This window comes from Danio rerio, chromosome 7, assembly GCF_052040795.2.
Source record: "Danio rerio strain M-AB ecotype USA chromosome 7, GRCz13ab, whole genome shotgun sequence".
Taxonomy (NCBI): Eukaryota; Metazoa; Chordata; class Actinopteri; order Cypriniformes; family Danionidae; genus Danio; species Danio rerio.
This window is the reverse complement of record NC_141027.1, coordinates 78,573,718-78,717,896: the sequence shown is the minus strand read 5'-3', so window position 1 is coordinate 78,717,896 and position 144,179 is coordinate 78,573,718. Positions and strand designations below refer to the sequence as shown.

The 144,179-nt window shown below is 38.2% G+C and overlaps 3 protein-coding genes across 25 annotated transcripts in view; all 3 read left to right on the top strand.

Annotated features, from left to right (window-relative positions):
• Window positions 1-26,312, top strand: part of LOC797658 — a 49,262-nt gene extending 22,950 nt beyond the window's left edge. For 2 of the 3 annotated variants that reach the window (XR_015496584.1, XR_015496583.1), the window contains exons 4-19: window positions 686-739; window positions 822-953; window positions 4,702-4,852; window positions 7,240-7,413; window positions 9,757-9,873; window positions 9,974-10,255; window positions 13,146-13,226; window positions 15,131-15,253; window positions 15,380-15,495; window positions 15,571-15,712; window positions 16,074-16,110; window positions 18,151-18,309; window positions 20,083-20,145; window positions 20,375-24,192; window positions 24,541-25,027; window positions 25,304-26,312. Coding sequence is in view for 1 of the 3 variants with exons in the window: in XM_087262435.1 (XP_087118561.1) it covers window positions 686-739; window positions 822-953; window positions 4,702-4,852; window positions 7,240-7,413; window positions 9,757-9,873; window positions 9,974-10,255; window positions 13,146-13,226; window positions 15,131-15,253; window positions 15,380-15,495; window positions 15,571-15,712; window positions 16,074-16,110; window positions 18,151-18,309; window positions 20,083-20,141 (1,627 nt within the window). In the remaining 2 variants the exon portion in view is untranslated. Of the gene's footprint in view, window positions 1-685; window positions 740-821; window positions 954-4,701; window positions 4,853-7,239; window positions 7,414-9,756; window positions 9,874-9,973; window positions 10,256-13,145; window positions 13,227-15,130; window positions 15,254-15,379; window positions 15,496-15,570; window positions 15,713-16,073; window positions 16,111-18,150; window positions 18,310-20,082; window positions 20,146-20,374 lie in introns of all 3 variants that reach the window. The other variant, XM_087262435.1, reaches the window with a different exon arrangement.
• A 5,076-nt stretch (window positions 26,313-31,388) lies between these two features.
• Window positions 31,389-133,958, top strand: sipa1 (signal-induced proliferation-associated 1). 21 transcript variants are annotated; one of them, XR_015496560.1, is made up of 19 exons: window positions 61,126-61,377; window positions 76,196-76,588; window positions 80,073-81,267; window positions 88,707-88,831; window positions 89,858-90,046; window positions 93,495-93,669; window positions 95,069-95,172; window positions 97,369-97,526; window positions 100,198-100,804; window positions 103,638-103,912; window positions 107,739-108,119; window positions 112,508-112,637; window positions 118,147-118,270; window positions 121,766-121,864; window positions 122,384-122,456; window positions 123,932-124,010; window positions 124,280-124,365; window positions 132,773-133,381; window positions 133,474-133,673. XR_015496560.1 is itself a non-coding variant. In XM_087262384.1 (18 exons), exons 3-17 carry the CDS (start codon window positions 80,145-80,147, stop codon window positions 124,344-124,346), a joined length of 3,825 nt encoding a protein of 1,274 aa, XP_087118510.1. In that variant the 5' UTR covers window positions 31,389-31,564; window positions 76,196-76,588; window positions 80,073-80,144; the 3' UTR covers window positions 124,347-124,365; window positions 132,773-133,958. The 21 variants fall into 21 exon arrangements, 8 of the variants coding, with proteins under 8 accessions (XP_087118510.1, XP_087118514.1, XP_087118508.1 ...); XR_015496554.1 differs by having other exon boundaries at window positions 124,164-124,365; XR_015496559.1 differs by lacking the exon at window positions 61,126-61,377 and adding an exon at window positions 31,389-31,564 and having other exon boundaries at window positions 132,773-133,958.
• Window positions 133,959-142,779: 8,821 nt separating this feature from the next.
• Window positions 142,780-144,179, top strand: part of LOC101886560 (sodium/potassium/calcium exchanger 3) — a 59,759-nt gene continuing 58,359 nt past the window's right edge. Inside the window, exon 1 of the mRNA XM_087262414.1 lies at window positions 142,780-143,037. Within this exon, the coding sequence (XP_087118540.1) occupies window positions 143,006-143,037 (32 nt within the window). The 5' untranslated portion in view covers window positions 142,780-143,005. The remainder of the gene's footprint in view (window positions 143,038-144,179) is intronic.

The following is a 144,179-nucleotide window of genomic DNA, read 5'->3' as shown; positions in this document are numbered from 1 at the left end:
TGTGTGTATACTTGCATGTGTTTACACTTGCATGCTTGCGCGTGTGTGCGCATATACATGCTTGCGTGTGTGTGTGTCTGTGTGTTAGAGCATGCATGTGTGTGAGCTTTCATGCTTGTGCTTGTGTATGTGGATGTGTATGCTTGTGTGTGTTGTGCGTGTGTGCGTATGTGTGTGCACGTGAGCATGGATGTGTGTGTGTTTGGTCTGTCTCTGTGTATGTGTGCAAGCATGCATGCTTGTGTGTGTGTTTATGCATGTGTATGCTTGCGTGTGTGTGTGTTTGTGTGCATGCATGCATGCTTGCTTGTATGTGTGTGTGTGTGTGTGTGTGTGTGTGTGTGTGTGCGTGCATACTTGCATGTGTATGTGATCCGTGTCTGTGTGTGCATGCATGCTTGTATGTATGCATGTGTGTGTGTGTGTGTAAGTGTATCTTTGTGTGCGTTACTGTATGAATAGAACTTCTGTTCAGCACAAAACAAGATGCTCTGGAGAGCCATTGACTTTTAGTTTTAGCCTTTTTGTTTTTACTATGGATGTCAGCGGCGGCTTTTCCCCATCATTCTTCAGAGTATCTTATTTTGTGTTCACCTCATAGAAGTGTAGATCCTCCTGAGTGTAAATGGTGTAGTAGTGACTGCAGTAGTCAACTGAAAACTGCGCACCCTTAACAAACACACAGGTCACAGGAGGGCAGCGATGATGAGCTCAGAGCCAAAATATGCCACCTCGTCAAGTAAGACTATTACCTATTATTCCCATCATCCGCTGTACGCCGCTGTCTCTCTTCACTGCATTTCCCTCCTTGTGTTCTTCAGGTTCTGGATTTCGGAGTTTCCAGCAGAGTTTGATCTGAATCCTGCGTTGGCTGATCAGATTAAAGACCTGAGGGACAATCTGAACACCGGAGGCAATGAAACACCGAGCCAACTCATTGATGTGGAGAGTGTGTACGTTTACAGACACACACACAAACACACAAGTCCAGGGGTCCGTTCTTCGTACGTGGATTTCTCAGTTAGCTGGATTTGGATATTGACGATTTGACACGATCCAGGATCGTTTAGTTCTTCAAAGCTGATCCGAGAGTTGTTGTCATGGCAACAGTTCTGCTAGGTCAAACCTGATCGGGAGCAGGTTCAATTCATATAAACAGGATTAGATCGGCTCAGTTCAAGCAAAGATAATACAGAAAGTATGTTCCCAATTCTGATATTTTCTTACAGTAGTCGTTATATACACTTGGGAAAATGGTACATATTTTTTAACTATATAAAGTTATGGTCATTAATAAAATAAATAAAGTTATACATATTAATAAAACTTATGCAATCTGCACCCTCGAAATGAAAGTACAAAGACTGCCACCTGGTGGTGCAAAGAGAAAACTTGTTGATATGAACTTTTTAGATCGCTTTAGTACAAATTGTGTATAATAGAAATGCACAATATGTGACTTTTTTAAAGCAATAATACATTTCAGCAGTCATAAACATGTTTTGATAGTTAATATGTCAGTGATTTGATGCTTCACAAAAGTTGCAGACGCCTTTACCAATATCAAAATGCTTTTGTAAACAACCAGTTATTCTTTATACCGATTAAAAAACGGCTACTATAATAAAGAAAATCTTTTCTAAATGTAGAACTAAATACACTGATTTGCATTGAAATACATGATGAATACTCTTGACACATGAAAGAGTAAAGCCTGCAGCTCATAACAAATGTGGAAGGTTATTGCGTGTCATATTTAACAAACCGTTTACTGCTAATATGATGTAATTTTGCTCACATGGATAATTGAATATTAATCAGATGATGTCATTACGCAGCTGTGCCGTCAGCCAATCGCTGCATTGCTGATCATGATCTCGAGGATTGATAGATCTGTCCTTCACAACACACACAGCGATCTCAGATCAGCTCATCCGGACATTCTAATCTGATTCGCGAACTTGTTTGAAGAACCAAATTAGCGAGAGATCAGTTATCAAGATGAACAGATCCAGGATCTGCCAAATCATCTTAGATCATTTAAGCGAGGTACGAAGAACGGATCCTAGGTTCATTTGTTTATAAAGCACATTTAAAAACAGCCACAAGACTGACCAAAGTGTTGTACATAACACAAGACAAAATATAAGGTCACTTATAAAAACATGGAGGTAAGAGGGACAACAGAAGACATTTTAAAGGGCACCTCTGGTGAAAAATCTACTTTTCAAGCTGTTTGGTGTGTAGGTATAGTGTATAGAGCGTCAAATTGGGGTGATATACGTGATGTTTTGTAAACACATTTCGGGAGGAGCGTGCACAGAAGTTTCAGTATCGAATAGGTCATTGACAATTATCCCATCATCAAATCAGTTCTTGAACACACCCCTATATATACCAAAGCTGTCTTACCTGCAGCATCTCACGACTTCAGCACCCTCCACCACCCCGTCACCTCACCTCTTGCATTGCAGTCCCGGGGGGAGCGTTCTGGGGCCGGGCTAGATACTTCGCTCGAATCCCAACTCATCTTTGTTTTCTGATAAGGGGAGTAACTCGAGTTGGGGTGTCTCCTCGAGCTCAGAGCCCTCCCCCCGGACAGCACGCCAAATATGCTTTATACTTAAACGAATGCAAGTGCGAACTCGTGAAACACACACACAGTCCTTTTTTTTCCAATTTAACAACTTGAAAACGGTGGACCATTTTGAGCGGTTTTTAGGTCGACTGCAACTTGACGTAGGAGTGCGATTCCCTCCGCCCACCAATATTGATTGACAGCTGCGCACATTACCACATTTTCAGTTTGTTGTTTCACGTCCGCCATTTTCAGCGTGTGAAAAAAAACATTACAAACAGTACAAATGCCTATTTTACAACAAACATATTGCGTGAACACTTACGCTGTCTGTTGGTGCTCTAGATTTGCCCATTTCAAACCGATTAATTCATATTTTTGGAGCAAACATGCATTCACAATGGTATGAACCATTTTAGGGGTGGTCAAATGTATATTTGAGTTATCCATTATTTTTATTATTTTAATTGTGTGTGTGTGTGTGTGTGTGTCTGCGCCATGTGTGTGTGTTTCTGTGCTGTGTGTTTGTGCTGTGTGTGTGTGTTCTCGCTGTGTGTGCGTGAACTTTGTAAAGACATTGTGTGTGACTCATTGTTGCAACTCCACAAAAAATGCACCAAATACTGCTTGGTAAAGTTCTTACTGTAGTATTTCTCACAAACGTTAGTGAGATCTGCTTCCTGAGGCAGCCGAGGGCGGCGAGTGAGGCATGCTGCTGACAGACACATGGGAACGGTGGGCGGGGAGGACTCGCCTTAAAGGCGCAGTGCAAAAAAACAGCAACAACCTTTTCCCAGCTGTAATACAGACACTTCAAACATTCATTCATTCATTTTCTTGTCGGCTTAGTCCCTTTATTAATCCGGGGTTGCCACAGTGGAATGAACCGCCAACTTATCTAGCAAGTTTTTATGCAGCCCTTCCAGCCGAAACCCATCCCTGGGAAACATCCACACACACATTCACACACACACTCATACACTACGGACAATTTAGTCTACCCCAGTGGTTCTCAAACTAGTGGTACGCAGAGGAATCCATTATGTCTTATGTACTTGTGACATTTTTTTTTTAGAATTTATCAAAAATGGTTCATATATGAAAATGATGACATATAGCCTATGAGGTCCAAGCTACATTTCCGTTTTGATGAATAGGATACTATTGGTTAACACTGTACATTTAAGTAAAGCAGTTTTTTTTTTTTTTTTTTTTTTTTTACTTTTTAGAAACAGTAGCCTAGAATTTTTAATGAACTTATAAAAGCCCACTTTAAATTAATCAATAACATTTTATTTTGGTTTGTTTGTCTTTTTACAAATAAGCACAGTACAGTGTTAATGTTCAAACTATAATGTTTAAAGTGGCTGATAATGATACAAACTCTTAATAATAGTAGTTAATCTGCCACGTTTTTAAACTGTGCAGAGCTGTTGCTGTTTTACTGGGCCTGCTACGCTACGTATTTTTATACTGGTCATTATGGTGGTACTTGCAGAGAGATTTTTTTCTGAGGTGGTACTTGATAAAAAAAAAGTTTGAGAACCACTGGTCTACCCAATTCACCTGTACCGCATGTATTTGGACTGTGGGGGAAACCGTAGCACCCGGAGGAAACCCACGCGAAGGCATGGAGAACATGCAAACTCCACACAGAAACACCAACTGAGCCGAGGTTCGAACCAGCGACCCAGCGACCTTCTTGCTGTGAGGCGACAGCACTACCTACTGGGCCACTGCCTCGCCACTCTTCAAACACAGCTCTAATAAATACTCTGATGGGTGTTTTGAGCTGAAACTTTACAGACACATTCTGGGGTCACAAAACACTTATAATAAATATGAAAAAAGGGGTGACCTATGTGCCCTTTAAAGTTTTGTTATTGAACCAAAGTCAATCAAGAGCCTCTACCTTTGCAGCTTTCACATCTTATTTGTGCTTCCGCGCTTTGAAATCTTCTCAAATCAAATGGACTGAAATGAGTCATTGATGATAGTTTCTTTCTTCATATTTTTCCATGAATTACGCCCTGCTCTGGACTGTCATGTTCAGCATATTAGTCATCTGCCAGGAATAATAACCTCAGTCCTGTCTGAAATAACATATTGTTTTCCTGCTGCAGGCCCTCGTATAAATGGAAACGACAAGTCACCAAGAGAGTCCCATCCATGTCAAAAAGGAGGAAAATGTCTCTGTTGTTTGATCACCTGGACCCCTATGAGCTGGCCGAGCATCTGACCTACCTGGAGTACAAGTCCTTCTGCAAGATACTGGTGGGTTTGTTGCTACAACGTTCGTTTTTTTTGTTTGATTTTAGTCCTCTAAAAGCCCCAACAGTCAAAAAACATACATTTTCTCCATAGTGACACTGATTTTTATTGATTATACCTTTAAAGACAGACCTGTTGAGGTTGCTAATTGATTGTTAATCATTTCAAGAGGTCACACTTAGCTGATGATTGATTGTCAAGCATGTTTGGCATGCTGTCCCAAAGAGAGCTCCTTGAGCCCGGGGCTCCCTCCCGTTTGCAGGGTGAGAGGGGAGTTTGAGCTCAGGTTGGTCTCGAGAACTCCCCTGCACTCCCCAGACCGCACACCACACACCAGCTGATTGGTGGAGAGGAGACAGAGTGATGATATGCCAATCATGATATGGGGAGGGTTAGGAGGCCATGATGGACAGAGGCCAGTGGCAGATTTGGATGCTGGGGTTAAACCCCTACTCTCTTTCAAAGGACATCCTGGGATTTTTAACGACCACGTTGAGTCAGGACCTCGGTTTAACGTCTTATCCGAAAGACGGTGCTCACTGAGCAGTATAGAGTCCACGTCACTATACTGGGGCATTAGAACCCACACAGACCACAGGTTGAGCGCCCCCTCCAGGCCTCTCTAACACCACTTCCAGCAGCAACCTAGCTTTCCCATATGGTCTCCCATCCAGGTACTGACCGGGCGCAGCCCTGCTTAGCTTCAGTGGGCGACCATGTGAGAGTTGCAGAGAGCTGCCGGCCAATAATAGGAAGAATCACAGATAACTTTTGTCCAAATCACGTTTCACATCCAAAAACATGTCGTATTTCTTTTGTTATTAACTACATAACAAGAAAGAAGCCTTTAATGGAGTAGAAAATGTACATATTTGCTCACCTGGGTTTGAAGGGAGTTAGCAATCTCTCCTCAACTTTCTTTTTTTAACTTTAAAACGTCAAACCGACACGGGTGGGTCCAAATAAACGTGAAATGAGCGCTTTTAACTTCTCCCTCAACCTCCCGCTGGCCCTCAGGTACCCACACACAAGTGAATGCTGCTTGCTCATTGGTTGTAGGTGATCTCTGATGCTATTTTCAATCACAACTCATTTCACATGGAGCTGTGCAGCTGTCCAGCTGCGCTCTCATAGCGGGAAAATGAAAACAAAACCTTCACTGCAGCAAATTATAAAAAGTAACACTGACAACCCGTATCCCCAAACAATTCATGTTCTCCCGCTTGTCAACACAACATGGTGTCTCTCTGCTGTCTGAACACTGTGTCAGGTACAGTCTTTGCAAACACAAAAGAGCGCGCTGATTGGTTTGAACCAAGTCTTATGCTGTGCTCACACCAGACACGGAACGCGCGGATAAATCGCGCTATTCGTGCGTAAATAGCCGCGTGAACATTTGAGTTTACTCGCTTTATTTGCGCGTAAAATACGCTTTATTCGTGTGTTAAATTCACTTCAGATCAGATGCGGATTCGCGTGATGGGCAGGGCTTCTGTCGGCCCAGTGACTCTAGCTTCATAGCTAAATGGCTCACATGGATTTTATGAAGAAATAACTGTGTTTATGTGCTTTTATGAAGACTGAAAAACAGCGTTGATACGTTTAGGGCCGTGTCTGAGTCCACTACATCCTTTCAGAGGTGTATCCAGCTCATAAACTCCTCCAGAAACTGAACCTGGCTTATGGAGGCTTTCAGCGGTGCTTCTGACTGAGCCAAGCCCAGTTTGATGACTTGTTGTTGGTGAAAACCTCCTGATTGGTTACCGCGGCGTGAATGTCCGCTGAGGTTCAGATTTACGAACTCGAGTGATCTGCGCGAAACGCGTGTTAAGCGTGTCAAACGCGCAAAACGCTCAATTCGCTGCGCGCCATTCGCACTTATCGCGCCATTCGCGTAATTCACATCATTTGCACCGCCCCATTCGCGCATATTGCACCACAGGATGTCTATTCGCGCGTTTGCATTGACTTAAATCACTCGCGCTTGACGAGCGTTCCGCGTCTGGTGTGAACGCAGCATAACTCATGAATGAATGCAGCACAGTCAGAGACGTAATGAGGCACTCCCAGGTACAGACGTCCAGTCTACACACTGGAACACACGCTATTATCTCATGGCCGTGACGCAGCTTCAAAAATTCCTTTCAAACCGGAAGAACGAATTTGCTCGAAATAACGCAAAAACAACCAATTTTGTGTCAATATATGTGTCCTAATAGTGTTTATAGCAGTGTGGGACACATATACGACTGTCAACAGCTCAAAACATGTGTTCTGGTGTTTTGTGGCCCTTTAAGCAGCGGATGCCCTTCCAGCTGCAACCCATCACTGAGAAAAAAAGTGTTGCCATCGTTATTATAATTGCACTTTGTGTTTTCTGTGTGTTTCAGTTTCAGGATTACCACAGTTTTGTGATGCACGGCTGTACGGTGGATAACCCCATTCTGGAGAGGTTCATTACGCTCTTCAACAGCGTCTCGCAGTGGATTCAGCTGATGGTTCTGAGTAAACCCACCGCACCGCAGAGAGCCGCCGTGATCGCTCACTTCATACAGGTTGCAGAGGTCAGCAGTACTACTGATATGTACAGGTTTTTCCCCCTGATTGCAATTGTGCATAAGCTTTTTACGCCCCATTCACACGGGGTTTCATCGTTAACGCTTGACTGAAGGCGTGTCTGAAGTCGGGGCTGAAGCGATCGTCATAGCAGCGTCAGCCAATGAAATTCAGTCAGCATAAGCCACTGTCTAGCTGGTGTATTTGCATACAGCGATCTGATTGGCTGATGCATCAGTGCTTTAAAAGTTGAGCTAGTCCCAACTTCTGCAGCGAGCAACGCCTCTGAAGCGGCGCCAACGGATCCACAATGCAGTTCAGCAATGCCTGACATCACCCATTCAAAGTAAATGGGAAGCGTTGAAGCTGACGCCCTGTGTGAATGTGGCGTAGTGCTTGACCTATACATTATACATGTGCATGAAGGTACAATCTGTAGAGCTGGGAATTAACACCACTTAAACAGAACAGTTCTGTTCATTACTGTAGCTACAAAACATGTGAACGGGAACATTTCAGGCATTTTCAGGCAGTGGGTAGCACGATCGCCTCACAGCAAGAAGGATGATTCTCATTTCAGAATTGGGTGTACATTTCAGGCATACAGACACCTGAAGGAAAAAGGTGAAGGCCAAGACCTATAAAGCAAGAGTTTGCAATGTTGTAGACCTTTAGTTTGACGACAGCAAGTCGCATGTGACTTTCTTTCTCTTTGAATTTTTCAGCAGCGCAGCGGGGTCCGTCGCCCCCTGCTCCCGCTCCTCCTCATGATCCCTTGTTCTCTTCCTTCTTACGGGCCCTGAGCTCTTCCTCTTCCAAAATATCACTTCCTGCGCTTTATGTCTCTACTGTTCTACCACAATGTTTCCTGCTCAGTCCCTTTCCATATCTACCCTTGTGAGAAATAACCTTATGTTACTGTTACTACAGTACTATACAGTTGAAGTCAGAATTATTAGCCCTACTGTATATTTTATCCATAATTTCTGTTAAACATGTTTCTAATCATAATAGTTTTAATAACTCATTTTTAATAACTGATTTATTTTATCTTTACCGTGATGACAGCACATAATATTAGACTGGAAATTCTTCAAGACACTAGTATTCAGCTTAAAGTGACATTTAATGGCTTAACTAGGGTAATTAGGGTAAAGTTAGAGTAACTAGGCAAGTCATTGTATAACAGTGGTTTGTTCTGGAGACAATCCAAAACAAATATTGTTTAAGGGGACGAATAATATTGATCTTAAAATGGCTTTAAAAAAATTAAAAACTGCTTTATTCTAGCCGAAATAAAACAAATAAGACTTTTTCCAGAAGAAAAAATATTATCAGACATACTGTGAAAAATTCCTGAATCTGTTCAACATCATTTGGGAAACATTTGAGGAAGTAAAAAAAATATTGATTTTCACTTCAACTGTATATAAACACAATGTACTTAACCCAATGTTCTTACATAAGAGGAGGAGAAGGGGTGGAAGGGGGGATTCTTCAAGATGACTAAAGGTAAGATGCTTGGTTATTTATACTGGGTTAGGAATTGTTCGTACATTAGCTTGACTCGGGGCCAGCTGTGTCAATCATGAGCACGTGATCCTCTCGAAATTAGTTTATGAATAAACTTCACTAAGAACGACTACATGAAAAAACCTCACGAGTGGTGTTGTTGAGCGAGGCAGTGGTGCAGTAGGTAGTGCTGTCGCCTCACAGCAAGAAGGTCGCTGGGTCGAACCTCGGTTCAGTTGGCGTTTCTGTGTAGAGTTTGCATGTTCTCCCTGCCTTCGCGTGGGTTTCCTCCGGGTGCTCCGGTTTCCCCCACAGTCCAAAGACATATGGTGCAGGTGAATTGGGTAGGCTAAATTTTCCTTAGTGTGTGTGTGAATGTGTGTGTGGATGTTTCCCAGAGATGGGTTGCGGCTGGAAGGGCATCCGTTGCGTAAAAACTTGCTGGATAAGTTGGCGGTTCATTCCGCTGTGGCGACCCCGGATTAATAAAGGGACTAAGCCGACAAGAAAATGAATGAATGAGTGGTGTTGTTTTAGATGGTTTTAAATAACCAGCTTGATCTACCTTTAGTCATCTTGAAGAATCCCCCTTCCACCCCTCTCCTCCTCTTTTCTCTATAGGGCGGCACGGCGGCCCAGTGGCTAGCACTGTGGCCTCGCAGCAAGAATGCCTCCGTCTCGGGTCTTTACCCAGCCGGACAGCATTTCCGTGTGGAGTTCATGTTCTCCCCGTGCTTGCGTGGGTTTAAGTAAAGACTTAAGAGACTTAAGTAAATTAATCCAACAACAGACGTCATATATTGAGTGTATTTGCTACTATAATTCTGTTTTCCCTGTAGAAACTCCTACAGTTGCAGAACTTCAACACACTGATGGCGGTGGTCGGAGGACTCAGCAACAGCTCCATCTCCAGGCTGAAGGAGACACAGGCCAACATCAGCAGCGACACCAATAAGGTTTGAGTAAAATTAGCAGAATTATTCAAATGAAGTTCAGCCAAGTCAGTTTAACAGCTCCAGGCTAGAATGGGTTTACTTTTTCACATTTCTCCGTCAGGTGTTTAACAGTCTGCTGGACATGCTGACCTCTTCTGGAAACTACAGTCAGTACCGGCGCAGGTTCGCTGAATGCACTGGCTTTCGTTTCCCAATCCTGGCCGTCAGCCTGAAGGACCTGATAGCGGTTCATGTTGCGCTGTCGGACTGGACAGACGCGCAGAAGACTCAAGTCAACCTGACCAAAACACAGCAACTCTACGCCATCCTGCAGGAATTATCCCTCGTGCAGAGCAATCCTCCACACATTGAGGCCAACACAGACCTGCTCAATCTGCTCACTGTGAGTGTGTCTGTGTGTGGCCCTGCTGAAAAATCCAGCTGAAAACAGCCTAGGCTGGTTGGCTGGTTTTAGCTGGTCGACCAGGCTGGTTTTACAGGGGTTTTGGCCATTTCCAGGCTGGTTTCCAGCCATTTCCATTCTTAGCTGGTCAGGCTGGAAAATGAAGAGCCAAATCCAGCCAAAACCAGCTTGACCAGCCTGGTTTAAGCTGGATATGGCTGGTTTTGGCTGGACTCCCAGCTTGGCTAGGCTGGTCAAGCTGGTTTTAGCTGGTCATCTCCCAGCTTGACCAGATTAGACAGGCTGGTCGACCAGCTAAAACCAGCCAACCAGCCTGGATTTTTCAGCAGGGGTGTATGTGTGTGTGTGTTTGTGTGTGTGTGTCTCTGCGTTTTAGGGTGAAAAGGGTGCATGAGAAGGGTGCGTGACTTATTTTAAGGGACCGGGAGGGAAACAAGCAATTTTCGGGAGACTTGGGATATCTGGATATCCAGCGATCCAGCGGTACAACCTCGATAAAGATGTGCACTATTTGCACGATTTGCTATTTACATGACGTAAACTAAGTCTGTAAGTGGAAAAACTGAGCATTTCTCTAGCAAGAAAACAGTTAAACAGAGCATCGCCAGAATGAGAGATAAAGTATCATCATTATCTACTTTCACTTTCGCTCTCATGGATAGGGAAACCTCTTGTATGCACAGACATCCATTAGCCTATAAATAATTAATTTTGTTTGTTAAGTGCAAAGATTTGTTTCAAAGCTATTTCTAAATCTTTAATTTCCAGCAAACGAATAATTGAACAATAATAATGAAGTGTGCTCAAAGACCTGAGTTATATCCTAATACACATGCTGTGCCCCATATGGTGTAATACCTGCGGGTGGACAAATCTAAGCTTGTTTTTAATAAAACAAATATAAATATGGATATAATAAATAATACTGCTAATAATAATAACATTATACAAAAGCAAATTGAATGAACTGAAAAAGCCTCCCGAGATGAAGAAGACATGAAGGCAGTGTTTTTTATATTTATGTAGGCTAGAAAATAATATGTTTTGTAATATTTTAATCCTTTATATTTATATCCTACATATATCCTTATTATATCCTATATATATCCTTAATATTTTAATTCTTTTTTCATATGTAAAGATATTTGCGTATTGCTCTACATCTTGTGTGTATTGAGCAGTGTGTAAGTGAGGCGCACAACTAACGCGCTCTGCGCTGGACAATAGACCGGCTTTGTTTTGGTCTGTTGAAAAATCTATTACAGTTTCTCAAAATAGCAACACGCCAGCAATGCGCCTCAACACACCTCCTTTTTTAGAGCAGAACGCCTATGGGCACACATATAAGCGCAAATGCATTTGCTATTTAAACAGTGTGGCGGAAAACGTCAAAACGACTCTTGCGCCAAGCTGAAACTAGCAAACAACAATTGCCTCGCGGCTTGCGCCACATTGCGCCAGGTGTATGATAGGGCCCTAAGACGTATTAGTGTAAACGGGGCCTGAGTGTGTATTTTTTATGAGCGGGTATGCGACAGGGGTGGGGCAGGCTGGAGCATCGGCGATGCTGGCTCAGCATTGTTGTTGTCTATTGGCCATCGGCGATGGATGATGGCATCGTTTATCCACCCAACCCTAATTGGTTTGACTGCTGGACAATGATTAATTGTGATTGATCACATTTAGATTCAAATTACTTCCATGTAATTTTTACTTTAAATATTTTGACAAGATTTCCAGGAATAATAAGATGACAACTAATTTTTTAAGTCTAGTGGAATCAGCTTATGTAAACAGCAATAATCTTTTGGCTCTAATAGCTCACAGCCCACCTTTAGCACAAACGCATTAGAGAAAGAGTGTATTTGGGCAGTCAACTGTCTCAGTGTTCACACACAACTGTTGTTATGCTCTGTTGTTATATCCATACGCAACACAGACTTCGTTTCCAAAAACTTTTGCAAGAATTTGTTGCCATAGAAACAAGAACGGCTCTAAATAGAATCTTTGGAATGCGTACAGTAATCGCTGCATTCTGTTAATCTACCATGAGAATTCATATCTGATCAAAATCCAACCAGAAACTAAAGGGGCCAGAGAGACAACACATGCACACAGTAGGAAAGTGTTTCAAGAGTCTCTAAAGTTAGCATTAATTTTAGCCCATTTGACTTTATATTCTCAAGTTTTTGTAAGCAGTATCTTACATGATCCCCATATCTAGCCCAGGTTCATTTGACCCAGCCCACTTTTCCAAAAGAGGGCGGAGAGAAGAACCCCTAGGTGTCAGCATAGTGGTAAGTTTAAAAACAAGACTAACGTCTTATGCTAATGAGGGAGAGATGGTCACTAGTGGGCGGGGCTTTCCTCCTCTGATGACACGTACAAAGAGAGAATGTCAATCAAAGTGTCTCTGCAGACTGATTTCATCAAGTCTCATTATAAAGTATAAAATTAGTACCATTAGAGCACAGGTGTCAAACTCAGTTCCTGGAGGGCCGCAGCTCTGCACAGTTTAGTTCCAACCCTAATTAAACACACCTGATCAAACTTATTGAGTCCTTCAGGCTTGTTTGAAACCTACAGGCAAGTGTGTTGGAGCAGGGTTGGAACTAAACTGTGCAGGGCTTCGGCCCTCCAGGAATTGAGTTTGACACCCCTGCCCTAGAGGCTGAATATATTCACACACTGCGGCCACACAACAGAGTTTAAACCCCTTATAAACGTGATTTTTACGTATTTGGTGCTCTTTAATACAGGATAATTGTTACATAGAAATAAGAATCATTGATGTCTTTGTGAAACGTTATATTCATCATGCGTGCTCATTGAATGCTGTGACTGATTTCGGGTGTTGTTTTATATGTAGGTATCGCTGGATCAGTATCACACAGAAGAGGAGATTTATCAGCTCTCGTTACAGAGAGAACCCAGAGCTACAAAACCAGCGGTCAGTTTTACAGACACGACCATCAGAAAGTGCAGTGTATTCTGTGAAATATGACCCTGTACCATGAAACCAGTCATGAGTGTCAGCCTTTCCATTTAAATGCTGGAGCTATGCAAAAAATGAAGGTGCAAATATTGAAATATTGAGAAAATCAGTATAGAGCAGAATTTGTGCCAATATATAAAATGTGAACTCAAAATTGGATAGATAGATAGATAGATAGATAGATAGATAGATAGATAGATAGATAGATAGATAGATAGATAGATAGATAGATAGATAGATAGATAGATAGATAGATAGATAGATAGATAGATAGATAGATAGATAGATAGATAGATAGATAGATAGATAGATAGATAGATAGATAGATAGATAGATGGATAGATAGATAGATAGATAGATAGATAGATAGATAGATAGATGGATGGATGGATGGATGGATGGATGGATAGATAGACAGAAATATATAGATGGATGGACGGATGGAAGGAAGGAAAGAAGGATAAATGGATGGATGGATGGATGGATGGATGGATGGATGGTTGGATCGGCGGGATGGATGGATGGATGGATGGATGGATGGTTGGATCGGCGGGATGGATGGATGGATGGATGGATAGACATAGAAATATATAGATGGATGGACGGATGGAAGGAAGGAAAGAAGGATAAATGGATGGATGGATGGATGGATCGGCGGGATGGATGGATGGATGGATGGATGGATGGATGGATCAGCGGGATGGATGGATGGATGGATGGATGGATAGACATAGAAATATATATATGGATGGACGGATGGAAGGAAGGAAGGAAAGAAGGATAAATGGATGGATGGATGGACGGACAGACGGACGGATGGATGAATAGATAGATAGATAGATAGATAGATAGATAGATAGATAGATAGATAGATAGATAGATAGATAGATAGATAGATAGATAGATAGATAGATAGATAGATAGATAGATAGATGGATGGATCGGCGGGATGGATGGATGGATGGATGGATAGACATAGAAATATATAGATGGATGGATGGATGGAAGGAAGGAAAGAAGGATAAATGGATGGATGGATGGATGGATCGGCGGGATGGATGGATGGATGGATGGATGGATGGATGGATGGATAGACATAGAAATATATATATGGATGGACGGATGGAAGGAAGGAAGGAAAGAAGGATAAATGGATGGATGGATGGATGGATGGATGGATGGATGGATGGATGGATGGATGGATGGATGGACAGACGGACGGATGGATGAATAGATAGATAGATAGATAGATAGATGGATGGATGGATGGACGGACGGACGGACGGACAGACAGACAGACAGACAGACAGACAGACAGACAGACAGACAGACAGACAGACAGACAGACAGACAGACAGACAGACAGACAGACAGACAGACAGACAGACAGATAGATAGATAGATAGATAGATAGATAGATAGATAGATAGATAGATAGATAGATAGATAGATAGATAGATAGATAGATAGATAGATAGATAGATAGATAGATAGATGGACAGATCGATTGACATTAATGCTTCTTTTTGTCAGCTGTACTTAGCGTTGGTTTCAGGAATTCCCATGGAGAGTAATGTAAATTGACCCATAGTGCCATCTGCTGTCATCATCATGACGGATGATGAAGATAAATCATGATCTTTACTTAATATAATAATAAGGATGTTGATTAATAAGGATATAGCAGTGCAATATAACACTGTTTTGTGGTCCAGGGTCACAATAGTATAAAAAACCCATATAATATACTGTATAAACTCCCATTTAAATGAAAACTACATAATAATGCCTCATAATAATGCCTCATAATAGTGCCTCTGATTTATGTTTTTTATTTATTGATCCATTTTTTGGCTCAGAACTCAAGCTCTACCTCCAGCCCAGCTCCTAAAAAACTTTCAATAATAGATGACTGGGCAGCGTCGGTCAAACCCAAAGCTGATCCTGCAATCATCAGCAAACACATCGAGAAGATGGTGGATGTAAGAGAAAACTAATCCTCATCAATACTGTATACTGCATTAATTTAATTATGTCCATTCACACACCCATGCCGCATGTATAAAGATCCATGCAGGTGAAACCCTGCTTTTACTGTGTTTTCACAGTCTGTGTTCAAGAATTTCGACACAAACGGTGACGGCTTCATCTCACGGGAAGAGTTTGAGTGCATCAGGAATAACTTTCCTTATTTAAGCAAGTTTGGAGAACTCGATACAAATCAGTAAGTGCCATCACACAGTTCAAGTCAGAATTATTGACTACAACACTTCACATGTTCTGTATCTCTGTTTATCAGGGATGGAAAGATCAGCAGGGAGGAGATGATAGATTATTTTATGAAGGCCAGTTCTTTGCTTAATTGCAAGATGGGCTTCATACACACCTTCATAGAGACCACATATGTGAAGCCCACCTTCTGCGATCACTGCACCGGCTTTGTAAGTAGCAGATGCTCATGCATTCATGAGGAAACGGATTCATAACTTGTTAGTGTTTTTAAAAATGAGCAGTTTCATTAGGCTATCTACTGGATGTTGTGTATTGTTTGTTGTACCCCAGTCCCTTCTATTGTGTGTGTGTGTGTGTGTGTGTGTGTGTGTGTGTGTAGCCTCTGATGCTGTGAGTTTGCTGTTTTGCTTTCATCCATTTCTGCGCTTTCGCTTTCATCTTTTGTTTTCCCGCTGTTTTCTCTCTCTTGATCTGAGCTCCTCCTCCTCCTCCTGTCTCTACTGTTGTCCACATCATGTCTGCATATCCCTTCTCCCTCCTTAATGATGTATGTCCTTCTTTTCTTTTAAGATATGGGGGTTTTATAAACAAGGATACAAATGCAAAGGTAAGAGGAGCTGTATATGCTTGTGTGTGTGTATACCTTGTATTCCTGACATTCTGGGGACCCAATAATGAATATACTAACTGCTTTTCGGGGGGGTGGGGTGGGGTTGTCATGGTGTACAACTTAAGTAATTAGAATTATTTGACAACGTCGTCACTGGTAATGCAAACGAACTGGAAACTTACTTTTGGTTTATTTGTGTTGATTTCAAGTGACGTGACAGGTGCAGGTGTCCACTGTAAATAACGTCACTTGCATTGGAAGTGTGGGTGCCCGAGAGTGCAAGCCTGAAGATGCAAGTGCAACCCTGCAGCCAGACTCTTCTTGTTTGGGCTCTATTTTGACGGTTCATGCGCAGAGCGCAAAACGCAGGGTGCAAACTCTTTCAGGGCGTGTCAGGACGCGTTTTTGCTAATTTAAGGACGGGAAACCTGCTTTGCGCCATGGCGCATGGTCTAAAAGGGTTGAGTTTATTTTCTTAATGAATTATAGGTGTGTTTTGAGAATAAACCAATCAGAGTCTCATCTCCCATTCCCTTTAAGAGCCAGCTGCGTCACGCCAAGAGCGCATTCACTATTTACAGGACGTAAAGTAAGTCTAAGTGGAAAAAAATGAGCATTTCACAAGCAAACAGTTCACAGTGTTTTAACAGAAAACAGTTAAACAGAGCATCTACTGCGCGAGAATGAGAGATAATGGATCACTTTCACTTTCGCTCTTGGATAGGGAAACCTTTACGCACAGACATCAATTAGTCTATAAATAAATACTCATATATAAATAAATATATAAATAAATACGCAAATATTCATTTCAAAACTATTTCTAAATTCAGTTCTTATTTCCAGCAAACGAATAAATGAACAATAATAATGAAGTGTGCTCAAAAACCTGAGTTATATCCTAAAACACCTGCCATGCCCCATATGATCTAAAACCTGACAGGTGGGCAAATCTAAGCTTGTTTTTAATAAAACAAATATGAATATGGATATAATAAATAATACTGCTAATAATGATAACATTATACAAAAGCAAATTGTTATGAATGAACTGAAAAAGCCTCCCGAGATGAAGAAGACATGAAAGCAGTGATTTTTCATATTTATGTAGGCTAGAAAATAATATGTTTTGTAATATTTTCATCCTTTATATTTATATTCTATACCTATTCTTATTATGTCCTATATATATCCTTAATATTTACATTTTTTCATATGTAAAGATATTTGCCTATTGCTCTCTTGTGTGTATTAAGCAGTGTGTAAGCGAGGAGCAACTCTGTGCTGGAGTTTAGACCGGGTTAGTTTTGGTCTAATGAAAAATCTAATATAGTTTCTCAAAATAGCAACGCGCCAGCGGTCCGCCTCGGAACGCCTCCCTGTTTAGAGCAGAACGCCTATGGGCGCACATATGAGCACTAATGCATTTGCTATTTAAACAGCGTAGCGCAACACCTCAAAACCACTCTTACGCCAAGCTGAAACTACCAAAAGACTACTGCGCCGCGCCTTGCGCCACACTGCGCCGGGTGAATGATAGGGCCCTTAATGTTCAAACTATTTATCATGGTTAAAGTGGCTGACAATAATAAATATTCATAATAATAGTAATTAATCTGCCTTGTTTTTGAACTGTGCAGAGCTTTAGCTGCCTATTTAGGCCTGCTGTGCTGATGTATTTCATTATTGGTCATTGTGGTGGTGCGTGGAATTTTTTTCTGAGGTGGTACTTGGTGAAATAAGTTTGAGAAGCACTGCTCTAGGAGGTTAGGTGAGTGAAAACTGAACAAAGTGTGAAAACAAATGAACGATAAAGCACTTCCTTCCATGCTTTATTTTTGTCTTTTCACATACTCGCAGTAGTTTTAGACCTTTTTGATGTGTCGGCGAGAATCTTAATTTAATCAACATCACGTTTGCTCAACTATACATGTTGTATACAAGTTTCAGAGCAATTAAGTTCGATGCCACAAGGCCTGTCTTGTCAAAGTTTTTTTCACCTGTCAGTCTAAACACTAACACTTTATTTCCTGTCAGTGTGTGGTGTGAATTGTCATAAAGCGTGTCACGGACGCCTGACGATCGAATGCCGGAAAAGAACGAAGAGCATCAGTCATGAGACGCCGCCGTCATTACAGTCCAGATCATACAGCTTACCTCTGCCCAGCAATGCACAATCAAACCTGCAGAAGACAGGTACTGTACACACACACACTTATGCACACACACTCACACACACACACACACACACACACAAACACACACACACAAACACAAGCACAGACACACCTACACACATACACAGGCACACACACACAGACACAAACAAAAAGCACACACATAAACACACACACACACAAAAACATACATAAAGACATCCACACACCACCCCACACATACACATAAGGACACACACAAACACACAAAACACACATAAACACATCCACACACCCCTACACACGCATTAAGACACACAGAAACAAACCCACACATGTGCACACATACTAAGATGCACACATAAACACACTAATATACACACACAAAGACACACGCTCAGACACAAATACAAGAATACACACACACGCACACACACATAAGCATACACACAAACACAGAAAGCACACACAAAAAAGCACACATAAACACACACACACACACACGTATATACACACAAACACACACATGCACATGCAAACAGAAGCACAAACTCACACACACACACACACAATAACACACAAACACATAAAATTACACAAAACAAACAGAAATGCAAAACAAACACAATAACACACACACAAAACAAACAGAAAACACACACACATACACCATAAACAGACCCAAACAAAAATACACACAAATAAAGACACAAACACTCAAAACAAACGCAGACACACAGATACACAAACACACACACACAATAACACACACAAAATCACACAAACACAAAACACATACATACACAAAAACAAATAAACACACAAACACAACACACACATACACAAACAAAATCAGACAAACAGACACATACACAAACACAAATAAACACACACAAACACAATAACACACACATACACACACACACACACACACACACACAAAAAACTGAAAAACACACAAACACAACACAATAACACACCCACATAAAAACACACACACATATAAACACAAAATCATACAAAACAAACACACACAAACACAACACAATAACACACCCACATAAAACACACACACATATAAACACAAAATCACACAAAACAAACACACACAAACACAACACAATAACACACCCACATAAAACACACACACATATAAACACAAAATCACACAAAACAAACACACACAAACACAACACAATAACACACCCACATAAACACACACACACATATAAACACAAAATCACACAAAACAAACACACACAAACACAACACATTAACACACCCACATAAAATCACACACACATATAAACACAAAATCACACAAAACAAACACACACAAACACAACACATTAACACACCCACATAAAATCACACACACATATAAACACAAAATCACACAAAACAAACACACACAAACACAACACATTAACACACCCACATAAAATCACACACACATATAAACACAAAATCACACAAAACAAACACACACAAACACAACACATTAACACACCCACATAAAACACACACACATATAAACACAAAATAACACAAAACAAACACACACAAACACAAACACAACACAATAACACACCCACATAAACACACACACACACACACACACACACATATAAACACAAAATCACACAAAACAAACACACTTAAACACAACATAATAACACACCCACACAAAAACACAAACATATAAACACAGACACACACACACACACACAGATAAGCTGTTTAAAACACTCATTATTTGTGTGTGTGTGTGTGTGTGTGTGTGTGTGTGTGTGTGTGTGTGTGTGTGTTTCAGTCATCACAGAAGAGGATGTGGAGTCGGCTGAACAGGCTGTATTCGACTGCCACCTTTAAACTGGTATCTCTCACTCATTACAGCATTTAACATTAAATACATTTAAGGCACCGTTCACACAGTGTGTGCTTTCCTTTCCAACACACTACTTTTTAAACCAGTTTATCAATCTAAACACACACTTGTCAGACATGTGTGAACATTACACCAGCGTCTCCTGTCTGTGTTGCAACATCATTGAGCTCCACAGTATCCTCTTATAAACTCTGGCTGTGTTCACTCACTATCACAGCTGGAGAATACGCCGAGACGTGGACATGCTGCTACCTGCTGGACTGAAGCTGCAACTGCATCCAGAACAGTCATTTCTTCCATTCTCCAGCCTGAACTCAAACATATCTCAAAATCTTCAAGATGAATGGCGGGATTTATCAATGTGCTGGACGTCTTGTGGCATCTCTTTCACACACTCTCGAATAAACGCTGGGTTGTTTTAAAGTTAACAATTGGGTGGAAAAAATTAAATAATTTAAATTAGTGCAAAAATTACACGGTCGCCTCACAGCAAGAAGGTCGCTGGTTTGAGTCCCGGGTGGGTCAGTTGGCATTTCTGTGTGGAGTTTGCATGTTCTCCCCGTGTTGGCGTGGGTTTCCTCCGGGTGCTCCGCTTTCCCCCACGGTCCAAACACATGCGCTATAGGGGAACTGCACCATGATCGCTCACGTCACGTCACGCAACAGATTGATTGGTGTAACGTCTTGTATGCAAAGAGTCACTGACAATCCTGTACACAGCGCTAAAACATTTAGTTATGCGGAAATTATTAAAATAGTTAAAATATAGATATTTAAAAAAAAATGTTGATACTAAATTAAAAAACTTCTGGCTTTCGATATATCGATACTCCAGCATCGATGTGCACATCCCTACCACACAGCCCTCATCATGGCTAACGCAGACGCTGACACGCACCATTTAAAAAATGTAACTACATATCGCAACAAAGCATGGCGCAAGCTCTGTGATTAGGCTGCAATGACGATTGTGGGCGTTCGCTGAGAGCCGTGAGCCCGCTAGAGCGAATGTTTACAAGTGCCGAGTCCCGTGAAGGAGCTCCAGATGGAAACTGTTGTTTTATGTTTACCTTATAACTAAAGTTGTTGCACGTTTGCCAGTTCCCGCCTTTAAATGAGCGAGTTTTAGCTACTAGTACATTACGGGAGCATTCAGAAAACAGCAAAACACCAGCGAATAAACTCGACACAGAGGAACATGACCTACTGCCAGCTAGCATTTCTGAAGTGTTATTGCAGAGCAACACAAACAGCACGCAGAAGGGTAAATGCATGGCTACGCGTAAGGCATGCATGGTGGGTCACGCTGATCATTCGACGCAGAAGTATAGACCAGCCCTTATGCTAACGCTGAGTATACAAAGAAGGAGACTTAAAGGTGCTATGTGATTGGCTAAGATGTGATTCAAGTGACCCAGTTAGTCTTACTGATGCTGCGTTCACACCAGACGCGGAACGCGCGTCAAATGCGAGTGATTTACATGTTAAGTCAATGCAAACGTGTGAATAGACATCCTGCGGCGCGATACGCGCAAATGGCGTGGCGCGAATGACACGAATTACGCGAATGGCGCGATACGCGCAAATGGCGTGGCGCAATTTAAGCATTTTGCGCGTTTGATGCACGTTTAGCACGAATTGCTTGAGTTCGAAAGTCTGAACTTCAGCGGACATTCGTGCCGCGTAACCAATCAGGAGCTTGCTCTTGTGGGGGCGTGGTTGTGACGTACACCTGTTGTTGGAGTCCCGGGGGAAATCCTCCAGGCGACACCGACAAAAAGTTCATCAAACTGGGCTTGGCTCAGACAGAAGCACCGCTGAAAGCCTCCGTCATCCAGGTTTAGTTTCTGGAGGAGTTTATGAGCTCACAGAGCTGGATGCACCTCTGAAATGATTTAGTGGACTCAGACACGGCCCTAAATGTATCGACGCTGTTTTTCAGCCTTCATAAAGCACAAAAACAGTTATTTTCTCAATAAAATCCATGTTAGCTATTTAGCTATGAAGCTAGAGTCACCGGGCAGACAGAAGCCCCGCCCATCACCCAAATCCACGTCTATTCTGAAGTGAATTTGCCGCCCGAATGAGGCGGGGTTTGACACGCAAATAAAGCGAGTAAACTCAAATGTTCACGTGGCTATTTACGTGCGAATAGCGCGATTTATCCGCGCGTTCCGCGTCTGGTATGAACGCAGCATAATAGTAAGTAATGCTAAAAATGATTAAACTACGCCTTTGTTTGTTGTGAATGCACGCCCTCTAGAGGCGTAAATTACATAATGCGCATTTAAAACAACCCCGCATTTTTTGGAGTAAATAAAATCAAACAAACAGAAACTGAAAAACAAGCAAGAAATTGTTTAGTCTTTTAGCATGACCGTATAATGAAGAGTGAGTGCGTCTGTTGACCATGTTCGGGGTACAGAGATGTACTTTTACTATAGTAACAATATTTGTGAATGTTGCTAAATTGGTGCTTGATGTCATCAGAGGAATGGCTGAAATGGTGTTATACTGTAGATCTGGTGTGCGTGTGCAACTTAAATATAGTTATCAATATGCAAACAGCGTAATGTTCCTTAAACCTTTAAATTTAATAAAACAAAATGGGGGATAACCCCTATTAATGTTTTTTGAGAGAGTTAACCGCAATAAAAGATGATATTTATTTCACCAGTACTGTATTTGGTGCATCAACATTTTTTATCAATGTAAGTCATAATTTAAAAAAATGAAGGCTGTAATATTGTGCGTATATAAGATTTTGAACAAAACAAACTCCTGTGGACCTGTTATTATTATTATTATTGTTGTTGTTATTATTATTATTATTATTATTATTATTATTTTGTCTGTAAGACATAAGCTTGAATAAAGTCCTTTGCTAGCCACACTAATCTGAGCATTAAATACTAATCAAAGAGTGTGAATTAAACCTAAATGGTTAAAGGATATGATCATTTGGATGTTAAAACATGCTCATCCATGTCTGATCCGCCATATATGTGTATAGTTAACGAGAGTATAGAGGCTGCATTATATTAAAGATCATTCTAAAGTCATTAAAATAACATAAGAAGTGACAGCTTCATGAGGGAATGGTGTTTTTGCTGAATTCAATAGTAACTCTATTCGGATTGTGATTATGAGTAGTTTTTGTGATTTTTATATGTTCAAAAGATGTGAATGATCTTTAAAATATGTCAATTCTGTCTATGTGGTTGTGGTTCCACAACACTAGGTCGATGTTTCACATGTGAAAATGCTCCTGTTGTCTTTCTTTTAAATGTATGTTTTGTATGTAGCTTTGAAAATGTGATGTCCGGAATTCTTCCAATGTAAATATTGATCTGAGAAATCGTACACTTTAAAGAAATGCTGGGTTGTCATAACCCAATGCTGGGTTTCACACAATTCCTTCATGTTGTCCCAACACAAATTGATTAACTTCATTGTTGAACTTACCCATATCACCCTGCAGCCCAAGAGCACTCACTCACTGAAGCTAAGCAGGGCTGAGGCTGGTCAGTACCCGAATGGGAGCCCACATGGGAACACTAGGTTGCTGTTGGACTTGGTGTTAGTGCGGCCAGCAGGGGGTGCTCAACCTGTGGTCTTTGTGGGTCCTAATGCCCCAATATAGTGAAGGGGACACTATACTGTCAGTAAGCGCCGTCTTTCAGATGAGATGTTTAACCGAGGACTGTCTGTGGTCTTTAAAAATCTTGTAAAGAGTAGGGTGTCCTGGCCAAACTACCTCCATCGGTCCTTACCCATCATAACCCCTCAATCATCCCATCCACCGAATTGGCTCTATGGCTGCGTCCAATATTGCTATACAGTACGCTAAAATTAGTATGCGAGCCGAGTAGTACATCCAAATTCTTAGAATTCGAAAATCAGTATTAGTACCTGGATGATTTTCTACTTCCGCCGAGATTCTGACTTGCGCATCCCATGCACACTGCGCCATCCCATGATGCTCCACGAGAGAATTCATGAATGAGAGTGAAGCGACTCAACAGACACAGGTAGGTAACATGACCATAGCAAAATGGCGGGTGTAGTACGTCCGAATTCCATTCATACTTTTCACATTCATACTGTAAAGAACATACTTTTCTGACGACCGAGTACATTTAAATTCGAATGCAGTACCTACTGAGTAGTAGGCGGTTTCTCCTATCACTGTCTCTCCACTCCATTAGAGGGTGTGTGGTAAACGCACCGGAGCCGTTGTGCTGTGGCTGATCGCATCATCCAAGTGAAGCTGCACACTGGTAGCGGTGTGGAGAGACCCCTCTCATGATTGTGAAGCGCTTCGAGTGTATGGCCACAGGGGTGCACCCCTTTGGGGGGGGGGGGGGGGGTGATGATTCTAAGGGCCCACATCATTTTGGGGCCCCCAGAGATACTATTAGGGCCCCCTAATAACCCCCACCCCCCGTCTTCACTTTCAACTGCAACAACACTCCTATCACCATTCCCTCCCTGCCCCCCACTCTTCTCTTTCATCCGAGACAACCCTCCCATACCCACCCCTTCACCCCACACCCTCTCTTTAGTCTTAGGACCAGCAGCGCCACTGTATGGCCATACATGATAAATGCGCTATATAAATAAACATATTGCATTACATTTACATTACAACTGAAAACAATTAAGTTGGGGTTGGATGATTCTAAGGGCCCACATCATTTTGGGGCCCCCAGAGATACTATTAGGGCCCCCCGATAAACCCCCATCCCCCGTCTTCACTTTCAACCGCAACAACACCCCTATCACCATTCCCCCCCTGCCCCCCACTCTTCTCTTTCGTCCGCGACAACTCTCCCATACCCCCCCCTTCTCTTTGGTCATAGGGCCAGCAGTGCCACTGTATGGCCATACATCATAAATGCATTATATAAATTAACATATTACATTTACATTACAACTGAAAAAAATTAAGTTGGGGTTGGATGATTCTAAGGGCCCACATCATTTTGGGCCCCCCGATTAAACCCCCACCCCCCGTCTTCACTTTCAACCGCAACAACCCCCCTATCACCATTCCCCCCCTGCCCCCCACTCTTCTCTTTCGTCCGCGACAACTCTCCCATACATACACCCCCTCCCCCCCCCTCTTTAATCATAGGGCCAGCAGCGCCACTGTATGGCCATACATGATAAATGCGCTATATAAATAAACATATTACATTACATTTACATTACAACTTAAAACAATTAAGTTGTCCCAAAACAACAGCTCGTTTTAAATTAGCTTGCACAAGTTGCAAAAAAAATAAATAAATAAATAAATAAAAAAATTTGTGTGAATGTTGGGCCAAATATGGACAAACCCATATTTAACCCAAACTTTAGGTTACAGCCCAGCTTTTTTAGAGTGTACTGCTGTGTGACATTTAGTTATGCATGTGTCTCATGTATTGTAACACTCAAAAAAAAAAAAAAAAAAGTGGGTTGCCATAACCCAAGACTGTCAAAATATCGGGTTCAACTGTATCTATATGTGGTCCCAACACAAATTGATTAACTTAATTCTGTTTACAAATTCATGTAGATTTAACATGAAATAATTAATTTGTCCACAAATAATTTTGTTGATTCAACTCGTTTTTATAAGTAGATTTACAAGCAGCAAATTTTTTTTTTTTTTTTTTGAGTGAACTCAAATATTTGTCCAAATGCTGACAAGCTTATTTAACCCAACATTAGGTTAAACAACCCATTTTTTTAGTGTACTCTTATGTGACATTTAGTTATGCATGTAACATTGTAACACAACAAAATAGCTAGGTTTTTAAAACCCAATTCTGGGTCAAATCTGCACAAACCCAACCTTTGTGTTAAAAAGTGCAATTTATATTTAATTAATTTGACCCAACACTGGGTTATGACATCCCAGCATTTTTTAGAGTGAATAAATAAGTTATTTTGTACAGAGGGTTTTAATGCTGAAAGGAGAGAGGACGATTTGCATGACAATCTGTTTAGATTTAAGGTCATTTGTGAAATTATGTTTTTATTCTGTAACACAAGAGATGGCTTTTATTCTCGGAGGTAAATGAATGTATTTTTCTCATGCAAATACCTTTTTAAATGTGCAAGTCTGTATGGTTCAGTGACTATAAATACTCCTTTTAAAACATCTACATGAGTGAGTATTGTTTATTTATTCAGTTCAGTGTGCTTTTTTGAAATGTATGTTTTTTTTCTTTCCTTCACATTTAAGACATGACAAAAATCTGTAAGGTAAGTCGATATAGCAATTTCCTTTATAGGCCAATTCCATACATAGATTCACTGTTGAGTTGTGGCGCCATCTATTGGAAAATATAAATAAAGCAGCATTTAATACATCCAAAATGTTTACAGGGAAGCATGTTGAAGATCGGCTGATTTTAAGATCTTTATGTTGTCAAAATAAAGAAATCTCATTCAGAGAAAGTTGTAAATGCTAAGTATGAGATCCTGTTGTCTGACATGGGACAATACTATAGTTTATGGTAAATAAGTTGTGCATGAATCTATTTTGGTAACTATTTCCCATTGTAATACAACAACTATAAACTAATTACCCAATTGCTGTATGCTGGTGCTGTTGTTTAATGCAGTAAAACAACTATGCTGTATTAATACAGTATGTGGGATATCTTAACCAGATAATCAAGATATAGGATATGAACCTTTTTATTTACTGTTCACTGGGATGTTTATAGCAATTCAAATGAATGTTAAGGTTATTTATTTATTTATTTACCCTGCTGAAAATCCAGTTTAAACCAGCCTAGGATGGTTGGTTGGTTTTAGAGGGGTTTTGGCCATTTCCAACCTGGTCTTAGCTGGTCAGGCTAGGAGATGACCAGCTAAAACCAGCTTGACCAGCCTAGCCAGGCTAGGAGCCCAGCCAAAACAAGCTATGTCCAGCTTAAACCAGGATGGTCAAGCTGGTTTTAGATGGTTTTAGCTTGTCACTTTCCAGCCTGACCAGCTAAGACCAGACTGGAAATGGCTGGAAACCAGCCTGGAAGTGGCCAAAACTAAAACCAGCCATCCTAGGCTGGTTTAAGCTGGATTTTTTAGCAGGGAGTAAGTTAGTTAGTTAGTTAGTTAGTTAGTTAGTTAGTTAGTTAGTCAGAGCTAAAGTTGGTTTTACTTTAAATAAATGCCAATGTTTTTAAATCTGACTTGCAGACAGACATCAGACAGAATATTCTGTGCTAACAATAGGGACCGAGTCACCTCATTACTAGCCCATTTCATAATCAGTATACGAATTTTTAAATTCTGCTTTACCATTTTATTGAAGATGAAAGTCTGAATGCGCGAGATATGCGAATATAAACCAAATGTACCTCAAGTTATAAGCTTCGTTACGGCTCGATTAGACAGCACGAGAGGCAAGGGAAATGGGAATGTAGTCTACTCCATTAATTGCTGAGAGGGAGTGAGTGTCTACAGATGTGAGCTGCGTGCAGGTTTACAAAGGAGTTACATCAATAAACACGTCGGGATTGAAGAAAAGGACAATAAACTGCTATACAACTGGTAAGAAATGAACTTTACCTACTAAAGTTAGCTGGTGCTTATTGACGTTGCGTTACATTTTAACAACACGGTTAGCTAAGTTTGCTAATGTAGCCTACGTTTAAAAAATAACGGTGCGCATTCAGAGATTTCTGTTTACAACACTAGAGTGTTGTCAACAAGCACACAAAAAATGCTGGGTTGTTCGAATTCAGCGTTTGGTCAAATACATTTAGACTTACTAGCGTCTCAAAACTGGAGCAGTACCAACTATGTCCACTAGATGACCGTATGATCACTATAATTAATGCCTGCAAATACAAGTAGTAGAACTTCTTTAGGACAGGGAAACAATGATTGATTGAGGTAAAAGGTTGTTGTTATGATTATGATATTTGCACATTCATCTATTTTTAATCAGTAACAACTTGTGACGCACGGCGTACATTGTTTACTTCACTACAATATTCATTTTAAAATGGCATGACTTCAATACGCACTATTTAATTGACTGTGAACAATGCTGTACTTTGATAGCCATCGGCTGCTAATATGATTTCCCTGTTTAGAATTTGCAAACAATCCTTTTCTGAAATGGTATCCCCGCTGAAAAAAACAAAAACAAAAAACGGCTAAAACCAACCTAATCTGGTTTTAGATGGTAGACCAGTCCGGTTTTAGAGGTGTTTGACCATTTCCAGGCTTGATTATTGCAATAGAACTTAGCTGTTCAGGCTGTGTATGTGACCAACCCCCCAGATCAGTGGTGTTGTTGGGTCAGCATCAGCGAGGGTCACCCCACATTCTGCTGCCAGATGGTCAAGCCCTAGGAGAATCTCCCAATCCTGCCCATTATCATGCGTTTAAAGTGAATGACTGCCTATGAGTGTGCGGACATGAGTCACAGTGTTTAGCCTTACACACGCACACACATAGAAAGGTTCACATAGACATGATTTTTATACTGTATATTGTGTCCTCTTTCCCCAATCTTCCCTCAAAACCCAACCCTTACACTTTTACAGTTTCAAAATACCTGAATTTGGGTAATTTATGAGCCACATTACTCATGCTGAACAAAAATCAATCAATCAACACAAGGTCAAACAATGCTAGCGCTGTAATCGAGGCCTCATTTGGTCCCCATAATGTAATGAATACCAGGATCACACACATGCATTCACACATCTGTTACTCTTTCATACAATTGACGCATTATTTATTGGGATTATTACTTCTGCATAGACCCTGTTGCTTTATGATAATTTGTTTTTTATTCAGATTTTAAATCATCCATCACACATTTGTACGCTATTAATTCCTAAATTACGCATATTAGTACCCAAATGGTACAACGTATGATCCCAATGACAGGATTTGTACTTTTTAAAAGAAGTTTTTCTTTTAGGAACTGATAAAAGAAAGGCTTATTGGGGAAACAAGAATAGTTCCTCTTTGGAATCACTGTGGTATCTTTCTTTTGAGATCTTTCTATGCATAAACTACCTTTGCATACAAATCTCAATGTATTTACCCATGTAATGTACAGTATATACCTCCTAAAATACTTAACTAAATATATACAGTTGAAGTCAGAATTAAAAGCCTCCCTTTGAATTATTATTTTTTTTATATTTCCCAAGGAGCAAGGAAATGTTCACAGTATGTCTAATAATATTTTTTCTTCTAGAGAAAGTCTTATTTGTTTTATTTCGGCTTGAATTAAAGCAGTTTTTAATTTTTTAAACACCATTTTAAGGTCAATATTATTAGCCCCATTAAGCCATGTTTTTTTTTTCAATAGTCTACAGAACAACCCACTGTTATACAATAACTTGCCTAATTAACCTAACCTGCCTACAGTAGTTAACCTAATTAACCTAGTGAAGCCTTTAAATGTTACTGTAAGCTGTATAGATGTCTCTTGAAGAATATCTAGTCAAATATTATTTATATTAACAAAAATAATTTAAAATAACGACACATTAAATACATTATTAATGAATACATTTTGAAACTTTTTATACCTGTAAGCTGTAACAAGATGTTTATATCATATGCTGGTCTTATTTTAAGGCTTTTTATCTTTTTTTGCAGTGAGCATAACATGAATAGATTTAGTAAACAATTCAAACAAAGAAAAATGTATACTCGGAAAATGACACAAGGTATCCCATTGTGCTCCATGTCTATTTGTTTACAGAAGATGCAAGAAATGCACTGTTTAAAATATGATTTACAGGAAATGCAAGAGAGTTATTTTATTTACAATTTATTTCATTTAATATGAAAAACATAGAAAATAATTTATTTTGTTTGGAAAAAAGTTATTATTTTTCCTCTTTTATATAAGAAAAAAAACTGACTGTTTGATTTGGGCAATGTGTGCTTTAATGTCAGTTTTTCAACGTTGATGTTCAATAAATAATCACAGATAGTAGATAGTGTGTGTTTCCTTCAGTTGTTTTTAAAATCAAGTAATGCACCCTTCATTTAAACATCTCTCACTTGTAATATGTGAGCATATGTCCTGTACAAAATCTGTCAGGGAACTATGAAGGCTAAAAAAAAATAAATAAATAAATAAACAATAATTTAATAATCGTAATCGAATTAAAATGTTCAAATAATCGAGATTTTAATTTTAGGCCAAATCACCCTAATTCTACCTTAAATATACACATAGCTAAAATCAGAATTATTAGCCCCCCTTTCATTTATTTTTTCTTTTTTAAATATTTCCCAAATGATGTTGAACAGAGCAAGGAAATGTTCACAGTGTGTCTGATAATATTCTTTCTTCTGGAGAAAGTCTTATTTGTTTTATTTCGGCAAGAATAAAAGCAGTTTTTAATTTTTTTAAATCAATTTCAAGGTCAATATTATTAGCTCCTTTTAGCTATTTTTTTTGATAGTCTACAGAACAATCCATTATTATACAATAACCTGCCTAGTTACCCAAATTAACCTAGTTAAGCCTTTAAATGTCACTTTAAGCTGTATGGAAGTGTCTTGAAGAATATCTAGTCTAATATTAATTACTGTCATCATGACAAAGAGAAAATAAATCAGTTATTAGAGATGAAACTTTTATGTTTAGATATGTTGTGAAAATAAAAATCAGCTCTCTGTCAAACATAAATTGGGGGCAAATTAAAATGGAGATGCGAATAATTCTGACTTCATCTATAAATATACAACTCAATCTACTCTGATTAGTAATTATTTTCTCAGTATTTCTATTTATCTTTTGAACACTCCGATTTCACATTTTCCAATAGCTGTAAATCTCTGCCAAATATTGTCCTACACTATCAAATCACACACGAACGGAAAGCATATTAATTCCACTCTCAGATAATGCATAAATCTCAGCCTCCAAAAATTGAGTTCCAGGGTCACACACTGTCTGAACTCTTCATTGAAAGCTTGTTCGCTGATGGTCCTTCTATTTCATTGCATTTCGTTTTCAATAGTGCAGAGCAATCGTTTGTACTCCATACTAATCTATTCTCCCTAATCATCCATCCATTAGTCTTTAGAAAGGATTAGAGTGAGGAGGAGGCTGAGGAGCCAGAGGGCAAGAGAGGTCCAAGCAGAAGGCAGGAGGGGGTGGAGATCTGGAGCGGTGCAGGGCGGAGGAAGGGGACGGCTTTAGTTCTCTGTGAATGGGTATTAACCACAGCATGCTGGAGAGCGGCAGAAAAAGACGGAGAGCTTTGTGAGCTGTCACGGGTGGATTTTGTGTTGCTGCATTGATATTTTTGAGTGAAGAAAGAACAGCTACTGGACGAGAAGGAGAGAGAGATTTAAAGTAACGCTGGCCTTGATTGAGGAAACGAGGATGTTTATGAGAGGCTGAGATGAAATCTGGCAGGTAAGACCAATGATATTTTGCTCATAATCAATTCAAACCCGCCCATCTTGATGCACTGCACTCTTACAATTAGATTCTAGATTTTATTATAGAATCTTTAATATCTTTCAGTGATTAGCGCTCTTTTGTGTTGTTTTAAACATCAAGGTTCCAAAATTTTTCTTTTTTCTTTGTGATACCATTCCAGAACCATTTTAGGTTCCTTAAAGAGCCTTTCAGACACTGGTTTGTCTAAATAAACATTTTTTGTTAGTGTAAAATAGCATTTTAATATATATTTTTATCTTAATAAATATCTTTTTTTCTATTATAAATGATTTTATAGATGTTAACTGTTCTCTATGGGATCATCAATGCCAATAAAGAACCTTTATTTTTAAGAATGTTCAAAGCACTGAGAAGGTCCTTGAGATGCTAAAGGCTTTTCATTGGAGCACAGATGCAATAAAGAGCAGTCAGTTACACTGAAGAATAAAAGTTTCACAGTGGTATTTTTACAGTGATGACGAAGAAGAAACATTTTAGAATCTTTAGAAATCTTGAAAGAAACATTTTAAAGTCTGAAGAACCCGAAGCACTAAAAAGATGCTGAAGAGTCTCTGTGGAAACACTGATGCTGTGCCTGTAGCCAGTCTGGTGAATGGGGTGGTCATTTTTCTCAAAAAGTGGACTTTAGTGCAGTTATTCGCCTCATTTTCTATTCAATTATGAGATTTAAGTACTGTAGTTTAGTGGCATTTTAAGCATTATTTTTAGCTGTAGTTTTCTAGTTGGATGGTCATCATAACCACACTTTTTAATGTGCAAAAAAATTCAGATTTAGAATAAAGAAATATAAACATTTAAATACAAATTTATTACATCATATATCATTACAAAAAAAAAAAAAAAAAAAAAAACTGGAATCTGTTAAAGTTTTAAATTAAAAACTGTAGCCTATTGTCATTTATTTGGCAAATAATAAACTGGCCAGCACATTCAATTAACCTACGGCAGAATTTGCTTATTTGAATAAAAAATAATTAAAACATTAAAATAATAATGGTCTTAAAGACTTTTTATTTTCACTATTTTCCTTATAATGGCATAGGAGTCAAAATAGGACAAATGTGCTCATGTATGGAACAAATTATGGACCTTTTTTAGTGAGGGGTGGGTCCCCCCCCCCACACTCCCCACATGGCTACATTAACATAAGCATTACAGAAACATTAGAATCTTTAGAGAATTTTAGAATTCATTAGAATCTTTAGAGTTCTTAAAAGAAACATTTTAGAATCTTTAGAATTGTTGAGGGGAAACATTGTTAATTCTTTGGAATTGCTAAAAGTCATGAAAAATGAAGGATCCAAAATAATGTTTTCACAGTGATGCCAACGAATAAATGTTTTTAGATTGTTTGGAATTTATAAAAGATGCATTTTAGAATCCTTAAAAAACATTTTAGAACATTTAGCATACTTGGAATTCTTGAATTTTCACAATTCTCAAAAGGAAGTTTATAATCTCTAGAATCCCTAAAAAGCATTTTGAACCGTTAGAACCTTTCAAATTCTTATAGGATGCAAATTAGAATTTTCATAAATCGTAAAAAAAAAATTGTAGAACATTTAGAATTCTTAAAAAATACATCTTAAAGTCTAGTGAACCGAAGCTCTAAAAAGGATGCTGAAGAGTCTCCATGGAAACACAGATGATGTAAAGAAACTTTATGCTGAAAATGAAGGTTCCAAAATGGTGTTTTCACAGTGATGCCAATAAAGAAATGTTTTTAGAATGTTTTTACATTGGAACTTATAAAAAAAACTATTTAGAGACCTTTCAAATGTTCAGAATTCTTACAAGATTTAGAATCTTTAGAATTCTTAAAAGACATTTCAGAACATTTAGAATCTTTAGAATTCTTGAATTTTCACAATTCATGAAGGAAACAAATTTCGGAATATCTAGAATCCTTAAAAAGCGTTTTTGAACTTTTCGAAATCTTCAAAGAAACATTTGAAAGTCTGAAGAACCCGAAGTATTAGAAAGGATGCTGAAGAGTCTCCATGGAAACACAGATGATGTGAAGAACCTTAAGTCCTGCTGAAAAATGAAGGTTCCAAAATGGTGTTTTCAGAGTGGTGCCAATAAAGAAATGTTTTTAGAATGTTTGGGATTTATAAAAGATGCATTTTAGAATCTTTAAGAAACATTTTAGAACATTTAGCATACTTAGAATTCTTGAATTTTCACAATTCTCAAAAGGGAGTTTATAATCTCTAGAATCCCTAAAAAGCATTTTGAACCGTTAGAACCTTTCAAATTCTTATAGGATGCAAAGTAGAATCTTCATAAATCGTAAAAAAAAAAAAAAATTTTGTAGAACATTTAGAATTCTTAAAAAAAATACATCTTAAAGTCTAATGAACTGAAGCTCTAAAAAGGATGCTGAAGAACCTTAAGTCATGCTGAAAAGAACCTTAAGTCATGCTGGCATGCTGGTGTTTTCACAGTGATGCCAACAAAATTGAATTTACTTTAGAATGTTTGGAGGGCGAAACAGTGGTGCAGTAGGTAGTGCTGTCGCTTCACAGCAAGAAGGTCGCTGGTTTGAACCTCGGCTCAGTTGGCGTTTCTGTGAGGAGTTTGTATGTTCTCCCTGCATTCGCGTGGGTTTCCTCCGGGTGCTCCTGTTTCCACCACAGTCCAAACACATGCGGTACAGGTGAATTGGGTAGGCCAAATCGTCCGTAGTGTGTGTGTGTGTGGATGTTTCCCAGGGATGGGTTGTGGCTGGAAGGGCATCCGCTGCGGGCATCTAATAAAGAGACTAAGCCGACAAGAAAATGAATGAATTTAGAATCTTTGGAATTTCTAAAAGCAACATTTTGCAACCTTTAGAATTTTCAGAATTCTTAAAAGACGTTTTAGAACACAGCATCTTTAGAATTCTTGAATTTTTACAATTCATAAAAGGGACAAATTTAGAATCTCTGGAATTCTTAAAAACCATTTTTGATCATTTAGAACCTTTCGAACTCTTAAAGGATGCAATTTAGAATCTCCAGAATTCTTCAAAGGTACATATTGACAGTCTGAAGCACTATGAAGGATGCTGAAAAGTCTTAACGTAAGCACTGATGCCAATAAACCAGCCTTATTTACACAAATAACCTTCATATTCACCCCATGCTGTGTTTTGCACGCGGTCTGCATGAACATACAAATGACACAGAGGCACAGAAGAGGATGTGTCAACACAGTAAAGGGAAACACATTGTGAAGCAGAGGAAGTGATGTCTGAGGTTGAAACTGTGCTCTGCTAGCTTCACACGTCTGCACGTCACTGCTGTACATACACACACACACTCGCGAGGCACTGCAGATCTGATGTGCACCAGATCAAGACACACAAAGAGTATGAGCACAACAGATTGAGAAGGTAGGGCTTTTCTCTGCATTTTGTAAAATCAGTGTGTGTGCCGTGGGGAAGTTTCTGCAGGGATGAAGTTATTTCCGCAAAGCAAGCGCTGCTCCTGATGGTGTGTTCAGGGTGGCACGGGGGTAAAGCGAGATGCGCTGCAGCGTCTCTATCAATCTCTTTCTCATTTGGGATGGGGGGAAGGGTCGCTCTGGGGAAACGTTGATAATAGATGAGAATGGAGGGAGTGGAGGAGAATAGGAAGAGCTGAGATGTCTTACGTAAGCATGCACGACAAAGACGATGACTGCATGGTGCTTCTGATGCAGATCTTGACGCTGCTTGATTGACTGATTTTACTGGTATTGGGTCGAGGTGTGCTGATGTTTGGTGCTTTCACTTCCTCTTCCTTATCAGGTGCTGGAGGAACATACATGTGCGTGTGTGTGTGTTTGTGTGTGTGTGTGTGTGTGTGTGTGTGTGTGTGTGTGTGCTTTCCGGGTTTATTGGATTGCTTTTTTGGCTGAAGGTGTGAAAATCATATATATTAACAGTATATGGGTAGTCGAGGCTGCTGTAGATGGTGTGAGGACATTAGGAGCCTTTGTGATAAAATAAACACTTTTTAGTTTTATTGTAGTTCTTGTTCTAGAAATAATGCACTTTTAATGAATATATTTGGATGAGGACTAAAAACAATGATTAATTTAGTGTCTTTATACATTGACAGTTATACAGTATTATTAGTTAGGCCCTTGTGTTAAATTGTCATTCTTTTTTTAATATTTCACAAGTGATGTTTAACAGTGCTATTATGATAGTATTTCCTCTTAAATTTGTCTACTGAAGAAAGCCTTGTTTTTTTTATTTGATAATATAATGTAATAATAATATAATTTAGTCTAATATAATAATAATAATATATTATAATAATAATATAATATAATGTTATATAATGTTATAATATAATATAATGTAATAATAATGTAATAATAAAATAATAATATAATGTAATAATAATATAATATATTGTGATAATGGCGGTTCATTCCACGGTGGCGACCGCAGATTAATAAAGGGACTAAGCCGAAAAGAAAATGAATGAATAATGTGATTATATTATATTATTTATATTATATTGTTATCAAAAATAATATAATATAATGTAATATTAATGTAATAATAATATAATATAATGTACAAATTTAATAATAATGTAATAATAATATAATATAATGTAATAATAATGTAATATAGTGCAATAATAATGTAATAGTATTATAATATAATGTAATGTAATAATATAATATAGTGTAACAATAATGTAATAATAATAAAATATAACATAAAATAATATATTGTAATAATGTAATATAGTGTAACAATAATGTAATAATAATATAACATAATATAATAATAATATAATGCAGTGTAATAATAATGTAATATAATTTAATAATGTGATGATAATGGAATATAGTGTAATAATAATGTAAAAATAATACAATATAATGTAATAATAATATAATATAGTGTAATAATAATATTATAATATAATGTAATGTAATAATAATATAATACAGTGTAACGATAATGTAATTATAATATAATGTAATAATATTATAATATAGTGTAATAACAATGTAATAATTATATAATATAATGTAATAATGTAATAATAATATAATATAGTGTAATAATAATATTATAATATAATGTAATGTAATAATAATATAATACAGTGTAACGATAATGTAATAATAATATAATATAATGTAATAATATTATAATAAAGTGTAATAATAATGTAATAATTATATAATATAATGTAATAGTGTAATAATAATATAATATAGTGTAATAATAATATTATAATATAATGTAATGTAATAATAATATAATATAGTGTAATAATATTGTAATAATAATATGATATAATGTAATAATAATATAATATAGTGTAATAATAATGTAAAAATAATACAATATAATGTAATAATAATATAATATAGTGTAATAATAATGTAATAATATTATGATATAATGTAATAATGTGCTGATAATGGAATATAGTGTAATAATAATGTAAAAATAATACAATATAATGTAATAATAATATAATATAGTGTAATAATAATATTATAATATAATGTAATGTAATAATAATATAATACAGTGTAACGATAATGTAATTATAATATAATATAATAATATTATAATATAGTGTAATAATAATATTATAATATAATGTAATGTAATAATAATATAATACAGTGTAACGATAATGTAATAATAATATAATATAATGTAATAATATTATAATATAGTGTAATAATAATGTAATAATTATATAATATAATGTAATAATGTAATAATAATATAATATAGTGTAATAATATTGTAATAATAATATAATATAATGTAATAATAATATAATATAGTGTAATAATAATGTAAAAATAATACAATATAATGTAATAATAATATAATATAGTGTAATAATAATGTAATAATATTATGATATAATGTAATATTGTGATGATAATGGAATATAGTGTAATAATAATGTAAAAATAATACAATATAATGTAATAATGTAATAATAATATAATATAGTGTAAAATTATTGTAATAATAATAATATAATATAATGTAATAAAAATATAATATAGTGTAATAATAATGTAAAAATAAACAATATAATGTAATAATAATATAATATAGTGTAATAATAATGTAATAATATTATGATATAATGTAATATTGTGATGATAATGGAATATAGTGTAATAATAATATAATATAATGTAATATTAATATTATAATATAATGTAATTTTATTATAATATAATGTAATGTAATAATAATATAATATAGTGTAATAATAATGTAATAATAGTAAAATATAATGTAATATAATATATTAGAAAACGTCTCTGAAATAGAGACTAATCTGAAGGAAATTTATGAATGAATATTGTAATCAGTGTCAGTGAAGTTACCATCTATGGTTTATCGCCCGATAAAGGGTTAAAACACAAAAATACAAAACTCTCAAACTACTGAATCATTTTTAAATATAACCAAAATCACCTCACAGCAAGAAAGGACCTGGTTTGAGCCCCAGCTGGGTCAGCTGGCATTCCTCTGTGGAGTTTGCATGTTCTCCCCGTGTCGGCGTGGGTTTCCTCCGGGTGCTCTGGTTTCCCTCACAGTCCAAACACATGCGCTATAGGGGAATTGATTAACTAAATTGGCCGTAGTGTATGTGTGTGTGTGTGTGAATGAGTGTGTTATGGATGTTTCACAGTACAGGGTTGTGGGTGGAAGGGCATCTACTGCGTAAAACATGTGCCGGAATAGTTGGCGGTTCATTCCACTGTGGCAACCTCTGAAACAGAGACGAAGGAAGCTGAAGGAAAATGAAAGACTGCATATTGTAATGAGTGTCAGTGAAGATACAGTAAACAGTTTATCGCCCTATAAAGTGTTAAAACACAAAAAGACAAAAATTGTCAAGCAAAAGAGTCGTGTTTAAATATGACAAAAACAGCCTTTGGAAATTAGTATGTGTAAGACTTCGCATTTCCTTGGTGCATCGAGCTGAAAATCAATAAAAGTGCTGTGAGAGTCTGAGGGAAACTCAGAGCTTAATGCCACGTTCACCAACTGCTGTGTGAGATAACAGCATCAAAGAAGAGCGAAACACACACACACACTGCGGCGCACCAGCCTTCACACTCGCAAAACTAACATTTAATGAGCAATTTTTGCCTGCAAACCCCCCCAAAACAAGCTTTAGTCAGACATATGAGGTAATGAGGATGACTGCTTATTATAATAACATCATTCAGCACAACTCGGAAATGAATGTTTCTTTATTGCATTACACTCGTGCTGCATTGCTTTAGCATGCCAGTGAAGCTAAATATAGCGAGTAACGTTAAAATGGAGCACTTAAATATTAAATGCTTTGACCCAAATGATGGGAAGCGGTGCTGATGGAGATGTATGGCCTAATGCTCCATATATACCACAAGAGCACGCAAGGTATTATAGCACTGTAGAGTAGACACAAGTATATACCACACTGCAGAGGGTGTATTTATAGTATGAAGGAGAAAAAAACATGCAACCCAGTACTGGGAAACTTTGTGTTTTTGATTGTTTGGCGCTATCTTGTGTCTGAATAATGCGCAGGTTAGTGTATACTCCATCGGCTGTTTTCGTTTCTGTCAGCTTTGTGTTTTTGATTGTTTGGCGCCATCTTGTGTCTGAATAATGTGCAGGTTAGTGTATACTCCATCAGCTGTTTTCGTTTCTGTCAGCTTTGTGTTTTTGACTGTTTTTCTCCATCTTATGTCTGAATAATGTGCAGGTTAGTGTATACTCCATCAGCTGATTTCGTTTCTGTCAGCTTTGTGTTTTTGACTGTTTTTCTCCATCTTATGTCTGAATAATGTGCAGGTTAGTGTATACTCCATCAGCTGTTTTCGTTTCTGTCAGCTTTGTGTTTTTGATTGTTTGGCGCCATCTTGTGTCTGAATAATGCGCAGGTTAGTGTATACTCCATCAGTTTGGCGCCATCTAGTGTCTGAATAATGTGCAGGTTAGTGTATACTCCATCAGTTTGGCGCCATCTAGTGTCTGAATAATGTGCAGGTTAGTGTATACTCCATCAGCTGATTTTGTTTTAGAGCTTTGTGTTTTTGATTGTTTGGCGCCATCTTGTGTCTGAATAATGTGCAGGTTAGTGTATACTCCATCAGCTGTTTTCGTTTCTGTCAGCTTTGTGTTTTTGATTGTTTGGCGCCATCTTGTGTCTGAATAATGCGCAGGTTAGTGTATACTCCATCAGCTGTTTTCGTTTCTGTCAGCTTTGTGTTTTTGATTGTTTGGCGCCATCTTGTGTCTGAATAATGTGCAGGTTAGTGTATACTCCATCAGTTTGGCGCCATCTAGTGTCTGAATAATGTGCAGGTTAGTGTATACTCCATCAGCTGTTTTTGTTTTAGAGCTTTGTGTTTTTGACTGTTTGTCTCCATCTTATGTCTGAATAATGTGCAGGTTAGTGTATACTCCATCAGCTTTTTTCGTTTCTGTCAGCTTTGTGTTTTTGACTGTTTGTCTCCATCTTATGTCTGAATAATGTGCAGGTTAGTGTATACTCCATCAGTTTGGCGCCATCTAGTGTCTGAATAATGTGCAGGTTAGTGTATACTCCATCAGTTTGGCGCCATCTAGTGTCTGAATAATGTGCAGGTTAGTGTATACTCCATCAGCTGATTTTGTTTTAGAGCTTTGTGTTTTTGATTGTTTGGCGCCATCTTGTGTCTGAATAATGTGCAGGTTAGTGTATACTCCATCAGCTGTTTTCGTTTCTGTCAGCTTTGTGTTTTTGACTGTTTAGGGCCATCTTGTGTCTGAATAATGTGCAGGTTAGTGTATACTCCATCAGCTGATTTCGTTTCTGTCAGCTTTGTGTTTTTGACTGTTTAGGGCCATCTTGTGCTTGAATAATGTGCAGGTTAGTGTATACTCCATCAGCTGTTTTTTGTTTCTCTCAGCTTTGTGTTTTTGACTGTTTGGCGCCATCTTGTGCTTGAATAAAGCGCAGGTTAGTGTATACTCCATCAGCTGTTTTTTGTTTCTCTCATCTTTGTGTTTTTGACTGTTTGGCGCCATCTTGTGTCTGAATAATGCGCAGGTTAGTGTATACTCCATCAGCTGTTTTTGTTTCTGTCAGCTTTGCGTTCAATAAAAGAACTGTGTCTCAAAGAGATGTTTTATGTCTATTTGTTATGTTTTGTGGCAGGTAGCCATGTAATAAGTGAGATAAAGTGCATCAAGTACGGTTTTACAGCAGAATAAAGCCCTTCAGTCTTATACAACAGTGCTCGGCTTTGTATCCGGCTGCTAATAAACCTTTTAATTCTGTGATTTAAACACCTCCAGGATGTACTTTTTCCATAACATTTTACACAAGGAGACTGTAAACTGAAATTGGAGAAGTTAAAAAAAAGTCACTATGCTGACCATCAGATGCCCCTACTCTGTTATGAAATACATCTTTAGCTGAAGCGGTCGATGCGTTCAGCAAAAGCAGTATTTTTCCTGCGCACAGAGAGTGTTTAACAGCTTTAACAAGGCAGCAATGTCTACCAACTGAGATATCGTGTTTCTGGTCTGAGATCAATGCTCTCCTCTTGCAGTATTCGCTATATGATCATAATAAATGATTAAATGGTCAAGGATCCGTTAGAGCAGTGTGATTTTTTTATTTTTTTTTTCCCTTCTGTGGTGCGGAGAGTGAAAAACATCTTAAGTGAACGCTCTCTCACACACACAACTGTAGGCCCTCGCACACAAAGAGACGTTTGTGCACAGTTTCTGTTTAATTCTGTCTGTCCGGCTGACAATTGCGTGATTGTCTGAGTGAAGTTTGGGTCGAGATCTGATAGAAAAAGCCTTTCAGTGGTTTCAGATCATTAAATACAGACTGGTTTTGATTAGATATATGGTTGTCGGTTACTGTGAGTATATAGATGCAAATATTCTATAGTAAAATAGCAAAACAATATAGTTAGAATTATTAGCCCCCCTGTTTATTTTTCCCCCCAATTTCTGTTTAAGAAGCAGATTTCTTCAGCACAGTTCTAATCATAATAGTTTAAATAACTCATCTCTAATAACGGATTTATTTTGTCTTTGCCATGATGACAGAAATTAATATTTTACTAGATATAAGACACTTCTATGCTGCTTACAGTGACATTTAAAGACTTAACTAGGTTAATTAGATTAACTTAGTTTAAGGGTAATTAGGCAGTCTATCAAAAAAATATATAGCTTGAAAGGGGCTAATAACATTGACCTTAAAATGGTGTTTAAAAAATTAATAACAGCTTTTATTCTAGACAAAATAAAACAAATAAGATTTTCTCCACAAGAAAAAATATGATCAGACATACTGTGAACATTTCCTTGTTCTGTTAAACATCATTTAGGAAATATTTAAAAAGAAAAAAAATCAAAGGGGGGCTAATAATTCTGACCTCAACTGCACTGAAAAAAGCGTTGCATGCAGAACTGTTGCAAACAGTTGTTTAAATTCAGCCCAAATAAATTGTTTACAACCACTTAACGTATAAAAAAATTGAGTAAATCCAAGGGATCATCTTTGAATATTTTTTTTCGGTGTGTATGTGTTAAACCGAGCTCTGGGCTGAGCCTCATTAATATTAATTACAGTCAAGCCAATGAGTGCTCTAAGAAGGTCATATGTAGCACCGTCTGCATGGCATTATTAATATTCATAAGCTAAGCATTTGTAAATTCACTCCTGGCATTCCTAGTATGACCTACATTTTCAGCAGGTACAGTTGAAGATTATTGCTGTGAAATGTATTTATTTTTTTAAATATTTCCCAAGTGAACAGAGACGAGATTACGGTTACGAGATGATGGTTTTCAACACAGTTTTAATTTCTAATAACTAATTTGTTTTTTGTCTTTGCATTGATGACCGTATTTAATATTTTACTAGTTATTTTGCATAGTATTCAGCTTAAAGTGACGTTTAAAGGCTTAACTAGGGTAATTAGGCAAGTCATTGGACAGCAGTGGTTTGTTCTGTAGCCCAAAAAAATCCTTAATGGTGCTAATAATATTGACTTTAGCCGTGTTTACAGTGTTTTATTTTAAATTCCAGCCAAACTAAACGAATTAATAGGACAAATATAAACGGAAATACTGTAAAAAATGTATTTTCTCTCTGTTAAACACACTTATAAATGTATAGTCTATATATACACTCTAAAAATAATTCTGGGTTGTTGTACAATATACAGACAAACCCAATGCTGAGTTAATTTTTTCTATTAAATTTAAAGGGGACCTATTATGCAAAAATGTAAACACAGTTGTGTGGCAACAGTGCTAAATGTACAATGCTAAAAAATTGTATTAATGTTATTATTTATAATCACACTTGATAAAAACAGTCTGCAGAGACACTTTGATTGACATTCTCCCTTTGTACGTGTCATCAGAGGGGAAAAGCCCCGCCCACTTGTGACCATCTCTCCCTCATTAGCATAGAACATTAGTCTTGTTTTTGAATCTGCCACTATGCTGACAAACAGGCATATGTAGCTCCGCCCGTTTCTGCAAGAGCACAATCTCATTTGCATTTAAAGCGACAGTCACCAAAACGCCACAATTAGGTTCAAAGCCTAAAAAGGTCAGTTTTAAGCAGTTATAAACATTATCTGAGCTGGAAATTCACATTATTTTACATCGTATAGAAAGGGGCATAATAGGTACCCTAGAAATGACCATTTTTAACACAGCACTTGGTTTCGTCCATATATGATGTAACTGTCACGATCAGCAGCGACCTCTAACCACCAGAGGTCACTCATACAAACTACAAATCTGCCAGCTTTTGGACTACAACGTCATACATGCTCTTCGTCCACACACACCTTCTACCTATTTAGACTGATTACACTCGCACTACCTGAGCATTGTCAAAGACTGATTACACACACTATTTAAGCAGCACACACACTCATTCACATTGCCGAATCTGCCACAGTGACATTACAACGTGTTTTCTTAGCCCTGTTTTCCCGTGTATTTATGTTGCCTTGTTTATTTAGTTATGCCTGTCTGCCGCCTGCCTTTCGACCTCTCGCTTGTTAAATTGACTACGATTCTGGACTGCCACTATTCATCTGTTTGCACCTGTATTGACTTTTGCTTGCCTGGGGTCCGTTCTTCGTAACTCGCTTAAATGATCTGAGATGATTTGGCAGATCCTGGATCTTTTAATCTTGATAACTGATCTCTCGCTAATTTGGTTCTTCAAACAAGTTCGCGAATCAGATTAGAATGTCTGGATGAACTGATCTGAGATCGCTGCGTGTGTTATGAAGGACAGATCTATCAATCCTCGAAATCATGATCAGCAATGCAACGATTGGCTGACGGCACAGCAGCGTAATGACATCATCTGATTAATATTCAATTATCCATGTGAGCAAAATTACATCATATTAGCAGTAAACGGTTTGTTAAATATGACAATCAAGAACTTTCCACATTTGTTGTGAGCTGCAGGCTTTACACTTTCATTTGTCAAGACAAGAGTATTCATCATGTATTTCAATGCAAATCAATGTATTTAGTTCCACATTTAGAGAAGATTTTCTTTATTATAGTAGCCATTTTTTAATCGTTGTAAAGAATAACTGGTTGTTTACAAAAGCATTTTGATATTGGTAAAGGCGTCTGCAACTTTTGTGAAGCATCAAATCACCGGCATATTAACAAAACATGTTTATGACTGCATAAATGTATTATTGCTTTAAAAAAGTCACATATTGTGCATTTCTATTATACACAATTTGTACTTGTAATTTGTTCATATCAATAAGTTTTGTCTTTGTACTTTCATTTCGAGAGTGCAGATTGCATACGTTTTATTAATATGTATAACTTTATTTATTTTATTAATGACTATAACTTTATATATATATAGTTAAAAAATATGTACCATTTCCCTAACTTTATATAACTACTACTGTAAGAAAATATCAGAATTCGGAACATACTTTCTGTATTATCTTTGCTTGAACTGAGCCGATCTAATCCTGTTTATATGAATTGAACCTGCTCCCGATCAGGTTTGACCTGGCAGAACTGTTGCTATGACAACAACTCTCGGATCAGCTTTGAAGAACAAAACGATCCTGGATCTTGTCAAATCGTCAATATCCAAATCCAGTTTACTGAGTAATCCACGTACGAAGAACGGACCCCTGAGCACTGATTAAACCTGCATTTGGATCCAAACCTCAGTTGTCTGTGTCACTCCCCGGGGTTACAGTAACACTGGAACGAACATTTGCAACAAGCGAGCATTTTTTAGAGTGTAATTTCTCATTTTGTCCTCGTAAAACATTATTTACTCAATCTACATGGTAAAAAGGGCTGTAGAAAAAAATGAATTTGATTACATGACATGAGAAAATTAGATAAGATGAAGAAAAACAAACACATTTATTTAGAGTGTAGTTTGTCTTTCTTTTCATTTTCATTCCTGTTTTGACACAAAATTAGTCAGTTTTTAACTATTTGTTGTCTTTTATTTCTTATACTATTTTACGTTTTATTTATTTTTGTTTATGTAAAGCACTTAGAATTAAATCTGTGTATGAAATATGCTATAAACAGCGGGGAAAATACGTTTTGAACACGTCACCAGAAATCACATTTGTAAAGTCGCCGTTGTCTCGAAATTTTCACCGGATGTTGATAGCAACCAAAGAAATCCAAATACGCAAATCTAATTAGTTTATAAATGAAGTTCTGATGTGTAATAAAATGAAATGACACAAGGAAAAAGTATTTAACACATGAAGACAGGTAGGTGTTGTTCGGCAGGGAAAGCCCAGACAGCAGCTGAAATCTCTCAGTGGTTCTTCAGCAAGCCTCTGCCCTTCCTCAGTGTAAATGAAGATCAGCTGCTTCAGTCCAACATCTACATTAGCAGGAGGATGAAGATGAAGCCAGGGTGGACATTTCAGCAGGACAATGATCCAAAACACAGCCAAGGAGACTGTCAGATGCTTTCAGAGAAAGAAAATCAAGCTGTAGAATGGCCCAGCCAATCCCCTGATCCGAATCCAATTGAGAATACAGAATAAAGCTCAAATTTGCTAGATGAGACCCACAGAAGCATCAAGATTTAGACACTCTGTTGAAGTCTGTGAGAAACTCACACCTGAGCAGTGCATGAGGCTTCATTCTCCATATGAGAGGCGTCTTTAACCTGCCATCATTAAAAAAAGCCTTCTCCTTCTGTCATTTCACTGTTATTGAACATAATTTTAGATTTGTTTTGTTGTATTTTATGTTTTGTTTGGCTCTTGACCACAATCTGCTTCAATTCCATGTCAACAGTTCCTTTAGAAGTATTATTCAGCATACAGGAAAAAACATGTCGTGTTCAATACTCATTTTCCCTCTGTAAATAAACCTGCCTTGCCTTTGTCCTTATACAATGTCTTTTACTCAATCTGGTAAAAAGTCCTATAGATATAAAGACAACTTGACTATATACATTATGTTGGTGAAATATAGTGGGAATGGATGAGAACATGTGAACTGAAAGAGGGAGGCAGGCGCAGGTGCAGAGGCATCAAAATGCACAGAGTGGACAGTGTAACACCAGCATAATGAATGTAGTGATGAAGGGAAGCTTCTCACTGTCTGTCCTTGTGTGAATGTGTGTCTCTTTCTGTCTTTCACTGCATCAGATGCTCTTCCTGCTCACTTGGGCGAAAAAAGCCCCGCGCCTGCAGAGATCAACACATACATGCATGCATACATACATACAAATGAAGGCGCACTACTTCTGTTTTCATACAATGCAGATTAGTCAGCCTGATCTCACGAGGAAGCATAACTATTTTTTGTCTTGCCAGTTTAGGGGCTAATTCGCAATTAGATTTCAGTCGTTTGAAAATGTAAAATTTTTTTAAAAGGGGGCGTGGCAACACCAAACCCTGCCCCTAAATCCAACCGTCATTGGTGGACGAGAAAATTATACTGAATTATGCAAATGAGATTGCAGAAAAAGTTACGAATTGTCGTGAGATCATGTTGGATTAACTATAATAGATTTTAAGTCTGACTTAACTTTTTTGGGGGTTAACTTTTATTTATTGTTTGGATTATTTTAAATATTTCGTTTAAAATTAAACTGTAATTTTAATTCATAAATAAATATTTAATTTTAGAGTGGCACGGTGGAGCAATGGGAAGCACATTCGCCTCACAGCAGGAAGGTGGCTGGTATGAGCCCCGGCTGGGTCAGTTGGCATTTCTGTGTGGAGTTTGCATGTTCTCCTCGTGTTGGCGTGGGTTTCCTCTGGGTGCTCCGGTTCCCCCACAGTCCAAACACATGCGCTATGGGTGAATTGAATAACTAAATTGGCCGTAGTGTATGTGTGTGTGTGTGCAGGAGTGTATGGGTGTTTCCCAGTGATGGAAAGGCATCCGCTGCATAAAACAAATGCTAGATAAGTTGGCGGTTCATTACGCTGTGGCGACCCCTGATTAATAAAAGGACTAAGCCGAAAAGAAAACGAATGAATGAATAAATGATAAACAGATAAGCAGAGATCAGTCAAAACAGACTCATCCAACTGACCAATCAGAGCAGAGCTAGCTTATTCAAGGGGGAGGGGCTTACAGAATTTAAAGGAATAGTTCACACACAAAATGAACATTTACTCGCGATTTACTCTCCCTCAGTTGGTTTCAAACCTTTATGAGTTTCTTTATTCTGTCGAACACAAAAGAAGATATTTTGAAGAATGCTGAAAGCCTGTAGCCATTGACATCCATAGTAGGAAAAACAAGTTTTAAAACAAGTAAAAAGCGAGCAAATGATGACAGAATTGTCCGTTTTGAGTGAACTATCAAATTAAGCACTAAATTAATTTCAATTTGCCATAAAAAAATTACAAAGATTTCTGATTTTAGATGCATTTAAACCTGAGACTCCAGCCTAATAGCAGGATGCAGACCGGGAGCAGTTGCAATCTGAGCAGCATGCAATGCTTTTTAATGCCCACCCCTATAACTCAACCCCTCACAGTCAATAGCTCCATTAGGTGCATTGTCTGACATTGCATCTCTGATATATGCAGTCTCAGCTTGCATCATCAAGCCTGCATGCATCCAGATACTAATGCAATATTTGGACTCTTTAAAAATGCTACATGTCCTGCTCTTTAACGACAGTCTTTCACAGAAAAATGAAGTCATGTTAAAAATAAGCTGCAGTGCACTTCCTATTTTTCACAAGGTCACACATGCAAAAAAAAAAAAAAAGAAGGCTGACAGAGGAAGTCACCTGAACTCAACATAAAAAAAACAAGCAAGTAGTAGTGGAAGACGGAATAAAACACTCTCATCAACTTCATGTCTTTGTGTTGTTTTCTGTCATGCAAGTTCCTCTTCCTCTTTATTTAAAATCTCACAAAACCACCTGCAGTTTCCAGTGCCGATTAGAAAGCACTCAAAGTCCTCATTTTTCACGCCGTGAACTTCTCTAACAAGAGAGCTCTGATGTGTCCTATCTTTGGGTACATTTTCTCACATGCAGACATGCAACGTTGGCAAGACAGCATCATTTTATCATACAAGAACCAAACTGTAAACTTCCTGCTTGAGGTTTTGCTCTCGTTCTCAATTTTGCATTGAAGGTCGAGCAAAAATCGTTGACTTTTTTTTGGCATATCCTGAAAGTGATCTGATGGTTCGCTCATGAATAACTAAACGTCTCTGTCAGCCTCTTTGTCCTTTTTAAGATGATGCTTATTTGCTACATTTTCTTGTGGACAATTTTTGTCTGCTCTCTGCTATTTTTATCTAGCAACTGTTTTTCTGTGACACTGAACATATAATAGCATTTATTTTTTATTTAGTGTTCAGTGTCGGATGCTAAAAATACAGCGTAGCCTCCAGCGCTGAGGTGACCTTGCATAAGTGCTGTGTTTGGGGAGCTACGGTGCTGCCAGATTTCACTTGGGTTTTTCTCTGAATGCCAAAACAGGCTCATTTGAAATGCTTGCTTCAGCCTACATTTTACTACATTAAACTACAAAAACAATACTTAAACATACATTGAGTGCAGTTTCTATGTTAAATGAACACTAGGGGGCAGTATGACACAGACTTTTGTTCCTTTTCACACTAATGACATTTACAGGGACATATTATTGATGAATAAAGGATTATTTTCATACAGATCTTTACGCAACACACAAATAAACACCACAAAACAACTTTATGTTGTCTATCATTTGTAATTAATATGTTTGTTTCAGCTGTCTATTGCAATATGGGCATTTTTCTGGCATGGTCAGTTTGCTCAGGAGCTCACCTTGTATGATGTTGTGTTTGTGCTGCCGAGCGCTTGAGTTCCAAGTGCAGTGGACTTTCATAAAACCGATAAAGCAATGTAAAATCAAGTTTAAACTGTGTTTGCAGTGCACTTCTATAACGTCTGCTTCTGAAGTTTATTGGTTGGATTTAGGGAAGCTAGCTGATCTGTATAAAAGTGTCAAATTCTATTGGACGTGTACAAGAAGGACGTTTATCTAAAACAAAGCACACCCTAAGTAATGCATTTTAGATTTGCAAAAATGTACGCAGTGGATTTATTGTCTAAAACGAGCAACAAAACATACTCAAACACGTGTTTGACTGCCTGTTTCTGTTAAATGAACTCTAGGGGGCAGTATGATGACAACAATTTTTGTTCTTCAAACTAATGATGTTTACAGGGACATATTATTGACAAAGAAAGGATTATTTTCATGCAGTTCTTCACACAACACCAAACAAACACCATGAAACAACTTAATGCTGTCTGTGATTTGTAATTAATATGCTTGCGTCGCCTATCTATCTCAAGATGAACAACTTTTCTGGCACGGTCAGTTTGCTCAGGAGCTCACCTTGTATGTGTTGAGCTTATGCTGCAGGGCGCTTGGGTTTGAAGTGAAGCAGGCTTTCATAAAACAGATAAAGCTATGTAAAATCGAAAGTTAAACTATGTGTTTGCAGTGTACTTTTCTCTCATGTCTGCTTCTGAAGTCTATTGGTTGGGTTAAGGGAAGCTAGCTGATCTGTAAAACAAGTGCCAAATTCTCCTGGAAGTGTACATGACGGATGTGTACCTAAAACAAAACACACCTTTAGTAATTCATTTTAGCAAAATGGTACACAGCAGATTTATTGTCTAAAACGAGCAACAAAACATACTCAAACACATGTTTGACTGCATGTTTCTGTAAAATGAACACTAGGGGGCAGTATGATGACAACAATTTTTGTTTTGTTTTTCAGACTAATGACGTTTACAGGGACATATTATTAACGAAGAAAGGATTATTTTCATGCAGTTCTTCACACAACACCAAACGAACGCCACAAAACAACTTAATGTTATCTACAACTTTTCTGGCATGGTCAGTTTGCTCAGGAGCTCACCCTGTATGTGTTGAGCTTATGCCGCAGGGCGCTTGGGTTTGAAGTGAAGCAGGCTTTCATAAAACAGATAAAGCAATGTAAAATCAAAGTTAAACTATGTGTTTGCAGTGTCCTTTTCTATTGCGTCTGCTTCTGAAGCCTATTGGTTGGCGTTTCTGAAACCTACATAATGAATTTCCGTGTGGAGTTAGCATGTTCTCTCTGTGTTGCCGTGGGTTTCCTCCGGATGCTCCAGTTTCCCCCACAAGTCCAAACACATGCGCTATAGGGGAATTAAATAAGCTAAATTGTTAGTATGTGTCATGGTGTGTATGGATGTTTCCCAGAGATGGGTTGCAGCTGGAAAAGCATCCACTGCAAAAAACATATGCTGGATAAATTGGTGGTTCATTCCACTGTGGCGACCCCGAATTAGTAAAAGGAATACACCGAATAGAAAATGAATGAATGAAATTTCAAGTTGTGCTCTCAGGGTTGACCTCGGTTAATAAATGATTTATAACCCTGATACTCATTCTTGTTTTCATAAAAGCAAACTTGCATGCTCAGCCATAAAAGGTTAAATAGTGCAGAGTACAGTAATGTCTGAAACTCGTCTCTTTCAATATCGCTGTTAAGTGCTGAAGTGGAATCATCATCCATCAATAGTCGCCGCCTGGAATTATAGATTTTATTTTACTCGCTGCTAAACATATCAGCTGTTTATAAACATCGATATGTGCTGAATAATTCACGACATCTCCATTATGATATCAACTTGCAGTGACAGACTGACGTGAAGTTATTATTCTGGAGGAAACAGCACTCCTGGATTGAGAAAGAGAATAGTACATGTATGGGGCGGCACGGTGGCTTAGTGGTTAGGACTGTGGCCTCACAGCAAGAAGGTTGCTAGTTTGAGTCCCGGCTGGGTCAGTTGGCATATCTGTGCAGAGTTTGCATGATATCCCCGTGTTGGCGTGGGTTTCCTCCAGGTGCTCCGGTTTCCCCCACAGTCCAAACACATGCGCTATAGGAGAATTGATTAACTAAATTGGCCGTTGTGTATAAGTGTGTGTGAATGAGTGTGTATGGGTGTTTCCCAGCACTGGGTTGCAGCTGGAAGAGCATCCACTGTGGAAAACATATGCTGGAATAGTTGGGGGTTCATTCTGCTGTGGTGACCCCTGATGAATAAAGGGATTAAGCTGAAGGAAAATGAACGAGTGTTAATAGATGAGGGAATACTGTAAATAATAATGGTAGTTAAGCTTAGTCAGTCCACTAACTAGTGTTTGCGGCTGAAATCTGAAGTGTGAAGTGAAGTGTAAAGCCTTTTGTAATTGATTAACACATGTTAATATAAAAAAACCTCAAACACAAACACAATGCTGAATTAGGGTCTTAAAAAATGTACGGTTGGTCAGTTTTTCAGCTTCAGATTCATTCTGCAAAGCACATTTTTATTAACATTATTGTTCATGCATACATCTTATAATAATATAAATTTATCTGAATTTCATTATTTTTATTCATTCATTCATTTTCTTTTAATCTCTTTATTAATCAGTGGTCGCCACAGCGGAATGAACCGCCAACCTGTCCAGGATATGTTTTATACAGCGGATGCCCTTTCAGCTGCAACCCATCTCTGGGAAATACACACTTGTTTTTATTCAATGTTAATGATGAACACTAGGGATGGGCGATGTCGACCAATTTGGCATTGTAAGATGTCTAATGTGAAACATTGCAATGATGGCATCGTCGTCATGTGAAAAGTGGGAGGTCGGGGGTTAAAGGTGGTGTGTCTGAAGAGCGGTGGCGAGGGGTGAGAAGGGTGCGCTTCTTATTTGAGGCCCAGGAGGGAGATGCACGATTTACATGAGATTATCACTCGTTTGCTGGCATCCGGGAGTCTCTGTGCATTTGCAGGAGATTCCCAGAACTTCCAGGAGACTTGGGATGTCTGAATATCACGTTTGACAACTATAGTGTGACACCATCCAGCGGTAAATCCTTGATAAACTGTACGACGTGCACTGCTTAGTGGAGCTCAGACGAGCGCATGACAGTGTGTGTGTGGTCACGTGATGTGCGTTTTCAGCGGACGAAGGGCTGTTCAGACATGCTAGGTAAGTGCTAGCTGGATCATTTTCGTTCTAAAATGCCATTTTAACACTAATGCCGAGTTCAGACTGCAGGACTTTCAAAGTAGTCGTGTCTCAGCTGTTTTCACACTGCATGACTATCTGGGCTGGCGTTTCGTCGCTGCTTTGTTTAGACTGCAAGATGGATCGGCGACAGGGACTTTCACATTGCATGACTTTACTATAGGGAGAATCGCCGACAACTTCGTCCAAACTACGTCTCACAGCCAAAAACATGTCGTATATCTTTTGTTATTGACTACATAATGAGAAAGAAGCCTTTAATGGGGTAGAACATGTACATGTTTGCTCACCTGGGTTTAAAGGGAATTAGCCATTTCTCCTCAACGTTGATAATAAACTCATTTCTTTCTGTATGAAACGTCAAACAGACACGGTTGCTCCTGAGTCCTGTCAAACCTCCACTAGTTTTTCCTTCATTTCCTGGGTCCAAATAAACCGAAAAAGAGCGCTTTTAACTTCTCCCCCAGCCTCCCGCTGGCCTGCAGCAGGTATACACACACGCACACACAAGTGAATGCTGCTCTCTCATTGGCTGTAGGCGATCGCTGATGTTATTTTCAGTCAAAACTCAATTCACACGGCATGATTTGAATCGACCACAGCTCCAGATATTCAGCACGCCAAATATCTCGCAGGCATCAGCGACTCATTGGTGATTCTCTCAGATCGTGTCTTTGATCGTTCATACTGTGTGATTGTCACTCACGTGCACGAGCAGCGATTTGCCTGTGATTTCAGGCATTTGTCTGCGATTTCTCAAAACCTGTCTGCGAGCCAAAATCAGGGCTAAAATCACGCAGTCTGAACTAGACATAAGACGTATTAGTGTAAACGGGGCCTGAGTGTGTATTTTTTGCGAGCGGGTATGCAACGGGGGCAGGGCGGAAGATCGGCGATGCCGGCTCAGCATCATGTTGTCTATTGGCCATCGGCGATGGATGATGGCATCGTCTATCGGCTCAACCCTAATGAATAATTAAAGGGGATCTATTAAGCCCTTTTTTAAAAGATGTCAAATAAGTCTCCGATGTCCTTAGAGTGTGTGTGTGAAGTTTCAGCTCAAAATACCACACAGATAATGTTTATAACTCTCTGAAACGGACCCTTTTAGGCTTTAATCCTAATTGTGGAGTTTTGGTGACTGTCGCTTTAAATGCAAATGAGATTGTGCTCTTTTCAGAAATGGGCGGAGCTACAAATGCCTGTCAGCACTGTGGCATATTCAAAAACAAGACTAACATCATATGCTAATGAGGGAGAGATGGTCACTAGTGGGCGGGGCTTTCCCTCTGATGACACGTACAAAGGGAGAATGTCAATCAAAGTGTTTTTGCAGACTGATTTCATCAAGTCTGAGGATAATTAAATAAATACATGTTTATCATTAGAAGCTGGATATACTCACATGCTGACACACAACTGTGTTTAAACCCCTTATAAGAGTGATTTCTGCATAATAGGACACTTTCAATGTTGCAAAGATGTGAAGGAAACAAAGTGTTGAGAAATACGTCGGTTTCTTTCACCTTGCTCTACTAGGCCACACAGGATGATGGCATGACAGTTTCATCCTCTTTGCATATATAAAGGTCAACCAGCGTGTCACATCACTTCCTGTTAAACAGGAAGCAGAACCTAAAATAAGGGTGAATGTCCGCGTCAGGCTAGAAACATAGGATGCAGCCCCTCTGAATCAAATCCTCACTACTCTGTGCTTTGTTTGTGCTCAAAAGTCAAAGTATTTTAGATTTATTTGATAAGCAACACGGTGGCTCAGTGGTTAGCACTGTTGCCTCACAGCAAGAAAGTCGTTGGTTTGAGTACTGGCTGGACCATTTGGCATTTCTGTGTGGAGTTTGCATGTTCTCCCTGTGTTGGTGTGGGTTTCCTCCGGGTGCTCCGGTTTCCCCCACATGTCCAAACACATGCGCTGTAGGGGAATTGATGAACTAAATTGCCCATTGTGCATGAGTGTGTGTGTGTGTGCATGAGTGTGTGTGTGTGTGTGTGTGTGTGTGTGTGTGTGTGTGTGTGTGTGTGTGTGTGTGTGAGAATGAGTGTGTATGGGTGTTTCCCAGTACTGGGTTGCAGCTGGAAGGGCATCCGTTGTGTGAAACAAATGCTGGAATAGTTGGTGGTTCATTCCACTGTGGCGACCTCAAGCCAAAGGAATATTAATGAATTATTTATTTAATAGAAATAAAACATCGGTCAGTCTATTGTCATTAGTTTTTCAGAAATATTATTTGAGTAAACAAATATTTGAGTGTCAAACACCAAAAAAAATGTATTTAGATGGTAATTTTAGGTAAGTACTTGGGTAATTTAATGTCTTCAATAGTAAACTGCATTAGCAAATATTAGCAGCATGACACTTTTGCCTAAATATTTCAGAAAAAAACGCTATTTTTTTAAACATTTGCATATTTTAAAATATATATTTTAGAGAAAAATATTTATGACATTATATATATTTTTTCCAGATATATTTTAAATTAATTATTTATTAAAAATGATTTGCCCTGCTGTGAAGTTGTTTTCCCAAACAATGTTTAACAGATTCAGGAATTTTTCACAGTATTTGCTAGAGTATTTTTTTTTTTCTGGAGAAAGCCTTATTTGTTTTATTTCAGCTAAAATTAAGGCAGTTTTTAATTGTCCTAAAACCATTTTAAGGTCAATATTATTAGCCCCTTTAAGCAATATTTGTTCTGAATAGTCTACAAACAAATCACAGTTATACAATGACTTGCCTAATTATCCTAACTTTACCCTAATTAACCTAGTTAAGCCTTTAAATGTCTCTTTAAGCTGTATAGAAGTGTCTTGAAGAATATCTAGTCTAATATTATTTACTGTCATCATGACAAAGAGAAAATAAATCAGTTATTAGAGATGAGTTATTAAAACTATTATGTGCAGAAATGTGTTAAAAAAACTGCTCTCCTATTAACAGAAATTGTATGTGTATATATATATATATATATATATATATATAAATTATAAAATATATCTTATATATTATATTATATTTATATCAGAATTATAAAAACTGAAGAGGTGTAGAATCACCCAAAATCATCATTTTTTATTATATAGTATTGATATATTAGTATTTACTTGTAAATTTGACTATTATAATTTGACTTGTAATTATAACTCTAAATAAAATCTGTTTTGATTTATTGTGACATGTTTCTTTCTGATATTACATGTTCTGTGCACACTGCCACTATAAATAAAAGTTATTTTTTGAAGGATTTGACATGTGGCCCTTCACTTGGTTTGCGAAACTTGATGTGGCCCTCGGGTCTAAAAGGTTTGCCCACCACTGGCATAATAAGAAAACTGCCATTCATCAAGTTGTGTCAAAACAAAACATCAAGTGCATTTGTAACCTACGGAAACAAACATTACAATTCTGTGGAAACATTCAGGACTCCATTATTATAAGTCTGACAAACACAAAACAGCACTTAGAAGCTTTAACACAACCTTTATTTGTGAATGCATTTTCAATAAGTGTAGTGTCAGAATTGTCCAAATGTGCAAATGGACCTGAGGCCAGTTATTAAATTATAGGTAAGAAATAAAGCGGAAGGATTTCAACCGGCTGAGCTGATTTGTGAAATAATGTAATGTAATGTAATCGCATGCGTTCAACTCCAACCTCAGAAACCTCTAAATGAGACAATCTGAAAAACACAAAACAACATTTACTGGGGATTTATTGACTGAGCGAATGCAAATAACAACAGAAGGTCCATTCGCTGAGTTAAAGCAGCAGTTTAGTGTGCTTTTGTCCCCACACTAACAAATTAGTATCCGGCCATTGCTTTTTATTTTAATCGCCTGCATTATTCATACAGTCAAGCCTGAACGCTTTTGTTGAAATGTAAATAAAAGCTGAGAAATATATCTTTTCCATGATGATGCCTCTTGTGCATCGTCTTATTATCTTTTGGGAGAAGCACGAGTCATTTCCAGTCAATCAAAAAACTTGCTGGTTGAATAAAAGTCATTTTAGGCTAGAATTAGCCTGAGGTATGAATAACTTCGGGCTTGACTGTATGTACGATAAAAGCATATATATATATAGTATCATCACTTATCAATCATCATAAAATATCAATATCAATAATAATAAAATAATCCCTCATAAAATATAATAATAATAATAATAATAATAATAATAATTTAATATTTTTTACAGTGGAGAAAATAAAAAATATTGTCTGATAGAAAAAATCTCATATTAACACATTAATAATAATTGTTAAAGTTCACTATTCAGTCAAATTCACAATAATCTTACATGCATTGCTTTTAGAATATACAGATCAATCATAAAAACTTGATGAAACCACAAATCTTGGATAAAAGAACAAAGCTGGAAGGGCATCCGCTGTGTGAAACATATGCTGGAAAAGTTATCGGTTCATTCCATCGTGGCGACCCCAGATTAATAAAGGGTCGGAGCTGAAGGAAAATGAAAGAATGATTGTTGTTAAAGGAAAGATCAAAGTCCCACAATGCATTTCAAAAGCATAAATATGAATCCCAAAACACAAATATTTTTACAGTGTGTGTGTGTGTGTGTGTGTGTGTGTGTGTGTGTGTGTGTGTGTGTGTATACAGTATTAGCCCCTCTTTGATTGTTTTTTTAATTAATTTTTTTATTTATTTCCCAAATGATGTTTAACAGAGCAAAGAAATGTTCACAGTAGGTCTGATAATATTTATTCCTCTGGAGAAAGTCTTAATTGTTTTATTTTGGCTAGAATAAAAGCAGATTTTTATTTTTTAAACACCATTTTAAGGTCAATATTATTAGCCCCTTTAAGCTATATATTTTTTCACAGTCTACAGAACAAACCACTGTTATACAATAACTTGCCTAATTACCCTAACCTGCCTAGTTACCCTAATTAACCTAGTTAAGCCTTTAAATGTCACTTTAAGCTGTATAGAAGTGTCTTGAAGAATATCTAGTCTAATATTATTTACTGTCATCATGGCAAAGATAAAATAAATCAGTTATTAGAGATGAGTTATTAACACTATTATGATTAGAAATGTGCTGAAGAAATCTGCTTTCTGTTAAACAGTAATTGTGGAAAAAATAAACAGGGGAGCTATTAATTCAGGGGTTAATAATTCAGACTTTAACTGGATATAGTTACAATTACATCTATTTTCCACAACTAATTAATCATGCATGATCTCACAACATTAAAAAAAAAACACACATTAACAAGTGAACCAGAAAGTCAGAAGGTACAGAAGATAATCATATTGACACTATGAATTATTCAGGAGATTCAGAAATGCAGCATCAGTTATTTATGCATTGTAAACATAAATGACAAAAAGAAGCATAAAACAATCTCCAGTACAGAGAGAGTTCAAAATATCCCTCAACCAGAAACAGAATGCAGAGCACCAGCAGCATCGCATGCAGAAAACACGAGTAGTTTTAATGTAATTAATGGGTTTTGCTTTGCATATGATGAAGACTAGGCGGCACGGTGGCTCAGTGGTTAGCACTGTCACCTCACAACTAGAAGGTCGCTGGGTTAAGTCTCGGCCGGGTCAGTTGGCATTTCTGTGTGGAGTTTGCATGTTCTCCCTGTGTTGGCATGGGTTTCCTCCGGGTGCTCCGGTTTCCCACACAGTCCAAACACATGCGCTATAGGGGAATTGATTAACTAAAATGGACGTAGTGTATGATTGTGTGTGCGTGAATGTGAAAGTGTATGGGTGTTTCCCAGTACTGGGTTGCATAGACTGAGTAAAACACATGCTGAAATTGCCGGTTCATTCTACTGTGGCAACCTGTAACGTCCACTACTATGTGTATATACCACATTATGTATGTGTGTTGCCCTTTAAGAGCTGCACCCCAACACATGCAATGTGTGAGGAGAGAACAAAAGGAGTGTGTGCGCTGCTCTTCCCCTCTAATTGCTATACTTTTACATATTGTTTACTTTTATTTAATGTTTTGAATTGTAATTCTTGTAATGCTGAAGAAGGCTAACTATAAATGTTTGAGTCTGAAATGATATTTTCCTCTTGAAGCTCTTTTTTCCACTGGAATCTAAGCTGAAGGAAAATGAATGAATGAAAAAGTATGGCTTTTTAAAATGCATTCACACAGATAGACAGATAGATAGATAGATAGATAGATAGATAGATAGATAGATAGATAGATAGATAGATAGATAGATAGATAGATAGATAGATAGATAGATAGATAGATAGATAGATAGATGGTATATGGATGGATGGATGGATGGATGGATGGAGGGAAGGATGGATGGAAGGATGGATGGATGGATGGAAAGATGGATGGATGGAAGGATAGATGGATGGATGGATGGATAGATAGATAGATAGATAGATAGATAGATAGATAGATAGATAGATAGATAGATAGATAGATAGATAGATAGATAGAAAGATAGATGGGTATATGGATGGATGGATGGATGGATGGATGGATGGATGGATGGATGGATGGATGGATGGATGGATGGATGGATGGATGGAAGGATGGATGGATGGATGGAAGGAGGGATGGATGGATGGAATGATGGATGGATGGAAAGATGGATGGATGGAAGGATAGATGGATGGATGGATGGATGGATGGATGGATGGATGGATGGATGTATGGAAAGATGGATGGATGGAAGGATAGATGGATGGATGGATGGATGGATGGATGGATAGATAGATAGATAGATAGATAGATAGATAGATAGATAGATAGATAGATAGATAGATAGATAGATAGATAGATAGATAGATAGATAGATAGATAGATAGATAGATAGATAGATAGATGGGTATATGGATGGATGGGTGGATGGATGGATGGATGGATGGATGGAAGGATGGATGGATGGATAGATAGATAGATAGATAGATAGATAGATAGATAGATAGATAGATAGATAGATAGATAGATAGATAGATAGATAGATAGATAGATGGATGGATGGATGGATGGATGGATGGATGGATGGATGGATGGAAGGATGAATGGATGGATGGATAGATAGATAGATAGATAGATAGATAGATAGATAGATAGATAGATAGATAGATAGATAGATGGATGGATGGATGGATGGATGGATGGATGGATGGATGGATGGATGGATGGATGGATGGATGGATGGATAGATAGATAGATAGATAGATAGATATAGACAGACAGATGATTGGTTGGATAAAACAAATGCATTAAGAAAACATGCAAGAAATCTCCGATAATGACCACAGACAACCTGAAGTGATAAGATTTTAGCAAATAAATGCAAATCTCAATGAAGGTAAAGCTACAACTCTTCTATGAAATCTCCAGGATGGAAGTGAAACTGAAATTTAAATGTGTGGAGTGACAACGGGGTCTCGGCTGTTTGCAAAAATCAGAAAGAGGAAGCAGACACTGCGAATAACGAAACTTGTTAAGGCCAAATCCACATCCAAAAATGTGTACAGTGAGCCTGTAGCTAAGAATAACCTGTCAGTGTGTGAAATCCTAATTCAGACAGACTTGATGCCATTTTACAAGTGTCCTATCATGCATAAAATCACACTTTAAACACAGTTGTGTGTGAATATAATCAGCTTCTAATGGTCAAAATGTATTAATTGTATTTTTGATAATCAGACTTGACGAAAACAGTCTGCAGAGACACTTTGATTGACATTCTCCCTTTGTACATGTCATCAGAGCGGGAAAGCCCCACCCACTGGTGATGATCTCTCCCTCATTAGCATAAACAGCCCTGAGTGAGAAGTACCCACCTGCCGTTAGCAAAGCAATGGGCCGTAATGGCAGCTACACTAGGATCTCCATAGAAATGCAGCAAAATCTGCTCATATTTCCATCAGTTTCAAACGACAACAATTTGGATCACATATCGACTGAATAGAACAGAGATATGATCACGAACTGTAAACTGGATAGATGGATGGACGGACAGGTAGAAAGATGGATGGACGGATGGACAGGTAGAAAGATGGATAGATAGATAGATAGATAGATAGATAGATAGATAGATGGATGGATGGATGGATGGATGGATGGATGGATGGATGGATGGATGGATGGATGGATGGATGGACGGACGGACAGGTAGAAAGATGGATGGATAGATAGATAGATAGATAGATAGATAGATAGATAGATGGATGGATGGATGGATGGATGGATGGATGGATGGATGGATGGATGGATGGATGGATGGATGGACGGACGGACAGGTAGAAAGATGGATGGATAGATAGATAGATAGATAGATAGATAGATAGATAGATGGATGGATGGATGGATGGATGGATGGATGGATGGATGGATGGACAGGTAGAAAGATGGATGGACGGACGGACAGGTAGAAAGATGGATGGATAGATAGATAGATAGATAGATAGATAGATAGATAGATAGATAGATAGATAGATAGATAGATAGATAGATAGACAGACGGACGGACGGACGGACGGACGGACGGACGGACGGACGGACGGACGGACGGACGGACGGACGGACGGATAGATGGATGGATGGATGGATGGATGGATGGATGGATGGATGGATGGATGGACGAACAGACAGACTGGTAGATGGATAGATAGATAAATAGATAGATAGATAGATAGATAGATAGATAGATAGATAGATAGATAGATAGATAGATAGATAGATAGATAGATAGATAGATAGATAGATAGATAGATAGATAGATAGATAGAAATGTCCCCACAATTCACAAAAACAACACGTGTGAATGAGAGAGAGAGAGAGAGAGAGAGAGAGAGAGAGAGAGAGAGAGAGATGAATTCGTCAAATCCTCGTCGTTCACCTTTAAAACCCATCCTCACCGCAGTGCACGCGTGCTGGAGCGGCGCGCGCACCGGACAGTCTCGCTGCACCACTGCACCTGCTCTCTGCTCTTCTCGAGGCTGCAAATCACAGGAAGCCGCTGTGCAGAGAAAACGACACATTAAACCGAGCCTGGGCTTCAGCATTAAACACCTCAATCGAGCAGAATTACGCGACGGGAAACAAGAAAGCGGAAGGCAGCTGTCAGACATCGCTTTGTGCTGTTTTTTTTACGCGACTGACACCGAGAGCACTGATGCAATGGGCACGGAAACCGAAGCGGCGTCCTGTAAGTCACAAACCATCAGCTCATTTTTTAGCTTCTTTGTTCGCTCGCTTATACTTCGTCCTGTTCCGGTTTGCACTGCTGAAATGCAATAAATAGGGCTCGTATTGCTATTTTTCTTTCACATTTCACGCGAGCATCCTTTGTTGTTGTGTTGAACGTGCATGCTTTGTTGTTTACGGATAATAATAATAAAACATGCATTCATTCAATCGTTGATTATGAAGAGCATGCATGCACACTAGCCCCTTTTAGCGATTTTTATTTATTTGCATGCAGTTTTACTTCATGGATGCTCTCGTGTGAAGGAAAAGACATCATCAGCACAAAAAAAGCGATGCGGAGAAACACAGGATTTGCTCAGGAGCTGTTCTGGGCTCAGTTGATACATATGTATACTGTATATATTGAGGGTTTAGTCCAGACGTCTGTGGATGCGAATGCTGGAGCCATGCATTGATTCAATGTGGGAACATGATCCATATAAGGCCTACTGTATGTGCTTGATACGATCATGAGGGGTTTCATGAAATAAGACGCTGTTAGCATTAGAAATGAGCACAATGGCACACTTAGTAGATTCAATATTGTGTGATTTGTTACTCTACAAAGTTTGCACAGATAATAATATTTGATTTGCAAGCAGCCCAGATGCTGAACTGTAGCCTATATATCTTTATTAACGCTCCTGAAATATTCGCTGTTTTACATCTGACCAAATGCTGACACATTTCTTCAATGGCAAGCCAAATTATCCTTAAATGTATTGCTGTAAGTAATTTTGGATTGTGTGTGTTTTATTTTGTGGTGCAATTCATTTGTAATGCAGTGTTAATTGTGATATCAAACGGCTACTGTCTGTCTATACAAAAAAATACAAATAAAAAACATTTACATATGCAAATTCTTTCGCATATAGGCTCCATTTAAGGATCACATGACTCAATATTTGCATAATTGCCATTAAATCTGTATACTGTGCCACTGTACATAGGTTTGACCTCTATTTGTAAACACAAATCAATTGAGTTAACTCAGTTGTTCTCCCAACACAAATCGGTTCAGTTAACTTAATTGTTTCTACAAATTTGAGTGGATTGAACAAAGCAATTATGTTTCGAAAAACTCAAGAATTGTGTTGATTTAGCTTATTTTAAATAAGTACATTTTTAAAAAGTGTGTAAACAGTATTATTTTAGTGCATTTGTCAGCAAGACGTTATTTATTCATTAAGAAAATAATATAAATGGTAACATACTCTTTTTATCCATTCATTCGTTTTCTTTTCAGTTTAGCCTCTTTATTAAACAGGAGTTTCCACAACGGAATGAACCGCCAACTTATCCAGCATCTGTTTTTACGCAGCAGTTGCCCTTCCAGCTGCAACCCATTTCTGGGAAACACCCATGCACTCTCATTCACACACATAACCTGCAGATAATTTAGCAACCAGAGCTCATTCTGAAAACGTAGTCCCGCGGATGTTTCTGGAGACAGCGGAATACGTCCCGGGGGGTACGTATGGCCGCGTTTATTTTTTTCAAGCGAACGCTGCGGGGCGGTGTGACGCCGTTCCTTTCGCGCTTGCCTTACCTCCTTGTGGAGGGCTTCCCCGCTGCAACCCGTTTGTCCACTCAGCTCAGCGTGTATGTCGGCAGGCTCGAGATGCGGAGAGGGGTCGACCACGGCGACTGGTTTCGAGTCCGGGGAAGAGCAGTTCCAGCAATCAGGTAAGACGAAAACAGAATCCCAAAAATTAAGTGAACGAGTTTCGTGACAGGGTGAGAACGAAATCCGAAAACGCGGTGGAATAAAAAAAAAAAAAATCAGGGCTTTTATTTTTTGGACGGCTTTTGTGAACTGTTGCTCGGGTTTAGGGAAGCGAGCGGGCGGGCGGGTCGATTGGTACAATTGGTTGGGTTCGGGGAAAGAGGAGGGCGAGTCGGCCGATTGGCCAGTCGCGCAGTCAATCATCCGGTCAGTCAGACAGCGGCCTCTCTCAGATTCGCGAAAACAAAAACTGCAGCCGTACCCGCCAGGACATATTCCGCGGTATCCAGAAACGTCCGCGGGACTACGTTTCCACAATGAGCCTGGGTTGTAATTTAGCTTACCCAATTCCCCTATTGCGCATGTGTTTGGACTGTGGTGGAAAGCGGAGCACCGGGAGGAAACCCACGCCAACATTGGGAGGACATGCAAACTCCACATAGAAATGCCAACTGACCCAGTCGAGGCTCAAACCAGCGATCTTCTTGCTTTGAGGCGATAGCGATACTCACCGCGCCACCCATATCCTTAACCCCTTCAGACCCTGCGTCCATTACAATGGACATCACATGACATCCCATGTTTTTAGGGAGAGTTAGTTAATGAATTAGTTAGGGCTTTTATTACAATGCTCCTCAATTGATTGAATGCTGCTATACCATATATATCTGCATATATGGTTTTATAATATTCTATCAATATGAATAAGAATATAAAACATTTATGTTGTTTTGTAAGGGGCAGTTTCTGCTTACAATTTCAGGGCAAGACAGAGATGAGTCACTAGCTATGTTTCCATCCACCTGTTTTAATTACAAAATGCGCATAAAAAAACAGTTGATGGAAACGCCATGATGCGCATAAATTTTAAAAATGCGCATGAAAAACGTATGCGCCTAACTGGGTAGGATAAACTTTTTATTCGATAATAAAAGATGCGCATAAACTGCGATGGAAACACTTTTAACGCACAAACTCCAGCATGCGCATTAAAAAAGGTCATGTGATTTTGTTAAAAGAGATCATGTGATGCTTAAAATGTGTGTGAATGGACAAAACGTCAGGCTGAGCACATTATAAAACATCTGAAATGTTGATTTGGTCATTATAAAACGCCTTACCATTTCAGTATTAGTGTTATTATATTATTAATGACCTCCAGAATCAAGAGCGCCTGTGCTCCGCGTCCGACACCATCAAACGCCACTGCGCGCTCACTGCATATCAGGATTGTCTTCTGAGGCGCATTCATTTAGAAAAGATTGATGCAGCTTCTCCTACTGCGGCAAATGCAGTTTTTACTGTTGATATTTGGCGCCAGTTAATCAGGAAGTGACGATTTTGTTCGCTTTGAGTCGTTGGATGGAAACGATGCTTCATTCGCACAACTTTTATGCAATAATCCAGTTTTGCGCATAAAGTTTATTCGCATTTTTGGATGGAAACAGCTACTGTTACCAGAGGTAGAGGGTGAAATTGAGGTTGAGGCAGAGGAAAGTCAGGAACTTTTTTGTGTGTTTTTTTTTTATTTATGATGGTATAATGTTAGGTACAACTGTTTTGACCTGATGTCCACTACAATGGAAAAAAAAAATACACCTAAAGATTGATGATTTTTTTAAATAATAATTTGATCTCATTAATGGGAGCCTCAAGAACTGTGAAAATATATTTTTTTCTGAAATTTGCAACATAATTCAGGTCTGAAGGGGTTAAATTTATCTCTTTAGGTAATTCTGGATTGTGTGTGGTTTGTTTTTTATTTGTAAGGCAATTCTAAGTGTGATATCAAACGGCTACTGTCTGTCTATACAAATAAAATACAATAAAAATAAAATAAAATACATTTACAAATGCAAATTCTTTCTAATACAGGCTCCATTTAAGTATCACATGACTCAATAATATTTGCATGATTGCCATTAAATCTGTATACTGTGCCACTGTTCATAGGTTTGACCTACATTTGTAAACACAAATCAATTAAGTTAACTTGTTAATTGTCTCTACAAATTTAAGTGGATTGAACATAAAGCATTTAAGTCCCAAAAAAACTCAAGAATTGTGCTGATTTAGCTTATTTTAAATAAGTCAATTTTTAAAAAGTGTATAATCAATAATTTGTTAGTGAATTCATTCATAAAAAAAATTATATAAATGATAACTTACTCTTTTTATTCATTCATTCATTTTCTTTTCCACTTAGTCCCTTTAATAATCAGGGGTTTTCACAGCGGAATGAACCACCAACTTATCCAGCATATGTTTTACACAGCAGATGCAACCCATTTCTGGGAAACACCCATACACTCTCATTGACACACATACACTGCGGACAATTTAGCTTACCCAATTCCACTATAGCGCATGTGTTTGGACTGTGGGGGAAACCGCAGCACACGGAGGAAACCCACACCAACATGGGGAGAACATGCAAACTCCACACAGATATGCCAACTGACCCAGCTGAGCCTTGAACCATATTGAAGAGACAGATGTCTTTAGCGACTTTTACAGTCAAGTAAAAATAAAACTTGTAATTATTTTAATATATATTGGACGCCTGACTATTGACACAACTATTTTTTGATTTATAATGACATCATTTATTATCCTTAATTTTGATTAATAATTCACATTGAATAGATTTATAGTGCAATAGTGAATAGTAATGTTTTATATTTATCTTAGAGGTGTACAATTGAATTTATAAGCATGCAAAATTGAATCTGAGATCAGTCAAACAGAATTAATATGTTAATTCACTTGTAATTATATGTCATTTAATTACGAATGATCAAAATTAGATTTTAGCAATGTGTCTGTAAATTCATTTGCAATCACATGATTACATTTAGGCTGTCCATAACTGCATTAAACTAGTCATATTGAATAAAACTAAATCTCAGTAATAATTTTGATTTAAAATAGAAATTAAGATTTTTTTAAAACAGAATTATACTGTAGATATCATCAACTACAGTATTACTATAGTAAAAATGTAAATACAGGGATTCACCATAGTAATTCTCACTAGTCAGAATTGCACTTGAGAACTCTTTTCACAGGCAACTCATTATGGTAATTGCACCTCATGAATATTTATGGGGGCTTTTAAAAAAAGCGTTGTGGGCAGTGAAGGAGTGCGAGAAAGAGCAGGAGTTTTAACACTGATTTTTAAAGGGGTCTCTGTATCTCTGGAGTTCGCTAGATTCAATTATGAATGGAAATATACTGTAGTAATTTGTTTTACATGGAAAGCGCACAGAGGAATGTTGAATGTGTTGTCTAAATAAGCTTTAAAATGTGTTTGAAAATTGCAAAGAGAAGGAGATCTTTTTTATTGTAATTAATGGGTTTTGCTTTGCATATAATGAAGACTAGGCGGCACGGTGGCTCAGTGGTTAGCACTGTGGCCTCACAGCAAAAAGGTTGCTGGTTTGAGTCCCAGCTGGGCCAGTTGGCATTTCTGTGTGGAGTTTGCATGTTCTCCCCGTGTTGGCATGGGTTTCCTCTGGGTGCTCCGGTTTCCCCCACAGTCCAAACGCATGCGCTATAGGGGAACTGATTAACTACATTGGCTGTAATGTATGAGTGTGTCACATTGTGAGTGTGTATGGGTGTTTCTCAGGTCTGGTTTGTGACTGGAAAGGCGTCCGCTGTGTAAAACATATGCTGGAATAGTTGGTGGAAAACGAATGAATGAATGAACAAATGAATGATGAAAACTATCCTCATTTATTTATTTATTTATTTATTTTACGGGGATGTAAATAAGACGCTCAAAAATGTCATACAGAGTAAACCACTGTACAACAGAAAAATCTGGTCAAGTTCAGATTTAGAATATTTTTTTTTAAATATTAAAAGACGTATTTTAGGATCATATTGCAGCCCAAAAATACTATTATTATTTTTTAATATATATATGATTTTATAATTATCTTTATTGGTATAGCACAGATTTTACAGACAGGAAAGTATGGGGTGCAGAGATAGGGGAAGGATCGGTGAAGGACCTCAAGCCAGGAATTGAACTCGGGTCGCCGTGAGTATCTCAGTGCTATGTGTCCAGGGCCGGCGCGTCCATAGAGGCGACCTAGGCTACTGCTTAGAGACAGCACCCTCAACACCCGCGTCCTCAGTTATGTCCGCGACACCTCCCTCACCCCCCACCGCCTTAGTTATATAATAGAGAGGATGGCGTCCGCGACACCCAGCACCCCATACACCCCCCCCAACTCCCCCCCCCCCCCCCCCTTCAATTTGACAACCGGTCATTTAAGTTTTCACTTTCGGGTTGAGGGCGGCGTGATTGTCCTTTGCCTAGAGTGGCAGTTCAGCTTGCTCCGGCCCTGTATGTGCCGATGCAATAGACCAGGGGTCACCAATCTCGGTCCTGGAGGGCCGGTGTCCCTGCAGGGTTTAGCTCCAACTTGCTTCAACACACCTGCCTGGATGTTTTAAAGTATACCAAGTAAGAGCTTGATTAGCTTGTTCAGGTGTGTTTGATTAGGGCTGGAGCTAAAATGTGCAGGACACCGGCCCTCCAGGAACAAGTTTGGTGACCCCTGCAATAGACACTAGGCTAAATTGAGAATTTCCTTTATTGATAGATGCATAAACCTTGTAAATCAGCTGTTTAGTTGTTTGTAGTTGAGTGGACAGATAAGTATGCATTTATTTTTCCACAAGCCAGCACAAAGCCATTCTGCTTGATTTGTAATAAGACAATTGGAGTTGTAAAGAGAGAAAAAGCAGAACTATAAAATGAAACGCGGACATTTTGAATGCCTTATCAACAAAATACAGATATAAGAGCCGCAAAACTACAACACCTAAAGTTTTCATTACACACCTTTTGTATTTTTCATGTTTGTTTGGAGAGAGGTCTGGATGCAGGCCTGGTGCAGTTGGCCCGTATGCAATGCTTATTAATGCCCACCCAACCCTACCTGTCACAGCGACAACACTAGCTCCATTGAGTGCATTGTGTCTGACATTGCATCTCTATGCAGTGTCAGCTTGCATGGCTGCATCCATGGGTCTAACTTTTATTGTGTTTTGTACAAAAATGCACTTATATTAGTGTTTTTTTGCCACATTTTGCCTTGGATTTAATGTGTTGAATGCAAATGCCACTTTATTTAAAGAAAAATGCATAGTGTTGACTTGTGATGCATGTTCTAGATCAGGGGTGTCAAACTCAATTCCTGGAGGGCCGAAGCCCTGCACAGTTTAGTTCCAACCCTGCTCCAACACACTTACCTGTAGGTTTCAAACAAGCCTGAAGCACTCAATTAGTTTGATCAGGTGTGTTTAATTAGGGTTGGAACTAAACTGTGCAGAGCTGCGGCCCTCCAGGAACTGAGTTTGACACCTGTGTTCTAGATGTTTATTAAAAAACAAGTTGTGTAATACCAGTTGTTCCGGACCTTTGACCTAAATAAAAATTCAGATTTGGACCTTTTAATGTAGACATTTGAGTACTCCTGCACTAGGCTATTGGTGTAGACCTAAAAATATGAATTAATTCAATTCAATGTTCAATGAATTAATTGTCATTCTTGACTCGTTTGTGAGCAGTAAAATATTATAAACATTAATGTAAACACCAAATCAGAATCAGAAAGAGCTTTATTGCCAGGTATGTTCACACATATGAGGAATTTGTTTTGGTGACAGAGCTTTACAGTACAACAGAATGACAGAGACAGGACAAAAAACAGATAATAAATATATTAAAAATCAGAAGTAAGTTATGACTGCAAATATACAAATTGACAAGTATATGTAAAGGTACAGTTTAAGTCAGAATTATGTGCCCCCTCATGAATTTCTTTTTTAAATATTTCCCAAATGATGTTTAACAGAGCGAGGAAATGTTCACAGTTTGTCTGATAATATTTTTTCTTCTGGAGAAAGTCTTATTTGTTTTATTTCGGCTAGAATAAAAGCAGTTTTTAATTTTTTAAACACCATTTTAAGGACAATATTATTAGCCCCTTTAAGCTATATATTTATTTTATTTTATACAATAACTTGCCTAATTACCCTAACCTGCCTAGTTACTCTAATTAAGCCTTTAAATGTCACTTTAAGCTCTATAGAAGTGTCTGGAAGAATATCTAGTCTAACATTATTTACTGTCATCATGACAAAGAGAAATAAATCAGTTATTAGAGATGAGTTATTAAAACTATTATGTGCAGAAATGTGCTGGAAAAAAAATCAGCTCTCCGTTAAACAGAAATTGGGGGGAAAATAAACAGGGGGGCTAATAATTCTGTAATAAAACTGTATATTACTATATACAACGTTATATATGCAGCTGTTATTGTAATGAAAAAAAAGCAAATGTCACATTTGGTTTAAAAAAACTATGCATACTATGACCTTTGACACTAACTGGTTAAACCAAATGTAAAAACTGCATTTATTACACCTAAATTAAAATAAATAATAAGACTTTTTCCCTGAAGAATAAATGTTACAGGAATACTGTGTCCTTGATTCGTTAAACAGCACTTGGGAAATATATGAAAAGGTCTTGAAATTTCACAGGAGGGCGAATAATTTGGCCTTTAAACTGTGCCTGTGTGGCACGATATCCGATCCGAGTAAACTGTAGGTCAGAATAATTTTATTAAAGCGATAGAGATCAGACAATGACATTAATCTACCTCTCCATTCTCCAACAAGCCAAGAGTTAGAGATCCTGAATGAGGCTGTGCGCAGAAATCATGCAGATCTGTCATGATATCTATATTTTGTGGTATGATATATTGCACCAAAATACATTGCGATAAGTGATAATATTGTCTGTTTAAGACCATTTCATGCCACTCATTATATAATATCATCACAATGCAAGTACACTCTTCCAAAGAACACATCAGATTTCATTCTTAATAATATTTTATTTAATTATAGTCATTTTAATAATCAGGCATTGGAGTCAGAATGTGGCGACGCAGTGGTGCTGTCGCCTCACAGCAAGAAGGTCGCTGGTTTGAGCCTCAGCTGGGCCAGTTGGTGTTTAAGTGTGGAGTTTGCATGTTCTCCCTGTGTTTGCGTTTGTTTCCTCAGGGTCCCCCAAAGACATGCGGTGCAGGTGAATTGGGTAGGCTAAAGTGTATGAGTGTGAATGAGTGTGTGTGGATGTTTCCCAGAAATGGGTTGTGGCTGAAAGGGCATCCGCTGTGTAAAAACGTGCTGGAAAAGTTGGCGGTTCATTCCGCTGTGGCGACCCTGGATTGATAAAGGGACTACGCCGAAAAGAAAATGAATGAATGGAATCAGAATGAGGCTGTGATATCTGCTGCCAGATCTATTTTCATTCAAACACACACATGAAAATATACTATAGTAATTTATAGTAAACTTCAATTCAATTCAACTGTTTATTGTCATGTGCACAGTAGAGAAACACGTTTCCCTGAACGATGAGATTCTTACTTTGCCGTCCACAGTGAAGTCATACACACAACATACACATCATACACAGAAGTGACTGAAGTATGAATGTAAAATGTAAGTATATAAATATCTATGAAAGTAAACAATATATAAAACTGATTTCAGTAATGAAACAGATGAAAACAATGTACAGTGGTTCTTAAATTGTGCTTATTATGCAAAAAGTGCCTAGTGCAATTGGCTTATGTGCAAAAAATAGTGCAAACTGGGATGGAGAATGTAGTGTTGTACTGAGCAGAAAAAGAGACTGTTGTGTGCGTTGGGTATCTGTTTAGAAGTCTGATAGCTGATGGGAAGAAAGAGTTCTTGAGTTTGGCAGTCCTTTATCTCACACTCCTATACCTCAGCCCTGAGGGTAGGAGTGTGAATAATCTGTATTGTGGGTGAGTGGGGTCTTTCAGGATGGAGGCAGTTCTCTTGTGGACTCTGTGATGGTAGATCGTCTGCAGAGAAGGCAGTGGGGACCTGATGATCTTCTCTGCAGTCCTCACCACTCTCTGCAGACGTTAAAGTTTATTAAGCTCATGTTGCATGTAGGCCTGTCACAATAATCAATATATGGACTTACACACATGATCACATGATAAACACTATAATGTTTTAACCATACTGACACTGACACCTCCAATGACACCCGCAATCAGCTAAAATTGTGGTAGAATTGTTTTTTTTATGTATGGGTGATTCATATTGCATCGCCAAAAGTGATTGAGCTCATGATCATGTGTTGTGCGATGAGTCCATATATTGATTATTGTGACAGGCCTACATGCAACATGAGCTTAATAAACTTGGCGGTGCGTGCTTTATGAGTACTTTCCGATGTGTTTGGTGAAGTTTGCAGGAAGCCCCTATTGTGCAGGTCAGCTGGGTGGATGTGGTCTGATCTACACCATAGTCTGCGTGCTATTTTTGACTGAGAGGAAGTGCATAAAAATGAAAACCATCGTACCTTAGCAACCACATCGTGTTTTCGCTGACATTTAGGCCTTGCGATACTTATTTCTTACATTTTTTGTTAGACATGGGAATCATTCGCTTGCTACTATTGAACTTCCTACATTGTTTTTTTTTTCTTTTTTTATTGAACATTTTGATTTTGAACAAAGCCCGAGATCCACCCAACACAATATGTAAAATAAAAATAAAAACAGTAATGCTGTAATAATAAGTACAAAATCCGGATTGAAAGATACATGATGCAGTCTCTCTCATATTTGACCAAAATTTTACAGTTTTTTTTTTTTTTACTGCCTCCATTTATTTTGGCATTCCAGACTAATAATGTCCAGTAGATCAGTTGGAGCAGATGGATTTCAGAATTGTTTTTTTTTTGCAGCAGTCAGAACAACTGACAGAGTCCTTTTTTGGTTGATGGATAAGGAGAGTGATGAATCGTCCAGCATAAGAAAAAAGCAATGGGTCGCATTGGATCTGAGTTTCCAGTAGTTCTGATAAAAAAGTCTCGTACTTTTTTTTTTTTTTTGGGTGCGTGTTTAAACAGACATATACACATTATTATTATTATTATTATTATTATTATTATTATTATTATATATTTATTATTATCATTATTATTATGATTATTGTTATTATTATATTATTATTATTATTATTAAATTTTATATTATTATTATCATTATTATTCTTTTTATTATTATTATAATATATATATTTTTTATTATTATTATCATTATTAATATTATTATTATTATTATTATTATTATTATTATTATTATATTTTTATTATTATTATCATTATCATTATTATTATTTTTATTATTATTATAATATATTATTATTATTATTATCATTATTATTATTATTATTATCATAATTTTTATTATTTTTATTATTATTATCATTATTATTATCATTATCATTATTATTATTATTATTTTTGTTATTATTATTGTCATTATTATTATTATTGTCATTATTATTATTATTATTATTATTATCATTGTTATCATCATCATCATTATTATTATTATTATTATTATTATATTTTTATATTATTATCATTATCATTATTAATATTTATTATTATTATTATTATTATTATTATTAATATTAATAGTTTTATTATAACAACATCTAAACATCTTGCTGGGTTTTCTTTTAAACACAACACATTTTATCTTAAATGAGCCTAAAAAGTCAGGAAAGAAATTGAATGCTTTTATTGTAGATGTGTGCATTTTTAAAGTGACACCCGTTTATTTACAGTGAAACAGCTCTATATGATCAGATTTAGGGAGGTATCCCTTATTTTAGCCTCCCAATATTGACAGGTATGGTTTAAATAGGAATATCTTGTTATCATATTTAAAATGAGAATAATCTGGCGACATGTTCAGAACTTAAATATAAAATAGTTTAGCTTGTATACTTTAGAAAAAGTCCAATAGTGTAAAAAAATAAATATAACTCAAAATGCCCTAAAAATGATAAAAATAACAATAAAATAGCTAAAAACTATCAACTTTAAAGTGTTTAAATATAGAAATATCGATGTCATTATATTTAGAATAAGAATCCTTTGATGTATCGTCTGATGTTCTGAACGTTCTATTCAGCATTCTTTTTTTCGATTTTAAATCCAGCCTGCTTTAACAGCTCTGTAAACATCTCAGTTCTGTTTGAGGCACATTTGGCTACATTTTAATTTGTTGGTTTCTCTAGAATGCTGGATTAGAGATTGTTAATCTTTTTTTTATTTTTGGAGTGGGTAAAGCAGCTGTGTGGGAGCTGTGGCCTGTGCTGACCTGCAGGCAGATGCTTGTGTCATCCACACACTGCTCAGGGAAGGTTAACACATTTTCAGAGAGTTCACTCGCTAAATGGAGCTAGATTACGTGTTTGGAGGCAAACAGAACCTAAACACGCAGAAACAGGAATAGATTGATAACGTACTGCCAGTTTTTTTATGACTATCATTTAAATGAAGGTGCCATTAGGAGGTACTGCCATCTTGATACTGGTATTTCACAGTAATTTAGTGTAGTATTTAATCTTTTAACATATACAGTTGAAGTCAGAATTATAAGACCTCCTGTGTATTTTCCACCCCAATTTCTGTTGATTTTTCAACACATTTCTAAACATAATAGTTTTTTAAATATCTCTAATACTGATTTCTTTTCATTTTGCCATGATGACAGTAAATAATATTTGACTAGATATTATTCAAGACACTAGTATTCAGCTTAAAGCAACACTTCACTAGGTGAATTAGGGTAAAGTTAGGGTAATTAGGCAAGGCATTGTATAACAGTGGTTTGTTCTGGAGACAATCCAACACAAATATTGCTTAAGGGGGCTAAAAATTAGGGATGCACCGATACCAGTATCGTACTCATATCGTACATGAAATGCCATACACCTTTCCAACTCAACAGTATTTTACACATGGATATGATTTGTTGTCCTGCCTGACTTCAAATAATGTATTATATTAATAGCTTAGTCCTTACATTATTAACAAATCGATACTAAAGAATAAACCGAATATGAGAGTAAGCGTGTTTATAGCAGTTTGTTAAGATAAAATCGCTTAAAACATTTTAATATTTTACAGAAAGTAGTCAAAGTTTGCATAGCCAATTAACTTATCCACTCACGACTCTACCATGTAGTTACACTTTTAGATTACCTGACCTGCGGATTAATGGGAGGACTCGCGAATATAAAATAATTGGTAATCGATAAGGTCTATTGATTTACTGGGTTATCAACAGTGTGTGCATGTTTTTGGCTTGGAATAGCTTTCTGTTAAAGATGTTTGTGTTCATCCTTGCTACAGGTAAAAAATGAAACCTCCTTTCAAATTAGTCAACCCAGGCTCATTCTGGAAACTTAGCCCCGCGAATGTTTCTGGAGAGCGTTAAATATGTCCCGGGAGGTACGTATTTGTGCAGTTTTTGTTCTCGCGAATCTGCGAGAGGCCCGCGCTGTTCTCGCGTAAAAAGTCAAGCGACCGTCTGTCCGACTGACTGAATGACTGAACGATTGATTGATTGGACGGCCAGCCAATCGGCCGACCCGACCACCCTCCTCCTCCTTCTTCCGTAAACCCAAGTGACGATTTACGAAAGCTGTCCAGAATAAGAAAAGCCCTCGTCTGATTTTGACCGTGTTTTCGGATTTCACCACATTCTCGCCCCGTTACGAACTCGTTCGCTTTATTTTTTGGATTCTGTTTTTTGTCTTACCTGATTTCTGGAAGCGATCTTTCCTGGACTCGAACCCGGTCATCGCCGCGGCCGGCTCCTCCTCCTCCGGGCCTCCACTCCGCCGACGTAACCGGACAAGCTGGTTGCGGCGGGAAAGCCCTCCACATGGAGGTGAGCCGGCGAGTGCGAAGAAGAGGAGCGACGTCACACCGCACCGTAGCGTTCGCTTGAAAAAACGAAATGTAGCCATACGTACCTACGGCCACGCATATCGCGGTCTCCAGAAATGTCCGCGGGGCTACGTTTTCAACGGGCTACGGGTTGAAATTAGTTGCACTTTCATTAAAACCAAATCTAAGAAGTATCGGAATCGGTACTCGGTATCTGCGAGTACACAAATGAAAGAACTCGTACTTGTATCGGTTTGTAAAAAGTGGTATATAATATTGACCTTAAAATGGTTTATATAAATTAAAAACTGCTTTTATTCTAGCTGAAATAAAACAAATAAAACTTTCTCCAGAAGAACAAATATTATCGGAAATACTGTGAAAATTTCATGAATCTGTTAAGATCATTTGGGAAATATTTGAAAATGATTAAAGACCATACAAATGAAGATACATCATTCAGTTCAAGTCATTTTCTCACATAACACATTAATGCTTATTAAAGCTACCAAAATAAATATTGTATTGTTTTTATGTTAAATATTGTATTGTTTTTATGTTAATATTCCTTGCACGTGTAACATGTTTACAAAATTCACTACCTCTAAGCTGCTACTTTGCACTTTGGACTTTTGCCATACTGCACCTAATTGCACTACAATAAATACCTCAACTTGGTCATATTCTGGAACAATAGGATATATGGTAATTGTTCACAGTTTATTATTGTCTATTTATTCAATTTATCTTGTACTATATTAGTTAAATGTTTAGTTTATGTCTAGTGTGTGTCATATTTTTGTTTTTAAATTGCACATTGGAGTATGGGAGAAACGCAATTTCAGTCTGCTGTGTAATGTGCTGTTGCATAGTTTGATTGACAATAAAGTTGACTTGACTTGACTTGACTAGTGAGGACGGGTTTCATTTGCTGAACTCCACATAGAAATACAAACTGGCCCAGCCGGGACTCAAACCAGCAACCGTCTTGCTAATCCACCGTGCCACCATGTATTTTTTGCTTTTGCTAAAAATATACCTGTGAAAAAAAAAGAGGTTTTGTGCTCCATGGCCGCATATACTGTACTACAGTGCCTATAAATGGCACATCAGAATTAATGCACCACCCACGACAGAAACTATAACGCCATTCACCAAAAACGCTATTTATGTAACCCCTATTATTATGCACAAGCTAATAATAGTCTATTTGTCATTGTGTTTCAGGAATCCAGCGGAGGATGCAGCCGTGGTCTCTGAGGACGCAGGGTTTGTGGTTGGCCATGAACGGAGAGTCAATAAGAGGTGTACCTGACTCACAGTAAACCAGACGTCAGCCAATCCACATACAATCTGCCTGCTGGGGTTCGGCCTTTGACATTATGACGAGAGCACTGTTGCGTTTTATAATCGAAGATGCTTAACGAGAGACTGGACTCATCTCTGGAGCCGCTGCGGCTTTCATTTCAGCTCTGCACTCCTGAAGATTTCTGTTAATGAGGAAGCTGTGGGACGGAGCTCTGCTGGCAGTGCTGGAGAATCTTAGTGTTCATGGCTAGAACAGAAACATTTGTGTGCATCGACATTCGTATTCCCTCCAGAACTGCTGACCAGTGTTGGGTACGTTTGTTTGTTTGTTTGTTCATTCTCCCCGTGTTGGCGTGGGTTTAATCCGGGTGCTCCGGTTTCCCCCACAGTCCAAACACATGCGCTGTAGGGGAATTGGATGAACTAAATTGGCCGTAGTGTATGAGTGTGTGTGTGAATGAGAGTGTATTGGTGATTCCCAGTACTGGGCATCCGCTGCATAAAACATATGCTGGAATAGTTGGCGGTTCATTCATCTGCGGCAACCCCAGATAAATCAGGAATGAGTGTTTGTTTGTATTTACTGTCCTCCTTACAGAAAAATAGTGTTGCAGCACGTTCAAAATGTTGTCACTCGATAAAATGGGCATTATCAGTGGTTATCAGCTGATAGATATGGGACAGTAGGGGCCTGGTAGGCTCAGAAGGCTGTTATCATCCATCTATATGGTTAATCAGCTTTATTAATAGAGAAGACTCCAGAGCCAGATCTGTTTCTACATTACCGTGATGGTTGGGTTTAGGGTTGGGGTAGGGGTTTACGTTCATTCATTCATTCATTCACTTTCTTTTCAACTTAGTCCCTTTATTAATCTGGGGTCACCACAGTGGAATGAACCGCCAACTTATCCAGCATATGTTTAACGCAGCGGGTGCCCTTCCAGGCCCATCACTGGGAAAAGGGTAGACGTCAAATTAATGGGAAGTTTAATAAATAACATAAATATTTCTTGTTAACTTTCGGCTGCAGCCGTATGTGATCTATAGCTGACTAACCATATGAATGGATAATAAGAGTCTTCAGAACCTACCAGCAGGTGCAGAAGGCCCTACTGGCCCATAGTAGGTATGGCCCATATGTAAAATATGACATTTTCTACCCATTTAGTGTGTGTTTGTGGTTTAGTTGACTTCCACTGCAGAAGTATAAGCCTTCGGGCCAACAAAGAAGAGAAAGCTAGTGCATTAAGAAGACCTGCTGGTTGTAATTTAATTACTTGACTCAAACCTATAAATCTATGATTAAGCAATATAGAATATAAATGAAACTCCTAATTCTTCAAATCTAGTTAGAGTTGAACAAGAAATCTAGTTAGAGTAAACATTTTACAGTATTACTTAACATTTAAACACTATATTTTTGTCAACATATTTCTAATCATAATAGTTTGAATAACTCATTTCTAATAACTGGTTTCTTTTCTCTTTGTCATGATGACAGCACATAATATTTGACTAGATATTTCTCAAGACATTAGTATTCAGCTTAAAGAGACATTTAAAGGCTTCACTAGGTTAATTAGGGTAAAGTTATGGTAATTAGGCAAGTCATTGTATAACAGTGGTTTGTTCTGGAGTCAATCTAAAACAAATATAGCTTAAGGGAGCTAATAATATCAACCCAGGCTCATTCTGAAAACAGTAGTCCCGTGGACATTTCTGGAGAGCGTGAAATACATCCCAGAAGGAACGTATTTTTGTCGTTTTTTTTTTTTTTTGAAAGAGATCGCTGTGTGTGCTTTTTCGCATTTCAAATGTCTCTCGCGATTGCCATTCGCGCTCACGCTGTTCTTGCGTAAACCCACTAGAAGCCGCTGTCGATCGACTGAATGATTGACTGGGCGACCGGCCAATCGACCAACCCACTCTTCTCCTTCCCTAAACCCAACCAATTTTACAGATTGACCCGCCAACCCACTACCTCCTTTAAACCCAACCGATTTACAAAAGGCTTCCAGAAAAAGAAAAGCCCTCGTCTGATTTACCTCATTCTCACCCTGTTATTCACTCATTCTTTTTATTTTTTGGATTCTGTTTTTGTCTTTCCTTAATTCTGGAACTGCTCTTTCCTGGCCACGAATCCGGTTGTCGTCATCTTTGTCAACTCCTCTCTGCGTGTCAAGGCCGCCGACGTACATGACAAGTTAACTGGACTAACTGGTTGCGGCGGGAACGCCCTCCACACGGAGGTAAGCGGTCAGCCGGTAAGCGCCAAAAGGAACGGGGTCATACCACCCCCTAGCGTTCGCTTAGAAAATGACATGCAGCCAAACGTACCTCCGGCTACATAATTCGCGGTCTCCAGAAACGTCCGCGGGAATACGTTTACAGAATGAGCCTGGGTTGTTTAATATTGATCTTAACCCTTAAAGACTTAGAGGTATTTTGTGGGCACCTAATGAGCCTATATTATTATTTTTTTTTAAAGCAGTTTTATTTTAGCAGTCAGCCTCAAGTGTCATATATTATTTTAAACAGGAGAACCTGAAGTTTTAATTTGTATCATTTAAAGGTCCAGTCTAAAATATTTTTGGTCCAAAAACATATGAACAGACAGAAAATATTCCAGAAACGGTTTTTAAAAAAGTGGCATTTTCTAGTTATTACAAACAAAACCTTATGAAGTTTTCTTTAGAAATACATGCTATGATGTTTTATACTTCCAAAATAAATTTTGTCCACATCCACCATTCCCTTAGCAAGTTATAGCAATTTATTTCAATGTTATTCCAAGGCGTTTTTCAATAGGAAAAAAAAATGCATTTATTTACTGACAATGTATTTTCCCAAAAGTTCTGGGAATGAACTAAACAGAAAAAAATGTTACAAAATAACAGAACAGTGAAGCAAATTTAACTTTTTACAAAAAATATATTTTCAGTTACCATAAACATCACTACTTACAATGAACAAATAAAAAATAAGAAAATAAGAAATAATGCGTCAAAGTCCAAATAACATGGTGCAAATCCTCAGTAAAAAATATTATATTTATATAAAAAAGATATAAATATTTACTATACTATAAATAGTTACATAACTAAACTAGATTCAATATGGACCATCCTTAGGTCTTATGTGCCAGCATGGACATGGTGTTGACCCTGCTGCTTCCCAACTTGCATTGCAGACAAACAGCCGCACTGTCATTTGCGTCTTTTGAAAACAGCAAGAGCAGCACTTCGTCTTTGCTGTTTCACTGTTTTGTCATGTTTTTGTGCTGTTGTGCATGCACAAGTACTTAGTATATGGATTATTTCATGCAAAACTTTTTTTTTTTGCTATTTATTTGGCCGTGTCTAAATGTACAGCCTATCTCTCGTTCCGGGTTGTTCAAAAAGCTGATTGTTGGTCCAGAAAGCGAAACCTATGCTTTGAATTGTACAGATCGGATGAGCGGATTAAAAGTTATTAAACATTTAAGAACCATACTTATTTTTAGCAGCAGGGGGGCTGTCTCCGGTCTTTAAGGGTTAAAATGGGATTAAAACAATTAAAAATTGCTTTTAATCTAGCCGAAATAAAACAAATAAGACTTTCTCCAGGAGAAACAATATTAAAGGAAATACTGTGAAAATTTCCTGAATCTGCTTTACATCATTTGGGAAGTATTTGAAAACAGATCATTTTGACTTCATCTGTATATATATATATACACAATTTTTTTAGTTCTCTAAATGTATAGCTATCACCATGACTGCCTAATTTCTCAATAAATGTTCCCTTATTCACACAGATGCAGTGATTTGCTGGGCAGACTAAGAAAAAACACAAGAGCTTCCTACATCTTTCAAATCAGCAGGACATCATGCAGTCGGACGATCTGTTCATCCGCAAGTTCCGCAGGCAGAGCCCTCGCCCGCCGCTCACCAGAGTCAACTTTGACTCCAAGCAGGACGGCGGCAGCGTGCGGACCCGAGTGCTGGCAGAATGGCCACCCAGGAGAGACGGAGACGGCACAAACACCGAGGGCACACCCAGCACTGAATCTGCACTCAATCTGAGGACAGCAGGCCGAGGACACATAATGCAGCGCAGCAACAGCGACGTCACCCTGGGGGATCTGGACTCCACGGGGCAGGTCGGGAGAAAACTCCTACGGGTCGACAAAACTGGGACTTCCGCTCAGGGCGAGTACTTGCACCGAGAATACGGCAGCCTCTCCTCACTAGAAAGACAAACTCAATCAGTGGATCCCACTGCAGAAGGTGCCCTCAGTCCCAATGCACTGCGCTTCAGAGATCCGTTCGTGCTGCTGGGCCTTCAGGAGGCGCCTCCAGAAGTGGACGGGTTTTTTCAATCGCTCAATCCTCCTGCTGTAGATGCAAACTCAAAACCAGCCAAACCCCCCAAACCGGAGGGTCTCGGGAAGAAATCGAAACCGTCGCCTCCTCAAGCGCATCAGTTTTCATGTGATCAAGGTGTATCGGGCGGTGCATGGGTGCGCAATTTTGCACACTATGACGTCCAGAGCATACTTTTTGATCTCTCCGAGGCTGCCACTAATCGGGATAGTATTGGTCGCAAGAAAAACATAACATCCGGTGCATCCGCAGCCTCACAACTCCGTCCGCTTGCGCAATCAACACCATCTTCAGTTTCTCAGGGTGGATGTGGTGGAAGTATAGGCGGCGGGGCTGGATCTGACGACGTCGAGCAGTCTTTGCTGGATGAAGGAGACGGGAATGATAACGACCTCCTGCTCAGCTGTCCGCACTTCAGGAATGAGATGGGTGGAGAGGAGAGCGTGGGGCTCGGGCTGCCGCGGCCCGGCAGGTACAGGTGGAGGAGCTTTCAGAGCCCCAATGATGCCGTGTCCGTGCTGGAGGAGCCGCGGGAGAGCCACGTCCAGCCCCAGGGCAAGAGCAACTACTTTATAGAGCATGCTGACCTGGGGGCGCGCTACTATCACAAGTACTTCTATATGAAAGGTGAGTGTATGTGTGTGTTACTATACTGAATTTCTCTACCGATCAGTACTGAACGTCCATTTCCTGCTAACTTTTATGCGCTGTTGAGCACATTGTTAAACACAGCTGATTGTTCATGGTTTACGTCCTTAATCAGTTCATCACTCTTTAGAGATACAGGGACACTGGAGTGTTTCAAAGTTGCACCGATCAGATGGTCTGTCTATGAGCTGACATATGAGCAATCCGCTGATGGATCCACTGATCTACGCGGCTTTGTATCTGTGTTTACACTTGATGAAGAGCAGTAAACTGATGACCTTCAATCACAGTCAATTCTGTTTAGCAGATGAACACAATGGCTAATCAGCGCTGTTTTATGCTGTGGTCACACCAGACGTGAAACGCACAGTTAAATTGCGCTTTTCACTCGTAAATAGCTGCGTAAACAATTTGACATTATTCGATTCTTTTGCGGGTCAAATCCCACTTCATTCACGAGTCAAATTAACTTCGGAACAGACATGGATTTGTATGATGGGCAGGGCTTCTGTCTGCCCGGTGACTGTAACTTCGTAGCTAAATGACTAACATGGATTTTATAGAGAAAGTAACTGTGTTTATGTGCTTTATGAAGGCTGAAAATTAGCGTAGATTCGTTTGGAGCCGTGTTTAAGTCCACTAGATCCTTTCAGAGGTGCACCCTGCTCTGTGAGCTCATAAACTCCTCCAGAAACTTAACCTGGATGATGGAAGCTTTCAGCGGTGCTTCTGACTGAGCCGAACCCAGTTTGATGAACTGTTGGAGGATTTTCCCTCTGGACACCAACAACAGGCGCTACGTGTTAATCACGCCCCCACAAGAGCGAGCTCCTGATTGGTTAACGCAGAGCAAATGTCCGCTGAAGTTCAGATTTTCGAACTCGAAAATTACGATCGAAACACGCACTATGCGCGTAAAACGCTCAACTCGAGCCGCTTTATTACATCGAATCGCGTTATTCGCGCGTATCGTGCCACAGGATGTATATTCGCGTCTTACCGAAATGTGAATATTCCATACAAGCTGAAGCTGATTAGTCAATTCTTGTCACGTGACATGCGGTGCACTCTCGGCCCGGGGTTCATTGGTGCGAGCGTGTCACGCCGCATGTGAGCGCAAGCTGTGCACCTCCATTGGAAATACGCGATATGCGAACGGCCCCTAAAAGGCCACCGTCATTTGTGATCTCCATCAGTTGATCTTCTTGCACAGCCATGGTGGTTCACAGGGTCCCTTTTAAAGAAACTTTCTAAAGACGTCTGTTTCTTACTCATTTATCTGCTTGTGGGTTAAATTTGGGCGCTCAAGTGACCGCGATGTAAGCGAGAGAATACAGTCATTTATCAAAATAAAATACTTTTCAAAATAAATCGTTCAGACTCAGATTAATAAAACGGAAATAATTAATGATTTATCGTGCGGCCGGTACCGATTGATCCATAGAACCACTGAGCTAGGGGATAAAATTAACTAAGGCAACATGATCATTCTCCTAATTGTCCACTGCTGAGATTTTTTTTAAATATGATATGACCCCCCACAAAGCTTGCTGAGGCCCCCTTGTGGGCGGCGACCCCCCTGTTGGGAACTGCTGCTCTATAGCTTAAAACACACTCTCGTGTTTATTTTTTTTATATTTTGGGAGGAAGAGATAATGCTCCAAGATAATATGCTCCCTAAAGGAACACTTTATACCTAATATATCCTATCAGGTTGATATCAATACCTTATAGACTACTAATGCATAACATCTCACATACAAACTGCTCTGGGTGGTAAAGCATTTCAGGGAAACTATTATGCACATATTAGGCAAATATAAGACACTACATTTCCTTTTAAGTCCTATTGTCAAGCTGTTTTTCCCCTAAAGGTGCAATTTTTACTAACAGTGTTGAAACAGTAGCCCCTTTCACACAGTGATACCGGTAAATATCCGGAAAATTTCCGGAACGACTTTACCGGTATATTCAAAAAAGCGCTGTTCACACAGGCGAGGACGTTACGGAATTTTTCCGGAAAAGAGCATTCACACATCCATTCCAAAATAGCGGTAAATTCTGACATCATTCAACAGAAATGAGCCCTAAACGGCTGCGCTTGTGTTTGTAAACATTTGACTACATTACAAACTGTTCGGATGGATCAGTATTGAGTACAACTCTAATGAAAACATAGAGAGAAACACTTTCACATGTCGAGATGTACTTGATATGTGTGTGTGCTGGCGCTATGGGCGCTCACGGGCACACGCAAAGCTTGAAGGTAAACAAACAACGGCTTATCATAAGCATCTCATCGATGATTAATTACACAATTGGCATTAAGAAGAACATATAAACGTGATCTGACTAACTTCTAGCAGCTAAAGGTGTCTGGAAAAATATTCAAAGGCTTTTATTCTCATAAACCGCGCGGACGTAAATGCGTCTGACTGTTCTGATTGGCTAAAGCAGACGTCTCACGTCAGCACGTTCTAGACGTGCACGCGCTCTTTCCGGCAATCTTCCTTCTGCATTCACACAGCGCAGCATTCCGGCAAATTGCCGGTAATGTTACAACTTCTCTTTCCGGAAAACAGCCAGAACGAATTTACCGGTATTTTCAAAAAGGGCCTGTTCACACATACAAGCTTTCAGGAAAATTGCCGGTAATTTTCCGGAAAGGTCTGTATGTGTGAAAGGGACTATACTGTCTGTTGTTGCATTGCAGTCTCTTATTGTACACCTTCTTCATGCTCATCTTTATTTATTCATCATCTAAGACCAAATGTTCTGATTGTAAAGGCCCTCTCACATCAAAAGTGATGCAACAAAAGTTTAGCGGATGACATTCAAATGGTGTTTTAACACCGAATATGTGTTGTGCTGAACAAATGCTAATTCACCCACTGCAGAACAACAGATGGCGCAACAATCACCATTCATAATCAACAACAGAGCGCAATAATAAGCCTGCAAGTCCCTACGTTCAACTTCTGTGTTTTGGGGAGTAAAATAACACGAGGCAAGGGATATGGTTATTAAAGGGCACCTGTTATGCTCCTTTTTACAAGATGTACACTAAGTCTCTGATAGAGCGTGTGTGTGAAGCTTCAGCTCAGTATAAGACAGATAATGTTTTAGAACTCTTCGAAACTGACCCACTTAGGTTTTGTGTCACGGTTGAGTTTGGGAAAGGACGAGGACTTAATTGCAGAACTAAAATGTATATTTATTAACTATAAAAATAAAACAGAAAGGCAACAAAAACAAGCAGAGTGGGGAAAACATTAACAAATAAATGAACAAACAATCTTGACTGGGAAGGGCTGGCAAGGATCAGCGTTGGACAAAACAGGACACTGTTCAGAGCTGGATACGACATATGATGAACTGGCACAGGACAGCAGACAAGAGGGAACTATAAAGAGAAAAAATTACCAAACAAACAGGTGAACTGAATAAACAAATAATGGGTTAACTTGAAGGGAGGGACTAGACATTAGACCGAAGAGCACATGACACAAAGAGACAACACAAGTCATGTGCTCACAAGAAAACAGAAGTAGAACTCACAGCCAATGAGAGAACGCATTAACCGCGTATTTAAGTGAAACAAACCACTACAGCATATGGCCACAATGTAAACACGAAGCTTACACAACGCAAGACACAAGTACACGATAAAAACACTTACCATGCACTCACACATGCGACATGCATGCTCCGATCCCAGAAAGCAAAAACAACTAGACTTCAGAGACACACTGCTGAAGCTGGACGAGCAGGGGGTACGAGAGCTCACACTCCGCAAAACTGATGGACTGATGCTGGATTGAGTTGGAGAGTTACTGAAGAAGAGCTTCTGTAGTCACATTCGGGTCTGTTTTGGCCCAAAAGAGATGCTAAAAAAACTGTTTTTAGTTAGGAAACAAAACTTTGCAAAAGCTTTCAAATAATAATAATAATCATAGTTATTATTATTATTATTATCATTATTATTATTATTATTATTATTATTATTTAAAATATGCTAAATTAATATTATTATTATTATTATTTAAAATACACCTCATTTTATTATTATTATTATTATAATTATTATTATTATTTAAAATATGCATAATTTTATTATTATTATTTAAGATATGGATAATTTTGCTATTATTATTATTTTTAAAAATATGCATAATTTGTTATTATTAATATTTAAACATGCATACATTTATTATTATTATTATTATTATTATTATTATTATTATTATTATTTAAAGTATGCATAATTGTATTATTATTATTATTATTAAAAATATTCATAATTTTATTATTATTTAAATATAGATAATTTTGTTATTATTATTATTATGTTTAAAAATATGCATAATTTGTTATTATTTTTATTATTTAAACATGCATAAATGTATTATTATTATTATTATTTAAAGTATGCATAATTTTATTATTATGTAAAAATATGCATAATTTTATTGTTATTATTTAAATAGGCATAATTTATTATTATTATTATTTAAAATATGCATAATTTTGTTGTTATTATTTAAATAGGCATAATTTATTATTATTATTATTAATATTTATTTTATTTTATTTTTTTAAATAGGCATAATTTGTTGTTGTTATTATTTAAAATATGCATAATTATATTATTATTATTATTATTATTTAAGGTATGGATAATTTTATTATTATTTTAAAATATGCATAATTTATTAGCATATTTAAAATATGCAACATTTTATTATTCTTATTGTTATTATTATTTTTATTTAAAATTATCATAATTTATTATTATTATTATTATTATTTAAAATCTGCATAATTTATTATTATTTAAATTAAGAAAGCAAAACCAACTAGGCTGGAGCGCTGAGAATAAACACCATGCTGTGAAAAATCAACACACACCAGAATGAGAGCGCGCATCCTGAACACGGCACGACCAAGACAGTGCTCATACAAAGATGAAGACAGACAATGACTGTAAATATGAGTACCTGACCTGAGAAAACTCTAGCCAAGCACAACATACGAGACAAGACAGGACTAGTGTCTGGACTGCAAGAATTAACAATACTGAAAAGTCCTGATGCTAATTGTGTCATTTTGGTGACTGTCTTATAATTTTTTTTAAGAGGGCGGAGCTACAAATGCCTGTGTGTCAGCATAGTGGCAGATTCGAAAACAAGACAACCTATGATAATGAGGCAGAGATGGTCACTAGTGGGCGGGGCTTTCCCCCTCTGATGACATCATACAAAGGGAGAATGTCAATCAAAGTGTTTCTGCAGACTAAATTTATCAAGTGCGAAAATAATTAATAAATGTTACCAATAAAGGCTGGCTAGATTTAAACAATGTTGCCACACAAGTGTATTAAAACCCATTAAAAGGGCATTTTTGCATAATAGGTGGCCTTTAAGTTAAGATACACTTTCGTGTCTGCTGTAGATGCACGCGGTGCTGTCATTTACATGTGATTAAAGCTGCTCGTCCTCCTCTAATAATACTTTTTTAATGGTTTTTACAAAAAACTGCCCCAGTTTGGTTTCCTGGTGCATGCAGAAGTGGTATTGCATTAAGTATAATTCAAGAATAGCTCTTAAACACATATATTTTTAGGCATATAGAGAATTGTACACTTTACCGCAGTGTCTCTCAAACTGTGGCGAGAACAGATCAGCAGTTTTGATGACTCATTCTGCACTTCAGAGTATTATCAGTATTTCTGTCTAATCACATGCAAGGATAGCATTGTGGAAACTGTAGTGCGCAAATATAAATCACAATATGTTCACAATATAGCTTTAACAATCACATACTGTAGGCCTGTCGCAAAGTCAATATATGGACTTATCGCACAACACAAGCACATAGCTCAATCCGTCTTGGTAATGCAATATAAATCCCTAAAAAATACCAATAATATTATTGCAGTATATTTTATGAATGGGCAATACACACTCACTGGCCACTTTATTAGGTACACCTTACAAGTACCGGGTTGGACCCTCTTTTGCCTTCAGAACTGCCTTAATGCTTCGTGGCAGAGATTCAACAAGATGCTGGAAATATTCCTCAGAGATTTTGCTCTATATTGACATGATAGCATCACACAGTTGCTGCAGATTTGTCGGCTGCACATCCATGATGTGAATCTCCAGTTCCACCACATCCCAAAGCTGCTCTATTAGATTGAGATCTGCTGACTGTGGAGGCCACAGTACAGTGAACTCATTGTCATGTTCAAGAAACCAGTCTGAGATGATTCACGCTTTATGACATGGTGCGTAATCCTGCTGGAATTAGCCATCAGAAGATGGAGACACTGGGGTCATAAAGGGATGGACATGGTCAGCAGCAATACTCAGGTAGGCTGTGGCGTTGATGCTCAATTGGTACTAATGGGTCCAAAAAAATCTCCCCCCACACCATTACACCACGATCACCACCAGCCTGAACTGCTGATACAAGGCAGGATGATCCATGCTTTCATATTGTTGATGCCAAATTCTGACCCGAGCATCCGAATGTGTCAGCAGAAATGGAGACTCATCAGAGCAGGCAACGTTTCTCCAATCTTCTATTGTCCAGTTTTGGTGAGCCTGTGTGAATTGTAGCCTCAGTTTCCTGTTCTTAGCTGACAGGAGCGGCACCCGGTGTGGTCTTCTGCTGCTGTAGTCCATCCGCCTCAAGGTTGGACGTGTTGTGTGTTCAGAGATGCTCTTCTGCAGAGCTCGGTTGTAACGAGTGCTTATTTGAGTTACTGTTGCCTTTCTATCAGCTGGAACCAGTCTGGCCATTCTCCTCTGACATCAACAAGGTATTTGCGCCCACAGAACTGCCGCTCACTGGATATTTCCTCAAATCATTCTCTGTAAACCCTAGAGATGGCTGTGCGTGAAATTCTTAGTAGATCAGCAGTTTCTGAACTAATCAGACCAGCCCGTCTGACACCAGCAACCATGGCACATTCGAAGTCACTCAAATCCCCCTTTCTTCCTCAGTTTGAACTGCAGCAGATCGTCTTGACCACGTCTGCATGTCTAAATACATTGAGTTGCTGCCATGTTATTGGCTGATTAGAAATTTGAATTAACAAGCAGTTGGACAGTACCTAATAAAGTGGCCGCTGAGTTGTATATTGCATCATTATAAATGAGCTCATGTCCATGTGTTGTGCGATAAGTCTGTATATTGAATATTGTGACAGGCCTATCAGCAAATACTTTAAGGTTTGCCATGCAGTTCTCACTCTTAAAACTACCAAACACCTTTACTCATTCATGCTCATTTATAACAGAAACGAGCTGTCAAATGTTGCACAATCACAGTTCCTCAATATTCTGATGATGCTTTTCTTTTAGCATTGTGTTGTGTGTTTGCGTGTGGTTAAACTCTTCCCTCTTTTATGCCAGATCATCAGAACTTCTTCGGCATGGATGATCGCTTGGGGCCGGTGGCTGTTAGTTTCCGCAGGGAGGAAAAAGAGGGATCAAGTGGGTCCCAGTACAACTACAGGATCATTTTCAGGACCACCGAAGTAAATTCAAGACATTCTCTCACACATCAATATGCAGAATTTTTTTTCCATAATATTTTTATTATTTGTTTTCAGTTTATGTACATTGAAATACAACATTTTACAAAAATTTTACAACAATAATAACCTTGTTGCATATACAAATTATACAAAATATGAGGATATATATATATAAATATATATATATATATATATATATATATATATATATATATATATATATATATATATATATATATATATATATATATATATATATATATATATATATATATATATATATATATATATATATATATATAATAAAAACTAAACGCAAACAACAAACAAACAAATAAATAAATAAATAAAAATAAATAAAAACAAAACTGCTCCTATTTTTGTTATTGATGGTAATCTCTTCAAACATGACAATTATAATCATACCGAGTACTAGGTACAGCAAATATATGTAAAAAATATGCAGAATTTATTCAAGATTAGTGGCATCAAGTGGCACTTAAGTGTAGTAACAATTCCCACTATCGCTGGAATATGGCATAAAACTATTGTGAACTGTTTTTACAAGATCCAAAATTAATCTCAGATGTCCCTAGAGTATGTGTGTGTGAAGTTTCAGCTCAAAATAGCACACAGATAACCCTGTTGGGCTTTGATCCTAATTGTGGCGTTTTGGTCACTGTCGCTTTAAATGCAAATGAGATTGTGCTCTTTTAAAAAAAAGGGCGGAGCTATGAGTGCCTGTGTGTCAGCATAGTGGCAGATTCAAAAACAAGACTAACGTCCTATGCTAATGAGGGAGAGATGGTCACTAGTGGGCAGGGCTTTCCCCTCTGATGACATCATACAAAGGGAGAATGTCGATCAAAGTGTTTGTACCATTAGAAGCTGGTTATATTCGCACACTACTGCCACACGACTGTGTTTAAATCCCTTATAATGATTATGATGATTTAATTTTTTTTAAATTGCATAATAGGTGCACTTTTACCATCAAGGGTAATGGAGTGTGTGTTTGTTGTGCAGCTGAAGACGCTGCGCGGCTCGATCCTGGAGGAGTCTGTTCCCTCTGCTGCGCGACACACGACGCCACGCGGCCTTTCCCCCAAGAGACTGCTGGAGTTCATTCTGCCCGATCTGAACCTGCATTGCCTCAGACTGGCCTCCACATCTCCCAAAGTCAGAGACACACTGCTGAAGCTGGACGAGCAGGGGGTACGAGAGCTCACACTCCACACAGCTACACTTTAAAAAGCCATTAGTTACTTTACTTTAAAACAGTAAGTAAACCAGTAAGTAAAGTTGATTTTACTTTTAAAAAGCTTAACTTTTTAATTATGCACAGTTTGTTTTTTTAATAAAAAACAATCCTATCCAAGTTTAAGAAAAACAAATAATAAGTTGACTTCTAGTTGATCATTTGGTATTAGAAGTGGCTCAAATGAAAGGCAAAGGCCTCTAGATTTTGCTTATTTGAGCACAATAAAATCTGATCATGTCTTGATGTTGACTGATGTGATTAGGACAGTAAGGTCTGACTCTGCTTAGACTAAAGTCTCATCACTGAACAGAAATAATGTCCAGTATAGAATATAAAGTCCTGCTGCAGTGGAGACAGAATGAATATTGTGTCTGACTCCATCATGAGCTTGGAGGACTGCATCCATACATCTCTGACATGACTCACATCACTGATTAATAAAGTCATCTGGAATGAAGAAGAAAGTGTTCCTGCTACTCCCAGAGCTCATCAAGAGTCTTTGTGTTCATCTTCAACGCCTCCTCCATCTTACTCCAGATGTGCTCAATAAGAAAAAGAGATGCATAAAAACAGTCGGACCCTCAAAATATGCATAGTAATAATAATAATAATAATAATTTTATCATCATCATCATCATCATTATTATTATTCCTATTATTATCATCAATATATATATATATATATATATATATATATATATATATATATATATATATATATATATATATATATATATATATATATATATATATATATATATATATACACAGTGTTGGGAAGGTTACTTAGGAAATGTAATAAATTACAGATTACAAATTACCCTATTTAAAAAGCAATAAGTAGTGTAGCTTTTTGATTACTTGATAAAAGTAAAGTAACGGATTACATCTGATTACTTTTTGATTATGTTACGATTCCTTTTTTTTTAAAGATTTATTTATTAGATTTTTTACAAACAAAGTTTGTATATATATATATATATATATATATACAATTGTATATATATATTGTATATATATATTGTGTATGTATATATATATATATATATATATATATATATATATATATATATATATATATATAGACCTCCTCTCTCTCAGTCATGGGGACGTGGGGACATCACCAACCAGAGCGAGAGGTGGCAGTAACGCATCATAAAGTTTGTTGTCGACCACCGTAAAACAGGACAAAGAAGAACTTGTCATGCTTTACTTTTATTGGCTAAACACCGGCCACACAGCTCTGTGAATGTTGGTGACGTCACTTACTGATCTGCAATCGTTAAATGTAGCATGTGGACGCTACTGCGATACTTGACTAAAAACACGGCAAAAAATGCTTTTCTTGCTTAGATTTTTTTGTCTTGTTTCTAGTCTAATTATCTAAAAATTCTTATATCAAGAAGCATTTTCTAAACAAGCAAAACATATTGTCTTGTTTTGAGAAATGAAGAAATAAAATTAATCTTGTTTTTTCTTTTGACGTAAGATTCATTTGCTCACCCCATTGGCAGATTATTTTGCTTATTTTAAGAAAAAACTCACATAATATTGACATATTACTTCTCAAAACAAGACATTATGTTTTGCTTGTTTAGAAAATTCTTCTTAATTTAGGAATTTTGAGATATTTGGACTAGAAACAAAACAAAAAAATCTAAGCAAGAAAAGCATTTTTTGCAGTGAAATAGCTTTGCTACTGAAAAGGTATTTGATTAAGAAAGTAGCGACGTTACCGCCACGCTAAAGAGAAATGTAGTTCAAGCTGAATAGCAGCGCTTTAATAAATGGCCTTAGCAGAAGGCATCGTGCATATCAAAAACAGGCAAAGCAACAGATTAATATTATTCCACAGATCCCAGATTTTTAAAGAAATATTTAGATGTAACCCCATTAGTAATCGTTTACATTTTTATAAGTTACTGTAATTTAATTAACGTTACACTGTTTTCTCAGTAACTGTAACAAATTACCGTTACTTTTATTTTGTAATTAAACTATGTAACTCCGTTACATGTAACTAGCATATATATATATATATATATATATATATATATATATATATATATATATATATATATATATATATATATATATATATATTATATATATATATATATATATATATATATATATATATATATATATATATATATATATATATATATATATATATATATATATACATACAGTGTTGGGCAGTAACGTCGCTACAAGTAGTGACGCTACTAGCTTAGCTACATTTCTCAGTAGCGTGGCTGTAGCGTCGCTACTTCTAATTCAAATAGCTTTTCAGTAGCGAAGCTATTTTATTAGTCAAGTAGCGCAGTAGCATCCACATGCTACATTTACCAATCGCGGATCAATAAGAGATGGCACCGACATTCACAGAGCTGTGAGGCCGGTGTTTGGCTGATGAAAGTAAATCCATATGATAGCGAGCATGATGATTTCTTCTTCTTCCTGTTTTACGGTGGTTGACAACAAACTTTTTGGTGCGTTACTGCCACCTCTGGTCGGTGACGTCGCCAACCAAATTAGGCTAACACAAGAAACTTGCTTGATGGAAAGATGACTGGGGGAGAGGAGTTATTTCTGAACTGAAGTAGGATTTTTCGTGACCATACCTCAAGAAGTACATGTTAAGATGCAATAACTTAATTTCTGATGCTGTGCTCAAAAATACTTTAGTAATTTATAGTAAGTACTTCTATAAATGACTGCATTATGTAGTGTAATTTATTAATGAAGAGTTGTAAATTTATATACACATACAATATGCATAATGCTTCTGTCAAAATATTTCCCTTTACTATAAATTACTATAGTATTGTAAATGTGTAACACCTGCTTTTATTGGATTTTTAGTTTGTGCTGCTATATACTATAGTTTGTTTCTGTTTAGTACAGCATATTATTTACAGTAAATAACTGAACTGAGCTATTCTGCCTCATATGTTTATTGACAGTTTCATTGATCACTAAGATATGATTGACTTGGATTTAAGTTGCTTCGATTTAAAAATAAAAATGTAAAAATAGCTTAGATGTAGCTAAGCTACTTTTGCCAAGTAGCTTTTAGCTTAGCTTGCTACATTTCCCAGTGTGTAGCTTTAGTGTAGTTAAGCTACATTTTAAGTAGAGTAGCTAATAGCTTAGCTCACTACATTTTTCAAGTAGCTTGCCCAACACTGTATAAATATAATTTTTAAGTAACCACTATTTTATAAATAATATTTCTTCAGCTCCTGAAATGAGGAAATATTTAGAGATTTAAATGCATTTTGAGGATTAAATTAAAATATGAGGAAGAGAGATAATGTGTGAAGGACATTCGGTTGGAGAAGTGACTGTAATGTAATTGTTTAATATGTGTGTGTGTGTGTGTGTGTGTGTGTATAGCTGAATTTCCAGCGTAAGGTTGGTGTGATGTACTGCAGAGCGGGACAGAGCACTGAAGAGGACATGTACAATAACGAGAGCGCCGGGCCTGTGTTCGAGGAGTTCCTGGACCTTCTGGGAGACCGAGTGAGACTCAAGGGCTGGGAGAAATACAGAGCTCAGCTAGACACCAAAAGTGAGTCTAAAACACAACATCCACACAACGAGGAAAGAAATCCGTTATTAGAAATGAGCTAGTAAAAACATCATGTCCATCAATGTGTTGAAAAAATCTTCTGTTTTTAATGAATTCGTTTTGAATTGAACTGGATGGAATGTAATAACACCAGTAGGGTCACATACTCCACACGTTCAACATTTAACCAGTTAAACTCTGCTGCTATTTGGGGATTTCCGCCTACCCAAATTTAAAAGCTTCCCAAATCCACATGCAGAGGTGTAAATGCAAAAATTTGGTATCATTTTAAAGAAAACCCTTTGAATTGTCATAAAACACTATTGAAAGTGTTTAAAATATCTGTATATGTTGTCTGTGTTATAATAAACACCTAAAAAAATTATTTATATCATTTTTTTTATGAACTCAAATGTGAAAGTGTACCTTTTATGTTCTGTGTGGTCTAGCGTGCTGTAATTAATGTTGGTGGTTCCTGCACATGTCTGTAATCATAGGAAAATAGAAAAACGTCTCCACCATAATCTATGCTAAAGTTATTGTATTCCCACTGATGAGAGGTGCTGTACAAGCCACAGGGAGCGATCATTGTTTCCATATTTCACTATTCTTTTGTTTGATCAAACATAATTCACTGTGTTTGGAGCACGTCAGACATATAAAAGGATTACTTATGCACATCACCTCTAAAACAGAGGAGAATGGCCCTGAAGCGCACAGCATAAGGTAGAGATGACAGCTGTCTGTGCTATCTGGGGCTGCTTATTGATCATAAATGTATTTTTTTCATGAAAAAACCGAGATTTACTCAGCAACTGTTTGATATGTGAATATAATACAGTAAATGAACGCTAGAACTGTATGAGCACCGGCAAGAGCTTTCATTTGAGCTATAACTTGTACATGTGTCATATGAAAAATATGAAAATGAACCAGTTCAATACCCAACTCGGGTATTCAAAATACTGTGTATTTAAGTGTAAATAACTTTTATACAGTAAAATAAAAACCAAAGTGATGCATATGTGCATAAAATATAGATTCTACACTTTTAAACGAAACCTCTTATGGGGATCTGGTGCAACCCTAGCCCTTTAAATCTGAAAGTGAAAGTCGATGACGTCCCGGTACCGGGTCTGCAGAGTGTAATTGGTTAAATGTAAGATTTATACAATATTCAGTTATTTATAATCATATATACAGTGATTAATGAGGACACACCCTTTTATGTCATTCATTTACAGTATTTGTAATAACAAAAAAAGTAAAAAAAGGACTAAAAGGGTATACCGTTCGTATGACAGGAGACTCAGAGTGAACTCGCTGAAGCGTGAAACAGACAGTGTCATATTTTGATTGGTTGTGTGATAATATTGTTGTTTGTGTGTTTGTTTCACAGCCGACTCCACGGGCACACACTCGCTGTACACTCGCTACCAGGATTATGAGATCATGTTTCACGTCTCCACCATGCTTCCATACACAGCCAACAACAAACAACAGGTAAAACACCCCATTAGAGTGCAGAAACAATACGTGCCACAGCCATATCACCCTGCAGCCCAAGAGCGGTTACTCACTGAAGCTAAGCAGGGTTCAATACCTGGATGGGAGACCATATGGAAAAGCTAGGTTGCTGTTAGAAGGCCAGCGCTCATCCTGCGGGCTGTGTGGGTCCTAATGCCCCCCCTGCTGAAAAATCCAGCTTAAACCAGCCTAGGCTGGTTGGCTGGTTTTAGCTGGTTGATCAGCCTGGTTTTAGAGGGGTTTGGCCACTTCCAGGCTGGTTTCCAGCCATTTCCAGCCTGATCTTAGCTGGTCAGGCTGGGAGATGACCAGCTTAGACCAGCCTAACCAAGCTGGGAGTCCAGCCAAAACCAGCTATATCCAGCTTAAACCAGGCTGGTCAAGCTGGTTTTAGCTGGATTTAGCTGGTCATTTTCCAGCCTGACCAGCTGAGACCAGGCTGGAAATGGCTGGAAACCAGCCTGGAAATGGCCAAAACCCCTCTAAAACCAGACTGATCAACCAGCTAAAACCAGCCAACCAGCCTAGGCTGGTTTTAGCTGGATTTTTCAGCAGGGCCAGTAAGGTGAAGGGGACACACACTATACGGACAGTGGGTGCCGTCTTTCGGATGAGACGTTAAACCAAGGTTTTGACTGTCTGTGGTCATTAAAAATCCCATGGCACTTCAGGTGTAACCCGGGTGTCCTGGCCAAAGTCCCTCCGTCGGCCCTTACCTATCATGGCCTCCGCATCATCCCCATCCACCACTGTCTCTCCACTCCCCCAATAGCTGGTGTGTGGTGAAGCACTGGCGCAGTTGTCCTGTGGCTGCCCTCGCATCACCCAAGTGAATGCTGCACACTGGTGGTGATGTGGAGAGACCCCCCTCATGATTGTGAAGCGCTTTGGGTGTATGACCATACATGATATACATGCACTTCACAGGAATGTACTGAACTAAATATTATTTACTTAATTGTTTATAATTTATAATATTATTTATATTTGTTATTACTTACACTTTATTGATTAAAATTTTATTTTAGAGTGTTTTTTGACCCACTTAAATAACATATAAAGGTACCCTTTAAGCAATAAGGAATACATTTTATTAAATGTAACTAGTGGTTAATTTTAAATATTAAAAATTGATATTTTTGAACAACTGTTAATCAAATAAAGCACTGGATCTCACTTATAAATGTGGCGTATGTACAAAACATGGGTTAAACCAGTATTATGCCCCATTTTACATGGTGTAAATAAAGGCTCTGATGTCTCTGGAGCAGGGGTGGGCAAACTTGATCCTGGAGGGCCGGTGTCCTGCATAGTTTAGCTCCAACACTAATCAAACACACCTGAAAATGCTGATCAGTGTCTTCAAGATCACTAAAAATGTATAAGCAGGTGTGTTTGATTAGAGTTGGAGCTAAACTGTGCAGGACACCGGCCCCCCAGGACAGACTTTGCCCTCCCCTGCTCTAGAGGGTGTCTAGAGCACAATATCACTCAAATAATGTTTATAACTCTCTGAAACGGACCCTTTTAGGCTTTGATCCTAATTGTGAAGTTTTGGTGACTGTCGCTTTAAATGCAAATGGGATCGTGCTCTTTTCAAAAAAGGGCGGAGCTATGAGTGCCTGTGTGTCAGCATGGTGCAGGGGTGTCCAAACTTGGTCCTGGAGGGCCGGTGTCCTGCAGATTTTAGCTCCAACTTGCCTCAACACACCTGCAAGAATGTTTCTAGAAAGCCTAGTAAGACCTCTAGGACCGAGTTTGGATAGGGCATAGTGGCAAAAAACACCTAATTAAACTCGCTTTAAATGCAAATGAGATTGTGCTCTTTTCTAAAGAGGGCGGAGCTATGTGTCAGCATAGTGGCAGATTCAAAAACAAGACTAATGTCCTATGCTAATGAGGGTGAGATGGTCACTAGTGGGCGGTGCTTTCTCTGTCTGATGACATCATACAAAGGGAGAATGTCAATCAAAGTGTTTCTGCGGACTGTTTTCATCAAGTGTGATTATAAACTATAACATTAATACATTGGTACCATTAGAAGCTGGTTAAAGTCACAGACTCTTACCACACAACTGTGTTTACACCTCTTATAAATAATAGCTGCCCTTTAAATTGAACTTTATTGTGTGCCCTATATCTGAGTTTCTCTCTGTGTTTTTTCTCTTGCAGTTGCTGAGGAAGAGGCACATAGGGAACGATATCATCACAATAGTCTTCCAGGAGCCTGGTGCTTTACCCTTTACCCCCAAAGCCATCCGGTCACACTTCCAGCACGTCTTCATCATCGTACGTGTTCATGAGCCCTGCACAGAAAACACCTACTACAGGTACATGACAGTATGACAGTACATAATGATGACAGTACACTGTATTTTTTAATATATATTTTGCTTAATACTAGTATTCAGGTTAAAGTGCAATTTAAAGGCTTAACTAACGGTAATGAGAGAAATCCTTGAACAACAGTGGTTGATTTTGTAGACAATATAAAAAATCTATTCTAATAATATTTATTGATAATAAAACTTCTTTCATTCCAACCAAACTAAAATAAATAAGAGTTTTCCCAAAAGATATATATATATATACAGTTGAAAGCAGAGGTTTACATACACTGTATAAAAAGGCCCATCACCATTTAAAAAAGGTCAGATGTTAATGTGACTAAACTATTTCTCTTTTAGGTAAGTTAGGATAATCATATGTGTTTTTGTTCTGCTTAATAGCAGAATAATGAGAGAGATATTGTTTGAGAAATTGTTTCTTGAAAGTCAAGTTTACATACAACACGATTATTAAGCCTCTAAAAAAGCTCAGATGATGATGTCAAGGATGGTGTGCTCTGATGGAGCTAAGATTGAACTGTTTGGCCATAATGAGCAGAGTTACATTTGGAGGACAAAGGGGAAAGCTTACAAGCCTAGGAACACCATCCCAACTGTGCAGTATGGGGGCGGCAGCATCATGTTGTGGGGCTGTTTTGCTGCAGGAGGGACTGGTCCACTTCACAGCATAGATGGCATCATGAAGAAAGAACATTATGGAGAAATACTGAAGCAACATCTCAAGACATCAGCCAGGAAATTACAACTTGGCCGCAAATGTGTCTTCCAAACAGACCATGACCCTAAACATACTGCCAAATTAGTGAAAATGTGCTTTAAGGACAACAGAGTGAATGTTTTGGAGTGGCCATTGTTGTAAAAAAAATAATAAATGAGTGAAAAGAAGAGAGAACCCAGTCCAGGAGACTCGGAACAAGCAGAATTCCTTTATTGAGACGTGTTGGTTAATCTGCAGTCATACAGCGTCTTCAAGATGTTCATGTGTCTGCAAGAGCCTACTAGAGGTCTGCAGTCTGCAAGTTCTTTCACAAATCTCTCACAAGTCTCACACAAGTCTGAATTAGTCTGAATTAAGACAAAGATTTCATGGCTATATTGTGTTCTTAGGAGGAGGGGATATGGCTAAACAAAGCATGCAAATTAAGGGTTGTGGTCTGCAGGGTAAACTGCTTCTCAGGTCTAATCTCATCATGTTCTGGAGACAGAAACCGCCTGACCATTTGATCGAAAAGAGAAAACAATAGACACCCCATGCTGTGAAACTGACAATTTGCATTACTTTGGCTTAGCCTGTAATCAGAAAGATAAAGGTTAAATGTCCCTTCTAGCTGGGATGTTAATGAAATTATATAATTAAAAACCAGAGAACATAACTTTTCAGTTATATGTAGATTATTGTTCATTTGGAATTAGTTGATAGAAATTTATATTTCCACACCATCACAAAGCCCTGATCTCAATCCTATAGAAAATTTGTGGGCAGAGTTGAAAAAGCTTGTGCGAGCAAGACAGCCTACCAATCTGACTCAGATACACCAATTCTGTCAGGAGGAATGGGCCAAAACTCCTGCAAACTATTGTGAGAAGCTTGTGGAAGGAGACCCAAAACACTTGACCAAAGTTATACAGTTTAAAAGCAAAGCTAAAAAACACCAAGGAAATGTGTGTTAACTTAAATTAATAAAAATTCTCATTATTCTGGCGATTAGCAGATGTAAATCATTTAGTTAATCCTAACAGACCTAAAATAAAACATGGTTATGTTCCTTTTTTAGAGTGTATGTAAATGTCTGGTTTCAACTGTATTTATTATAGGAAATACTGCGACAAATGTCCACTTTTTTAAATATTTACTTGGAGCTCTCTGGAGCTACCTGATCTCGTACTCCCCTTACATGCTCAATTGACCAGGCGGGAGCCCTAGGCTCAATTATCTCCGAGCTCAGGGTTTTCTCCTGGGACAGCATGCCAAACCTGCTATCATTGTCAAACAATATCTAAGTGTGAACTCTTGAATGTAGGTAAAAAAAGAGACATGATATAATGATTTGTTTTAAGAAAGCTCTAAACATCTTTTTTTGTAATCTCCTCTTTTTCTCAAAGTTGCAGTAACTCAAATACTACTGTAGGTAAAAAAAAAAAAGAGACATATTGTAAAACATTTATTGGCCACTTTATTAGGTACACCTTACTTGTACTAGGTTGACCCTTTTGTTTTCAGAGCTGCCTTAATCCTTCATGGCATAGATTCAACAAGCTACTGGAAATATTCCTCAGAGATTTTGCTCCAAATTAACATGATAGCATCACACAGTTGCTGCAGATTTGTCGGCTGCACATCCATGATGCCAATCTGAGTTACTGTTGCCTTTCTATCTGTAGACCAGTCTGGCACCAACAACCATGCCACATTCAAAATCACTTAAATCCCCTTTCTTCCCCATTCTGATGCTCAGTTTAAACTGCAGTAGATCGTCTTGACCATGTCTACATGCCTAAATGCATTGAGTTGCTGCCATGTGATTGGTTGATTAGAAATTTGCATTAACAAGTAGTTGTACAGGTGTACCTAATAAAGTGGCCGGTGAGTGTATAGTGACTTTTGTACTAAAGCACTTAACATATCTGTATAATCTCTCTCTTGTTTTCTCAGAGTTGCAGTAACCCGTTCGAAGGACATCCCTCTGTTTGGTCCTCTTTTCCCGAAAGGTGCTCGATTCCCACGTTCAGCAGCCTTCCGTGACTTTCTTCTCGCCAAAGCCATCAATGCCGAAAACGCGGCTGAGAAATCTGAAAAATTTCGCTCCATGGCCACCCGAACGAGACAAGAATATTTAAAGGATCTCGCAGAAAACTACGTCACGACAACACCCATCGACTCCTCCACCAAATTCCCTCTGCTGTCGCTAGGCGGAAAACGCAAGGATAAGCTAAAAGGAGCGAAAGGGGCGGAGCTTCACAGTGCTGGAGCGTTAGTTTGGGCTGTGACTGTGGTCCAGGGTGGAGAAAACAGTGTGTCGGTCAGTCTGTCGTGTCTGCTGGGCGTTTCTGCAGAGCTGGTGGTGCTCATCGAGAGATCCACGCGCACCGTCGTGTTTAACTGCAGCTGCCGCGATGTGATTGGCTGGAAGGCTGTGACTGAGACCGGAGCGCAGCCTGGACCGTCGCTGGATATCTTTTATGAAAGAGGTGAAGCGGTGACTGTAACCGTATCCGACAGCCAAGTGGAGGATATTAAGGAGATCGTGCAGAGGCTGGAGGTGAGTTCTGCCAGTTTATTACTATACACAGCGTATATAAAATCAGTATTGAGCACAGCATGTTTTATCCTGGGAATAATATTTCTAAAGGAGCTGTTGACATGGAATTGAAGCAGATTTTGATAAAAATAAAACATAAAAATAAAACAAAACAAATCTGAACAATGAGTTCTGTTTAATAACAGTGAAATGACAGAAGGAGAAAGCGCTGAACTACTGAAATGTGTTTAATACTTTATATAAAGGCTTCTTTGGTGCTGTCAGCTTGAAGACGGCTCTCATGTGGAGAATGAAGCCTCATGCGCTGCTCAGGTGTGAGTCTCTCACAGACTTCAACAGAGTGTCTAAATCTTGATGCTTCTGTGGGTCTCATATAGCAAATCTGAGCTTCATTCTGCATTCTCAATCGGATTCGGATCAGGTGATTGGCTGGGCCATTCTACAGCTTGATTTTTCTTTCTCTGAAAGCATCTGAGATGCTCCTCGGCTGTGTTTTGGATCATTGTCTTGCTGAAATGTCCAACCTGGCTTCATCTTCATCCTCCTGCTAATGTGGATGTTGAACTGAAGCAGCTGATCTTTATTTACACTGAGGAAGGGCAGAGGCTTGCTGAAGACCTACCGAGAGATTTCAGCTGCAGTCTGGGCTTTCACTGCCAAATTACACTTTTTTTTTAGTTTATTTGTTTACAGGGTCAATACACATTAATAAACATTACTGTAAAATGTTTTATAACAACACTTTCTTAACAAATGGAATATAAAAGAAAATTTAAGACGAATATCTTAATTGATTTAGGGCTGAAAATGATATGAAATGTTGACACAGATAGGTAAGGTAATTACAGTGTATAAATGTAAAAATAAAAACAACCAATGAGTGTGCCGTCTGATATTGAGTGGGAACTATGTGAGTACTTTATACATATTAGAGTTTTTCTGACTGTTGTAGCAGTGAAATAACTGAAATCATTCAGCGTAGTGATATGGAGCTGTAATGCGCTCAAAACCAGCCGGGGCTACTGTAGCTGTGTGTTTATCTGAAAATAACGGCACACAGCCAATCAGAATCAAGAAGTCAACATCAACATAGTATGGACCCTTTTAATAAGACTGTTATAACTGTTATTTTATTGTTTAGATTTTTTTATTTAAACGTATGTACATGTATATGTATTTATCTGTGTATTATATCATCTTTGCATCAAATTACAATAAACAAGTTACTTTTTATGCGAGGTGTTTATTGCAACCTAAGCTCATTCTGAAAACGTAGTCCCGCGGACGTTTCTGGAGACAGCGGAATACGTAACGGGGGGTACGTACGGCTGCGTTTATTTTTTTCAAGCGAATGCTGCGGGGCGGTGTGACGCTGTTCCCTTTCGCGCTTGCCTTACCTCCTTGTGGAGGGCTTCCCCGCTGCAACCTGTTTGTCCACTCAGCTCACCGTGTAACGTCGGCAGGCTCGAGATGCAGAGAGGAGTCGACCACGGCGATTTTCGAGTCTGGGTAAGAGCAGTTCCAGCAATCAGGTAAGACAAAAACAGAATCCCAAAAATGAAGTGAACGAGTTTCGTGACAGGGTGAGAACGCGGCGAAATCCGAAAACGCGGTGGAATTAAAAAAAAAAATGAGGGCTTTTATTTTTTTGGACGGCTTTTTGTAAACTGTTTCACGGGTTTAGGGAAGCGAGCGGGCGGGCGGGTGGATCGGTAAAATTGGTTGGGTTCGGGGAAGGAGGAGGGCGGGTCGGCCGATTGGCCGGTCGCGCAGTCAATCATCCGGTCAAGGCTGATTTATTCTTCTGCGTCAAACACCGGCGTAGGCTACGGCGCTGACGCATAGCCCTTCGCCGTGGCCGTGGCCATCACTGACGTGCACCTCTCAAAAATTGTAACTACACGTCGCAACAACGCGTGGCGTAAGCTCTGTGATTGGTCGGCTTGCTAGCACCGTCGAGTCTGGGCGGGACCGAGAGCCGCGCTATTGGCGCGAGCGATTGTTTACAAGTGTGGAGTCCCGTGAAGGAGCTCCGGATGGAAAGTTTTGCTCTGTGTTTACCTCATGGTTAAAGTTGTTGCACGTCCGCCGGTTCCTGCCTCAAAATGAGCGAGTTTGAGTCACTTGTACATCCAGGAAGTGTTCAGAATAGCAAAACAGAAGCGAAGAAACTCGACAGAGAGCAACATTTACACCTCACTGCCCACTAGCGTTTCGGAAGTGTTAATGCAGACCAACAGAGACAGCGCGCAGAAGTATAAATGCACTGCTGCGCGCGATGCCTGCGCCGTGAGTTGCGCCGGTCACTTGACGCAGAAGTATAAACCAGGCTTCACTTGGACAGCGGCCTCCGGTGGGTTCACGTGAGAACAGCGCGGGCGCGAACCGCACTCGCGAGAGGTGTCTGAGGTGCGAAAAAGTGCACAACAGCAGCCTATCGCGGATTCGAGAAAACAAAAACTGCAGCCGTACGTATCCGCCGGGACATATTCCGCGGTCTCCAGAAATGTCCGCAGGACTACGTTTCCACAATGAGCCCAGGTTGGTTTATTGTCTCTTCTGGCTGCCGTTATCAGTGTCACACTATTGTTTTTCTTATTCTGAAAGTCCTGATAACACCATGGTGGAGTTTTTCTTTTATTATTTCAGCAAATAAGATTGTAAAGCAATAATTAGTTGTACTCTTCTATGCACTGCGCTCTAAGTTAACCAACTATGATGATTTCTGCTGCTCGGAAACCTGGAAGTGTAAAAAGGGTCCAGAATTCTTCATTCTAATCAAAACATCTAATGCATTGTTCTGCTGTGTGTGTGTGTGTGTGTGTGTGTGTAGCTGGTGACGCGCGGCTGTGAGGCTCGTGAAGTGACTCCGCTGCGGGACGGTGTGGGTCAGCCGGGGTTTCTGATGAGCGAGGAGGGCTTCGTGACGGAGTTGCAGCGGTTCGGGTACGCGGAGAGCGGCGGGCTGCAGATGGGGGCACGAGTGGTGCGTCTCTGCGGCCGAGTCCTGCTGCACCTCAGCCTGGAGGAGAGGAGTCGACTGCTCCGCACTGCGCAGAAAATCCACATCACTGTCATCCCGCCAGACGAGAACGGGAAACCACGCAGGTGATAAAGCTTATATGATAATAGTAATAATAATAATAATAATAGAGGTGTGAAAATAGTTGCACATATATGCAGGAGTGATTTAAAGAATGGCAGTGATTTTTAGAGAAAGTGGGTTTAACAATAGTGGATATAAACAGTATTGTGCAATAAACAACACCATTATATATATGCGTAGAAACGTGTGGCTCATTGAACAAAGTCAAATACATCTAGAATGCCTTAAGAATGAGTAAATTATGGGATCATTTTCATTTTTTTGTGAACTATTCCTTTAATCTGGTCGGGTAATTTGTCCTCTGACAGGACATTTTTGACACTCAGTGGATATTGTGCTGATTTCAGACAATTTTCTTTAATAAACCATAAACACAACACTGGCACTTTGTGAAAACGACCCACGTATACATTTCTGGAGAGCCAGAATTATGTATCCAGAGCTACGTAAGGCTGCATTTCGTCTTTAAAACGAACACTAGGGGGCGGTTTGATGCCAATAACGGCTTCTTTTCGTGCATTCAGCTGATGGTTTGCCTCCATGTGGACGGCTTTTACGGTGTTACCAGTTTGCCCAGTGGCTCGCCATGTACATTGGTGGACTTGAGTCAACGATAGGGTTCAAGTCTGGCAAAGAACAGTTCCTGAATATAAGTAAAACAAAAACAAAAGGCAAAAAAATAAATTAAATTAACAAGTAAATAACAAGGTGAGAACATGGTAGGATCTAAAACAGTGTTTCTCAACTGGAGGGTCGCGGCAACATTTTCAGTGGGCCGCAGAGTGTGTGGTCAAAAAAACAACAAATATTTAATTTTTAACTTATTTTGCTTATACAAGACTTTTTTTTTAAAATGTGCGAGTGACAACTGTACCGTTTACCATGTGAAATTTAATTTAATTATAGCAACAAATATGTCGAAGCGCAAGTATGACCCCGAATATGTAAAATATGGATTTACATATATTGATGACAAAAAAAGGCTTAAAGCCTCAGTGTGTCAAATGTAGTGATGTGCGCTCACAAGAGCACTTGTAGAAACCAAACATTTGTCGCTTTTAATTTGTAATATTTATATTTATAAGACATTTTGTTAAATGAGTAATAAAATATTGTTTATTTGTAGGTCTTGGTGATTCTCTTATAATTTATCTGTCACCACTTGTGTATGTTAACAAATAAATACAAGTTAATTATAATTCCTAAAATTATATTGTAGTTCCTAAAAGTTTGGGTGGCAGGTTGATGACCATGTAAAAATGTGGGTCCCATTGCCAAACTAGTTGAGAACCCCTGATCTAAAACATGGTAAAAAAATCAGGTGGCTGCGAGGGCTTTTCTTTTACTGGATTGCTTTTGAAAACACTATCGGTTGGGTTTAGGGAAGGCGGTGGGTGGGGGCATCGGTTGGTTAGTTAGTCAGTCAGTCGGTCGACAGCGGCCTCTGGTGGATTCATGTGAGAACAGCAGGCGTGAATGGCACCTGCGATAGAAATTTGAGATCTAAAAAAGTGTAAACAGCGGCCTCTAGTGGACTCGTGAAAAAAAAAACACTGCAAAAAATCATAGCTCCTGGGACGTATTTGACAATCTCCAGAAATGTATACAGGGGTACGTATCAACTAGCCTGGGTTGCATATACAGTATAAGTAGATATGTAAAGGGAGAGATTAATCCTGAGGGAGGAAACAGATGGAGCACATGAATGAAAGACAGACCTCTTTCTATTGTCAACATGTGATATTCAGTCTTACACCAGCTGCTCAGTGACCATTCAGCTCTTCAATTCCTTATTGATACACTGTAAAAAGGGATTAGTTGACTCTACTCAAAAAAGAGAGTAAACTTGTTGCCTTATTAGGTAAACAAAGTATATAAATGATTATAAAAGTTAAGATAAGTCAACGGTGGCTCAGTGGTTAGCACTGTGGGCTCACAGCAAAAAGGTCGCTGGTTCGAGTCCCGGCTGGGTTAATTGGCATTTCTGTGTGGTGTTTGCATGTTCTCCCCATGTTGGCATGGGTTTGTACCAGTTTTCCAAACAGTCCAAACTTATGTGCTATAGGGGAATTGAATAAATGAAAATTGGCCGCGAAAATGAGTGCGCGCGTGTGTGTGAATGGGAGAGTGTATGGGTGTTTCCCAGTACTGGATTGCAGCTGAAAGGGCACCTACTGTGTAAAACATGTGCTGGATAATTTGGCGGTTCATTCCTCTGTAGTGAACCCTGCAGAATAAAGGGACCAAGCTGAAGGAAATTGAACGAATGAACGAAATAAAATAAGATAACACTTTTACTGCGCGTCTCACCACAGTGATCTTATTCAGCCTCCAAAAATGCCCAATATTTTCCCTAAATTCTCTGGAAAAAAACTATTTATTAAGTAATCGATATGTCATTTTATCATATGCTGCCAGCTTCCCTAATTTTGTAACCTTTTGTTGGAATGACAGTGGAGCAATGAGTCTGAGGCCCTGTTTACACTAATGTGTTTTCGTTTTAAAAAGCATAAGTTTTGCCACGATTACGCCATCCGTCCACACTACGCCGAAGTTCTCGAGCGCCGAAAACGGAGCGTTTTGGAAATGCTGGAGAGGCCGTTTTCATTCTAAAACGCTGCTGCTCCGTCTCAGTGTGGATGGGGAAAGACGGAGACATCTGAAAACGGAGGCGGGGCTGCCGACGTTCACCTATCTGATTGGGGCTTTTCCTCAATATTAAGTAGCCCACACACATACTTCAGTCTCGCATCCTCTTCTTGTAAGTTCAGACTTTGGAAGTTTGATCAAGTCTGCAGTCTCCCCCTTCTCAGTTAGATATGGAAAACATACCGAGGACCCGCGTAAATCTTTAAAGGGAACAGTGTACTTTATAACTTCATTCACATCACCCTACGTTGTTTCACTTTCTCAACAATAAAATGTAAACATGATTTAAGGAACTGCCTATTTTCTTTTTAATATTAGCAACTTTACAGACAGCAGAAATGTTGAGGCGTCGTGCTGCATATATGAGCGTCATCTTCACTGTGTGGATATTTATAACAAAACGGAGCCGATAACAACTGCCTCCTTTCAATTTCAGTGAAAATACGAAAAACAGCCTCTCTTTTGCTGAATATCAGTTTTAATCATTGATAATGGGCATTTTAAAGTATAACATACAATAAGTTTATACATTATAGGAAATAAACGCAAGCGATCAGTCAATATACATGGATTAATCATTAACTTATCTTTGCGCTTAACCAAAACACGTTACCTGTGAACAAGTAATAGATTCCAATGACCAAAGTCAGGGAATATGTCGTTAGATAAAGACAACAACATGAAGGAAATATCCCGTTTAGCAAATATAGCGAGATTAGATCCAGTGGGAGACGCTTGATGAGCAGTCCGACTAGCACAGCTCTCATCTGGGTAGAAATGCTGCACCGCTTGCCCGAGAGTGTGAGTGTGTGTGGTCACGTGATGTGCGTTTTCAGCGTTTTGGTGTGGACGGAGAGCAGTTCAGAAACGCTGGGTAAAACGCGAGTGTGGACGCGGATCGTTTTCATTCTAAAAGGCCGTTTTAAAAGTAAAACGCACTAGTGTAAACGGGGTCTCAGATAATCAACACCAAAGCAGAACACCAAAAATAGCAGCGCTGATCTTTTGCACCGTGACTAAGGATTGAAACATCTTGAAATTTCCTCACATCTCAAGAGTTTCTAAGAGCTCTATCAAGAAAAATAGTAGTGTTTTTCTCTTTCTTGCTTGCTGAGAATTGAAACTTCCTTGAAATTTAGCTTAAAAAACAAGTCCTGAAATCTCCTCTTTTTTTTCCAGGAGTTTCTCAGAGCTCTATCAGAAAGCCATCGAGGACGCGGAGAGCAAATCTGGAGAAGGATGTTCGGGTGAAGCCTGGGTTCTGGATGACGAAGATGAAGAGGAAGATGAAGAAGAAGCAGAGGAAGAAGAGGAGGAGAAAGATGAAGAAAACAAGATTGCAGACAGTGAAGCTGTGATGCAGGACCCGGCTGGAGATCAGATAGGGTTTGTGGAGCCCATGGAGACAGACTCGCTGCTGTCTCCACCCAGTTTACCCCTCCTGCGGGCCACGTCTCTGCAGGACAGCATGAAGAGTCAGAGCTCAGAAATCAGCGCCGTCTCCATCACACGCAGCTACTCTCTTGAAGGACACCCGCCCTGCCAGGACATCCTCGAAGGGTAAACCAATCTCTGCTTGCATGCACACAGATTCACATTTACATTTTATGGCGCAGTTATTATAACTACTCTCAAACAGTTATGTTTGTCGTTTGCTCAAACTACTTTTTTTGGGACACGGGGAGCATAGATATATACATTAGATGTCGCCTGGCCTATTGTTGTCTATTGGATGGAATGCGTCAATAGCGCCGCCATCTTGCTACAGGGTAGCGCTCCTTTGAAATGAATGCGGGACCAAGGTACAGTGGAGGATTGTGGCCATCCAAAGCCAGAGATATACACATATCTATGATCGGGAGTTTTCCTAGATGGTAGTATGTAATTTTTTTTTCTAATTACGAAATTTATAATTTTACATCACGTTTCTACATTGGTGGATCAGTGACCGCACGGGCATTCCTGACTGTTACAACCCCTGGGCAGTCTAGGGAAGTGGGTTTGCACACTTGATCAAGGATTTTGTTCAAACAAACACTCAAAGTAATGACCACATACAAGAATTGCTGTACAAATAAAGTGATTTATTACAGGTGGTGATAAGTGAAGCAGCGAGTGAGCTATTTACAATTCACAACCAGAACATAAATTAGAAAGACTGGCTATGGGTGGCGCTAAAGCAAAGAAACAATCAAAACCAAACAGTCTTACTAATATCAAATCCCCGCTAATCTAGTCTAATAAACAATAATGTGAAAAATAAATCTTTAACGTCCAAGACGTCTTACCTAATCTACACTAACTATCCAAAAATACACGGGTTGGCGCTCATCCCCTTCCCTAGTGTATCTCTAAACAGTTGAACTCCTACAGTGTTGAAATGTACATCACGTGACCTACCAGTCTTTCTACCAACCCTCTGTTGGGAAACATGAGGAAAGGGAATGAATGATTACACAGGTAAGAACAGACAGTGACTAAACCAAAATAACAACACAGTGTAAATAAAGTAGTGATGTGACGTTGTGCGCCGAGGCTTCAAAGCATGTATCAAAATAACGATACATCTCGCAGTGAAGCAGTGTACCGGAGCTTGATTCGTTTTGCCATCATCACGTGATCAGTGACGTCCGAAGCTTTATTTTCGCCTTTACCCACGTGACTGCTTCGAATTTTGATTCAAAGGTTTAAACACCCTTATAGTAAAGTGTATAGCGAGAGATTAGGCGTCGATTACATACATTTGTACTGTTTCAAAGCACTGCACCAGTCCCACACACCAGTAATTAAACTAAAATACAATAGTAATTTTTAGTAAAAAGGTTTTGAACAATACTAAAGTGTATTAGCGTATTTTTTTTACAACGATCTTTAAAGAAAACCACCGCATATCGTAGTATTGTCTTTAACAGAGACCATCTGGCGAGCGCATCCTTTTAGTATCAATCACATGGCGTCCTTCTAGAGCACTCGCCTCCCACACAGGAATCGCTGGTTCGATCCCCGCTTGGAGCAGGGCTAATTGTATTATGATAAACTTTTGATTACCTTGGATTTTACCACAGTCGTCAGTTGTGTAATGTAATATATCTTGTGTAAAAACTACAGTAATTGAGTAATTTGTTTATATTGCTGTTGTTGTATTACTACATGAATGAGTTGGTCAGTTGTGAACATTTGACATTATGGCAACACAGTGCTTTCCCACACTTTCACCAGAAGAGGTCCTCATCGAGCTCTGATTTAGAAAGCTTCGAGTAACGAACCTTTTTCCGATACAATTGAGTCGAGCGCTTCACTGGATCAGAAAGCTTCATTTCACCATCACTACAAAATAACAACACAGTGTAAATAAAGCATAAGACAACAAACCTTAACAAAATGGGGGAAAAAAAAAAAAAACGTGTTCAATCAAGTGAGCAAAAATCACAGAAACCAGTAACAAGGTGAGCCAACAAAGACTGACAAACTGCTGCCAGACAAAAAAATATATAGTGAGCTGGAGTAATCTAATTGGCTGAAACTGGAACAGAGTTGTCACAGAGGAACCAATCAGCATAAAGCAGTGTCAGGATTGGTTGCATCAAGTGGATGTGAACCAGCCAATCAGGAACAGCAGTAAGCAAAAACAAGGAAGTGAACTGGAGTGATAAAAAGAAAAACACAATGAGACACATAATAATACAAACATAAATAACCAATACGTGCTGGCACGTAACACTGACAAAAAGCGTGTGTTTGTGTGTACAGAAATGTACTATTCATCCTCCCTGTTAAATTTGATCTAATCATGTCCTGAAACACAGCTCCTCTCCTGCTTTCACTGCTCATACTGACGGAGGGAGCGATTCGTTTGTGAATGAATCCCCCGAACGAATCTTTCACTAACGTTAGCCGACAATAATACAAGTTTCTGGCAGCGCAGCATCTCGTTGTCATATTTCTTTTGCATTGTTTGCTGATTTTATTCAACAAAACTAGCATAAGCCGAGTGTTTAGTGCGAGTTGGAGCTGCTTTGCCGTATGGTGAATGCAGTAAGTGACTGTCATCATCAATAACGTTACCTGATTAGCACAAAAGTTCAGAACATACAAAAACAGAAAAAAACTGAATATTACCTATGAAATGTTCTGCCTTTGTGCTTTGATTTCTTTGTTTGGTCGTTACTACACCCGTAGACAGCGCTAAAGTCCCGCATCTACACGTAATAACACTGTCTTGACTAGTGCGGTTGAATGACATTTGTCCTGGGAGCACTGTACCAATGTGGCGGCGCTATTGACGCATGCTCAGGGTCCCTATGCGATATCTAGTGTATATATCTATGCACGGGGAGAACATGCAAACTCCACACTGAAATGCCAACTGACTCATTCGGGACTCAAACCAGCGACCTTCTTGCTGTGAGGCCACAGTGCTAACCACTGAGCCAACATTGAGACTTTACTCAAACGATCTGCTTTTATATTCCACTGAATGTCGAACGTCGTGCCTGCTTATTGTCCATGAATGCTTCCGCCGTTGAATTGTCATGTTTGGGTGAACTCTCACTTTTAGTCTCCGCTCTAATCCTTTGAAAAAAGCATCGCTGGCAAATTACACAACCCCAGTGTGAGTTAATCTGCATTATGCAACTTCTTTGTATGAGCAACAATATGCATGAGCACTTTAACTGGAGAGCCGCACTCGTATTTATAAGCACAGACAGCTCAAACACATGTGGGTAGTAAGGAGTGTTAAAAATGTACACACACTCTGCTGTTCACACACAAGTCAGCAGCTCTGAGTCTGTTTAAATGCTTTAGTTATCCTGTGCGCTGAATATTTGTGTGTGTGTGTGTGTGTGTGTGCGCGTTTTGTGTGTATGTGTGTGTGTGCTTGTGTTTGTTTTGTGTTTGTGCATGTGTGTGTCTGCTTGTGCATGTGTATGTGTGTATGGGCGTATGTGTGTGTACATGTGCGTGCGTGTGTATGCATATGTCTGTGTGCTTGTACGTGTGCATGTGTGTGTGTGTATGTGTGGTTACGTGTGCATATGTATGTGTGCGTGTTTGTGTTTGCGTATGTGTGTGTGTTTGTGTATGGGCGTATGTGTCTGCATGTGTGTGTGTTTCTGTTCTGTATGTGTGGGTGTATCTGTGTGTGTATGTGTGTGCTTGTGTTTGTTTTGTGTTTGTGCATGTGTGTGTGTGTCTGCTTGTGCATGTGTGTGTGTTTCTGTTCTGTTTGTGTATGTGTGGGTGTATGTGTGTGTGTGTGGGTGCTTGTGTTTGTTTTGTGTTTGTGCATGTGTGTGTGTCTGCTTGTGCATGTGTGTGTGTTTCTGTTCTGCATGTACGTGTGTGTGCTTGTGTTTGTTTTGTGCTTGTGCATGTGTGTGTCTGCTTGTGCATGTGTGTGTGTTTCTGTTTTGTTTGTGCATGTGTGTGTGTCTGCTTGTGCATGTGTGTGTGTTTCTGTTCTGTTTGTGTATGTGTGTGTGCTTGTGTTTGTTTTGTGCTTGTGCATGTGTGTGTGTCTGCTTGTGCATGTGTGTGTGTTTCTGTTTTGTTTGTGCATGTGTGTGTGTCTGCTTGTGCATGTGTGTGTGTTTCTGTTCTGCATGTATGTGTGTGGGTGCCGGTTTTTGTGTTTACATGACTGTTTGTGTATGCATATGTGTCTGTGTGTGCATGTATGTGTTTGTGTGCACGTGTGTGTGTGTGTGTGTGTGTGTGTGTGTGTGTGTGTGTGTGTGTGTGTGTGTGTGTGTGTGATTGTCTGTGTCCATGTACATGCGTGTTTGCATGCATGCCTGTGTGTGTGCTTGTATGTGTGTATATATTTATGTGTGTGCATGTTTTTGTCTCTGTGTGTGTGTGTGTGTGTGTGTGTGTGTGTGGTTACGTGTGCAAATGTATGCGTGTGTATGCCTGTGTTTGTGTGTGTACGTGTGTGTGTTTTTCAGGCATGTGTATGATAATGTGGGCCTGAAAGGCAACAGCCACATCTATGAAAACCCCGGAGAGCTTCTGGACGTGACGCCGGACCTTATCCTGGCCGTCAAACCTAAAGTGCCTGTGGAGCACGAGGAACAGGTACACGAAATCACCTTGAATTGTTTAAAGTGCATTACATATGATTGTATGATGTCAGTGGCGTAGCGCAAAATGCGGAGGCCCCCCTGCAGGGATCACCGATGGGGCCCCCAGTTTTCAAGGGGGTCGGGGGGGTTTGGGGGCGGCAGAGCCAGAGATATACACATATACACATATATCTATGATCGGGAGTTTTCCTGGATGTTAGTATTTTTATTTTTATTTCAATTATGAAAATTATAATTTTACATCACTTTTCTACATTGATGGATCAGTGACCGCATGGGCATTCCTGACAAAAAGCTTGTGTTTGTGTGTACAGAAATGTACTATTCACCCTCCCTGTTAAATTTGATCTAATCATGTCCTGAAACACAGCTCCTCTCCTGCTTTCACTTCTCATACTGATGGAGGGAGCGATTTGTTTGTGAATGAATCTCCATTATCAACAACTCCTTCACTAGCCGACAATAATACAAGTTTCTGGCAGCGCAGCATCTCGTTGTCATATTTCTTTTTCATTGTTTGCTGATTTTATTCAACAAAACTAGCATAAGCCGAGTGTTTAGTGCGAATTGGAGCTACTTTGACTTATAGTGAATGCAGTAAGTGGCTGTATTAGTATCAATAACGTGACCTGTTTAGCACAAATTTCAGAACATACAAAAACGTAAAAAACTTAATCCTACCTATGGAATGTTCTGCCTTTGTGCTTTGTTTTCTTTGTTTGCTCGTTACTACACTCGTAGACAGCGCTACAGTCCCGCATCTTCACGTAATTGTTTAGTGCGACTGAATGACATTTGTCCTGGGAGCACTGTCCCAATGTGGCGGCGCTATTGACGCATGCTCAGGGTCCCTATACAATATCTAGTGTATACTGTATATCTATGTCACAAATTGAGGAGCGGGGAAAGGAGGCGGAGTGGAGCGACAACGCGGGGAATCCTTCACAAACTGAGGAGCGATCACAAACCGAAAGCGGCGAGAGCGTCAAAGTAGCCAGAAGTCATTCATTTTTTAACGAGAACCGGCGGCGAGAAACAGTGGCGCGTCTTCATTGGCTATGACGCGGTTCGGCGGCAAGCAATCAGAATGAAGTAGTCCACCGCTTGAGAGGTGTTCGGAGAACACAGACCTGTGAACTTTGGTTCCGTCCACAGTTGTTCCCAAGAGTTTGATTATTGCGGTTCCTGGATTTTCAATTTTTGAATATCGCGACGACGTGGGGCCCCCTAATCACGCGGGGCCCCCCCGCGGTGCGTGCCCTGCGGGCCCGTCCGCTACGCCACTGTATGATGTATGAACCTGGTGGTTGAACGAGGTATTGCAGTCCAAATTTTGTTGACGATCTAGGCGCAAAGTGCAAAGCACAGGAGCAAACGCATTCAGGGTGTGTCAGAATCCACTTTTGCTATTATAAGGATGGAAAAATCTGCTTTGCGCCATGGCGCATGGTCTAACAGGGTTGAGTTTATTCTCTTAATGAGTTATAGGTGTGTTTTGAGAGTAAACCAATCAAAGTCTCATCTCCCATTCCCCATTTACTATTTACATGAAGACTTTATAAGTGGAATAACTGAGCATTTTACTAGAGAGAAAACAGTTAAACAGAGCATCTGCAGCACGAGAATGAGCCTCCTTATTCTTTACTTTCACTTTCACTCTCGTGGATAGGGAAACATGTTGTACACAGACATCAATTAGCCTACACATAATTTATTTTGTTTGTTAAGTGCAAAGATTTGTATCAAAACTATTTCTAAATCTCTAATTTCCAGCAAACGAATAAATGAACAATAATAACGAAGTGTGCTCAAAAACCTGAGTTATATCCTAATACACATGCTGTGCCCCATATGGTCTAAAACCTGACAGGTGGACAAATCTAAGCTTGTTTTTAATAAAACAAATATAAATATGCATATAATAAATAATACTTTTAATAATGATAACATCGTACAAAAGTAAATTGTTATGAATAAACTGAAAAAGCCTCCCGAGATGAAGAAGACATGAAGGCAGTGGTTTTTATATTTATGTAGGCTAGAAAATAATATGTTTTGTAATATTTTAATCCTTTATATTTATATCCTACATATATCCTTATTATATCCTATATATATCCTAAATATTTTAATTATTTTTCATATGTAAAGATATTTGCGTATTGCTCTACATCTTGTGTGTATTGAGCAGTGAGAACAACTAACGCGCTCTGCGCTGGACAATAGACCGGCTTTGTTCTGCTCTATTGAAAAATCTATTACAGTTTCTCAAAATAGCAACACGCCAGCAATGCGCCTCAACACACCTTCCTTTTTAGATCAGAACGCCTATGGGCGCACATATGAGCGCAAATGCATTTGCTATTTAAACAGTGTGGCGGAAAACGTCAAAACGACTCTTGCACCAAGCTGAAACTAGCAAACAACAATTGCGTCTCGCCTTGCGCCACATTGCGCCGGGTGAATGATAGGGCCCCTAATGCTGCGTTTACACCAGACGCGGAACGCACATCAATCGCGAGTGATTTACATGTTAAGTCAATACAAACGACGTGAATTGCGCAAATGGCACGGTGCGAATGGCGCGATACACGCGAATCACTCGAGTTCGAAAATCTAAACTTCAGCGGACATTCGTGCTGCGCTAACCAATCAGGAGCTTGCTCTTGTGGCGGCGTGATTGTGACGTATCGCCTGTTGATGGTGTCCCGAGGGAAATCCTCCAGCCTACACCAACAAAAAGTTCATCAAACTGGGCTGGGCTCAGTCAGAAGCACCGCTGAAAGCCTCCGTCATCCAGGTTCAGTTTCTGGAGGAGTTTATGAGCTCACAGAGCTGAATGCACCTCTGAAAGAATCTAGTAGACTCAGACACGGTCCTAAATATATCGGCGCTGTTTTTCAGCCTTCATAAAGCACATAAACTGTTTAATTTCTCAATAAAATCCATGTTAGCCATTTAGCTATGAAGCTAGAGTCACCGGGCAGACAGAAGCCCTGCCCATCACGCCAATCCGCGTCTGATCTGATGTGAATTTGATGCCCGAATGAAGCGAGTAAACTTAAATGTTCACGCGGCAATTTACACGCGAATAGCGCGATTTATCCGCGCGTTCCGCGTCCAGTGTGAACACAGCATAAGAGGGTTTTTTTTACCTAGCCTCTCCTTTGACATCATCACACAAACGCAGGTTGCCAGATTGACAACACAAACCGGAGCACCCAGAGGAAACCCAGCAGAGAGAACATGCAAACTCCACACAGAAATGCCAACTGACCCAGCCAGGACTCAAACCAGCGACCTTCTTGCTGTGAGGCCACTATGCTAACCACTGAGCCTCCGTGTCGCCCCTTTATGGCACTTTTTAAGTTTAAAATAGCTCACTGTCCTCGACTGGGCCTTGAAAACAGAAGAATAATTAATATAACTATGAAAAGAGGAAACACAGGAAGCAGAGGGAGTGGATGAGAGTGTGATCTGATGAGAGGAAGAAGGGAAAGGATGAAGTGGGAGGAAAAACGAACAACAGGAAGAGTGGGAGACGCATCTGACAGGTTAAAACCTTTCAGAAAACAGCAAAAACAAAGAGAGAGAGAGAGTGTTACACAAGTGAGCATCAGCTGGCCTATGTAGGAGGAGAAATCCTGAACACACACTTCACCTGAACACACACTTCACCTGTTTGACGGTGTGCCATCTCCATGTACTGAACTCTTATTATTCAGCTTAGCCGGGTTTTCACTCTGTGGCACATGTAATGAAACATCTCTTTGAGCAATGATGCAGAGGGATGTTGATTGGCTACTTTTCTATTAAAGGGTCACGAAACACCAGAACACATGTGTTTGAGCTGTTGACAGTGGTATATGTGTCCCACACTGCTAAAAACACTATTAAGACACCTATATTTCACTAAAAAGTGTAAATTGGTTGTTTTTGCGTTATTTCAAGCAAATTCGTACTTCCGGTTTGAAACGAATTTTTGAAGCTGTGTCACGGTCATGACATAATAGCGTGTATTCCAGCGTGCAGACTGGACGTCTGTGCCAGAGTGTGTCTTATTACGTCTTACAGTGTGATGCATTAATGCATGAGTAAGGCTTGGTTCAAACCAATCAGAGCGCTCTATTGTGCAACTTCATTAATATTCATTAGTCACAGTGTTTAGACGACAGAGACGCCACGTTGTGTTGGCAAAACAAGCGTGAAGTGTTGCTTTTATAGTTTGCTGCAGTGAAGTTTTGTTTTCATTTTCTCTCTGTGAGAGCTCAGCTGGAGTCACGTGTGGATTAACTGTGTACGCGACGCTCGACAACAATAACTTACGTGTCTAAGGAGGATTATTGTTTACCTGAGAGCTGTTCTCATCTGCAAACGCTGAGATCCGGATTCGCTTGTAGTCTCCTCTTAATAAAGACGCGGCTCTAGTTGCTGGTGATTGTCCTGTCTCTACAGATTTTATAAGTGAGCGACCAGTGCTCTTTGTTTATTCAGTTTTATTTCAGTATTCAGAAAAAACTATTGCACCGAGTGTAAACATGTTAGCACCACAACCAAACTTTAACCTCGTGTAGGATTTTCCCCGCAGGGTTTTTTCTCTCATTCGCCGTGCGGTATCAAACATTGCATGAAAAATACACGCTTAGAGCAGCTCCTCGAATCAAATATCTCGTTTGTCGCGAGGGACATGACTGAATTCCCTGAATGAAAGAGCCAAACTGCAGTTAAAGTCCACCATTTAATAATTTGGCAAATAATTTGACTACTCATGTCCATCTAAACACAGTCACTTTCTCCCCTGTGTGTGTGTTTTGACTCAGCGGGTGCCCAAATAGACACTCCCACACCCTCCCACTTTAGTTTCTCCGACACTCCCCCCTAAACAGAGCTGGACACGCCCACTTTTATGACTTTTTCCAAAGTAGAGGTGTGAAAACACTCTGCTGAAACGAGGGGGTTTCATGGCCCTTTAAGATTGGGCATCAGATTTGTAACTGGAACCCATTGGCCTAATTCGGTAGCCTTTCTCTCACCTGGTTTTCCATTTATAGTATGATATCCTAAAGCTTCCTGGCAACATTGCTCAAAACATTGCCCTATATATGCATCATCAGCGTGAGGTTCTGTCTTATAGCATACTCTGTTCATTTTATGCAATAATAAAAGTTATGAAGATGATCTTGTGTTGGTTATAGCAGGGCTATTCAATTAGTTTGTCATGGGGGTCCGTTCATGAAAAGCATTCCAAATGAGGGACCAGAGAGATATATCATCATGAGTGATGACACAACAGCAGTATAAGAGCCCATATGCTGTATTTGTGCTCATAAAGACACCCACCTTGACTTTTTCCACATTAAAATGTTAATAGGTTGTATTTCGAAGCACAACAAAATCAGTGCACTCCTCCAGTAGGCTTCCTCTACATTCAGATGCATTCATATGTCGTGAACCATGCCTTTTATGTGAGGTTTTGCTAATGTTTCTGTGTGTGTGTGTAGTCTGTGTGTGATGCAGGCTCAGACGAGTGTCCGTCCAGCAGTGAAGTGACCATGAGATCCTCCTGTATGGAAACAGCAGAGAGAAACTCCAGAGCTCTGAGTCTCCACAACTCCATCACCAAGAGTGAGTCTCAACACACACTCAGTACACACTCAGTCTGAGCTTTTACATCCTCCATGTAGAGTTTATGTCCTACAGTAAGGTCAGCAGGACAGTGTGGGATATTAATTAAACCTACAGTTAAAGCCAAATTATCAGCCCTCCTGACAAATGCTTATTATTTTTCCAATATTTCCCAAGTAAGGGCTCACAATGTTGTCTTCAACTGTAAATGCTTCCTCTATAACACTTATAAAGCGTCCTGAAGTTGTCACCAGTACAGATGGCATCTTTATGTTTATTTTGAGTGCTTTACCTCGATAATTAATTAAAAAACAGCAGGAGGTCTTTAATTTAAAGTAAAAGCTTGACTGAGGACAGAATCTGACTTTTAAACACTGCACTGTAAGATTATTAAAGTCTGTTTGGTCAAAACAAGCACAAGTAGTCCTTGTTACATGTTTCTTGTAGAAATTACAATTAAATATGCACAACTACATGCAACTATCTCTAAACCCAACACACTATACACACTATAAATCATTTATTAAGCATTAGCAAATAGTCAATTCATTATCTGTTCAGCATTAACTCGACATTAATAAGCGTTAGTAAGCAGTTTATATCTGCAGCTGCAAATGCTCTATTCTTGACTTACAAACATTTTTTAAATGTGCGTAATAATTGTATTTTTATACTTAGTAAATGATTCATTTTTCATTACTAAATTAAGTATTGCATTATTTACAAACCATTTGTATTTAAGAGTATTTGAGGGTTTTTAGGATGATTCAGAATGAGTTAGTAAATGATTAATAAACTATTGAAATCAACATTTATATGTCTTATTATTCAGGCGTATATAGTAATGGTGACTATGTATGTTAATAAATGCTTTATTAACTCAACTTCACCTAGTTTTGTGACCTAATCTAAAGTGAGGACTATTTATGCTTTATAAATCCCTTATAAAAGACAAATAAAGGCCACATAAATAAAATAAAAGGGGCTTTAGACTTATAGCTAGTCTGAGAATAAACTTCACCATTAAACTCAAAATAACTTGCAGTGACAATATCTTAAATTAAAATACTAAAGTATAATAAAATTATTAAAATTAATTTAAATAAGTACATTCTTTAATAATAATAATTATATATATATATATATATATATATATATATATATATATATATATGTGTGTGTATATATATAATAAAAGGGGCTTTAGACTAAAATACAAAATAACCTGCAGTGACAATATCTTAAATTAAAAAACTAAAGTATAATAAAATTATTAAAATTAATTTAAATAAGTACATTATTTAATAATATATATATATATATTTATATATATATATATATATATATATATATATATATATATATATATATATATATATATATATATATATATATATATATATGTATATATGTATATATATAAATATATATAATAAAAGGGGCTTTAGACTTATAGCTAAAATTAATTTAAATAAGTACATTCTTTAATAATAATATATATATATATATATATATATATATATATATATATATATATATATATATATATATATATATATATATATATATATATATATTTAAATATGCCTTAAAATATGTAATTTGGAAGTAACATATGTAAAAATGTAATGTATAAGTCATTTCTGAGTACGATGTTTAGAAACAGAAAACATTTAAAAGCAAATAATTATATTTAAAATAATTAAAGCGTGCCTCAGATATTTTGGATTTTTTATTAGTTAACCCTCTGGGGTCTGAGGGTGTTTTGGGGCTCTGGAGAATGCACTGACATGTGTGTTGTTTTCAGTATATTAAAACATATTAATGGCTAAAGTGTGAGAACACTGTAAACAGCGCAAGCTGGGCTACAATAATACCCAAACAGAGTGTTTGTATGTGTTTGTGTTTTTGAGAAAGAAACGTTTATGCGTGGCTAGTGAAAAACTTAAAATTTTAAGTCACTGAAACAAGGTCGGGAAACACACAGAGAACATTTGTGCACAAGACTTTTGAGAACTGGATCTTGCAGCCTGGTGTTTCTGCTTCAAAATGATGTGAGAATCATCTTGTTCACTTGCTCACAGAAAACAATACAATGAATTAAAATCTCTAAGTCACTTTTTGAGTGAAAAGAGTATATACTAACATGAACTAATAACAAACGGTACTTGTACGGCATTTATTAATCATACGTCATCATTTTCTAATGCATTATTAAAATCCAAATTCATTAGCAAAGATGAATAAATACCGTAATAAACATATAGTTAAGTGTGTATACGAATACATGAGCATACGAACACAGCAGACACGTGATTTAAGGTGAAAATAATAACACACACATGCACTCACTATAGTAATTACAATAAATCATGCATAATCACATGAAACTAAACCACATTCTAACCCCATCCATATAGCAAGTACAATTTTTTACAAATTTAAGTTGATTGAACATAAAACACTTAAGTTGTTCCCCAAAAAAAAACTACTAGAGTATTTTCTGAGTGCATGTCACCTTAAAATAAAGTGTAATCAATACAACCTTATTGTAACACTTTAGTTTAAGTAACAATTCACGCCATCCACTACTGGCGTATTACCTGCCTATTATTAAGATATTAACTGCTTAAAAAGTAGTATCCTATTCTAAATCCCTAATCCTATATCTAAACCCAGCTACTGCCATACTAACTATTAATGAGCAGCTAAAAGTCTTAGCTAATAGTTTGTTAATAGCCTAAATTGCTCATTCAAAATAAAGTGTGACGTGTTTTTGACTTCCCGTTCTGTCCTGCTAAAGCCTGTGTGCTGTAAATGCAGTGTGTTAAAACTCACACCCATAAGCGCATCCGTCAGGCTTTAGCCCATCCGAATGGCGCTGAGATTTGGGGATGGGTGTAAAGCGTGGACAGATGGGGTTCAGGGATCAGGGTATTAAATGAAGCCTCTGTCTCTGGGCCATCTGTTTGTCCAGCGCTTGCGTCACTGCAGACTCTCTTTATAATGCACATGCGGCTGGCTGTGTGTGTGTGTGTGTTACACTCTTCACTTTAAAGGGGACCTATTGAGCAAAACTCACTTTTATAAGTGGTTTAAACACACCTGTGTGGCAGCAGTGTGTGAATATATTCAGCCTCTAATGGGAAAAATGTATTAATTTGTATTGTTAATAATCAGACTTGATGAAATCAGTCTGCAGAGACACTTTGATTGACATTCTCACTTTGTACGTGTCATCAGAGGGGGAAAGCCCCGCCCACTAGTGATCATCTCTCCCTCATTAGCATAGGACGCGAGTCTTGTTTTTGAATCTGCCACTATGCTGACACACAGGCACTCGTAGCTTCTCCCTCTTTTAAATAGAGCACAATCTCATTTTAATTTCATTTATTTTGGATTATTTTTTCATTGTTTTATTATTATTAGTATTATTAATAATAACTTATTAATTTTTACAAGAGGTGTGGACACATTTATTTGCGTTTCTGTCAGTTCTGTCAGAGACCACAGACTCGTCTGAGGAGGAGTGGCAGTCCATTGCAGATCTGGCAACCGCCTGCAAGAACATTCTGGAGGCTCTGTCTCGAGAAGGTGAGAAATGACCTTTCGGTTCAGATGAAATGTGTTTGAGCTCCTGAGAGTTTGTGTGAAAAGATGTCATATTAACCACCAAAGGTGATTTTTACATGCATTTTTTATTTCTCTTTGCTGTTTGGGCTTATTGGAACCTAATTAGATGAAAACCTAACTATCATCTTTTGATATGATGTACTTTTAGAGAAAAATGATGTCCATATATGTGCACTCGTGGTCCCAATTTACATAAAACACTTTTTCCTGGCAGTTTTTTAATGCATATAACAGACATTTTCAGAGACATTTTTTTATCAGAGAGTAAAAACTATTTTTTTGACCATTTTGAACAGGGAAAAATTAGTGTTTGGGACATATCATATGCTGCAAACAGTTGCAGGATGACACTATATGTCTGAAACAAAAAAAAACATTCAAAGTATTTTTAATAGCCACTTACGAGCTCAAATGTGCTGTCCATGTAGGTGGCCACCAAGCCCTAGGAGGTTAATGGTGTCTCGTTTTGCTGTGTTTCAGACCGGAGGTCAGGAGATGGAGCGCAGGACACGCTGAGCCAGTCTGGACAGACAGACAGCAGGTTTAAAGACAGGTGAAGCTCATGTTTCATAAATTCTCGTACATTATCATATATATATATATATATATATATATATATATATATATATATATATATATATATATATATATATATATATATATACAGTTCAAGTCAGAATTATTAGCCCCATAATTATAATAATTAAAAATAATTATTTTATTTTTTTTATTTCCCTAATAATGTTTAACAGAGCAAAGAAATGTTCACAGTATGTCTGATAATATTTTTTCTTCTGGAGAAAGTCTTATCTATTTTATTTCGGCTAGAATAAAAGCAGTTTTTAATTTTTTAAACACCATTTTAAGGACAATATTATTAGCCCCTTTAAGCTATTTTTTTCTCTTGAATGTCTACAGAACAAACCATCGTTATACAATAACTTGCCTAATTACCCTAACCTGCCTAGTTAACCTAATTAACCTAGCTAAGCCTTTAAATGTCACTTTAAGCTGTATAGAAGTGTCTTGAAGAATATCTAGTCTAATATTATGTGCTGTCATCATGGCAAGGATAAAATAAATCAGTTATTAGAGATGAGTTATTAAAACTATTATGATTAGAAATGTGTTGAAAAAATCTGCTCTCTATTAAACAGAAATTGGGGAAAAAATAAACAGGGGTCTAATAATTCAGGGGCTAATAATTCTGACTTCAACTGTATATATATATATATATATATATATATATATATATATATATATATATATATATATATGTGTGTGTGTGTGTGTGTGTGTGAGTGTGTGTGTGTGTGTTTCTACTTTTTTCTATTTCTACTTTTCTGTAACTGAGAAATTAAACTATCAAGCAACCCCCCCCCCCCCCAAAAAAAAATTCCATACACATTTTTTTCATGATATTTATTTTTTTTCACATTTAATATCTCAGGCATGTGTGCAACTTTTTTCTCACAACAATGTTAATTTTAATTCCAAAAAAACTATTTTGCCTTCAACATTTTGACAGCAGAGAACATTTCAGGTTGTTTTCTCTTTGTTTTTTATCTGTTTTTTATCTGTTACCTGATATATATATATATTGATCAGGTTGATATTATATATACAGTTGAAGTCAGAATTATTAGTAATCCCCTGAATTATTAGCCCCGCTGTTTATTCTTTCCCCAATTTCTGTTTAACGGAGAGCAGAATGACGGATTGGTGAGGTGTGTGTAGTGCCGTGTGTTTGGGGGCAGCACAGTAAATCTGACTTTAATCTCTTTTCTGGCTGCTGTTATCAGTCTCACACTATTCTCACACTACTTGTATTCCTTTTTCTGAAAGATAACACCATCGTGGAGTTTTTCTGTTGTAATTTCAGCAGATATGCACTACGCTCTGAGTTTACCAACTCTGACGACTTCTGCTGAGAAACCTGTAAATGTAGAAAGAGTTCATTGTGGAAAATGTTGAAGGTGTCAGAATAAATGTTGTGACCCCTCTACATGTCATTTGTGTCTCCTGCAGTGATACACCTGGTCACCTGGAGGAGAAAGTGTCCCAGCTGGAGGCGATGCTGAAGCGGCTGCAGGACGACCTCCAAAAGGTATCTAGTGCTCTGTGGGTTCGTCATCTCTCTCTATTCCCCTTTCTCTCTCTCTCTGTCTCTGTATCTGGCACACTAGTTCCCGCTTCAAATATCTCCATGAAATACATCCAGCCATCCTTGTGTGTGTGTGTGTATATCTGCCCTGTCCAGTCCTTGCCCTCTGCGCTGCTTCAGAGAGCCACAGCTACTGCACTGAGCCAGGCACACAGAGGGACTGTAGAGGTAGGGCGGCACAAGCAAAAGAAACCTGTCTTGTCATTGAGCAGGGTGAACAGAGGAGATGAGAAGATTGCTGGAGGGACAATGGGCAGCCATGCTCACTCTCAACACTAACCCAGCAAAGGCAGAGAAGGCAAGTAGAGCATGAGATTTTCACTCAATCAGTTACCCCCCTCCAAAAAAACTACAACAACAACACTTCTCACTTCAGTAACAAACAAACCTAGAGAAATATTCAGATGCAGGGTGATGCAGGTTCCCTCCCTACTGAACAATCCAGTACCAGCCCAGGCTGGTTGGCTAGTTTTAGCTGGTCGACCAGCCTGGTTTTAGAGGGGGTTTGGCCATTTCCAGGCTGGATTCCAGCCTGGTCAGGCTGGGAGATGACCAGCTAAAACCAGGTTGAATAGCCTAGCCAGGCTGGGAGTCCAGCCAAAACCAGCTATGTCCAGCTTAAACCAGGCTGGTCAAGCTGGATTTAGCTGGTCATTTTCCAGCCTGACCAGCTAAGAGCAGGCTGGAAACCAGCCTGGAAATGGCCAAAACCCCTCTAAAACCAGCCTGGTCAACCAGCTAAAACCAGACAACCAGCCTAGGCTGGTCTAAGCTGGATTTTTCAGCAGGGCTGTTTACAACCCCAAATCAGAAGAAGTTGTACAGTATGGAAAGCGCAAATAAAAAAGAAAATAGTGATTTATTAATTAACTTTGACTTGTATTTCATTGCAGACAGCATGAACATAAAATATTTGACGTTTTGTCTGGTCAACTTCATTTCATTTGTAAATATTCATCCTTTCCTGACATTCAGACCTGCAACGCAGTCCAAAAAAGTTGTGACAGGAGAAGTGTAGGACTAGTAATCAGGTAAATTGCTTAAATAATGATGTGATCTGAAACAGGTGATGTCAACAGGTGATTGTAATGGTACAAAAGCAGCATTAAAGAAAGGTCAAGTCCAGGGATGTCCAAACTGGGTCCTGGAAAGCCAGTATCCTGCATAGATCTCCTCACCATTCTATAAGGGTGCGCCCTGCCAACCTGCGAAGGAAACTCATTTCGGATGCTTGTATCCAAGATCTTGTCCTTTTGGTCATTACCCAAAGTTCATAACCATAGGTGAGAAGAGGAATGCAGATTGACCAGTAAATCGAGAGCTTTGCTTTTCGGCTCAGCTCATTCTTTACCACAATGAACCAGAACATCGACCGCATTACTGCTGCCGCTGCACCAATCCAAATGTCTCACCTTCCATTCTTCTCTTAATCGTGGACAAAACCCCAAGGTACTTGAACTCCTTCACCTGGGGTAAGGACTTTCCTCCAACCTGCAGATTGCAAACCATCTTTTTCCGGTGGAGCATCATGGCCTCGTACTTGGAGGTGCTAATTCTCATTCCAGTCACGTTACATTCGGCAGGCAAACCAGAATTTGTTTATTTAAAAAAAACATCATGAGGAACACATTAGATAATGTTAGTTTTCTTGTCTCCAATGAAAAAAAATCAAAGTAAATATAGAAATCACTTCTTTCTTTCTTTTTCATTCACGTTTTCCATATTGTCCCAATTTTTTCTGATATTAGGATTTTGTCTGAACATGTCTAATCGCAAAACTTTGTCAAATATATCCACTAACACTCATTTGTAACACTTGTTAAGAAGGGGTGTTTGTCAGACTGTCATGAAAGCTTTATAACTTATGTCATGGATGTATTGTCAACACTAACCCACCAAAGGCAGAGAAGACAAGTAGAGCATGAGATTTTCACTCAATCAGTAACCAAAACAACAACAACAACACTTCTCACTTCCATAACAAACAAGCGCAGAGATAATCAGATGCAGGTTTTCTGTTTAGATCTTGTTTAAAAATGTCTAATGGCAAATCTTTATTTCAAACATACATATGTCAAGGCCACGTTGGTGTTATTTCAGAATGAATTATAAGATGTAATAACTGATGCAACTTGCACCTTTTGATAAAGAGTTAATTTTAGCATTTACTCAAATATAATATTTGTTGTCTCTATTACTAATTGTTTACTAATGAAGCTGAGCTAACATGAACTAACATGGAACATCTGCATTAAAATCATGGGTCACACTTTATTCTGATGGTCTGTTTGTTGATTTTAGGTTACACTGCATCTGCATGCCAGCTAATTCTCATTAGATTATACTGCAAGTAGACTGTTAGGTTGGGTTAGGGTATGTACTTCTTATAGTTTCTTATAGTCAGTTTGTTAAAGGAGCAGTATCAGGAGATATTAAGCAAACAGGCTACTAATACTCAAATGGACCATCAAAATAAAGTGTTACCAAATCATTATATATTATACGCAATTATAGGCTATATTACAAAAATAATCATATTTTTAGGGTAATGACTTTTTAAATAAAATAAATAGAAGATTTGAATGTAATTATATGATGTCAAACTTATAAAAAAATACATAAATAATATATATACATATAGAGATTTGCTACTGTCTTATGATCAGTGGTCAAAATTAACTATAATGTCAATGTCAGTCAAAGTGCACTGACTGATTGGCATACGTTTATGATTTGGGATTGGTGGGTTGTATTCAATCAGCTTGAAATTATAATAAATGTGTATTATAAAAAATTCTGAGCATCATAATGTCAGGGAAAAGTCAGTCTTTGAGCTGCGAAACTCCTACATGTAGGGCTCAGTAATGAGTAGAGGATAAAATAAATTAAATCTGTTATATTATCATCACCATACATGTTCACAAACAATGCATTAGGGAATTACTGCAAACATGTAACACCAAGACACAGCTGAAATACATGAACATGCACTTATAATACATAATGTAACTACACTCACCGGCCACTTTATTAGGTACACCTGTCCAACTGCATGTTCATGCAAATTTCTAATCAGCCAGTCAAATTGCAGCAACTCGATGCATGTAGGCATGTAGACATGGTCAAGACGATCTGCTGCAGTTCAAAGCGAGCATCAGAATGGGGAAGGTATGGGGATTTAAGTGACTTTAAACGTGGCAACGTTGTTGGTGCTGGTCTGAGTATTTCAGAAACTGCTGATCTACTGGGATTTTCACGCACAATCATCTCTAGGGTTTACAGAGAATGGTCTGAAAAAGAGAAAATGTCCAGTTCTGTGGGCGCAAATTCCTTGTTGATGCCAGAGGTTAGAGGAGAATGGCCAAACTGGTTCCAGCTGATGGAAAAGCAACAGTAACTCAAATAAGCACTCGTTACAACCGAGGTCTGCAGAAGAGTATCTCTGAACACACAACACGTCCAACCTTGAGGCGGATGGGCTACAGCAGCAGAAGAGCACACCGGGTGCCGCTCCTGTCAGCTAAGAACAGGAAACTGAGGCTACAATTCACACAGACTCACCAAAACTGCACAATAGAAGATTGGAGAAACGTTGCCTGCTCTGATGAGTCTCCATTTCTGCTGCCACATTCAGATGGTCGGGTCAGAATTTGGCCTCAACAACATGAAAGCATGGATCCATCCTGCCTTGTATCAATGGTTCAGGCTGCTGGTGGTGGTGTAATGGTGTGGGGGAGATTTTCATGGACCAATTAGTACCAATTGAGCATGGTGTCAATGCCACAGCCTACCTGAGTATTGTTGCATGTCCATTCCTTTATGACCACAGTGACCACTCATCTTCTGATGGCTGCTTTCAGCAGGATAACGCACCTTGTGATAAAGCGTGAATCATCTTAGACTGGTTTTCTGAACAGTTTTCTGAACATGACAATGAGTTCACTGTACTCAAATAGCCTCCACAGTCACCAGAGCTCAATCCAGTAGAGCACCTTTGGGATGTGGTGGAACGGGAGATTCACATCATGGATGTGCAGCCGACAAATCTGCAGCAACTGCGTGATGCTATCATGTCAATATGGAGCAAAATCTCTGAGGATAAAGGCAGTTCTGAAGGCAAAAGGGGTCCAACCCGGTAATAGTAAGGTGTACCTAATAAAGTGGCCGATGAGTGTATATTATAAGCCCATTAAGATAATTATCATGTGTAAACCAAGGTTTTAAAGAATTATCCACATACTTTATCTCTGAATTCACCTCATAACAGCAGTCCAGTGTTTAAAAGCACTATTGTTTTGTGACCAGACATAGTTTAATATCATAGAATGAAGAAGAAATCATGCTATTTTAAGTGGTAAAGGCTAGCTCAGTTAGCATCTATAAATACACGTTAATGCTTATAGAATACCCTGAAGAACATAAACAATCGTATCTGTTTATTCTCCACACGTTTCTATCATCTTTATCTTCATGTAGCATTATATTATTAGCTGATGTCTTCTTAGGTAAAGTATATGTGGAAACTATAACAATAATGCGCCCTCTAGTGTCCAGTATGAATGACACAGAAGTAACATTTCAACATACACTTGATTATCCCCATGCATTTTTGCAAACAACGCAGTAGGGAATAACTGCAGATATTTATGCGACTATATCATAGCCTTAAAGCCCATTAGAATGAATATCAAATATTATCCTCGATTTCAGTTCTCTTTTATTGCATCCATTATCCACATATAGGGTCACCCTACTAAAAAAAACAGCTTAAACCAGCCTAAGCTGGTTGGCTGGTTTTAGCTGGTCGACCAGGCTGGTTTTAGAGGGGTTTTGGCCATTTCCAGGCTGGTTTCCAGCCTGGTCTTAGCTGGTCAGGCTGGGAGATGACCAGCTAAAACCAGCTTGACCAACCTAGCCAGGCTGGAAGCCCAGCCAATACCAGCTATGTCCAGCTTAAACCAGGCTGATCAAGCTGGATTTAGCTGGTCATTTTCCAGCCTGACCAGCTAAGACCAGGCTGGAAATGGCTGGAAACCTGCCTGGAAATGGCCAAAACCACTCTTAAACCAGTCTAGTCAACCAGCTAAAACCAGCCAACCAGCCTTTGCTGGTTTAAGCTGGATTTTTCAGCAGGGAAGGGAAAGAGAGGGTGAGCATGACTGCGTACAGTCCCACAGTTATCCAGCAAACACATCTAGGAAAATCATCTAGTGTAATAAAGACTTTGTTAAATTATTGAAAACCGTGGTCATATAAAGACTATTATAGATGCACATACGCATTACTGCCCTGTTTAGGAACATCGTTGCTTGTTTCAGCATTTCTGTGTGAATATCATTCAGGATGTTTGTGTGATGTTTGTTTTTTTAGTGCATGTCTGTTCTGTGCTGTGCTTAATGAATGTCTCATTTCACTGTTGTGGCTTCTCATTAATGCATGTCTGATGGGGCTTCTGCTGCAATCATCGTGAACTAATCTGCATGCAGGGCCTGATTTACTAACACAACAAAGAGAAGGCACTGTTTTACTTGCTCAATCAGTGATATACTGATGAAGACCAGGTTATTATTCACCCTCCTGTGAAATATGAACTCATTTGAAAAATGCTAACAATTTCCAATAAGGTTGTATTAGTTTATGTTAGTTAATGCAGTTACTAACATGAACAAACAACGAACAATACAGTCATTACAGTGTTTGTTCATGTTAGGTAACGAAAATACTTGCTCAATGTTAGTTCGTTAACTCACAGTGCATTAACTAATGTTAACAAGCAAGAATTTGTATGTTAAAACTGCATTAGTAAATGTTAAACTCTGATTAATAAATGCTCTAGATTTGTTCACATGTAATTCATGTTGAATTAACTAATGATCCTTTTTGTAAAGAGTGACCTGAAAAGTGCTGTTTAACAGAGATACCGCTATTTAAACACATTTCTAAACATTTTAATAACCTATTTGTGTTATCTTGCCTAAGATTACAGTACATAATATTTGTTAGTTATTTTGCAAGATACTAATAATTCATTTAAAGGGTTAACTTGGTTCATTAGGTTAACTAGGCACGTTAGCTTAATGGGGTACATGCAGAAGCATGCATAAGGACTTTTAATTTGTCAGTAGCCTGGGTTAAACGCTTCAGGTGAACTGTATGTAGTTACAAAATTGACGCGTTTAGGGTCTGTTTTCATAAAAAATCTACGATCTTCAATGATATACTCTTTAAAATGAGTTACAGTATGTACAAGAAGCACTGCATTAAATTACATTTCTCCGTGCATTTCAAATATTTTAATTATTTTACTCCAGGGCGAGGCAGTGGCGCAGTAGGTAGTGCTGTCACCTCACAGCAAGAAGGTCGCTGGTTCGAGCCTCGGCTCATTTGGCGTTTCTGTGTGGAGTTTGCATGTTCTCCCTGCGTTCGAGTGGGTTTCCTCCGGGTGCTCCGGTTTCGCCCACAGTCCAAACACATGCACTATAGGGGAATTGGGTAGGCTAAATTGTCCGTAGTGTATGTGTGTGTGTGGATGTTTCCCAGAGATGGGTTGTGGCTGGAAGGGCATCCGCTACGTAAAAACGTCTTGGATAAGTTGGCGGTTCATTCCGCTGTGGCGACCCCGAATTAATAAAGGGACCAAGCCGAAAAGAAAACAAATGAATGAATGTATTTTACTCCAGTATTTCCAATTTCTGCGCTCGCCTGCTGATTCTAATGGGAGTGTGAATGCAAATGGCTATTCATCTCGGTTTATGCTTCATCAACTAAATGAATGCTGAAGTCTGTTTAACTGATTGTATTTTAATGACATTACAACATCGATGCTGTAAAAGGAACCATATAAACTTGGAAAAATTACATTAACCGTTAAGCGGAAGTTTATCGGTATTTAAAGAGACACCAGCTCTGCATATACCCTATTAGGCAAGTCATTGGACAACATTGATTTGTTCTGTAGGCAATCAAAAAATAAATATTATAATCTGAAGGAGTTTTTAAAATGCATGTGAATGATTGGCGGAAGAAAGGGTAACACTTTTCAATAGGCTTCATTAGTTAATGCATTTACTAACATGAACTAATCATAAACACATGTACAGCATTTATTAATCATAATTGAACATTTACTAATGCATTATTAACATCCAAGTCCATGCTTGTTAACATTAGTTAATGCACCATGAGTTAACATGAACTAACAATGAACTACTGTATTTTCATTAACTAACGTTTACTAACATGAACAAATACCGTAGTAAATGTATTGTTCATTGTTTGTTCATGTTAGTAAATGCATTAATTAACATTAACTAATGAACCTTATTGTAAAGTGTGACCGAAGAAAGTAGTTCCTAATACAAAAGGGTTTTTAGACTCTATTTTGACGATCCATGCGTAAAGTGCAGGGCGCAAACGCATTCAGGGTGTGTCAGAATCCACATTTGCTGGTCTAACAGGGTTGAGCTTATTCTCTTAATGAGTTATAGGTGTGTTTTGAGAATAAACCAATCAGAGTCTCATCTCCCATTCCCTTTAGTTGTGTCGTGCCATGGGGCATTTGCTTTTAACATGACGACTTTGTAAGTGGAAAAACTGAGCATTTCACTAGCAAGAAAACAGTTAAACAGAGCATCTGCAGCGCCAGAATGAGAGATAAGGCATCATCATTATCTACTTTCACTTTCGCTCTCGTGGATTGGGAAACCTTGTATGCACAGACATCCATTAGCCTATAAATAATGCTGTGGTCAAAGTATCCTAATACACATGCTGTGCCCCATATGATCTGAAACCTGACAGGTGGACAAATCTAAGCTTGTTTTTAATAAAACAAATATGAATATGCATATAATAAATAATACTGCTAATAATAATAACATTATACAAAAGCAAATTGAATGAACTGAAAAAGCCTCCCGAGATGAAGAAGACATGAAGGCAGTGTTTTTATATTTATGTAGGCTAGAAAATAATATGATTTGTAATATTTTAATCCTTTATATTTATATCCTACATATATCCTTAATGTTTTTATTCTTTTTCATATGTAAAGATATTTGCGTATTGCTCTACATCTTGTGTGTATTGAGCAGTGTGTAAGTGAGGCGCACAACTAACGCGCTCTGTGCTGGACAATAGACCGGCTTTGTTTTGGTCTATTGAAAAATCTATTATAGTTTCTCAAAATAGCAATGCGCCTCAATACGCCTCTCTTTTTAGACCAGAACGCTTATGGGCGCACATATAAGCGCAAATGCATTTTCTATTTAAACAGCGTGGCAGAAAACGTTAAAATGAGTCTTGCGCAGAGCTGAAACTAGCCAACAACAATTGCGTCTCGCCTTGCGCCACATTGCGCCAGGTGTATGATAGGGCCCTCCATGTTTGATTTTCTTTTTTAATACAAACGATTGTGCCGTCAAACTATTGTATAAACGCGATATCACACATAGCAGTGTGATATGGCTGTGAGTGCCAAAGCACGCCTCCCAACATTGCTGATATACAGCCATATCGCACTGCTACTCATGTGATGTTGCTCGTATATCATCAAGCAAGTCCCATCTGCAGCCATTGTCTTCATCCGTGTCTCATATTCACTATAAAAAGCCGTCATGTTTGTATGGATGTACATCCTAAACCAATACACATCTAAAGAACACGCTCAATCCTGAAAGTCATTGTGTTTGCATGCTTTCCCGCAGGAGAAGGAGGACAAAGCAATGCTGCAAGCAGAGGTGCAAAATCTCCGGCAGAACAACCAGCGTCTGCAGGAGGAATCCCAAAGCACCGTCGCACGGCTCATTAAAGTCACCGAACTGCTCTGCAACGTTAACAAACCCTGCTAGCATCGACTAGCGCAAGATCAGCAGACGCAATGCAAATGTTAGCAAATCTGGCTAATGAGGTCCTTAAAAGCTTCGAGAACATCGACAAAGCCTTACAAAAACAAACCGGTCGGCCTACTAGTACATTGGATCAAAATTATGCTTACATCCTAACATCTCTGTCGCACCCTAGAAGGTTTTCAGGGCCAGGTCTCTGCGTAGTCTCTTCACTGTGAGCGCTTGCTAACAACGATAGCCTTCGGTGCAATCTTTAGCATTGGACGACTTTGCTCCTAAAACATCTGATTGTCTAAAAGGCATTACTCACAACCCTCAGACCTGACTTTTAGATCACATAGAGTAATATTTTAAGTTCTTATTGGTATTTTAGTGTTTTTCATCCTGTTATTATTACAAAACCCTGCTGAAAAATCCAGCTTAAACCAGCCTAGGCTGGTTGGCTGGTTTTAGCTGGTCTCCCAGCCTGTACAGCTAACACCAGGCTGGAAATGGCTGAAAACCAGCCTGGAAGTGGCCAAAACCCCTCTAAAACCAGCCTGGTTTCCAGCCATTTCTAGCCTGGTCTTAGCTGTACAGGCTGGGAGATTACCAGCTAAAGCCAGCTTGAACAGCCTTGCCAGGCTGGGAGCCCAGCCAAAACCAGCTATGTCCAGCTAAAAACCAGGATGGTCTAGCTGGTTTTAGCTGGTCACTTTCCAGCCTGACCAGCTAAGACCAGGCTTGAAATGGCTGGAAACCAGCCTGGAAGTGGCCAAAACCCCTCTAAAACCAGCCTGGTCGACTAGCTAAAACCAGCCAACCATTCTAGGCTGGTTTAAGCTGGATTTTTCAGCAGGAAAACAATCATCTCCTAGCAATACATTCACCATGTTTTTGTCGAAAAGATAAAAACAGCTTCAGGAGTTTCAGACTATATTTACCCCCATAGCAAAAATTCTCTGGCCCAGATCTGACCCACACCATCAGCCTTTGCTTGGCCCAGATGCTGCAGTGAATTACGGTACATGACTGGACCTTGTCTGGCTTCCATACAAGCGGCAAACATGGACCATATCTGGGCCAGGTCTCAGCCAAGTTAACAACCCATAACTGGGTCTGAACAGGGCCAGATCTGTTGGTATGTTACGACTGCAAAGTTTTTTTATAAACCGATGAAGCATTTCGCTTTATGGCTGTGTTTTTTTCTTAAAGCGACCTGATTGATAGAATTTTTTCTTTGCTCAAAAATAATTTAAATGTATTTCAAAAGTGGGTCAACATAGACCAAACTTATGTGGCCCACATATACATTTAAACATCTGGGCCAAATACTACATTTGAGATCTGGCCCAAGTCTTGAGCGCCGCCTGTAAGACGGTGACACCTCAGCCAAACCTGGCCCATGTTTGGCCCACCTGCTGCATGCCAGTGCCGGACAAATGCCTGCTGTGCCAGCTTTATGCCAAATCTGGGTCAGAATTCTTTGCTACCTGGGTATATACTTTACAGTCAAGCCAGAAATCAATCAACCTCCTGGTTAATCTGACTTAAAGTTACTTTTAATCTATCAGTAGTTTGATTTTTGTCTGTAAATGACCCAGGCTTCTCTCTAAAGATAATAAGACGATGCACAAGAGTCATCATTGTGGAAAACAAAATTTCTCTGCATTTATTTACATTTGAGCAAAAACTTTAGGTCAGAATTTGCTAGGGGTTTGGTTAATTTTGGGCCTAACTATATATATATATATATATATATATATATATATATATATATATATATATATATATATATATATATATATATATATATATATACAGTTTAAGTCAGAATTATGAGCCCTCCTGTTTATTTTTTCTCTAATTTCTGTTTAATGGAGAGCATTTCTTATCATGATAGTTTTAATAACTCATCTCTAATAACTGATTTATTTTGTCTTTGCCATAATGACAGTAAATAATATTAGACTAGATATTCTGAAGACATTTTATTCAGCTTAAAGAGACATTTAAAGGCTTAACTTGGTTTATTAGGTTAACTAGGCAGGTTAGGGTAATTAGGCAAGTCATTGTATAACGATGGTTTGTTCTGTAGACATTCGAGAAAAAAATTGCTTAAAGGGGCTAATAATATTGACCTTAAAATGGTGTTTAAAAAATTAATAACTGCTTTTATTTTAGCCTAAATAAAACAAATAAGACTTTCTCCAGAAGAAAAAATATTATCAGACATACTGTGAAAATTTCCTGAATCTGTTAAACATCGTTTGGGAAATATTTAAAAAAGAAATAAAAAATCAAAGGGGGACTAATAGTTCTGACTTTAACTGTATATATTTGTACGGTTTCTAACTAGAACATTACTCAGATTGACGTCTGTGATTGTAATCCATCGCAGTGTCTGAAATACTGTAGGTAAAACCCATTTCAACCATTTCTATGCTAAAAGACTGGCTTCTCGCTTAACTCTCGAGTGTATATAGTAAATTAACACCACCAATAGCAATGCATATTAACAATGTGAAGCATCAACTATGTGCGGGTTTGGTTTGTGAATACCCTTGTGAAAAATAAGTGCGCTCAATTGTTGTTACTTTGCACTTGTGTGGTTTTTAATACTTAAAAGTAGACTGTTAAAGTCCTGTGCTATTAGAAAATATAATATGATGTAAAAGGCCACTCAGGTGTACCAAAATGAGAGACATTTTCAACATGGTTTTAAATGCTTTTAAAAAGTGCACTTATTAGCAATTTCAAAATAAAAGTCCTACACTTTTTACTTTTGAAAGTAAATTTTAAATATTTTTTTAAATCAACCTTTTGCTAATTTTGCCAAAATACTTAATCAGATTATTATAATATTTATTTATAAGGTACTTTAATATTATATATTATTGCTTGATTTTATTTATTTATTGTATTTATTTGTTAAATTTTAAAAAAATGTTTAAAGTACTATTTTACTACAAATGAGTGGTTAGAAAGATGTTTGTCAGTAGAAATTACATTAAAATACATTTTAGTTCGTCATTAATGCTTATCAGAGTTTTCAGAAGTTTATTTAATCATAGACAACATAATTTAATCAAGCTCAGTGAATCAATTTGTGCAAATGAAATGCAATCAAGTGTCCAAAAGCATTAGATTCAATTTGCACTTATTCTAACTGAAGTACATTATTTACATATAAGCATTTGTTTTAGTAATGAAATGCATTTTAAAGTGTACTTCTTTTTCACAAGGGACCAGCCAGAATATTTGCTCATTATTATATGCTTTGCCCCCTACTCAATATTCAGTCTCAGTTTGAAGTACATCAACATACTGAAATAAATCCCAGCCCTCTATTCAATATTCAGTTTGAGTTTAAAGTACATCAACATACTAAAATATAGCCCCGCCCCTTATCAATAATCTGATTCAGTTTGAAGAACATCAACATACTAAAATAAAATCCCGCCCCTAATCAATAATCCAATTTATTTTGAATCACATCAACATACTGAAAGAAAGCCCCGCCCACTACTCAATGTTCAGTTCGAAATACATCAACATACTGAAATAAAGCCCCGCCCCTACTTAATAAACCATTTCAGTTTGAAGTACATCAACTTACCGGCCCCTACTTAATATTCAGATTCAGCTTGAAGTACATCAACTTACCAAAATAAAGCCCTGCCTCTATTCAATTTTCAGTTCGAAATACATCAACATATTAAAATAAAGTACCGCCCCCTACTCAATATTCAGATTCAGTTTGAAGTACATCAACATGCTAAAATAAAGTCCTGCTTCTACTCAATTTCAGTTTGAAGTACATTAACATTCTAAAATAAAGCCCCGCCCCTACTCAATTTAGTTTAATGTACATTAACATACTGATATAAAGCCCCGCCCACTACTCAATTCAGTTTGAAATACATCAACATACTAAAATAAAGCCCCGCCCACTACTCAATTCAGTTTGAAATACATCAGCATACTAAAATAAAGCCCCGCCCACTACTCAATTCAGTTTGAAGTACATCAACATAATAAAATAAAGCCCCGCCCCCTGCTCAATATTCAGTTTCAGTTTGAAATACATCAGCATACTAAAATAAAGCCCCACCCCTACTCAATATTCAGTTTCAGTTTGAAATACATCAGCATACTAAAATAAAGCCCCGCCCACTACTCAATTCAGTTTGAAATACATCAACATACTAAAATAAAGCCCCGCCCACTACTCAATTCAGTTTGAAGTACATCAACATAATAAAATAAAGCCCCGCCCCCTGCTCAATATTCAGTTTCAGCTTGAAGGACATCATATATGGTTCAATTTTACTATATCAACATATACTATGATATGTTTAATGTGCATGTGCAAAGATTTAAGAGAGAAGCCAGATCAGTTCTGCTTTGTTGTCGCTGAAGTCATGCTTTTCGCTGATGTTACGTTTATAAAACTGCTTTTATTTCCTGGATCGCACCCAAATACCACTCTTTACCTCTCTACCTGAAGGTGCACTGATGATCATGTAAGAATAGCTGGACTCTTAAAACACGCCGGACTCAACTTGAAAGGGAAAACGAAGCAAGACGTTGTTAAATATTCATCATTACTGTACGTCAGCCACGTCCTTCAGCGTTTATTTTTTATTTTAGAGTCACTGTGATAACCTGGAACCAGCAGATTCTGATGTACTCCGATGATAAGACTTATAAATCTATATCTTTACTCCTCTCTGTGACAGAAATGTAGAGCCAAAATAAGTGTGACTTCCCTCTGGTGTGTGTGTGTGTGTGTGTGTGTGTGTGTGGTGTGTGTGTGTGTGTAAAGCTGGAGTTTCGTTGTGACCGTCGGTGGAGAATTTGAGTGTCGATGAGTGCGGGACAGTCAGGAAATTCACCGATGCAGCTTTTTATGCATTTCGTGGGCTTTTACTTCGCAAAAACAGCAACGTAAAAGAACTGTTTCCTGTTCATCTGTGTGTGCGACATCGTCTTTTAGATGGTAGGAGGCTGTGAAAGCACCACGAGCAATTTCGAAGCCACCTTCTGTATCTGTGTATGTATTTATATATAAAAAAAACAAATGTAATAACTTATTAATCTTACAAATGTGGATGTTATTGCTAGATATGTATATTTGAAGTGGAAGGGAAGAGATGCAAATTTTTGATCCGATGAATGTTTTTTTTAATTGTAGGAATATTAAGGCATGACATGACAGCAGGTTATATACGCTGCAAAAAAAGTGCTTTTCTTACTTTTTTGTCTTGTTTCAAGTCCAAATATCTAGAAGTTCTTTAATTATAAAGCATTTTGTAGAAATGTAAACACTATCGTTTTGGGTTAGGAAATAGTACGTCTAATTTAAAGGCGCTGTATGTCAGTTTTTGACTCTTCTAAAGCATAAAAACACCATAATATGTTTATATTTAACATAATATTATTATATTTAAGCACTCCAGGTGTGCTTGGCGAAAAACCACATATTTCATTTATTCAGAAAGCTCTCAAAGCATGCGTCCGTGACTGAAACGCGACCTCTGGTGGACAGTAGCAGACTCCGAAATGAGACACAGATTCAGAGTTCCACATAAGGTTATTAATTAGCAAATAATATAATTATTCCGAACGTAAACATTAGGTGAGCAGGTTACTTTGTAACCCCGTGTCCTAATTCTGCGTTCACATGGACGCAGATGAAACGTCAAGCGCGAGTAATTTACATGTTAAGTAGGGCTTTGCAATTAATCGAAATCAAAGCGTTGTGATAAGCTAATCGCAAGAGGCTGCGATGTAAGATACATATTATTTAACTTCCCCCACTTACAGCAAATGCATGACTGCTGTCTGTGTGACAGTCGTCTGTGTGTGACAGCCTTACTAGCCAATTGAGTGAGCACACTCTCATTCTGCCCAATCAGAATTGCGCAACCGAACTATGCGGAACGCCCACTATAACAAACAAGGATACGCGAACGAGTGGGATGATGGCATTTGCCGCTTCACAAGTATTAATAGACTAATTAAAATCAAAGAAAAACAGCACGTCAGTAATATATATATATATATATATATATATATATATATATATATATATACATAAGAAATCTGTTAAAACTTGTTTTAAATTAAAAACTGAAGCCTACAGGCAAATAACAAACTTTCCTCAGCAAGGATTTGGCCATTTAATTAATAAAAAAAAATCTAGAGTTGATTGCTAATATAAGTTAATATCATTTAAGCATTTTAGCAGTAAGAAGCTACAATACAGATTATCGAATTATTGACTTGACTACAAAATTAAATCGTAAATCAAATCGAAATCGTAATATCCGTCGAATATATATCGAAAAAAATCGCAATTAGATATTTTCCCCAAATCGCACAGCCCTAATGTTAAATCAATGCAAAGGCGCGAATAGACATCCTGCGACGCAGTGTTTATTAGCCTTCATAAAGCTCATAAACACAGCTAATCTCTCAATAAAATCCTTGTTAGCCATTTAGCAATGAAGCTAGAGTCACCAGGCAGACAGAAGCCCTCCCAAGAATTTGACGTGTGAATTACGCGGATTTGACGTGCGAATGAAGCAAGCAAACTTAAAATGATCTGAAGTTCAATTTCAAACAGTTTATTTTATTTTCCAGATCTCAGGTGAACTATCTGCTGCTGCTTTCAGTAGTACGGCAATAAATGTCACGTAAAATGGCATTTAAACTCACATTATTAGCATTTAACACTGTCAGTTTTCTGTCGTTCACCTGTGAGAAATAAAAGCAGTTTCTAATAACAAAAACTTCCTTTAATATGAAAAATATTCCCTCTTTCGTGTGCCGTTGCTTTTATTTAGAAAACAAAATAAATCAGCCTTTAGGCTCGATAGTCCTGTTGGTCCTTAATCTGGCAACCTGCACTTGTGTTTGTTTTGCTCCAGGAGTGCAATACCTAGCTCAACCACTAAGTGCACATACTGCACCGTTAAGTGAGTTCTTCCAATAATAATCTTGTTTTCTATATGAAATACGATTATTTTACTTGGCCAACGGGCAGATTATTTTGCTTGTTTAAAAAACAAACACACCTAATTTTGACGTATTATTTCTGAAAACAACACAATATTGTTTTTGCTTGTCCAGAAAATGCTTCTTGATTTAAGAGTTGTTCGATATTTGGAAGAGAAATGAGACTAAAGTAGGAAAAGCATTTGTTTCACTGGAATAATGACCACCGCTTAAGCGTTTTATGTAGTGCAGAACTACTGAAAATACACTGGAAACAAAGTCAAAGGGAAAGTGTGAACCGTGGCTGCTTGAAAAGATAAATAATGTGACATGCCACCTTTTCATCATGTTTTTGTTTGTCAAAGCTGTGATATAAATGTATTGTTTTTCTCTTAACAGAGAGAGAAATCATTGCTATTGAATTGGATTAGCACAAAAACTATCTCAATCTGACTGAATTACTCTTAGACACATTATTTGACTGAAATTCTTTGATTTTAACGGGTTTGTTTATGTCAAACTATTTTTATGGCTTTTTATTTTCATCACATTGTATTGCTTGAGTGTTAACGATGCAACTTTTGTTTACAAAAATGTTTTTTGTTTGTTTTTTTAAATGTGATTCCTATCTATATGTATGCACTGAAACGTCTGTAAGGTCTTTTAAAGTACAGCCTGTTTCCTCTGGAACGGAGCCAGTGTGTGTCACTCCAGGAAACAAAGCCATGCAAATCATGCGGATAAATTCAGCTGGAAATCTGTTGTAGTGCCAAATTTTGTATCGCTCAACTACCAACAATTGTGGCGTTCGCAGGCTGTGCGTTTAAAAACTATCCAGACAACGTTAACGAATGTGCATTCTTCCACTTTAATCATTCCTTGTTCTGCTTTTCTTTAACTCATGTTGCTTGCCATGTCATGCCGGTGGACAGATTTAGAGATCCGCTGCAAAAAAAGATGCAGTTCTTACTTGGATTTCTAGTCCAAATTTTAAAACATTTCTTTAAATCAAGAAGCATTTTCTAAACGAGCAAACAATATTGTCTTGTTTTCAGAAATAATAACTCAAAGTAAAGGGAGTCTTTCCTTAAAATAAGCCAAATAATCTGCCAACAGCAAAATGAAAAGCCAGATTATTTGTTTACCACTTTTACTTTGCTTGTTTTAAGGAAAAAACTGAGTTATTATTTCTGAAAACAAGACGATGTTTGTTGCTTGTCTTGAAAATGCTTCTTAATTTAAGCATTTTTAGACTAGGACTAGAAACCGGACAAAAAAATTGAAGTAAGAAAAGCTTTTGCTTGCAGTGTTCAGCTTAGCCCCTATTAGTATTTACTATACACTGGTGTCAGTGACTGTTCTAAATTGCCAAATCTGCCAATAAATAGCATTATATCTACCAATCCCATCAGTTATCAGCTCCCGAAATGGACTCACTAGTTAGCAGGCACTCTTATAAATAAGTATGGTCACATTGAAAACAAACTTTTAATAAAAAAAATAATAATACATAGGTGTATGGCTACCCACAAACCCACACACTATGCACACCGGTCTATATCTGGAAATAATAATAACGACTAGACGGGCAGGATTGTGCTGTCCGGTTACTGTAAATGTGTGAGGAAATGGTGGGGTGATCACTGGAGCTTTTCTTGTTTTAACTAATAGGGATTGATCAAGTATTGTATATGTGAACCTGAGGGATCCTGGCAATAAAAACTGAACTTGTTTCTGTATGAGCTGGAGTTGGAAATGTTTTTGTGTCAAATATTGTTGTGTGGTGTAGGGGAGCGTGGGGCACAAAATAACGCGGGGTAAATTGTAAAATTTATTTGCTCAGGGTTAATCGTGGCTAGGCATGGGAAGATAACCGTTTTCAAGGTGTATCGCCGTATTTCCGTTTGGAAAAGTCCAAATTTCCTGCAATATCGTTCCTAAGGTATGTGTATGATTTTTTATTTACATTTTTTATGTTTTTGTTTTTTAGGACAGCAGTGTCTCCAGCCAGACACGTGCACACATAGGGCTCAACCTGTGCAGTGCACATGCCCTTTTTAGTCTTGGATAGAAAGTACCCTAAACTAATGAAGACAGCAGAGGTCAATGATTTTCATTATTCGGCCTGACATGTTTACTGCTCCAAAACATTATAAATGTTTCTCAAAATAAAATATATTGTGTTCAAAGGGGTAAAAATTATGTTGCGAATTGTTGCGGATAAAAGTGAGGAAGGGGGAGGGGAGTGGAGGACGCCGCCCTCTCTATTTTGCCGCCCTAGGCGCCTGCCTAGGTTGCCTCTATTGACGCGCCGGCCCTGAGTGCCAGGTGCTCACTGCAGAACCATTTGTGGGCCCCCAACTAAACAAGAAGCACTGCATTAAATTATATTTTTCTGTGCCATGTCTTTGAAATATGGAAATTAATTTTAATGCATTTTTTTCAATGGAATTTCTGCGCTAGCCTGTCATTAATCACGACGCCTGTGTTCAAACAGTCTTTCGTCTCTTTTTTACACTTTAACCAGTGTATTTAACTGATTATATTTGAATTACATTACAACACCGATGCTGTAAAAGAAACATTATGAAATTAAAAACACATAAAGCTTTCACCGGAAGTTCATCATTGTCTGATAAACACTAACGTTAGCTGTAAATTCAACCCAGCTGGTCTAACATGCTATTTTACCCTAGCTTTAAACCGCCTGGGGTCGTCTTGACCAAAACTCAGCAAAATACTTGACTCAGTTACATATGAGAACAACTTCTACATAAAACTTGAAATATATACTTTGAAAACAAAAGATTTATCCTGTATTAAATGAATGCAAGGTAGTATTTATTTCCGTGTGATATATTAAAGGCAGCGGCGCAAAACGTGAAGGAGCCCATACAAACTTGTAAACAAAGATGTCACTGTTGTATTACGAGAAAACTTTCCATCAAGAATAAGTTCGAAATTACCTCGAATTACCGCGTTTTTATTAAAAAATAAGAAAAAACAAGTTATTTCTTAGTTGAAACGTTGCTGCTTCTGCCATTCAAACGCGAAAACGTGAACGCGCACAAACTTGTAAACAAAGATGTCGTATTGGGAAAGCTTTCCGTCATGATGACCATCGGACCCGCGTTTATTCAGAGGTAAGTTATATCTTATGATAGTTGACAATATGTCGTCTAAAATAAAATGTTTCTTCAGAAACAACCAAAAATTAGGTTAGTGTCATGAATTCACATTATTTTTTATGAGGCATTGTTAATAGATTTCATTTCATAAGTGATTCCAAATATGAATAATTTGAAATACGAAATAAAATTGTAAGATTGGTAACCAGTTTTGGAGAATTTGATGTTTTTCCCATTCAAAGAGATTTCAAAAGGCATTTCAAAAGATGGCTGCCAAGACTTGCATTCACATCTGCAAGCAACAGGCTATCATTATTTGTTCATACTTAGCATGGCTACAATTTGTCCTTTTTTAAAAACGGTTTGACCTCTTAGGTGTGCACTTAAACACATAATTTTATTTCTAGTACATTCAGACAGACAATACTCTGCTTGGTCTGTATTTGGCATTTATTTGGCCTCAGTGTGCTGTTTGATGTCTTCCAGAGCTTCTGACATCATGTTTCAGTCTGTGCTTATCAGGTCTGAGGCACCAGTGATCTGCAAATACAGAAGTTGTGTTTGTGGTTTCTCTGTCCTCGTGGGAACCTACATTTCTAAAACAAAAGAACTGAAATGAATGTTTGAACCACCGCTATTTAAACTTGACTCAGTTGTTTTAATAGTTTTAAAGCTGGTTGGGTCTGTTGTCTGGTCCTTCTCTTTGCTAAATGGTAAATAAATCATGGGTGGGCATTTTGACATTAATATATATATATATATATATATATATATATATATATATATATATATATATATATATATATATATATATATATATATATATAAAAACAGTAAGTTTCGAGACATATTCAGCCCGTAAATACTGACTTCAAAGTTAAATAGTGAAATAAATGTTTCACCAAATATTAAGATACAGTTTTACAATATCACACATGCTGGATTTAGGAGTTTAATTCGCCTGAAAATCAAGACACAGGCGATTTCGCCATCTGGTGGTGAACTTCAGATTAAATGTGTGATTTGAATTCCTTCAATGTTGATTACATTATAGACGTGCAAGGGAAGTTCTAAACACAACAATGGCAATTTTTGTTTACAGTTTTAATTAAATTAAAATATTTATTAAATACAATAAGATTAGCTTAATGCTGTTT

Excerpts from the sequence above, each read along its gene's own strand:
- sipa1 (XM_087262384.1), top strand. The coding sequence starts at position 80,145 with ATGCAGTCGGACGATCTGTTCATCCGCAAGTTCCGCAGGCAGAGCCCT. Across the intron at positions 81,268-88,706 it reads CAAGTACTTCTATATGAAAG|ATCATCAGAACTTCTTCGGC; the intron begins GTGAGTGTATGT and ends CTTTTATGCCAG. Across the intron at positions 121,865-122,383 it reads GGAGGCTCTGTCTCGAGAAG|ACCGGAGGTCAGGAGATGGA; the intron begins GTGAGAAATGAC and ends GCTGTGTTTCAG.